Source organism: Rhamphochromis sp. 'chilingali', assembly GCF_963969265.1.
Source record: "Rhamphochromis sp. 'chilingali' genome assembly, chromosome: 9".
Lineage (NCBI taxonomy): Eukaryota > Metazoa > Chordata > Actinopteri > Cichliformes > Cichlidae > Rhamphochromis > Rhamphochromis sp. 'chilingali'.
The window spans coordinates 5,347,261-5,491,439 of NC_137936.1; the positions used below are offsets into that span (position 1 = coordinate 5,347,261).

Genomic DNA, 144,179 nt, shown 5'->3' on the forward strand with positions numbered 1-144,179 from the left:
CACGTACACGGGTATTTTTGAAAACGGAGATTTTCTGTTTTCGTTTTAAAAAATAATCCTGTCCACACGTAAACATAGAAATGAAGGAAAATGCTGCTAGGAACATGCCAAAGCAGCAGGTGGCGCTAGATTCCTAACCGTGCACAGTGTTGGGGAGTAACGGAATACATGTACCGCCGTTACGTATTTAAAATACAAAACATGAGTAACTGTATTCCGTTACAGTTACCGTTTAAAAAGGTGGCATTCAGAATACAGTTACTTTGTTGAAATAAATGGATTGCACTGCGGTACTTTCCTGTTTCACTTTGTCGCGGGTCAGGACTGTTTGGGTTTGTTTGACAGCTACGTTCTGTTGTTCCAGGCGCCAGCGTTACGGTTGCCATGGTTACAAGGCGACGCTCTCTCTCTCTCTGCGACTGTGTGTTTCCTGGGTGAGAGAGCGCCTTTTCGTTGTTGTTGTTGTTGTGCTAAGCTAACAGGCAGAATGCTACAAGCATAGCTCTAAAGAATGTAGCATCATGGGCAGTGTAGTCCGTGTTGCAGGGAGAATGGACTGCCATACACGTTATGTGTCTGTGAGCGCGAGGAGGGAGAAAAAGGGAAGTGGAAAGGTACGAGTTGTCATCGAGGAAAAACCGGAGCTGGAAGCATGTAAATATAATAATAACCACTGCAGCCAAGAAGAGTGCCTGACGAGCCCAGTTGTAAGTAAGCTATTAAGACTCGACTGTACACCGTGTTCGTGTTTTCCTCCGAAATTAACAAGTTCCGTTGGAGCAGTCTTTCAACGCCTCTCTCCGTCTCTGGCAAGCAGAGTTGACCCACACAACAAAGTAAAGCTATTTTTCGGCTACGAGCCGACAGGGACCCCGCCGTATTAGTCAGAGGTCCCTTTACTACAGTTCGGAGTCGCGGACCTTCAGTAATAGTAATAAATCACACAGCAATAGTACATTCACGTTGTTGTAAAAAGCATGATAATATATTAAGTAATCCAAAGTATGCAGAATACGTTACTGTCATTGAGTAACGTAACGGAATACGTTACAGAATACATTTTGGGGCATGTATTCTGTAATGGAATACATTTTAAAAGTAACCTTCCCAACACTGACCGTGCAGAAATGTTGGCCAATCAGAAGTCTAGAAGCCTCGGTGGGAAATAGTAAACAAGGCTGGGGCATAGAAGCAGAACCGAGTCTTATGTGTGGAGGGACAGTAACTGTGTGTATATGTAAGCATTTAAACACTGCAGAGAGTACAGTTAACAGTAACAGTATTGTAGAAATTCATTTCACCGAAACAATAACGTGGCGCACAGTGTGACGTCAAAAAAGGCGCACACCTTTGACGCTGCGTTTTCTCCGTTTTTCTCGTCCACACGTAAATGCAAAAATGGAGTTTTCAGAAATATCCACCCAGGCCGGAGTTTTTAAAAATCTCCGTTTTCAGTGACCGAAAACGCCGTTTACGTGTGGACGGAAGGTGCAAACGCATAGAAAAATCAGCGTTTTCAAAAATACCCGGGTACATGTGGACGTAGCCTCAGAATGTCTGTTTTCAACTGCACAAAAAAAACGAGTATTTCAGAATGCTGAAATACTCGTTTTTCTTCATTCCAGCCATCACATACACGTAGGCACACAAACATGTACAATAACACATTCACATGAACACACACCTAATCTACGTCATCCAGCAAATACAGTACAGTCAGAAGAAGATATAGAAGATAGAATATTTTATTGCTAAATTAATCAATTTACTGTATGAGATTCTCTGTCCCGAGGCTAAATTTGTAGTTAATGTAGTTATGAGTGAGTTTTTGTACCCCTAAAATCAAATCTAGACCTTCCTGGTTCACTTAATAACTTTGGCAATTAAACACTTGTATTATTATTTTTTATTTCTGAAAGAATAAGTCTTTGGTTGAGTATCATAATTACATGTATCAGCTAACTCTCAGGTTTCTCCTCAGGCCTGTCTCACCCTACTGCTTGCCCTGCTGTCAGATCTGTTCCCCGGGGAGGAAGAAAACCGAAAAGCATTCTCAGTTAATTCCCTGATGACAAGCCTGGGGGGATGCTTGGGGTAAGCCACTTATTATCTTTTCTTCCTAACTGGTTGTGTCTCATACTTCATTTCAGTTCAGTTATATTTATACAGTGCCAAGTTACCTCAAGGTGCTTTATATTGTAAGGTAAGACCCTACCATAATACAGAGAAAACCCTAAAATTCAGATGAACCCGATAAGTGAGCACTTTGGCGAGAAAGTGGAAAGGAAAAACTCCCTTTTAACAGGAAGAAACCTCCAGCAGAAGCAGATTCAGGGACGGGCAGCCATCTGCTGCAACCGGTTGGGGGTGAGGGGAGAAAGACAGGACAAAGACACATCATTATATTAGCTGTTGTACCTATGGTACAGCTGTATTAATAGTAAGATTTAAAAAAATTCTCCAACAGGCACAATACAGTCACAGCATCCAAGTAAGTGAACAGGCCTAAAAGACCTAATATTTCAACATTTAAAATGTATTTTTTCCAGGTTTTTGCTTCCTTCCGTGGACTGGAGCCAGGTGCCCATAGCAGTATATTTGGGAGGGCAAGAGGCTTTTGTTTACACCCTGCTCACCCTCCTATTTTTTGGCTGCCTCCTCTCCACAACCTGCATCAAGGAGGAAGCAGGAGTCAGAGGAGAGAGGAAGATTCTTGTTCATCCCCCTTTAAAAAGTTTGGGGAGCAGATGCTGCCCGTTCCCCTTCCTACTTCGGCCTCGTTGTTTACGTGATGTGCTGTGTCGACGTGCAGCAGAGGGTCTTTCAATGCTGCATCATTTGTATGCGGTGTGCACACATGTGCCACAGGTCATATGGAGACTTTTTGTGGCAGAGGTGTGTAGTTGGATGGCACTGATGAGTGTCATGCTCTTCTTCGCTGACTTTATGGGGGAGGGATTGTACCAGGGAGTGCCGGGTGCAGATCCAGAATCACAGGAAAGGAAACACTATGATGAAGGTAGGGTAAGTTCTTCCAACCGTTGAAGTCAGTCAGTGAGATTATGTTTTGCATTAAAACCACTTGATTCTTGTCCAGGTGTGCGCATGGCCAGTCTGGCTCTCTTCCTGCAGTGTGCAGTGTCGGTGCTGTGCTCTACGCTAATGGACCGCTGGGTGGCTCTGCTGGGAGCCAAAGTGGTATACACTAGTGGGGTGGCTCTTCTGCTGTTGGCCACCACCGTCATGAGTGTCACAGACAGTGTGATGATGGTCACTGTCATGGCTGCTGTGACGGGGTACACGCTCTGTGTCCTGCAGGTGCTGCCATACACACTGCTGTGTCTCTATCACTCAGACAGAAAGGTTAGTTCTTACTTACACAGTGTGCAGCCTTGTGTTTGATATAGTGGGAAATCTGCAAGAATGAAGAATGAATATTCAGGAAGTCCAGTGTTTGTGAGGAAAAGGATACAAAAAATCTATTAATATTTATCTGTTGGAAATAAGAAGCAACAAAATCAAAAGAAAGAATATGAATATCTGCTCTCAGTCAGGTTGTTCTTTTTAACATCAGCACTGATCCAGAATTTTACATTCGGTGCTTGGCTGCCATTTATAATTAAAGCTTACATTTAGCTCGTAACAGCTCTGTTAAATTTACCATTGCATGCATTTTCCTTTGAGAATTAAACCACTTACAGTCATGGTGAAAAGAAAATGCATCCTTTTAAATCTTAAACGGTAGAACTGACAGAGGGTGTATTGTCTTTTTACTGTATAGCATGGCATCACAGGAACTTGTTGTGGATGCTGCTTCAGCACTTGATGGGTGTATATGCCTGACCTTTTTGGGGTCAGGCATCTTTGGGGCATAATTACCATTGTTACAACAACTAAGAAACCACAAGGCAAGTCAAGTTAGCAGCTAACAGTTAGCATGAGACAAGCTACCTGCCTGCTGTTAACGATTCCTCACCACCAACTTTCTGTTACTACTGGATGTAAATCACAACTGGCTAATCACCATAATTTATATTATTTATTTAATTGCAATTAATATACAATTATAAATAATTGTTTTCCAAATTATTACAAAGGAAGAGACACATCAAAAACTATTTTAAAGCATTTTCTTTTTTATAGCTTCAAATTGGAGCCAGCAATCGGTCCTCAGCAACCCACCTTCAGCTGTTGATTGGTTTTCGCAGCCTTTAATCACACTGTTCAGTCTGGTCAATTATTCAGTCATTAAATCTAGCAGGCTGGACATTGCTAGAATGGTAAATGGACTAGTATTTATATAGTGGTTTTCTACTCAAAGTGCTGTCTTACTACTAGCCCCATTCACCCATTTTCACATGCATTCATACAAGCACCATTTCCTGTGCCTAAGTGCTGGTAATCTAACAGTCACACACACACTACTCTGATGGATGCATCAGGGGCAACCCAGGCTTTAGTATCTTGCTCAAGTTTACTTTGATATTCAGACTATTAAATGACTTATGCTCTGATTAGTAGACACATACATATACCAAGTAAAATCACGAAACATAGCAAGTCCCCCTTACATCAGATGATATTGTTTAGTGATGACAGTGAATGTAATTGGTAACTTTTTCTCTTTAAGATTTTCTTCAAGTCATCCAGACCCAGACCTCTTGACCGGACTGAAAGTAATGACCCAACACTTGCTAAGCCTGTTCCCTCATGTGGTCCACCTGCTAAGCACCAAGCTGTGGGGCTGATACCTCCTGTGGCAGAGCCCTCTGTTGAGTCGCCACATCTATCACTTTTGGTGGCTGGAGGTGATAGAGCTGAAGCAGACTCCACACAAGTCTCAAACAGAGGGATGGGCTTTGACATGGCAATACTGGAAGGCGCGTACCTTCTCTCCCAGGTATGGGTGGGCAATTGGAGCCGAATTAATTGGTGGTGTACCTGATCTCATTTCATGCGATATAAAGTATATTCAGATCTTCTTTGAACAGCTAATTGCATTTATTGATCAGTTAAGTTAATCAGTTGGAGTTAATCAAGTTAAATTATACCAAATCTCGCCGCTTGGTTGGCTTCTTGAAATACTCCTGGTGTCACTGCCGGACAGTGTTGGGCAAGTTACTTTGAAAAAGTAATTAATTATAGTTACTAGTTATTTCTTCAAAAAAGTAACTGAGCTAGTAACTGAGTTACAAGATTCTAAAAGTAATTAATTACTTGAAAAGTAACTATTGTGTTTCTTAAAAAAATGTTTAACCCTCTGGGGTCCAGGGTATAATTGGCCATTTTTAACTACTTTTGATGTTTCCTCTACATTTCACCTTTAAAAACTCTTTACTTTGCTTGTTTGGTATCATTGTTTTCAGCACAACCTCACGTGTGTGAATTTACAGTTATGTTTTCATTTTGACTGTATTACCACAATTGATCTAAAATCAGACAAAAAACATAAAGTCAGAGTAGAAAAAGTGATTTTTTTACTGTTACAACCACAAACATGTTTATTGAATCATATTTCATAACTTTAAATGCAAATATAAATTGTCAATTTTAAAATCATATGCACAAGTTTTGTAAACAACAAAGTTATTTGAAGCCTTTTACCCTTTTTTAATAACCATTTCAAACTATTTACAGAACAATCAGCTGTTCTGCATTCAATAAGATGCCACACAAATTATTTGTGCCACTCCAAATATTTCTGTCCACTATAAAGGAGAACATCACAGCCTGATACCTGCAGGCCTGACAGCAGCTGCTCCTCTCACTCCTCCTGTTTTTCACCTGGAGACAGCAGTCGCCTCATTGTTCTGACACACAACACAAAACTATCCACAACACTCACACACTAACTACACAAGACAACACATTAACTACACACTCCAAACACGCTAAACGTCACAAATCCCTCACATCTTAAAACTCGCTCTCTCTCTTTTTCTGCTGTCTCTCTCTCTCTCTCCATCACTCTTAAAACTTCCCCCTCTTCCTAAACATCCAAATGTCATGTTGCCATATTATTTTTTGATTGGTCAACATGGTGCATTTTTCCACCAACACGAACGGGCTGTTTTTTGTTTTGTTTTTTTATTTTTTGCTCATAAGCAGAGAGTGCTCGCTGCGCTGTCCTTAGAAAGTAAACGTGACGAAACTATTGAGGAAAAAATGCAGTGTATATATTGTTTATCATGTCTCTGGTTTTACGTGGCCTATCAACACAATTTAAAAACTGGTATATATCACCTTGTTGCTTTGTCATCTTGAAGTGGTCATGTGATTGGCTTACCACGACTACTTTATTCTTCCTCAGTCAAACAGCAGCACTCATGCAATTGTTTTGCCCCCTTTGCTTCTGGTGTTGTGCCAAAAAGTGATCGTCTACAAGAAAGTGATTGCCGTCCACGGTAGCGCGCAGATTGCTTACATAGACAAAAAGAAACGCCGTTAGTAACGCCGCTACTTGTAACGCTGTTATTCTCATCACTGCTGCCGGATGGCTGGTGTGTTTGAGGAGTGGACCCGAAAGTAGATACACAAGGGACAGGACTAAAGTTTAACAAAAAGCGAGCCGTTCATTTAGGCTGATAACTACCACAAAACAAAAGCGCAGGGGTGAGAAACTAAATGATAAACTGAGAAAACTGGGAAAAACTAACGCAGGACATGGAATTCTAACGATAATCATAAATCTAACATGAACATGACCAGAACCTGAGATAACTAAGACTAGAGAAACATCCATGTAGCATGAGGTTAGATGAACAGACAACCCAGCAATGAACAAAGGGAGACAGAGGACTCAAATACACAGAAGCATAATGAGGGAAGTGGAAACGCCTGGGGAACACAGCTGACACAAATGAATACGACGCCACAGGGGAAGCAAAACCAAACACACTGAACACGGAACAAGAGACTGTCAAAATAAAACAGGAAGCATGATGAGACGTAGACTGTGACAACACGAGCTTGACAATAGGACATGGAACATGCAGACATGAAACACAAGGGCATACGAGGGCACGGACATAACTAAAAGTTTTACAATGGGGGTGTCCAAATTCATGGGCTGCATCCTCCTGAGGCCGCATTTGTAGGCTGATTACGTCACAGCGATGCGATGAAGGCTGTCCAAATTCGCAGACTCCTCCGAATGCAGCCGACAAATGCGTCCTCCTTTTTCCCGAATTTGAAGGATGGGTCGGGTGTGTCCTTCGTGGCCCAACCTATCCCAGGATTCATTGCGCAGCCCAGCCAGCCCCCGCAGTCTTTCCATAGTTTATTAAACTCCACCGAGACAGCGGTGACGCAAAACTGAAGGCTAGACCGTCCAATTTCACTACCGGTCTACCCGCCCTTCATAGGAAGGAACAGGAAATGACACCTAAAAAAGGAAGCATGGGTGATAACATTAACTAGACTAAAACCTAACTACTTTATAAACACTAGAACTTAACATTTCTCTAATACCTCATAAGAAGTCAAAAATACAAAACAAACTCAAAATGCTGGATCACAGAGCCCTGACACCTGGGCACTTATTTTGGAAGTCATGCTGAAAGATTATCTTAACTTTCATTTCAATGCTTCAATGCTCCACGGGACGTAAAACCTGATTTTAAAAAGTGAAAAGGTTTTTGTTTTTTTTTTAACTTTCTTTCCCCCTGGAAGTTAAACTTTTACCATCATCTTTGCTGCTGCAGAATCCTCCCATAGATTTGAATTCAGGATTCTCTGAATACCGTACCTCTCTTTGATAATGTCTCTGCAAATACTTTTAGACAGTTTAATCAGGTCAAGCAATTAAGACAATTTTGCGGTTAACAGAGAGATGAAGATGGGCTATTTTACAACTCAAGAGGACTGCTTTTTAAATTGTGGTCATGCATTTAAAATGCTGCTCTTTTCATCTGCTTACCTGCAGTTGCTGCCAGCCATGTGTCTCGGTTCCATAGTGCAGCTGACTAACAGCGTGAGGGCGTACATGGCCTGCGCCTGCTGCTTCAGCCTGCTGGCTTTGCTCTTTGCCAGAAGAGTTGTCTACAGCCACGCTGACCTCCAGTGTTGATCGAGTCTCCATCAGGAACATCAGCCGACGCAAGAGTCATGTGCTGGAAACAGTGGATCCTGAGTGTTCTCGTGTGGGGGAACACAGAGCATTCTTCAGGTTTTTATAGATATTCAAGGATATAAAGCAGTCACAGAAGAATCATGCTGCCACTTTAAGATCATACCACATGCCAAATGTAGTGTCTTTTTAATACAATAAGGTCCATGAATGCTGTGTTTCCGTCACTCTTATTGTGAGTGAAATGACACAGCACACAGAATAGACTGTATCAAATAACTTTGTTTTTTGTATTCTTGGATAAGGAACGACAGGGAATGATATCCTGCCGTGTGCTGTTGCTAAGAAACAACACTGGAGCCTTGACACTCCTTGTGTGGTGCATTCTGCTGCAGTCTCCTCATCCATATGCTCAGCTTGGCTGCTATGGAGATTCATTTACAGCTAGCATGTAACCTAATTACCCAGTGATTAGAAAGCATGTTTAAAATACCTTCCTTCTGAGCCGTGTGTTCCAGCCGTTTGCGGCCGTAGTGGTTGTAGTCTTACGCATGATGGGCTGAGATAGTATGGTAAAATGAACTCTCCACTCCCTGTCCTTCTGTTGTAGAAGAGGGTGTGGACAGATCAATATTGACTTGAGCTTGAGTTTACAATACATCTGTGCAGTCTTATCTACTCTGAGTCCACGTGTGCATCCAGTATAACCAGGGAGGCTGAAATATTGCACTGATGTCATCTTTCTCATCAAAGTTGTCTGGAAATTGTGCAGCTGAAGGATTCCTTTAAAAGGGACAATGAGCCAGTACCTTGTATTTATTCATGTCATTATCTTGTATTCAGCCATAAGGCCCTAATTTATTGAAGTAGACATGACATGTAATTTGTTGTCAATTAATCAGGAGGCAGCCCAGATTCCCCAGTTCACCACGTGTTTGACTGGCGTGCTGGAAAAGCTGTACTAATCACCATATATATATATATAAATTCTTCACCATTGGAGGTTATAGTTTTGAAAATGACACAACTGCGTGTAAAAATGCTCAGCTGGAAATGTTATTGACGCAAAACATGTTTTGTATGTGTCATACTTCTGGGATATATTTAGAGATGGGGTCTTCTGACTGAGATTTTTCTTTTCTTTTTATATTTACATGTGTTTGAGTTGTTTGAGATACTTAATTGCACTAAGTTTATAGGTTATTTGGGAATTCGCTTGGGGGATTTTGTTTTTAAGTTGTCCTAATTGTTTTCTGAATCTTATAGGTTTAAAGAATGGTAGAAGGTTTAAAAAGTCTTACTTTGAAATGTAGCCATGACATGTGAATAAATGTGTTGTTTTACTGGCTTTAATATTTTCCCATTTTAGTCACGTTTAGTGTAAAGATTCATCTTCTGTCTGAGTTCCGTAGCCCTTCCAAACCACCAGAGGGCCCCTTTGCACAACAGAAAAGCTGCACAGCATGAAGTGTAAATGCATGAAGGTATTCTTGCAGGTCAACTTTTATATGTTCATTCTTCTAACAGTGTACATGCATTAACAAATGTGATCTTGATATGTTGAGAGTTTTTTTTAAATAAAAGTTTTATGTCCTCAAAATACTGTGGAATATTACAGCTTTCATGTTGTATTCTAATTTTTGCCTCATAACTTTTGCACTGTCCACTTCCTGCTGTGACAAAACAAATTTCCCACGTGTGGGACTAATAAAGGTTATCTTATCTTATCTTATCTTATCTTTCATGTTGATGGAGTATAAATCAAGGTGTGAAGTTTGGTTTTGCCTAGCAGTGAGAAGGATGCGTTTCATCAGTTCCTCCAAACCATGAAGATCATTCTCAGCACGTCAACACTTTGTGCCGAGATTCTCTCACATCTCCACAAGGAGATGCTTGAACTGCTCAAACACATTTGACTTTAAAATTCTTTTAAAACGTGAACTATGATGTTATTATTAATCTCTTCCTCCCCTCACTCCCAACCAGTCGCAGTAGACGACTGACTCTGGTTCTGCTGGAGGTTTCTTGCTGTTAAAAAGGAGATTTTCCTTCCCACCGTTGCCAAGTGCTTGTTCAGAGGGGGCCATCTGATTGTTGTGCTTTTCTGTGTTATTGTAGGGTCTTTACCTTACAATATAAAGCACCTTGAGCTGTGATTTGGCTCCATATAAATAAAATTGAATTGATAATGTTTATTGTATTATATATTACTAATAACTGTCAGTGTTTCAAAATGCGTATGTGTATTTGGTCTTCAGATTATTTTCTGATAATTAAAGACTTCATCAATGAATAATTTTGTTAAAGAAAACAGAAAATAGTATCTTATGATATATTTATCTTTAAAGTGTTGATTGCAGTCTTACAGCAGACAAATGAACTCAATATAAAAGAAAACTAAGGCCACTTGGGAAGTGATCCAGATCCTCATTATAACTGGAGAAGTTCCACCAAGTTTCATGAAACTGTAGGTCTTGTAGTTTTTGCATGATGGCCATAAGACACACAAACTTAAATACTGAAAACATACCAGAATATAAATCTATGTTTGACACACAGTCCCAGTTCAACACAGGCCTGTCATAGTGTACTTCTGCTGTGAATATTTTAACAGACTTGAATATTAAGATGTAATGGGTCACCTGAGTGATCAGTGGACACTGGTAGTGGATGGAAATCCCTCTTCTCTAATATCCTTTATATCAACACCCCAGTAATGAAACTATTTTTGAGCCACAGAAAGTGATGTAGTGCTGCTGAGCCAAAAATGCAAGTCAGTTTTTGGTGTCTGGAAGAGGCCTGAGCAAGGTTGCAAAGTGAAAACGCATTCCTCTTTCGCTGCATCATTACTGACCTCTGGCAAGCCATTGCTTTTCTGCAGCCACATGAGCTCAGCCACAGCTTGCCCGTCTATGAAATCTTCTGACTTCTCACACTGGAAATGTGTTCTGGAAAACCTGTGTTTGTACCAGCAGAGTTAATCTGACTAACAGCTCGGCCCTTACTTCTCTAATGATGCTTATTGGACAGACTTAGTCATTCAGAGTGCTGTGATCATTATTGGCAAGTTAACGAGACCTGGACTAAGAATGGTCCCAGAAAACAACAGCAACAGAAATTAATTTTAAAAATCAGGGAAGTTCTCCACAGAAAAAGTTTGCATTCTAGAAGAAGGGTTAATCCACATCTGTGTCAGTTTCTTCCTCTTCTGATGCTTTTAATTAACCAGATTCATGGATGACACAAAACTAACTACTCAGGTACATCTTCATCAGCAGCACTGTTGTAATCAAAAGTCTCCGGTATCAGACAAAATGCTGTTGAGAACTAATCCTGTAAGCACACTTCTGTATCGTTGTGTATTTCTTCAGCAGCATAACAGCGCCCCGGTGTGGTCGGCGTGACAATTACAACTTTGCCCTCTCGAATTTTCAATGCACAACACGAAAACATTAATTCATTAACCAGATACATGCTTTGGATCACTAGAGATCCTGCATATAACAACATTTTTTTTAAATCACCTGTAATCATAAATAATCTATTGTGTAATGAGTTAATTGCTTATTCCTTAATGAAACAATAACTAATCTATGTAAATTTGAGGAAAAAAATAGATAAGGTGGTAATAAAATGTTATTTCCGTGTAAACGAAGGTGCAGTAACTTCTGCCAAAGCAGAATTTCTGAAAACTGAAGTCCAAGTTTAGCCAGTTTCATGTCTGCACTCGTAGCTTCATGGCAAATTCGACTGAGTTCAAAAAAACATCCTGACAGGGGAAAAATAAATGTGCAGACTTTGTGTTAGACTTAAAAAACATGGAGAATGAAAATGAAAAGGATGCGACTGTGAAGGCGTGAATGATGGATAATGGAAGTCCTACCTCAGGAGATTTAGATCATCAGGGGCTTCATTTCCTACATTGTGAATTTTTGTGCAGCACTTTGAACCTTTTGCATATCTGTTTATGCCAAATGCCTCTGGCCAGCAGACCTTCTGTGGGGATTTTAAGTTCTTATTCTTTCGCATTTAAGATGATAACTTGCTGAGCCAACGGCGCACATAGGCACAATTTACTCTTCTGTCCTCTTTTGAATGAGACAGTGTGACAGTTCTGCCTGATTTCAGGTAAATTTGGAGCTGCTCGAATGTGCACATATGTCACATGTATCCTGTCATTACATTCATGATGAATTCGTGCACTTTTTACTCATAAACACCTGGACTTCAAGAGCTCAGATGTGAAAGCATCACACATGTCTGTGATTTTAAGGAATCATAGCGAGTTGCTATTAGCGACTATGTTATTCAGGTTGGCTGGAAATCAGAAGCACAGGCAACATTTCCACTGGATTAGTTACCAAACTGGTAACAACCCTTCTAAATCTTCTAAATAGTGTTTTATTTTTAACACTGAAAAATTAAAAAGAAACTTCTAATATCGGGCTCTTTCTTCCTTTTGCTCTGGACCAACGTGTGTGAAGGGGATAGTCAAGTTTACCTAAAAAGATTCATAGGTGGAGTAAATCACGGTCACGTGATTCAGAGCACTGTTGCCCCACAACTGGAAGATTTGAATCTTCTGGTAGGCTGGAGCCTCTGAGTGTTGAGTCTGCAGGTTCTTCTGGTTCCTGCACAGGTTTCATCCAGCTGTCCACATGCATGTTTGTTCCATCCATCTATCCATGTTATGGGTGGATGTTGTGCTATTTGATATAAACAGATGCTCTGTGTGCCTCCCTGATTTTCTCGCTTCACGGAACTTAGACAACTGGGTAGCAGTGCTTCCACGGCAGCTTTATCTCTAGCAGTAACTGCAGGTTGTTCTGATGGCCCAGGTTAATCTTGACATCTTATCAGTGTGTCCGTCACCCCCACTTCCACCTCCTTCCCCGCACATCTGCTGGCTACGGTGCATCCTGTTAAAACAGCATAGCTTCCCCTCTAACAACACATGGTAGGCAGAATTTATTGAGCGGCAGCCAATCAGCGCGTTCCTTTTTGGGCGAGCCTCCGCGGCGCTGGTCCAATCAAAGGCGCGGAAAGGGACCCGTGCCTCCGAGTTGTGCAGCGATGCCGTCACGTGACGCTGGGAAAAGAAATGCCAACATGGACCCGTGGCAAAGACGGGACGCGAGTGCGCGACGACAATAACACGACGGAGACGAGAAATAAAGGCGAAACACGGAGAGTCGTGGACTGCGCCACCTCCGCGAACACTCTCCCCGCTCTGAAGCACGGTAGGTCGAAGCAGCCGCCGGGATCGCGCCGCTCGACTCCTCCGGAAAGACCGAGGAGTATAAATAGAGCAGTTTTTATGACCCAGGCGAACTTGAGGCTCGTGGATGTCTGAGTGGGCACAGTTGTACTGCCATGCTGTCGGAGGAGCGCTCGCTCGTTTCTCAGGCAGTCGCGCCGTGGATTTTCCATCTTTTCTCTCTCGGTGATCCGACGCTCGCGCTCTCTGGCGTGTTTGTGGGCGCGTCTGTGCGGCCCTTGTTTACCCTGCGCAAGCGGCCGTGCTCTGCGCGAGCAGCGAGGCCCTGCTGCCACATGTGCCCTCTGACAGCACCCACAAACAGCCTTTACATAAGCACACGGGGTTATTGTGATCAGGACGCTGGCTTTAAACATAAGGGCTGCGGACATGTGAGGGGATGTAAACGCACTCCCGGGGACCCTCCATCGGATTAAATCTGAGTCCCGATGCGTTTTGGGGTCCCAGCACTTGTTGCATAACTCTAGACAGGGTTGCTGTTTCTTACACTGTTTAGCGTTCACATCAGGCTTTTTCTGTGTTTCAGCACCAACACTGCGATGGACGTGAGAGGTCAAATGCACTGCAGCTTAGGAAATGACTTTAAAAAATAAAAGCTGCAAAAGCACACAAAATAAAAGCCAGCCTGTGGTTACAGGGCACCTGTGGTGTAGCGTTAAAGAAGAGGCCTCAGTCCATGTGAACCCTGGTTTGACAGCAGACACACTGCCAGAATTCTTTCATAGGGGTCGCCATAAAAATATTGGGGTGGCACACCAAAAATATGATTTCCAATTTTATTATGCTGTTGTCAAACATAGGTTACTTGAAAAATATGGGGAAAAAAGAGAAGAATTCTATGCCTAGTTAGAAAATAGGTACATATGAAAATCAAATAAGAGGGTGGCGTCCTCTCTCTTGTGCTCACGTTTATTAGAATTACCAACATAGGACAGTCTTGTAATGGGAAGCCACTACCAGCAAAATTTGAGGGGGTGGCCAGTGCCCCCCCAGCACCCCCATTGGTGGCACCCCTGGTAGCCCGCCCTTTTGCTTCTAGCTGTTGGATCTCCAGACATGTGCATCTCCAAGGCGACAGAGTGGAGCCACAGGTTTATTGTGGTTTATTATTGGCATGCTTGTAAACAAATAAATATAACTAAAATGCAACATGTAGCCTTACATGGATTATTCTAAGCAGTATAAACAGACATGTTTGTTAGTCACTAAAATAACTGGGCAGGAAATAGCCCGGTGACAATAAAAATGTTTTAGTTGTATCATAAGCTGCTGTGGTTAGATGAGTTATCCTCACACAGGAACAGGATTTCCAGTGTGTGGCATTCATTGAGTAAATAAAACGCTTTTATGAGCAATCAACTGTCTGAAAATTTGGTATTGATACTTAGTAATACTGTAAATGTACAGCAGCGCCTCTATTTAAAGGGCCGCCTCAACCCAAATGACTAACACCCCCCACCCCCACCCCTCACCCCCTGGGGTTCCCACGTTCTCACTCGAGTGGATAGTTGAAAGGTGGTAACCTTGCTGAAGTACAATGACAGTCAGATTTGTTGTGCCCTGATGCTGTAGCAGCGTGCTGCACGGGCCCTTTGTCAGAGTCCACGTTTAGTACCTGACTTGTTTAACGTTATATTAGAGCTCAAAGTATTTATTTATCCAAGTGAGGACCAGAGACTTACACTAACTGGGAGTAGACTCTGCATTGCACCACCAAGGAATTCTCACACTCCTGCTCATACATTCTTACTTTTCTCTTCACAGAAGCAGGAAATAAACTGCCCAGAAAGTATGCATGTACCAGCGGGAGAGCACCCAATCATGTTTAACCTTGTTTGCGTGCAGCAGCAAATCATTCAGCTCATCCCCAGGACATTTGTTAAAAAAGTATAAAGTCATGAAATATCACCACAGAGATTTTTCAAGACTCTTATATGTCTAAAAACTGCTAATAAGATAGATCGGTAAACTCCAACAGTGTATTGGTTCGGGGGGGGGGGGCTTAGACCCAGCTGTCCGCAGGGGTCCTAATATGCTGCTATGCATGAAAAGTTTTGCAACAGTGTGACTGAGAGGATGCCATGCACTCATCTGCCAAAACTTGTTATATGTATGGACATCCAGTATTAAAAGAGAAATTTTAAATGATGCCATTACCCCAACTACCCTGCATATGTTTTTCTAGATATTATCGATATTGGACCACCTGGTACGTTTATACAGATATGTGTGTGATTCAGCGCATCATTAGAGTATTTGCTCATTTCTTTTTCTGTGTTCCAGTATTAGTTTTAACCCTCTGACATAATCAGAGTTTACAATATAACTTTGACTTGAATATTAAGGAGAAAAACTGAAGGAGAAAAATGTTTTTTGTTGCCAAATGCATCGACTATATTTATTTTGAAGTCAATAATCGAGTCATTGAGGTCCTCAGGCCCTCCTGCCTTTTTACTTTCTGCTGGGTAATAAAATCTGGTCTCACTGCTGCCTTTGCAGGTCTTTGTGTCTCCTCTTCTGGATCGAGTTTCCTCTACATCCCCTACATCTGCAGCGTTCGGACAGGATCAATGGTGTCTCTCAGCAGCAGAATGCTGAGTTTGGAAAATGACCTGTTCAGGGACAGCAGCAGCCTCTTCTCCCTTGACCTCGGGGACGGAGACCGCAGCCAGGGGGGCAGTTCGGCCTCCTGCAACAGCCCAGAAGCCAGGGAAGTGGAGGTTCTGCACAGCTCCAGCCCAGGAGAGGATGAGGAAGATGAAGAAGAGGAGGAGGATGAGGATGGAGAAAAGCGTCTCCATATTTTCTTGGGAGAATTGGGAGAAGGGGAAGCTGCCAGTCAGGAGCCTAAGCTGCCTGAATTCTCGTTCCACCCCTGTTCCCCGTTTTCCCCAACCTTGGAGGACATCGAAGAGTTTTTGAGGGAAAAGATGGAAATAGTCAAAGATGGGATGGTTGTTCCAAAGGAGGAGGCCTCCCCTCAACCATGCAGCTCCGCTGACCCTCCACCTGCCTTGGCTCTCCCGGTTGCTTCCTCAGAGACTATCAATGATCCAAAGACTGATGCCTCCCAATGCACGTCTAGCTCAGATGCCACTCAAGGCGGGAAAAATAGCCCCATTCCAGCTGACCCTTCTTCTTGTGCCCAAGTTAACCCCTCACCACCCACCTTGTCCCCACCGGTGCTCCTGGGTGCTCCTTTGGTGCTCCAACTCCAGCCTCTTCCGTTGGCCCAGGCCCAGAATCCAGCAGGCTCTCCTGCAGGGGCCCAAAGTGGGATTTTGCTCACCCATGTGGTCATGGGGCTTCAAGGTGCTACAGGACAAAATGTAACCCTGCTGGCTCCCCAGGTGCCCTCCACCCACACCACTCTGTTATCACTAAACAGTGGTGATAACAAGCCAACTGACCAGAAGTATGTAAAGATCGCCCCTCTGCCAATCACTATGAGGACTCTGGAGATCACAGGCTTGACTGGGGTCGGGGGCCATGGAGGCGGTGTGCTAAAAGCAATGGCTCCTCGGATGACGAGGGTGCCACCTACTGAAAGGGTCCACAAGTGCTCCCACCCAGGCTGTGGGAAGATGTACACCAAAAGCAGCCACCTGAAAGCTCACTTCCGCCGTCACACAGGAGAGAAACCCTACACGTGTAGCTGGCCCGAGTGTGGGTGGAGGTATGGAACATGATGCAGACTGTAGCAGGTTTAACAGTTAAGATGAGGTTTTAGGGGTTTTTCCCCATGATTGATTGTTGGCACTGATTAAGCAGATGGCCTGATCCAGCAAGACTAGTTAGAGCAACAGACCTTGCACAAACACGCCACGGTACGTTTATTACAATATGAGGAAACGGAAGAAGAATAAACAATTTCAGCTGCTCCTTTATTCACAAGGGTTTGTTATGCATCCACAGAATACTTTCATAGCAACAAAGAATTTCAGTTTCCATCTCGGTTATACTTTACGAGTTTAACAAAGCATCTTCCTGGTTAACAGCCCATTAAGCTTTGTGTCTAGAAGTGCTTTTTGTCTAGTGTTTTTTTCCCTTTGGCTCCAAAGGTTTGATGGTAATCAGCAGTCAATTGTCAAAGCTATTTTGTCAATTGACAATATTATGCACATAAATTAGCATAACTTTATATGAATACCTTCATGTAAAAACAGTTTACTTAAAAGATGTGTGAAGCTTCCAGTTCTGGGAAGTGAAGCCAGTATAGAGGTGGCTAAAACCTGCATTCCTTCTAACAGTCAGTAGGGGGCAGCACCTCTGGCTGCAAAATGAAGTCCGATTATATCGAAGCCCACAGTAAAATGACTCTTGATCTGTGGCCTTAGTAAATGTTTAGCTCATGAGTTTATGAGATTCAAGTATTCTTCAAAACAGCATGATGTTAGATTCTTTATATTATGTTCATCTTGACGTCTTGACGAAAAAATCTAAAAGGCTAGCAAAGACCTGCATGTAGTTTAGTAAAAATATAACAAATTTATTATGAACAATGAAACTATTTGAAATTTGGAATGCATCAAAATAATATGAATAACATAAATAATCAAATAGATATTGAGTATTTAATACCCAGCAGGTTGCTTCAGAAAGTGTCTCATGATATGATTATGCTCACCCAGCCTTCGGGATCTTATCTTCATGCTGATGTCGCCTGCTCTGCTGCACTTTTAAGCATTTTTACACTGGCTTATTTTGTCGAAGATAAAAACCGTTAACAAATATAGAACATCAACAAAATAGATGAACGTACCAAATGTGCATGAAACGTCAACAAGCATGCGCATGGTGAACGCAGTTGTAAGGTCACCATTCGGCGTTCAGTTAACTGTAAGATAGGGATCATACATACATTATTATGATATTGTGTGTTTTAGGGCGGGGCAAAGGTGGTTGAAAAGTACCTGTGAGGTGAGCTGAGATGTGATGGTGATCACCGATGAGACTGAGATGGTAGTTATTAAACATGAAACGTTGGTCTCCCCGGGTGGTCTCACTGATATGAAGAGAGAGGGGTGTTTGAGCCTGTGCTACAGTGTCTGCACAAGGCCTTCCTCAGCTGCTGAAGTGGTGCCTTAAATGATTGTTGAGGTAAAAAAATCAGATTTTTCCAGGGCTGTTAACGCACTGGAGTGCTTCATATTAATAAAGAATCATTTGTAACTGAGCGTGCGGAAACTGTTTCATATGATCATTTTCTCATTTTTATCTGCTAAATATTGATTTCAGCCTCTCAGTCTCCTGTTACCCATTGCCAGCTTATTCAGTCTTAATAAGGAACGGTGATTACGTTTGTGTCATTAAAGACTTTTAATGCCTTTTAGCTTTGAGGATTGATGTCAGGGACTTCCAAAGGGACTGAGACTTGTTTTAACTCCTTATCTAAGTTTGAAGCTCAGTGAAGATAATAGTCACTTCTTAGCTGTTCTACTCTCTCTGTTACAGGACTAAATGACAGACTGTGAGCAATTACAAGATAAATCCTTCTCTTTATGCCACAGTTCCCACTTTTATTCTGTGAATGCTAAACATGACCTGCAGGTTTTTTTTTAAAAAAAACTTACAAAAGCACAAAAACATTTGACCAATCAGCACGCTCGGCCCCAGAAGTTCCTGAACCTTTACTGTACCTCCCACACAGGAGATCTGCTGGCAGAAGTTCTACAAATATTTCATCTTTAACTGCAAAACATGAGAATGGATTTGATTCATATAATAAATCCAATATTAATTTGTGTAATCTTATCCATCATTGGGAGGAAGGGATTTGGTATGTCCCGATTAATGGATATGTTAGCTGGTGTGTCTCTAAACCTCCTTCAAGCTGTGGATAACACCACCCCTCTGTTCTTGTGTCTCCAGGTTCTCCCGCTCCGACGAACTGTCTCGTCACCGCCGCTCTCACTCGGGCGTCAAGCCTTACGAGTGCTCACTGTGTGAGAAGAAGTTTGCCCGCAGCGACCACCTCTCCAAACACACAAAGGTCCACCGCAGCTCCAGGCCCAGCAGGATTATCAGAGCCACCGTGTGATACCCTCAGCTGACCTGACCCCTGCCCAGCATCCACCCACCCACACCTGCCGTGCCTCCCTTGCCCAGCTTCGATTTGGGCAGCGCGGTGAGGGTCCGGGCCTCCTCAGGACTTTTGGTGCTTTACGAGCTGGACTTTCAGAAGAATCTCGGGAGTTGGCTGCCGTTTCACTTCAAAGTTTCTGTCCCGTCTCTTCCTCCCCTCTGTTTTACCTTCAGTGCTCCTTGTGAGCTGCTCATATTGTACCGAGCTAGCAGCCACCTCAGGAAAAAGTCAGCTCAAAGTGGATTTCCTGGCCTTTGCGCACTCATGCGTGGCAGAATGCAGAGCAGCAGACATTCTTATAAGGGCTCCTCTTGTAACCACTGCGTGCCCCACTGCTCCAGTTACCAAGCTGCCAGGTGCTGTGGGAAGTAGAGTGCTAACCAGTAATGGGAGCATCTGTAATTATAGAATCTTTTTTTTTCTACTTTTGCAATCGATTTGCTTCCTCAAAGGTAAACTTCAGGGTTCAAATGGTTCAGATGAAGCTTCCGTTGTTGCACTTATGTGTTCTAATCGTTAACGCGATACGCGCGAGAGAGTTCGGAAACCCGCTCCCAATTTCTGAATTCTTCTGAAAGTACTTTCAGAGGGATGCCGAGGCTCCTCACAGCAGAGATAGTTTAGTCGTATTGAACTGCTGGTGTCCCTGATAATTTGGCCAAGTTGAGCAAAACTCACTGTTTTCTGGACCACACCTCTGGCCTTGATCGCATTCATCCAGTCGTGATCCAAAATGCTTTGGACCTGTATGCCTTTTCTCAGTCCCAGTATGTCCTAATCTCTTTATCGATGCCTTTGTCCATTTCACAAAACCTCTGTTGAGCCTGCTGTTATCATATGACTGCTCTTATTTAACTGTGACTCTGAACACGGGGTTGCCAAACCTGAAATCCCTGTTCTGGCCCTCTGTGGGAGGATGAAAATGACACCTTCGTTTATACGGTTTATAAGCTCTTTGTTCTCTGGAAATCATTGTGCAGCCCATTGATGTGGCTTAAAAAACATACACGCGTGCACACACACACACACACACACACACACACACACACACACACACACACACACACACACACACACACACACACACACACACACACACACAAAGTAGTTATGGGCCTATAAGGTGCAACAGTGACGTGAAACTTTGCTCTTTTTTTAAATTTACAGTAGCACTTACTGTAAACGTTTATTTTTTTGGTTATAGCAGCAAGAAAAGCTAATAGTATGAATAGCTGGAAAGGCAGCTAACATCTATCCAATCATTTGTATTAGCATATTCAATATAATGTGTACTGAATATTAAGGACACAGATGACGTGTACAGCTTGTAGCCTTTATATAGATGTTTGTTTGTTTTGAAATCCAAGGATTTTCAATCAGCGCATTAAGCTATTCAGTGGTGTTCCTGGAGAGGTTTTCAGTCTGTTATGTGAGTTTGATTGTAGCGCGATCAGTCTGTGGAATGTCGGACTGATTATGCTCTGGGATTTGGAGTCCCGCTCTACCCGTTCACATAAACCATTAAGCTGAGTCTGCTGGTCTCAAGTGCACTTGTGCTAGTGAAAAGTGAGAAACAGTCAGAAAACACTCCTGCTCTTATGGCAGTTCCATAAAATGCACTGGAACAGCAAAATGCGAAAAAAAAATAGTGAAGCAATTTTTGTAAGGAAGGTTCAACTGCCCGTGGCGGTCGGTATTACCGTGTGTTATTAGATCTCAACATTGTGGTGCTTGTTAACCTACCGGTGCTTCACAAAATAGGCTGTAATTACAAGCGTAACACCTCACATAGCTGGATTATCTCTGTTGAACAGGCACTTATAACTACCGGCAGTCTTAACTTTAGCTGGAGCAACACTGGTGCTTATGGATAAGCGCAAAAATAGAGCACTTATTTACACAGCAATCGTTCTTATATCTGTGATTCTTAGCATTCTGGAAACCCTAGGTTTCATTCTTTCCAAGCAGCCATGCTCTGTAGCGTAGAAACAGACGGGCAGACGTGTTTATCTGTCTGAACCAGTGCTGTCTTTGTGTCTGAGCCTCCCCAGGCTGCTTCTACTGACCTACATCCAGACCTTTATTCCCTAATCATCATCATCCAATTCTCTCTCTCTCTGTGATGCCTGAGCACAGGCGATATTTTCTTTTTGTTTTGTTTTTGTTTGTTTGTTTTTTTTGAATACCAGAAATGCTATTTTCCTATTTGCAGAAATAAAATTAAAAAAAAGAAAAAAGAAAAACACTAATCCTTTTGCTATGTTGTTATTCTAGTAATGCTTGTTAGGCAGACATACAGTTGTGGTCAAAAGTTTACATACACTTGTAAAGAATATAATATAATGGCTCTACCGAGTGTCCCGTTATTTCTAAAACTCTGATTTTTCTCTGATAGAGTGATTGGAACAGATACTTCTTTGTCACAAAAAACATTCATGAAGTTTGGTTCTTTAATGACTTTATTATGGGTTAACAGAAAAAAGTGATCACATTTACTGGGTCAAAAATATACATACAGCAACATGAATTAGCAATTTTGGTGACTTACAAAGTTGTCAGTGAACTGAGCTTCATAGCATGGCCTCTTAACTTGTGAGTGATTATGAGTGACTACAGCTGCTGACTTCTCTTAGGCCAGTTAAATAGGGCTCATTGGATACAAACGCCCACAAACGCTACAATGGGAAAGTCAAAGGAGCTCAGCATGGATCTGAAAAAGCAAATTATTAACTTGAACAAGTCAGGAAAGTCACTTGGGGCCATTTCAAAGCAGCTGCATGTCCCAAGAGCAACAGTGCAAACAATTGTTTGTAAGTATAAAGTGCATGGCACTGTTTCGTCACTGCCAAGATCAGGAAGAAAACACAAGCTATCACCTGCTGCTGAGAGAAAATTGGTCAGGAGGGTGAAGAGTCAACCAAGAATCACCAAAAAGCAGATCTGCCAAGAATTAGAAGCTGCTGGAACACAGGTGTTATTGTCCACAGTCATACGTGTTTTGCATCTCCATGGACTGAGAGGCTGCCGTGCAAGAAGGAAGCCCTAGCTCCAAAAGCAGCACCTTAAGGTTCGACTGAAGTTTGCTGCTGATCACATGGACAAAGATAAGACCTTCTGGTGGAAAGTTCTGTGGTCAGACAAAACAAAAATTGAGCTTTTTGGCCACAATGCCCAGCGATATGTTTGGAGGAGAAAAGGTGAGGCCTTTGACCCCAAGAACACCATGCCTACAGCCAAGCATGGTGGTGGGAGTATTATGCTGTGGGGCTGTTTTGCTGCCAATGGAACTGGTGATTTACAGAGAGTAAATGGGATAATGAAGAAGGAGGATTACCTTCACATTCTTCAACATAACCTAAAATCATCAGCACGAAGGTTGGGTCTTGGGCACAGTTGGGTGTTCCAACAGGACAATGATCCCAAACACACATCAAAAGTGGTAAAGGAATGGCTAAGTCAGGCTAGAATAAGGGTTTTAGAATGGCCTTCCCAAAGTCCTGACTTAAACCCCATTGAAAACATGTGGACAATGCTGTTCTTCAGCATTGTCCACATGTTTTCAAGACCATGTCAGAAAGCTATCAAATTTAACTGAACTGCACCAATTCTGTGAAGAGGAGTGGTCAAAGATTCAACCAGAAGCTTGTGGATGGCTACCAAAAGCGCCTAATTGAAGTGAAAATGGCTAAGGGACATGTAACCAAATATTAGCACTGCTGTATGTATATTTTTGACCCAGCAGATGTGATCACTTTTTTCTGTTAACCCATAATAAAGTCATAAAAGAACCAAACTTCATGAATGTTTTTTGTGACAAAGAAGTATCTGTTCCAATCACTCTATCAGAGAAAAATCAGAGTTTTAGAAATAACGGGACACTCGGTAGAGCCATTATATTATATTCTTTACAAGTGTATGTAAACTTTTGACCACAACTGTAGATCAACATTTGCTACGAGGTTTACAGTGACAATGTACCAGCATGTGAGAAAATAACAAGTATAGAAATGGTGTGAAAGTATTTTTATTCACACTCAGTCTTTTTATAACAAGCTTATAGTGTGAAATATCTGTGTACAGTGTACAGTACAGAAACCAGAAATCTTGAGTACTGTTCTTAGTGATAGTTTCGAATGCACTGTGGGAAACAAAGGTATCTTAAAAAAGCTAAGGGGCTATTTGGAGCTGTCTTCTTGGGGTTTTTGTTTTTGGGTCCCAGCTTACATGAATAGTCTGATATATCTATTTACTGGCACTAAATGAGACTTTTTATGTTCTTGTTGAAGACAAATAAGTAAATAGGAAACAAGTTTGACTTTAATTCACCATTTGGCCAGAATCACATGTCAAATTGAATGCTAATTTCCCTTTGTGTCCGGTGTCCATGCAAAAGTCTGTTATGAGTAGACTCCATTTGACTCGTCTAACATTCATTGATTCACATCAAAAGAAACAACAAGAAACACAGCAAAAAATTGTCAAGTCCAAGGAAACATTAGCATCGATATAAAAATACACATGCAGAAACAGTGATTGAAAAAGGATAGTAACAGATGCACAACATTCCCCAACAAATCTTGGAAGAAAGAAACATGAATCTTCAAATATCGACAGTTTTGCGGTACTGGCAGGCAAATTTACCAGCTTCTCTCCTTTCATTTCTCTGTAGTCACCTGCTCTCTGATAATACCAGAGATTGTCTCATAGAAGTGACACCAATCTGAATTTCCTGCAGTGCTAAATGACAGCAGGGATTACAGCACAGTAAATCTGGCTTTAAAAAAAAAGCAGCAGGCAGGTTTCAATCCTGTAATTACTTTCCAGTACTCTGAATCCTGCTGCATGCTGCACCACCTCTCACTTCGGTAATCTACAAAGCTAAGAGGAAGCTACAGCTCTCTACACATATCATGTTTTGGCTGTCAGTGTTTTCTAGCTGTGCTTGACTGCATGGGGAATGGGAGGGGAACACCTGGAAGGAACTGGGACCAGCTTCAAAGCAAAAAAACAGTTTCCTCCTTTCCTGCTCTGCTCTTGGACACTTTTGCTAATGTGGCCTGAATACGCAGTCATAAAAATGCTGATCGTCTGAGTCCTGTTTTGATTCCTAAACTGTAGGCAGGCATCTGGCAAGAACGTAGGGCTGAAGAGGAGGAGAGAAGCAAGGAGGGAGTTTCCTGTTAGAAATGAAATGTGCCCACAAGCTGTAATGTAATAAGAGTAGTCGACAACAGTCATGACCAGAGGTTACTGTAGGACAAAGCGCTGCGCTGCTCTTTAAAACAGAACAGTTTGGCCTTTAAAAAGCTATAGATTTATTATGATCAGTAAATGGGACCAGAACATGAAGCTGAAGAACACAGAAGAAGGCTTTCTGTTTATCTCAATAGATGCCTGCAGCAATTCTTTGTGACTGTTAACAAGAAACTTTGTTGAAGACTACTCCTTTTATTCCTTCTTACCTTCTTTCATTCATCACCCAGCCTAGGTGGAAACTAAATAGAATCCATGCTGGGATAAAAACACAGCTTAAGGAAAGATTAGTGTTTAACAACTGTGTAATTTAAGAGGATGTGTGAAAAATAGACAACACAAGTGAAAGTCAGTGATCTGAATACTACAAACAATATGCAGCTAACTAATCAAACCTAGATAATAAGGATAATTTCAACTGTGATATTAATAATACGTTTTGCAGATTCTGAAATCATACAGAGGCGTTACATACAGAGGACGTCATGCGCACGTCACTCAAGACCTGTCTGCCATGTTGGACGTAATCATCACTAATCCGTTGTTTACGTAGAAATTATCACTACTTTTCCCTCACAACGCCTACATGCTGCGGGGTTAGGTGCAGTAATCATCAAGGACAATCAAGGACAGAGGGAAAATCTTTTTCTAATCATGTTTTTTAGATAGAAGAATACGAGAAAAAAAATTAATGAATAAAGGCATCAGATAAATAGTATAACAGTATAACAATTATGGGTTAGTTGAATTTTTTAAATAACCAGTATCTGTTTCAAACAATATGTACCATTTAAAATTTTTACGTTGATATTTTCATTATTTCTTCTTCGTCTGCCTCCTCCAGCACAATTCTCGCCTTCTCATCTCCATTTCATCCTCTTCCTCCTAAACTAACGTTAGGGCTCTAACATAAGAAGTCTCATATGAACATAATTATTTAATCTTGATATTACTGCAATGAGTTATTGTCAGCAGATGTGACCCTCCCGTCTCTGGACAGGTAACAAGAGATGGCTAAGCGACAACATAACAAGCTAACCATGCAAGCTAGTCATGCAAGCTAACATTAGCCTCTAGCATCCTAAAACTTAATTTCCCTCTGATTAACAGTTTGATTTCACTTTCACATCACAAGAGTTTATTTGCTAAGTACGAGTCTGCCAACGTCAAATCCATTTCAAAAAAAGTTTCAGTAACAGCCGTGAATACCGGTGAACAGGAGCTAACAGCAGAACACACTGATGGAAAATTATGGCTATCCATATGCCTTGCCGAGTTTTTCCAAATAACAAGCAAGATGCTTGTCAAGAAAATGTACTTCCTCCAAGAGAGTATATGTTTACTATGTTTAGTAAACCGTATTTCAGGATTATTACACATCCAAAATGGACCAAACGGCACCTTATTTTTATGAATCACACATCTGGTGCACATCCTCACATCTGGTGTGCATGATGGGCCATCACTGATGGCTGTGACTGGACACAAGCACAATAGCCCCGGCTAAAACGGGAACCCTTGTCACGTGGTAAGCGGTCATGTTTCTGCAAAAACCCTATAGCCTCCCAGTTTGGGTGATGAAATGTTCTTTACAGTGACACATTTCTCATCATTGTATCCCTTGAGCTCTGCAGCTTGTTTTAGTGTCTTTAAGCACATTGTTTTTTATTTTACAGCCTGCTTTTCAGCATTGCTGTTTTGATTCTCTAACAGCTCATATCTACTTACTTTTAGCAGCAGGCAGCTGCTCTGAACATATACAAATACTCACCAGCACCCCATCTAGGGGCTTGTGATTGGACTATTCCAACACAGTGGTGTGCAATTACTTTTATTACAGTGAGATAAACAGAGATGACAGACCACCTGACTGTGGCTCAGGTGGTAGAGCGGGTTGTCTGCCAAGTTCGGTGGTTCAATCCCTGGCTCCCCAAGTCTACATTTCAAAGTATCTTTGGACAAGATTCTGAACCATAAGTGCCCCCCCCCCCCCCCCCCCCCTTCTCCCATGTATTCATTGAAATGTGACTGTTTGTGTGAACAGTATGTCTTTTGTCCTGAGCCTGGTTCTGCCAGAGGTTTCTTCCTGTTAAAAGGGAGATTTTCCTTCCCACTGTCGCCAGGTGAATTCTCATAGGGGTCATCTGATTATTGGGGTATTATTGCAGGGTTTTTACCTTACAATATAAAGCACCTTGAGGTAACTGTTCTTGTAATTTGTAAATATATAAATTAAACTGAATTAGATCAAAGTGCTTAAAAGCACGAAGGTGTGTGATTGGGTGAATGAAGCTTGTAGCAAAAAGTTCTGAGTGTTCAGTTGGGGGTAGAAAAGCACAAGACCATTTACCACAACTGTAGACCTTTGCCTTTTCCACTGCCCTCTAGTGACAAAAATATATTTAATAATAAAAGCTGGGTTTGCTTCAGTGCCAAATGTTAAAAGAATGTAAGGCTTCTGTGGAATTCAGCAGTCTTACTCCTGAAATCTAGATGTTCACACTGACTAATGTGACAGGGACCAAAAATAAAACACAAAACTCATTACAACTGATTTTGTCATGCCTTCAAAGCCCTTAGACTCTCACTGACAGACAAGCCTTTTTCTGGCATCCAGAAATATGAGGTTATTGAAATCCTACACAAGATATTAATTAGGGCAATTCATATAGAGCAGATTTCTACTTCAACTGCGAATGAGTCACTCATCCGCCAAGTCAATCCAGCTCCACCACTCTATAAATAATCACCCTCTGGTCTTCGACTGCTTTGCATTTATGTCTGAATAATGCTGGTATTTGTTTTAGCTAAATGTGCCAGTCGGGTCTGATTCTGTACTCTCACTCTCCAGCCTGAGGTGTATACAACAGCTCAGACTTTTTTTTCGTGTAGTAACATAATGCTGTTTTGTTTTTTAAATTGTTATTAATTTATTTTTTTTAAATAATACATAACCTAACCTGTTTTTTCTCAGTTTTTTTTAATGCAGTTAGGCTACATTTAGCAGTATGTTTGCTTTCTGACAACATCAGATAATAACAGATGAATGTCCACAATAACAAGACTAGAATCTGCACAGGGCTCACTGATTAGGGCTGGGTATCGTCACTGATTTCTAGAATCGATTCAATTCCGATTCACAAGGTCCCAAATCGATTCGATCCACGATTCGATTTAATTCGATTCGATTCGATTTAAATCTGGGAAATTTTGACAGTCAGAAGTATAATTCAGATCAGAACATTTACATATTTTTGTATCTATAAAAAGGAAGCTGACACTCGCAAGACTTTATCCAAGGTGTGAGCATCACAGCAGATGCCTTTGTGTCAAAGTAGCTGAGGATAAAACACAGAAAAACATGAAGGTTTTCCTGGCCTGGGATTTTATAAAAATATTCTGCAGTACATCAAAAACGAAAGAAAACCATTAATTAATGAACATTACCTCTGACGTTACAGCGGTTTTATTAGACACACGGCTAAGCATTTTGCATTTTGAATAATATTAAAAAGTTTAAATTTGTTCAGTATTGAACAGCAGAAATGAGGTTTTCTTTTCGGAAGAATGTAAAAGGGAAAAAAACAGCGGCCGACAGCGCTGTAAACAACAGTAGACTTGTGTGTAACAAGCAAGCGAATAATGAAGAAAGCGGCGTGAATACAAAGCGCGGACCCGGATCAGCGAGCTGTCGGCTTTCAGCCCCGACTGTGAGAAAGGCGACATCTAACTGATTCTGATCCGCGGGTTGCGCTGTGTGTTTAAGTCTATGTGCAGAATCCCTGTACCTGCTCTCATTTACTGTTTGGTGGTTCTTGAAATTTTGTGAGATGTCACCAGAGATTCTGGCATTTCGGACAAAATAAATTTATATTAAAAAATCGATTCAGGATTTTAATGAATCGATTTTACGTTATCCAAGCCAGAATCGATTTTAATCGATGAATCGATTATAAAAACCCACCCCTATCACTGATGCTACTGTGACTGTTAGCATACGCTGCCACTTGGTGGTTAATCTGACAACATGCAGCTTCTGGACCTGGAGGTTAGATTGTTTTTTGTTGCTAATGATGTTCTGTGTTGATGGAAAATCCAAAATGACGTTTAACATGGTTCTTTTTTACAAATTGCTTTTTGTATAATTTGTATACACACAAAATATATTTCAATTGTAATATTTTGACTCAATCAACTCTTTTTTTGGTACACCTTGCTAGAACTGGGCTGGATCTGCTTATACCTATAATCAGTGGCGTGTCTAGAAAATTTTTGTTGGGGGGGCCAGGTAGGGGCACAGATTTGGAGAAGGGTGGCAGATGTAATTGGCAGATTCTACCAACCGTTAACCATAATTCAATAATCCTATAAACCTAATAACCGAATGCGCTTTTAACTCTTATTAGAATGAGATTTTAACCACTACGGTGCAAAGTTTTTAGATACTGCGTTGATAAAGTACAAGAGATACAATCAGTGCTTTGTCAGTGTTTACTCAGCATTCAAGGACAGCAATATTTGCATAGTATTTTTACTGACATATAGTGCACATATGTTTTGAGCAAAAACATTTTTGAATATTAAAATACGAACATTTGTAACAAACAATTGACAAATTAGCCAGTTCCAATGCAAAACTTTATCTGCCTGTTAAAAAAGAAGATAATCTTCTCACAAACTGGTGTTTGATTTTGAAACAGGAAAAAAGTGGAGAAACAACTGAAAAGACTAACATTTGAATAAAACCTGAAAGCAAGTAAATACTTTCTATGCTGCCTTATGATAAACTTTGGTAATATTGATCAAGAGCAACACTGGCTGATGATGAAATACAGTCAGCTGGCATGGTGACACTGCCAGTATTAACCTGCAGGGCTGGACTGGGACAGAAAATCGGGCATTTTGACTACAGACCGACCCACCAGGTGTTAAAGCCATAAAGCCTTTGAATGAAAACAAACACTGTTGTGACAGTGATGTACACAGTCTTGTTGGTATATGTATGATTTCTATACATTTTACATCAGATAAAAACTTTGGTTGTAAGATTTAGATAATTATTTAATAAAAGCTAGATATTTTAAATGAGAATAAGAAAGAAAAGTATTTCTTTGTGCCCCCCTTTCCCTGTTAATGCCCTACCTGCCCCCTGGCATAACTTTGCTAGACCCGCCGCTGCACAGTTACCAGCTGTCAGCTACTTAGAAAAGGATCCTGGTGTTATTTGTCTCTCAGAAACAGCTCATAACTTCAACTCATTCATGTCACCTAAAAGGTAAACCTGTTTCTCCATCACAGCTCTGATGATTCAGTAAGGACATCTCCTGGTTTCATCCTCATGTTTCCCTCTCACCACATATCCAAACCGACATCATGACCAGCAGCTTTACAGCTGTGGCTCCAGCAAACATCAGCTGATACTAGAAATTAATATTAAATAAATTCTAACAACAGCTGATCAAGCTTAAACGTGCTGCTGTTGTTTAGCGCGACATCCACTGGTTTCCTCTTTCTGGCGCAAAGTGGGCGATAAACAAACAAGAGAGAAAAGCCGATCAGCTGATCATTGATCAGTTTCATGATTGAAGCAGCAACAGGAGAGGCAGGGGGAGAGAATGAGAGAAGAAGAGGCAGCTGTGCAGCGTAACGACAGAATAACTCCAGCTTTGTCTTTTTTCCATTCTAGCTAAAGTTCGGGACAAACTGCGTCTCTTCTCAGCTCAATACCAAACGCGTAATATTTTCTCTGAATGAGGGACCATTCCATTTTTTTAAGGAGCCGTTGGCAACTCTACTAACTAACCTTATGAATAAAATAAAGTTCACTATCAGTAACATCATAGCATCCACCCACCTAAAAACTCCATCAAGCTGGCTAGAACGCAGTACGAGTTATTGCAACTGAGGGTAAAAAGTCAGCACAACGAAAATAAACTGCACCTAAACTTAGTTTATATCTGACCCAGATAGACTGCAGGTCATAACTTCTTACCTGAAGTTCAGTTCACCTGACACTCGGACTGGCGGCTGCTTCGGGGCTCTCCTCCTGCCTCCCCTTTCCCTCATCCACCTGCTGGCCTCTGTGGAAGCCCCGCCATAGCCACCACCAAACAACTGAGTTATTTTTTACACATCGACCTGCATCTGGCCAATCCACCACCTCTCATTGTTCATGCCATTACAAAAAAAATAAATAAATAAGTCACCGGGCATATGCCGGTATGCCCGATGGCCAGTCCAGCTATGTTAACCTGCAACCAAATCTGCAGCTCCATACAGCAATGTTACGACTTAGATTATATCTTATAACTCATAACTCTTATGTTAGCTCCCCTCAGTAGCATACTGTCTGAAATATTCGACGGCTGCAATAATTCTTTAAGTGTTATTTTTTCCTTGGTATTCTAATTTCACCGAAGTTTACTAAACTCAACAAACTTAATATTACTTACCGGGACATTTATTCTGTCCTCATTTTCTTTCACCGAAAAATTGTTTCCTGCAGTGCCGTCTTTCGCGCTTGGCTCTCCTACCTTTGCTAACGTGATGCACATAGCGCAGAAGCGATGCTGCATTCACGTACACTCGGATATCTGAGCTTCACCGTGAACACATAATCGGACATTTGATATTTGATTGAATTTTATTGTTTTGTCTTTGGGGTGGCACCTGGGGTGGCCAGTCTGGTTGGGGGGGTGGCCTGTGCCCCCCCAGGCCACCCCGCTGGACACGCCACTGCCTATAATTGGCTTAGTTCTTCATGGCACAGTTTCAATAAGAGGTTGAAAGTTTTCCTCAGAGATTTTGGTGCATAATAATCACACGTGTGCTATTGCTCACATGTGTGATTCTCACATGTCCTCACATCCCAAAGGGCTATTTGAGTACATTAAATTCAGTGTTATGTTCAAGAAACCAGTTTAAGATAATCTAAGGTTTGTGACATGATGTCTGCATCCACCCTGCAGCCACCAAAAGATTGATACACTGTGGTCATAAATGGATGGCCAGCAACAATACTCAGGTAGGCTGTGGTACTTAAATGATGCTCAGTTGGTACTAAGAGGCCCAGAGTGTGTCATGAAAATATCCTGCACATCATTACACCACCAGCTGCCTGAATTGTTGATACAAGGCTGGATGAATTGAGTACTTTATGTTGTGTCTGCCAAAATCAAGATTCTTTAGCCCTGGCTGCAATTTAATGTTGATTGAGAGTTCGTATGAATTACTGTCTCAGTTTCTAGATCTTAGCTGACAGGAGTGACAGTGGCCTGGTGTTCTTCACTGTGGCCTATCTTCTTCAAGATTGCAGATGTCGTGGGTTCAGAGATGTTTTGCATATCTTGGTTGTAATGAGGATTTATTTCACTTCCTGTCGGCTGAAAATAAGCCATTCTCTTCTGACCTCAATGGATAATTTCTCTTTTTCAGACCACTCTTAAAGAGATGGCTGGAGTAGATCAGCAGGACTTATGTTCAGACTGCCATGGATATTTATTTGAGTGTTAAAAACAGGAAAAACTGCCCACAGCAGGAACGTTTTGTGCTTCTTTTTTTTAATCTTTTCTATTATATAATCTATTTTTCAACTTCCTCTTCTTGGTAAATTCTGCTGTCACTTCCTTTGCTGCTCATGTCCACTTTTCAGCTGATCAGCATTCTTTCTGTTGCCTAACATCATATGCATGTGGCTCAGTTGAAGGCCCGCACACATGGACTGTGAATAGCCAGTCCATGTGTCAAATACATGCAGTGCTGCGAAAAAGTATTTGCCCCCTCGTACCAGGGTGAACAGCCTCTAGCGGGGTCGACTTCCCGTTGCCTCCGGTCCTCTGGGACTCTTTGGCACTGGGCACCCCATCTAGGGCCTCCCTCCTTCTGCTGTTGTCCTGGTTCCTGTTTGCATCTCTGTATATATAACGACACTCTCTCTCTCTCTCTCTCTCTCTGAAGATTTCATAGACCACGGAATATAGGCCATTAAAATTTCCCAACACCAGTGTCTGGATGTCACTGTAAAGTTCTTCCTCCCCACTGTTGCCAAGTACTCGCTCTCTCTTATATTGTAGTCTTTAATTGAAATTCCATTTGAATAAAGAGACCATTTAAATGGTATACTTTATTACGCAATATGTGTTAAACAGATGATAAAGTACCCACTCCACAAATAAGAATTTATTTGTTTTTTTAAAACAGTCCCACAAACATAAATCAGAGACACATTGTAACTATTCTGAGAGTTTTCATTTTGAATTTGAATGCAATTACAGTTGTGACAGACTCAAGCAGATTATTCCAGTGGCACAGGGTTTTTAAATCTTTGAAGTTATTCTCAGCTTGTGAAATAAATAATATTTTTATATAGATTTTAGTGAAAAGTCCTTAACTTATATCTTTGTAAAATAGCTTGAAATTAAGATTAGAGCCTCAAATAGCTTAAATGTCCCCAAATGGGATTATTTATTTTGTAGTAGCACAAAACAAACAAATGACCAAGTATTAAACAGAAAGTATGTAAGAGAGAGAGTGAAAAAACCCACTTTGGTACCCTGCAGGTAATAAGGGGAACACTGCGTAGGGGTTAAGTCTGCAGTTGTGAACAGTATGACTCTGCTTCCACATTCTCACTTTTTTTTTGCTATTAGATTTAATTACTTGGCAGTGCATTAGCTAAAGGAACTACAATGTAAAGCAGTACAATTCCATAAGAAACTAGGGAATATACAGTGATATGAAAAAGTGTTTGCTCCTGTCTGGATTTCTGATTTCTTTTTTTTCTTTTTTTTTTTGTATGTCTGTCACACATAAATGTTTCAGATCACCAAACAAATGTAAATATTAGACAAAGATAAGACAAGATAACACTTCTACATGAAGCTGTTTATTAAGAGGAAAAAATCCAAACCTACATGGCGCTGTGTGAAAAAAGTCTGTATTACAGACTCAATGTTACGAGACTTTTGTTTTCATTTCTTATCAAATTTGATTTGGACTTATGTTATTATCTGTAAGAGCAATACTACACAGAAGAAGCCCACTGCTATTTGGAACTTTTAGGTAAAACAATAACGTGACACCAACGGTCAAAACGAGCTGGTGAAGGCTACAAGTATGTGTAAAAACTGAGTGGACACAATCCCTTTTTTCATGTAATTGCCTTGCGATTTCTGCTGTGGGGATACCAGTAGTACTGCGAACTGTGAGTAGAAACGTGTCATTTCCACTGCTGAAGTTGTTTAAATCACAAGTAAAGTACTATTGTTGTTTAGCTACAGAATATATAAATTAACTACAATGACTTTGACACACCTGCAATAAACAAATAACGACAAAGGAAGTGAGCTCAGCGTGAGTTTAATGACGCATTAACGTGCTTTTGGTAGAGCAGGATTTTTTGCAACCAAAAGCAGGTGCAAACACTGAAGATTGCACGGTATAACTTTTAAGCCGATTTAACATGCTAACATTAAACGCATATCCAGCAAGAAAAGCGACTATTCTTACACTAGTTTCGTAACTCGAATGCGTTTGATGTTCAGGTTTTACCAATAAAAAAAAAAATCTAGTGCCGCCAGCACACTGAAGCAGTTGAAGGCGGATAATTCACTGAACTGGAAGTGTACGAGGAACGTTGAACGCGACATTATTTCCTGTTCAGAGGATATCTCGTCAGTGGGAGCCAAATACAGTTTAATGTGTTTGATGTTCAGGCATTTGCTTGACGTTCTGTTTGAAACTTGTTTCCTGAGCTATGGTCGCATAGAAAGCCCTCCGGAAATGTTTGGGGAATATTTCGATGCGGCTCGACGACTCGGAAATTCAGCGGGCTCCGCGAGCGAGGTAATGTTAGCAGGCAAAGCTAACGCCAGGTTAGCTAAGTGCTAACTTAGAGTTAGCAAAATAACAGACTGCTTTGATTTGTTGGTGTACGCGGATGTTTGCGCTCGCGCTAAACGTAGCTTCGAAGCTATAGCTCGAGACTTGCAAGTCTCGAGGGGGAAAAGACGTCCAGCCTGTGTTGACGGTGACGAAACTAGCAAACGTTACCTATCAACAAGTGGTCTTTTATTTTGAACTGTGTGGGTGCTTTGCTGTGACAGGGGAGAAAACCAGCAACTCGGGTCCTAGCGTTCGCACCACACGAATAACACACCTCATTTGACTGATTTGACCTAGCTGACGTTATCTGCATAGATAACATTTGCAGCTAATGTCAGGAGTTGCATAACATTCAGTGGTAATCTTCTTCCCTGGCACCAGTTTTGACACTGTCCTATTTTTGCCCTGATATCACCGGTTTAACACGACAGTTTGGGACAGATTGTGTGAGTGTGTGGGTTTGGGTGTCTCCATCCCAGCAGGTTTCGATGAGTCAGGACAGATTTATTATTCCCTGGCCCATAAGAAGCTTATATGCACACATGTTGACAGATACTGACGAGAGCATAAGTCATATTGAACCTGTTACTTGGACAAAATAACAAGAATCGCAGATGAAAAAGCCAGCAACACACAGCAGCAGCAGCGATCACCTCAGTAATAAGTTGTTGTGCGCAAGAGGAGTGGAGCTGTGACTTACAGGTACATAAAACCTGCAATAGGAGATGTTATTAAAACTGAAGAGTAAGCATGAGGAAAAAACGAGCTTCTTACAAAATAAGGCAGCCACGACCTTTTCCAAAACTACATCACTTGTAGATTACTGAGACTGGGCTCCAAGCATGATCCATTAGACTTTTTAAATAAAGCTATCATGCGCATATATATATATATATATATATATATATATATATATATATATATATATATATATATATATATATATATAATCTCTCATCTGAACACAGCACTCCAAAATATAGACGGGGGTGATGTTGGGTGGCTTTTATCAATGCTTTTATTACTTTCATTTGATAAATGCGTAAAAAAATCTTTCTCACATACACACATTCGATTCTATGTACTAATGTCCTAATTAGGGCTGCCACAAACGATTATTTTGATTGTTGACTAGTCACCGATTATTTTTGCGATTAGTCGACTAATCAGATCATGTAAAACGTACGGCTTATTGCACCAGCATGTGTCTGCTCTTATATAACTATCATTAGCTTACAGCTTGATGTGTTTAAGGTATGTCCTAACTAAAAGTAAAGACAAGATGATAGTTTATTAAACTTTTGATGAAATTTGCAGATTGTCTCAGTGGAGTTTAATAAACTCAGCTCCTTGCTATCTAAAATATAACAGGACACTGGAGTAAATTCTCGACCATCTCACACTTCTGTTTAATCAGTTCTTTTTGACATTTATTCAGCTGTGTAAAAACTATAACTTTAATCTCAGCCAAACCGATTTTCCGTGGAACAAATAAAATACTGAAAAAAGCCAAACAACAACATTTTTAAGTTATCTAAGTGACTTATATATATGAGTAGCAAAAGTCCGCGGGGGGTTTGAAAATTATGTGCTGAGAGTTCGATGTTCTGGCCGCTCTAGTGAGCCTTGAACTGAAAAACGAGCTATTGAGCTGGTGGGTAACAGACGTCTCCAAAAACGTCGGAGCACTTTTGCAAATATGTGATGTCTTGATAAACCAAGCAGATATTTGAGGTTTACACAGCTACATTCTCGCCTGAAAATATGCTAAAAGTTTATTTTGTGACCCAGAAATAGTAATAAGAGTAATATTAAAACTAGAGCTGGGCGATATGAGATTTTTTCATATCACGATATTTTTTTTCATTTCAGGCGATAACGATATCTATCACGATATAAGCCAAATAACTATATTTGTAAGATTTAAATGTGCCGTTGCTCACAAGTAAAATGTGAAATAATCAGCAGCTTGTTTTTATTTAAATATTTATTTCCCATAATAAGTTCAACAGGGTAGATGTACTTAAGGAACATGAGACTTTTTCAGATAGATAAAGGCAAATATTGCAAACTACACAAAAGGCAGCCGCTGAAGCGTTTAAGTTTCAAAATAGAACAAACAAAACAGACTAAATTGTCAATTCCACTTAGAAACAAAGTATTAATTCTAAAAATAAATCTTAGTTTGTTTTACAGAAGAACAGACAAAACTGACTAACTTTTGTCAGTATCAAATAAACTGAGAACTAAAAGGAAATTCTCAATCTCTCCTTGTTGTATAGCTGAGCTTTTCTAACAGTTTTAACAGTTACTTTAGTCTGACAAAAGCCGAATGACGAATTAGCGCTTCCAGTCAGAGACTGAGGCTACGTCCACACGTACACGGGTATTTTTGAAAACGGAGATTTTCCGTTTTCGTTTTAAAAAATAATCCCGTCCACACATAAAGGGAGAAATGAAGGAAAACGCTGCTATGAACATGCCAAAGCAGCAGGTGGCGCTAGATTCCTAACCGTGCAGAAATGTTGGCCAATCAGAAGTCTAGAAGCCTCAGTGGGAAAAAATAAACAAAGCTGGGGCATAGAAGCAGAACCAAGTCGTATGTGTGGAGGGACAGTAACTGTGTGTATATGTAAGCATTTAAACACTGCAGAGAGTAGAATTAACAGTATTGTAGAAATTCATTTCACCGAAACAATAACGTGGCGCACAGTGTGACGCATGCACCAGTTTATTGTATTTCCAGACTTGCTTTCGGCACAATTTACAGTGCACGCTACTCTGTTTTTTGTCAGACTTGAAATAGCCGAAATACCTTCACACTACGGAACTTCTATGGCTCTTCCGTTCGACAATCTCTCCGGCATTGGAACCATCATCTGTTTTCTCTTCGGTCACGCTCGGTTGATTTTTCTAGTCGGCACACTCATTTCCTCCATTACGCGCTGGCTCCATTACCCGCTGGCTGCTTCCCAAACAAACACACATGCGGCTTGGCACTTGTGCTGTACGTAACAAGTCACGTGACGTGACGCTGCGGCTGTGATTGGTTCGGCTCTGCGCTACTTGATTTGGATCGGCTGACCTTTTTTTTTTTTTTTTTTTTTTAAAGAGGACAAGAGCGGCGAGGTCTATCGCGATAGCTTAATTTCTCTATCGAGTAAAAGTTATATCGCGATACATATCGTTATCGTTCTATCGCCCAGCTCTAATTAAAACTAAGTAGCTGCCGCCATTGTTGGAAACAGGAATTGGCTGGGCCGCACTATGAATCCTGGGATAGGTTGGGCCACGAAGGATACACCCGACCCATCCTTCACATCTGGGGAAATGAAGGACTCATTTTTCGGCCGTGTTTGGGGGAGTCTTCAAATTTGGACAGGCTTCGCCGTGTCGCTGTAATGTAATTGGCCTACAAATGCGGCCACCGAAATGTGGATACAGCTACAATACCAGGCACTGCTTCTTCTTCTTTGGGGTTTAACGGCAGCTGGACTCCTTGTACATTCCGTGCTGCCATCTTCTGTTTCAGTCAGTTATTGCACTCTTAAATCCTACTGCTTATTCCTGCGTCTTTCAAGATCTTAAAAGGCTTTAAACAACTCGTCGCCTATTAAATTAGTCATCGACGATCTTGAAAGTCGACGTAATCGTGACTAGTCGACTAATTGTGGCAGCCCTAGTCCTAATGAGGGAAAATGGTCAATAGATAAGTTTTTTTTGTTGTTTTAAATTTTTTTTTAAAGAACAGCCCTTCTTCCATTTATATCAGTGTGCATTGATATATTAGTCAACAAAACACAAACCTTCTAAGCAAAGTATTAAAAATTATTCATATTCAACAATGATTAAGTCTCTCTAGTCTCTCATCACAAGTTCTCGGTAGCAGGGTTTTCCCCGGCTCGAAACTGGCCTTTATAGAGTTCGGAAAAAGTGTCAGCTATGTACCATCAGTGTATCAGCTAAGAAGAAACTTTACTCACATTTATAATGTTGTTTTGGCAGCATTGCTGTTGGAAATAAGTTAAGCACAGGGTTCTCAGTTCCTCACATATATGGACCTGTGCTGGTGCTGAATGATGGGGCTTGACTCAAAATGCTGGGAATTCTATGATATACTACCATTAAAGCCAGTAGGAGAGTGTGTGGGGCACAGTATTTGGACAATGAACTGTACAAAAATGGAACCCAGTCAAAACCAAAACATTGCAGCTTAGCTAGCCTTTTGGAAAATACAGCCAGTATGGATGGAGACAAAGATGTTGTATTTATGTGCTGTTTGTGCATTTGATTCATTGCATTCACAGAGCGCATGCATTGCATTCAGTCTTGAGAAAACTCAAGAACTCAAGACAACTGAAAGACGTTGATGACCACCACAATAGCAACCTAACCAACCAGTGCATAGCTAGCTGGTTAGCATTGACTTAATTTTCAAAGAAGGGTGAGTAAATTGTGAAAAGTAAAGCAATTGTGTTCTGTGAATGAAATAATTAAATTAACGCTGGCATACAGTCAGCATAGAGCTGTAGACTGATACCATTAGTACTAGGGCTGGGCGATATGAGGAAAATCTAATCACAACATGTTTTGGCTATATCATGATACACCGTATACTAATGTTGTTTTTAACTACATAGTGCCGTAGAATTCAGGAGACAAAATAAAACAATTGAAATTAAAAAGGTGTTCTTTTTGCTTATATAAAAATTGTAAAATAAAAAATGTGATGACCTCAAATTACAGATCTATACAGTGAGTGACTATAAAAACACCTGACCAAGAACAGTCACAAGTATCACAGCTGATTTATTTAACATTTTCTTTGGCGTGTAGGGAGACGTTGACATGCCGAGTTTAAAACAGTCTTCATTTTGCAGTGGATGACTTTTCAGCTGGTGGAATAAATTCGTGGTACTGCTACCTTTTGCAGCAATAGTTTTATGGAAAGCTTTGCAAATGATTGCATTTTGTTTGGCATACTCCGTATGAAATCCGAACGACAGCGAGTATTCCCTCGCATGTCTGAAACTCCCGAAGTCTCCATATTTTTCCCTATCTGGTAGTATATAAGCACGCATGCTCAGCGTAGTGTGCTAGGTAGAAAATGTCCTGGTTCGGAGGGGGAATTAATGATGCATTCACAGCATGTGGTAGAAAAAACCCCAAAGCTGATACACTGCAGACAGCTTAATATTTCCAATTTATACGTGATGATTACAATAAAGCCATTTTAACCATTGTACGTGGAAAAACTTGCAAATATGCATGAAGTATATTCAGTATATTGCCCACCCATAATTAGTACTACATGATTAATACCAGCTTACTGTTGGAAACCAACAAGCAAAAGATCCTGTTAGGGTTAGGCGCTAGAGCTGGGCGATATATCGAGTTTTTAAAAAATATCGATATATTTTTATACGAGATATAAGATGTGACAATATCTTTTATATCGATATAGTCTATGTTACGTTATAATTATACTTGTGGAGCCGCAAGTTTGCCTCTCTTTCGTCCACTTTCGTCTTTACGCAACGTTACTCGGCCTCACCTCTCCTTCACTGAACACAACTCCCCTTCCTCCCCCATCGCTTCACCTGCAGGAAGAGACAAGATGGACACGGCAAATCTCCGTTAACGAGTTACTGCGCATCGCCCCGTGCGTGGGGCTGGATGGCGTCAACGTGTTAGCTAGCTAACCACGCTAACGAGCTAACCACGCTAACGCCATGCAGCCCAGAGGTGCTGCACGGACTAAAATCCTTTCATTTTCTCAAAAGTTGACAGTGCGCCTTATGTATGAATTCTGGTTGTGCTTGATGGCCGCAAACCGATTTTATGTGGAACACGGCGCTCAGCAATCTGTCAAAACTGTTTTAGTACGACTTTGGTAAGCTACGGAGCTGCACCGCTTGATGGATTGTCGGAGCATTACGGCTGAGCCTCGCGGAGTGATACGTACTGTGCTTCAACGTAATATTACCCTACTGTGTATAAGGACCATAAATGGCACCTGTTAAGAGACGTGGTTGCGAAGCGGATTTCAAACTCCAGGCTGTCAGTCACGCAGTAGAAGTTGGGAACAGAGCAGCTGTGAAATCTGTCTTTGTTATTGTGCTCAGCGTGTTTTAGTTTACATTTTGACTGCACAATTGTGAGCTTTTTGTTATGCACAAAAACAACATTGTTTTCTTTTATTTATGGAGCATGATTATTTAATAAATGCTCATAATTTATTTTTGAGTAAATTTTATGTACATCTGCTCTATGTTAATAAAAGTGCCTGTGTGACATCTGGGACACAGCTTTGACTAAGAACTCTTTTTGTTCTTACTTTATGGCTTTAAAAAAATATATCGAGATATATAGCTTATATCGCCATCCAGCTAAAAAAATATCGAGATATGAATTTTGGGTCATATCGCCCAGCCCTATTAGGCGCTTTTGCTTGTTGCTCCACTGCCTTAAATTTGATGTCATTGTTTTGGAATGAGAAACTGTCGCACGCATTCCAGTGGTGATTAAAATAATTGATAAGGCTGCAGGCATTTAATAATTCTATTTTTTTTATTCTATTGGAAACAGTTGTCCATTCCCCTTGCTTGTCACCAGACAATCGCAAATTACTGTTGAACCTTTCTTTTAACAGTAAACTAATACCAGAAAACCAAAATATACTGAACATGTTACAAGGAAGCTCATCATTCTATTGCCCTATCTTTGATAAATGCTGCGATTAGCCTGACCCAGGCTGCAAATGTGCTGTAAAACCGTGCATTCTAACATGGGTGTCTATGGAGATTGGCTACGTTTTGGAGCAGGAGGGCCACATTTAATGTGCCTGATGGTCTTAGTTGTGCAGCTCTGTTGTTAACGAATCTTGCTACAATTAGATACAAGTTGTAGAGCAGCTTGCTTGCTTATCACATACATTTTCCGCCCTCCATTTCAGATTTGTTTAGCTACATTTACTCTACACTTGCACGGTCTTTTGCTCTTAATATGCAGTGAAAAAATTGAAAGCATTTAACTTTAGACTGTTGCTTTCCACAGCACAGCAACTGCACGAAAATTGTTGTCATAGCATTAAAGTGTGAGAAAGGACCAGAGATTCCAGGTTATTGTTTTCATAATTCTAAACAGGTTGAAAAAAGGTTACATGAAAAGTAGGATGTTGTTATAATGAAACGGTCACCTGCCCCCAGCCAAATAGAAAGAGATTGTCCACTCTTTTTTTTTTTATGTCCAAAAACTGCACGAGTCCAGAGAGTTGGCAGGATAAGGAGCACCGGAGACAAAGGGCAGCTATACTCTTGTGTACTTTTAGGGTTATGTGTAGTATCCGCTCACTCAGTATACATTTGTTCCTCTCCTGTCTTCACTATAGGACTTGCAGCAGTGTCACTCACAACATGAACTCAGCTGATTTTTTTTCTAATTCCATAGAAGCCTTTTCCCTGCTGAGAAAAGGAAGTTCTCATTTTTCTTTTTGAAACCATATAATTAGGTGACCCTTGAGAGATGCACCCAGCTGAGGTAACAAGCAGGAAGAACTATAGTTAGGCTGTCTTGGCTGGTTTGAAGTAAGATGTACCAGTTGCCTGTGCTCTTGATTTCAAGACCACAAAGCATGGAACAAAAAGAAAATAAAAGTTGGTGCTTACAAATATGTGAGTTGCAATGTGGAGAGAGATGGCAGTCAACAACATTCTGTACACTCCTACATAGTCCTAATTAGTTATAGTGAGGACACCTGTGTGGGTGTGCCGCCTGTGTTTGTGGGCTGGAATCAGAGCGCACTGTCATATCAGTAAAGTCAATCACAAGTATGAAAGAAAATCACACCGAGGACATGATCTGAAAATTACAAAACAATACAGGAAACCAAAGTGTTATCAAAAGTCAGCCTTTTGATTGTTACTCAGTTGTTTGCAGTGTTGTTGAAACCGCGATTTATCTGCAAATAACAGGACTCTTTTCTGCTAAATTAGCATAATAAGCATATTCACTTGGTGTTTTTTCCCACCATGACTCAAAGACAGTCAGAAACACATGGGCCTCAGCAGGCCTGCATATATCTAATATGTAAATGTGGCAAAAATGGAGTTTGTGCAATTCTACTGAGCTTGAAAGTCAATATTTGGTATGACAAAATCAGATTGCTCTTTTCTGTGTTCATTATTCCTTCATCTTTGACAAGATCCCCAAATGCAGTTCCAAACCATGACAGAGGCTCCACCATGTTGTACAGATGCCTGGAAACACACACTGTTGTACCTGTCTCATGACCTCTGGGTATTTGGTGATGATTTAAACCTAAGATTTGAATCCATCACTTCAAAGGTCCAGCTGCTTTTCAGTCCAGTTCCTGTGTCATTTGGCATACTTCATTCTTTTCTCCCCGTTTCTCTTCCTTAAGCATGTCTTAAAAAGGACACGCTACACACCAAAAGATCATATAAGTTATCAGTTTTTGGCTAATAACACTTTTACTAATTGGTGCAACAGTACTATTTTGTGTTTGTCAGTGATGGCAAATTCTGTGTGTCTGAAGATAGAATTATATATTGGTTCTTTGCTAAATTCTCTTACGCTGGTTCATCCTTTGAGTTAGGTGCCTTTTGTACTTGAATGATTCATAAGTCATAATAATAAATCCTAACCCATTCCTCTGAAAATGGTCAGGTAGAAGGACTGGACTGAAAACAAGTGAGTGAAGTAAAAATTTGAAAGACATTCAGAAATCCTGGAGAACTATTGCTCAAGATTACTGGCTTTTTGGAGGCCAAATCTAAAGAAATGAGAGCTGGCTTGAGGCTTTTGAACAGTACTGTACGCCACGGTATGAGGCTATAGTGAAACTGATCGCTTCATCACACAGCCGGTAAGGATTGGACAGAGTCAAATCGTTAAGGCTGCATGGTTACACTTTTACGGGTGGCAGTCGTATTAATGCTGCTACCACTGTCATTGCTACAGTTATTGTGTTATTTGGGGGATGCACACTTCTGATGGTGACCACCTCAGACTTTACCCTTCTTTAAAATTGCTGTCTACTTAAAAACCGGAGTGCAGTTATTTGTGGCTGATTTGTGAAGTGATGTAACCACCGTTCCTATGATGGCAGTTCTACATATAACACTTAGATGTAACTGAGTAGACAGTTCTTAAAGTCATTTGACTGTGCCAGGGCCTCTGACTCACCGTCTTTATCAGACAGTCCATGTATGTTCTGGTAACAAAATAATGATCAAATTCACTGTTGTTCCAAGGCAGCTGGCAACTGTTAAGGTGGAATGTTTTCCTACATATAATTTAGTGCATGAGTTGGCAGCTTGAGTTGTTCTGGCTGTTTAAATGCTCAAACATCTTTGTCTTTTAGCTTTAAAAAAAGATACACAATTAAAAAACAAAACAGGGAATCAATGAAAAATAACGACAGTAAGAAGAAAATGAGACAAGAAGAGAACTATCACTGTTGCCTCATAAATGGACACTGGTCAAAATGGTCAAAAATGAAAGGGTGCCAGATCTTTTCTCATTCCTTCTGTTTCATTTTAAGAAAAAATCCACTTGCTCCAAGTCTTAGCTCAACTAGCCAACAGTGACCATTAGGGATGGGTACCGGTGTCCGGTGCCATGATGGCACCGGTTCTGACATAAACGGTAGTAACCAGACCGAAAAGCAGCGCACATTTCGGTGCTTTATTTCGGTGCTTTTTTTTCCTGAGCTGTGATACACTTCTAGCCAATCATTTTACGTTTCCGAGGATAGTAGGCGGGGCCAGGTACGTACGTTCTGTTAGAGCAGAGCTACAGATTAAAAATGCCCAAGGCGAAGCGGTTAAAAGTCTGGCTGTACTTCACAGCAAAATATGCAAACTCAGCAGCCTGCAACAAGTGCTTTAAGCTGATACTGTGATACTGTCAAAGGAGGTAACACCTCAAATCCGATGAAACACCTGGCGACGCATAGCGTTTTTTTTAAAAGCCGAGAAATGCGCCGTATTTGATAGCTTGCTGCGAGACCTCACACCGAGCACATCTACTGCGGGTGGGTTGCCTGTTATGCAACATCCCCCAAAAACACGAAGAGGAGAGTCCTGGCCCCTAGCCCTGCCAGTGTAGCAGAAATGATGAGGATGATGATGGCAGCAGCAGCCGTTCTTCTCTGCGTGAGTAGCTAATTTACGTTGAGTAGGCTAACCACGTTATTACATTAATGCATGTAAGGTGAACTAGCAAACATCATCATAGCTACATGCGGCTGTCTTCTTGTTTGATGGCAGATACTCCCTTCACCCTGGCCAAAAAGGCTAAAATGACCAAAGAAGAAGAGGGAAACGGCTAAACATGAGAGGTTTTTGGACAAAGTGTGTTTTTTCCATTGTTTAAGCACTGCTTCCAGCCAAGAGTGATACCATATATGCTCTATAGCTGCAGAAAAGGCTAACATTGTTATCTTTTTACAAAAAAAACAGCTGAACATGAGAGGTTTTTGGACCAATTTTGTGTTCTCCATTCTTTAAGCACCGGTTTGAGCACCGGCACCGTTTCAAAAGTACCGATTTGGCACCGGTATCGGATAAAACCTAAATGATACCCATCCCTAGTGACCATTTATTTTGGTTTTGTCGGCCCTCTCTCAACATACTCTTGAGTGGTGATTGCATCTTCTAGCATTTGAAAAGATGTGCATTAATTAACCAAGCTGTAAATATTCTTATAGCAATCTTTGTCCGAGTTCTGTCACAGTTATCCAGAATTGCACATCAATGATTCTCATCCTCAGCTCCTCCCCTCGTGTCTTAATCACTCCCACTAGAAATGTGAGCAGAGGAGGCAAGAAAACAGCCTTCTAACTTCTAACAAAAACGAGTCACCTTTGACTTGGATCCATCACTTTAAAGCAGTGCCAATTAAATGTGACCTTTGACATACTGTTCTGTTATAGTGTAACTACTGTTGTGCCTGTGATAACGAGGTGTGTTATTTTTGGTTCAGAATAACTGGTATTTAGTTTCAAAGTGTAAATGCGCCTGGAAGAACTTGTTACTTATTATACATTTACATGATTTGTGTGTGTGATTCTGTCTTTGCCTTCCAGGCACTCGAGCAGCTGTTTGGTGTATGGCAGAATGAGTCTGTTAGATAAAGAGACAATTTTAGCCACATGAAATCAAATGTAATTGATTACTGTGTGGGTAAATGTGTGTTGAATCTGTTATGAATAAGGGTGCTAATTTTAGTGTGAAGTGGAGGCAGTCACTTATCACTTATACTTATTATACTTAGGACTCACCCGTTTTTATTCTTTGTACTTTTTGAGGGTGTTCAGGCGACTGTATCCCCAGAGAATGGAAAACAGTCTCAAGTTTCTGGGAAAGACCAAGAATGGAATTGTGTGTGGGATCCTTTTTTTTAAAAATTTTTAGATCCTTTTAGGTTTTTTTTTTTTTTTTTTTTTTTTTTTTTTTTTTTTTTAATTAAATTGTTTAATGTAAATCCAGTATTTGTGTTAGTGACCGTTTCTATTGTAGTTTATAATACGGAAAATTGTTTTGCTTGTCGTAATTGCCTTTTGTAAAATTTGGAAACAGCCCTGTCTAGCAAAGCGTGGGCCATTAGCAGCAGGGTAGAAATAGCTGCCTGCTACCCAGTCGGGGGTTGCTGCTTGTGGATGTCACAAGTGCTTCATAGTCCCGCAATGTTGAACACTACATTAAAGGCATGGTACATTAAAAATAACAAACGCTGGTCTGCACCAAGTTCTTCCTCTCTGGTCAGTGATCGAAGCTTAGCTGCTGTCAATTCAATTCACAACACGGTGCAGTGCAACAACATATCAGACACTTTTTTAAAATCGCACACAGAGAAACAGTGAAAGGCATGAAGTTTGATCATCTTTATAAAAAAACAAACCCATAAAAGTTCTTTTAAAGAGTCCTGGGGTGAGAGAAGGAAGACAGGACAAAAGACATGCTGTGGAAGAGAGACAGAGGTTAATAACAGATATGATTCAATGCAGAGAGGTCTATTAACTCATATACAATATATACATAAACACCTCTGCAGATGACACACCTGTGCATATCCTGGGCCCCTTCAGCAAGTGATTTTCCATTTAGTATGAGTGTGTCATGGTCGTAAACAACCGCAGTCGTTCAGAATGCTCCTGCTCACCAAGATATGAAGACGAACCAAAGTGACTGTGTTCTCTGCGTATTAGAAATTTCCATCGAAGATTTTTGACTCAGTCCAGCTGGTAAAGAAACAAGTCTTCCGTTTATTCAGCAGAGTTTGTGGCTGCATTATTATCTAGCAATTCAGTTCAATTTTAGTTATACAGCGCCAAATCACAACTACAGTCGCCTCAAGGTGCTTTATATTGTAAGGTAGACCCTACAGTAATACAATGGCAGAACCACACAGGTGAACAGTGCTTGTAGCAGATATTCCACCTGGTCCTGTAAAAGCTGTAAATCTTTAGTTATAAGATGTAATATAATATAAATTGGGGCCACATGTCTGTGGGATCTCAGTATTTGATTTAATACTGACCCAAAGCATCATTTTTTTATTTATTTATTTGTCCCTGCCTTGTTTTTTTTTTTTTCAGTGACAGACATGGACAACTCCGTCACCCTGTGGCAGTTCCTGCTTCAGCTTCTGTTGGATTCCAACAATGAGCAGCTCATCTGCTGGACCAATGACGAAGGGGAGTTCAAACTGCTGCAGGCTGAGGAGGTGGCCCGGCTGTGGGGAGCCCGCAAGAACAAGCCCAATATGAACTATGACAAACTGAGCAGGGCACTCAGATACTACTATGACAAGGTAAGCACGTCTATAGTCTTCTATCAGGTGAGATACATCGCAGCTGAAAGCTCAGGGTTTTTTTGTTCTTCAAGTAACAGTTATTACACTTTCAGTTCATTAAGACTGAACATAAACCATTCATTGTTCTTCAGTATTCTTAAACATTCAACCAATTGCAGGCTGGTGTTCATGTAGGCCAGATGATGTCAGGATATGTTTTTTCCTGTGGCTGATAGGGTGGGTACTGTGTGGTTGGTGGGCTACCAGCTGCTGTGAGCCTTAACTGCCTTGAAAAGTTGTTCTTTTGTTTTGTTTTGTTTTATTATTATTTGGGTGTTTTAAAAATCCCCCTCACCCAGCTGAACATGGCTATTTTAAAGAAGCTAGCAGAGGCAAAAGGGCTAAAGCTACTCATAGCCAGTCACAAGCTAGCAGGCTAAGTACAGGCAAAGGATCAAAGTGGTTATGAGGAGAATTATAGAGACAGGTGAAAAAGAGAGTAGCGTAAAAGTCTCTTTATCGAAGGAGTTTATAAACATACTGCAACGTGATACGAGTTACTGCCATTTGTTTTGCTGTACGAAACTGTTGCACCTGCTTCTGTGTTGTAAGCTAAAATATGTCAGGTCACTTGTTTTCAGAGTTTGTACCTCTTACAGCAGGAGAGCAGTTTATTTTCAGTTGTTTAAGTGAGAACTTGTGAAAACTGTAAAGTTGAATCATTTCTGTTATTGTGAAAATAAAACTTTTTATTGAAGAAAAGTTGTTTTTTATTTTATTATAGGTTTTAGAAAGAAAATTGGGTATAAAAAGAAGATCTGTATCGGCGGGATGCAGTTACAACAAATCAGAATCAGCCAAGAAAGTTGCAGTGATTGCAACTGTAATAATCTGAATCTGAGACTGGTCTGTTACTGGTAACTAGAGCTGGGCGATAGAACGATAACGATATGTATCGCGATATAACTTTTTCTCGATAGAAAAATTAAACTATCGCGATAGACCTCGCCGCTCTTGTCCTCTTAAAAAAAAAAAAAAAAAAAGGTCAGCCAATCCAAATTACGTAGCGCAGAGCTGAACCAATCACAGCCGCAACGTCACGTGACTTGTTACGTACAGCACAAGTGCCAAGTCGCACATGTGTATTTGTTTGGGAAGCAGCCAGCCACCGTACCGCCCGGGTAATGGAGGAAATGAGTGTGCCGACTAGAAAAATCAACCGAGCGTGACCGAAGAGAAAACAGATGATGGTTCCAATGCCGGAGAGATTGTCGAACGGAAGAGCCATAGAAGTTCTGTAGTGTGAAGGTATTTCGGCTATTTCAAGTCTGACAAAAAACAGAGTAGCGTGCACTATAAATTGTGCCGAAAGCAAGTCTGGAAATACAATGAACTGGTGCATGCGCTACGTCCACACGTACCCGGGTATTTTTGAAAACGCAGATTTTTCTATGCGTTTGCACCTTTTGTCCACACGTAAACGGCGTTTTTGGTCACTGAAAACGAAGATTTTTGAAAACTCAGTTTTTGCATTTACGTGTGGACTAGAAAAACGGAGAAAACGCAGCGTCAAAGGTGTGCGCATTTTTTGACGTCACACTGTGCGCCACGTTATTGTTTCGGTGAAATGAATTTCTACAATACTGTTAATTCTACTCTCTGCAGTGTTTACATGCTCACATATACACACAGTTACTGTCCCTCCACACATACGACTCGGTTCTGCTTCTATGCCCCAGCTTTGTTTACTTTTTCCCACCGAGGCTTCTAGACTTCTGATTGGCCAACATTTCTGCACGGTTAGGAATCTAGCGCCACCTGCTGCTTTGGCATGTTCATAGCAGCGTTTTCCTTCATTTCTGCCTTTATGTGTGGACGGGATTATTTTTTAAAACGAAAACGGAAAATCTCCGTTTTCAAAAATACCCGTGTACGTGTGGACGTCGCCTCAGTCTCTGACTGGAAGCGCTAATTCGTCATTCGGCTTTTGTCAGACTAAAGTAACTGTTAAAACTGTTTGAAAAGCTCAGCTATACAACAAGGAGAGATCGAGAATTTCCTTTTAGTTCTCAGTTTATTTGATATTGACAAAAGTTAGTCAGTTTTGTCTGTTCTTCTGTAAAACAAACTAAGATTTATTTTTAGAATTAATACTTTGTTTCTAAGTGGAATTGACAATTTAGTCTGTTTCATTTGTTCTATTTTGAAACTTAAACGCTTTAGCGGCTGCCTTTTGTGTAGTTTGCAATATTTGCCTTTATTTATCTGAAAAAGTCTCATGTTCCTTAAGTACATCTACCCTGTTGAACTTATTATGGGAAATAAATATTTAAATAAAAACAAGCTGCTGATTATTTCACATTTTACTTGTGAGCAACGGCACATTTAAATCTTACAAATATAGTTATTTGGCTGATATCGTGATAGATATCGTTATCGCCTGAAATGAAAAAAACATATCGTGATATGAAAAAATCTTATATCGCCCAGCTCTACTGGTAACACCACTTAAGTAACACAAAGAGTGACTAGTGAAACAGACTTAGCTTTCAAAGCTAACGGAGGCAGAGGGTAAAGAGCCAAAAGCACACAGTTGTGACAATTTCTCATTTTTTTTTCCTTAGTCTGAAAAGATTTATATACCCTCTATGGTTTTTGGACTCCTCATTTTGAAACGTGCACTTTGGAGCCAAAGCTGACCATATTTATAAACTGTACAATGCAGAGAACTACAGCGGTAAGTAACAGACTAATAAAATGACTGAATTTCACTGAAATTTCACTGACTTATTGAATGGGTTTTGTCTCCCAGCGGGACGTTATTTATCAAATTAGGCCATTAACATACTCAAACCCTCAAATGTGGTCAAGTGATCGAGTTCTTTGACTCCAATTAGCAGAGCTAAGGCCTAACCATAACCGCATCTGTCAATCCAAGCTGACATGCTCCTTACTGTAAACCTCAGTAAAATCCAAACAGAAGTAAAAACAAAAACCCCTCAGCTACCATGCATTTGTTGTGAAGGAGTAAAATAGCCATTAGTTGGAAAACCATTTTTAAACTGGGATGTAAATATGCTTTTTCACGATGTCAAGTTAAGGCTTTTAAACTGGGAGTCTGTGGTGATCACTTTGCTTTTGCAGCCAGGTTCAAGTGACCTTTAGAGGACCTGCAGTTTACTCATGGTAGCGTCATTCAGCTTCAGAGATGGCACCTTGGGCTGAGGGCCATACAGGTTCAGATCATCTCTGATTTCTCTAGTAGAGATCAGCAATAGTTTTCCCACTAAATGTGCAGCACAGTCTCCTGGCCTTGTTTTCTAGATACTGATGATTGTTTTCAAAATAAGATAATGCTGGAGTATATGACATTAGCACAGTTAATCTATGATGAATCACTTGTTCTATTCTTGTCCTATTTCTCGAATTTCAAAAAGCCCCTGAGGTCAGATGAAGCAGAAGGGAATTTTAAATTTGAATATTTAAAAATGCTCCCCGGCATGTTGTCCGGGAGGCAGAATGTTAACTACATAAAGACTCACATTCCAAAACGTGTACTGTAAGTTTGATCACATTCTGATGTGTGTGAAATCAGGTGTGCAGCTGTTGTGTGTTTTGAAGCAGCAGCTGGAGACTCTGAGGTCGTTTCTTCCAGGCAGCTGCATCAAAGAGCAACCATTCCAGAGTATATACAGACGTATAGAAAAACAGTTTTCAGTAGTAATCTGTGACACATGTGGCACCATGATTGGCTTCAAAGCAGTAGTAATGTCACCGAATCATTCCCACTTCCTCTTTAAGTACCACACTTGGTTGTCTACAATAAGAGTCAAATGCATTTTTGAGTGTGGGGAGGGGCCTTTCAAACCTACTGCTCTGTGACATGTTGAAGAGAAGGAGAGAGCTGTCTGTCTCCCACTCTGCTCGCGGTTTGGCTGAGTCTCAGGCTGACCCTGTGGGCGTGCAGGGCAGGGCTGGTCTGGTATGTTTGGCTGCAGCATTCGTGGTTAGTAGATTCGTACAGACTGGAAAGACGGATCTGTCCCACGCACAAAGCCTTTCTGTGGTTTGACTCTATATTTTTTCTTAGAAACATACTACCACAGTCTCACACTGCACTAGCTGTGTGCGTGCATAATTATCACGCTGTGTTTCTGTTTTGTAGAACATCATAAAGAAGGTGAACGGTCAGAAGTTTGTCTATCGCTTCGTGTCCTATCCTGACATCCTCAAAGGAGACGTCGCTCAAGCAGAGGGCGTGGATGCGGGCGCAGGGGGTACCACTCCACTATCGAAGAGGGCAGACGACATTGTGCAGGAGGCCGAGTCTGGCGACAGAGCCAGGGTGGGAGTTAGCGCAGCATCTCTGGCCTCCAGCACCAAGCAGTCGAACCGCAATGACTACATTCACTCTGGCATGTACACGTCCTTCACGCTCAACTCGCTGCAAAATGGGCGGCAGCTCTTCAAGTCCATCAAAATAGAGAATCCAGCAGAGAAGATGGCTGAGAAGAGGGCTGTCACTGCCGCTTCACAGGGCCAGGAGACGCTGCCTCAAATGCAGCAACCCACTGCTTTGCCCTCGGTCATCAAGTTCGGAAACACCCCTCAAAAACCAGCACCAGCACTGCCTCCTCAGGTTGCTATAGAGCCCGGCCTCATGCCCAGCCCCTTGGATTCTCTTCAAACTCCTCCCCGCAGGGCTGAAGATATCAGCACACACTCCTCCCTGCCACCACAGACCATTTACTCATTCGATAACATCCGCCCATCAGAACCAATGTTCAGCCTCCCAGATCTGACCTCAACCAGCCCCTCGCCCAATCTAGTGCCAGACTCTTCCCAGGAGCTGGTGATTGACAGCGACATTGAGTCTGGATCTTCTCAGCCCACAGACGCTCAGGCACCGGAGCCCACAAATTCTCAGGCACAGGAGAAGGCAAGTATACATTCAAACGCAGAGAGACAGTCACTCTGCTCAGTGGAACAATCACACATCATCATAGTACAGTACTGTGCAAGAGCCTTGAATCACGCCTCAATTTTAGTTATAATTAAAACTGAAATTATTAAAATTTTTCTTGGAGGTGCAACGATTTATTGAAACATGTGCAAACAGACGTGGAAATACAGTACACATGAGATTGTACAATTTTAAAGAGCTTGAAACTCCATATTTGGTATGACCACCTTTATTCGTCAGCGGTACTTTAAGTAGTCTTTAGGAAAAGTTCTCCAGACTTCTTGAAGGACATTGAAAGCCCTTGTTTGGATGTTGACTACATTTTGTTCTGTTTCTGTTAAAATGATCCCACGCTGCTTCAGTGCTGGCTCTGGGTGGGTCACTGACTGATAGTAGGGCTGTGCGATATGACCAAAATCTCATATCCCGATATATCGTCCCGACAACGCTATAAATCACAGAAATGTAACATTTTCTGTAAATTCTGTGAATCTCGGGCAGCTCGACCTGCGTGAAGTGTTCTCAGCTGCGCGTCATGTAGCTGGAGTCGAGTGTTTTAACTGATGCATGAAACGATACATTTTTAGACATAGTTTTGGGTGCCTTGAAAAGCGCTATATAAATCCAATCCATTATTATTATTATAGTTGTAACGGCCGCCGTTTTCTTTGTATTTATTACACGGCGTGCTGCGGGGAAAAGCCTGTTCTAACGTTTGAGTCTAAGGTTTATTTTGAGCACCTGACGGCTCTTTTTTACTTCTCATCCATAAACTGTCTCCATACTCTTTCACGTGATTCTTGCATAGGTGGTAGAGGTTTGCCGGGTTTCAGTCTGAGGTGGGAACCGGTTTCCTGTATAATTTGCATAGTACAGTTTTCTGGTCCATGGCAGACTTTTCATAACCAAACCATGTACATGCTACAGAGGGACACGACCTCTGCTGTGTTTAACAGACTTTGGATGCTCACTGTTGGCAGTTTTGCCAGCCTTTCCTTCCCAGAACATGACCTTTAGATACTGTTCATCTGCTATAAGTAATTTTTTTGCCCCTTCTTTTTGATATGCCAAGTTTGCAGCTAATAGCTCTTTCTGAGTCACCTTGCAAAAAGTGCAAAAAGAAATAGGATTGCCAAGTTTTCTGTTACATGTATATACAACACTGTTTATTTATGTGCCTTTCTTTTTTGCTTGAATGATTCATAGGTCAGTGTTAAGCGACTAAAGAAACAAAACCAAAAAAAGGACTTGGGGAAAAGGCAGCCAATGTCTGCAGAAAAATCTTTGACAGGCCTTCAGAAAGTCTGGAGAACTCTTGTTCAAGATTACAGAAAACCACACAAAGTCTGGAGTTTTACACAGTACTGGATATCATACATATTTTGAGTTTTCAAGCAGTTCATTTTCTTTAAAAATGGTAGAACTTTTTTAATAATACAGGATATTTGATTTAGTTTATTATGTGTGTTTTTATATTGATAGTAATAAAAAGAACGTCAAAGTGTATTTTAGAATTCTGCAGCTGCTTTTTTGTGATGCCTTAAATACTGGTGATAAAACAACTGACTGGATTACTCCATAAATTTTACAGTCCTGTCAAAGTCTGACTTTAATCTCCTCTCAGCGCTACACTCGATGCACCTTTACCAAGGTTATTATAGTTAAGTAGAACTCAGCTAAAACTTTGACTTGTCTGTTAGAATATATCTTTTTGACGTGGTACACCTGACAAATACCCCTCCATATAATGAAAAGTAGAACTAATTGAAAACAATAAACACCAATTTAAACTAGATATTTTATAAATAAAGTTAAATGGAATGAGCATGCCCACTAAAGTCACTATGGACTCCTGTTCTAGTTCTCTTTGGCGGGGTTGTGTTGTAGTTTGAATATGTCAGAGAAAAAACAGAGAACCTGTCTTTGAGCAGCAGATGGAGAGCAGCGTTGTCCTGTCTGGAGATGAGACCAGCATGTTGGACACTGAAACCAGTTCCTCCTCAGTGAGCAGCAGCACCACAGTCAGCACCCAGAGCTCAGGAAAGGCACGCAAGCCCCCCAAAATCCTGCACCTCAGCCCACCAGCTCTGCTCGTCACTGCCTCTGACTTCTCCCCCATGAATCTCTGCAGCCCCTCACTGCCTACTGCCTCGCTCACACCAGCAATGCTTCAGGTGAGTTCACAGAAACGGCTCAAACAGGTAGTGATCATGTCCAGCAGGGGGCAGCAGTGCTTCAGGATTAACTGATGCTCCCTTGCTTTGTTGTGTGTTTGAGTCTTCCTGGTCATGCTATTTACAGATCACATGCCTGCGTGCGCTGCTGTATAAAATGTCACAGTCTGTTAGATGTAATTGTGTTGTTGATTCACTATTTGTCCCCCAGCAGGCCAGCCAGGTCTGATCATGAGATCCAGCTCAGACTGAGTTCATGTTTTCTCTGTTCGCAGCCTGTGATGGAGTCAGAGCTGCACTGGTGGCATCAGAGGTTTTAGCTGTAGTTTATTTTTAATGCATGGTGATCCATCCTGTTATTTCCTGTCTTTCTATAAAACTAGATCAAAATCCTATCCAGATATTTTTAGACTGAATGGGGATCTTTTCAACTAAAGCAATGTGTGAGAGGTCTCGATCACTTTTAATAACAATGAAAGAGTAATTTCCAAGGTGTCATGTAAAAGCAGTTTGCTTCTGTTTGAATGTCTCTTTATGTTTTCAGGAAACTATTGTTCTTTTTTCTGATGTCTAACATAATGTCTGTGTTGTTGGGTAAAGAAGTTTTGCCACTGGGGAAAAAGTCTCCTACGTCACACAGCCTGGGACTTGTTTGTCTCAATTTGGTCACTTGGTATTTATTATTCTGTGTATTGTCTTTGAATGTGTCAGTGTGTGTCCTGCCTTAGACATCGTCATTATATGCCACATATAGTGTAATAACTGAAATAACACAAATAGAAATGAGTAATGTTAAAAGAGTCATGTGAGCAAGACGAGCCTGTAGAGATTCTCTAGAGCTGTTCTTGCAAAAGCAAAGTGTGTTTGGCACCACAAAGGATTCAGATCACAATTCTGATTGCAAAAACTGCCAGACAATAAACAAAAAAGAAAACCAAGTGAAAGTGCTTTGGCACTAACTCGGTGGTAGTTGTTCCTTTGGTTTGTGATTCTCTCTCCGTGCCATATCAGATCATATATCACATGCATATTTATTCATTCAAGTAGCTGTGGATGTGCAGATTCTCTATGATCCCCTTGGGTATCCTGCAGCATCCTAAGCATCCTACTTCCCGGACCTTGATAAGGTCTATTAGTGCGTTGTAATTGCATTCTCAGGGTTCCTCCGAGAAATACATGCTGCTGCTGCTAATGGGCAACACTGGAGTCGAACAAAAGCATCGTGATCCTAACAGTTAGACTAGAAATAAACTCCAAAAATGCAACGTGACACCTCTGTGCAGCACAATGACTAGAAAGTCATGACTCTGTGTTTTTGCATATTTGGATAGTGAAACAGTGAAGATGGAGAGGGAAGACATGCAGCAGGCCGCTGCTCTCTCACTGAGCCAAACTGACACCCAATGTGTATTTATTTATTTAAAAAAATCTGCTATAAAAACATCTTTATCATTTATGCACATTAATCTCAGTCTAGTTTAAGTGTGGGCCTTGTTTTGTCCTCCTTAGACTCCAACGCTTCTGCTGACTCCAAGCCCGCTTCTCTCCAACATCCACTTCTGGAGCACGCTCAGTCCGGTCGCTCCACTCAGCCCAGCCACGCGACGCCAGGGAGGCCACCTGTTCCAAGTCAGTGCCGCTCTCTGCTCTCAGTCAGTCTTTCTGTATCTATCGGTGCATCTAACTCACCCCTTGATAATCTCTTTCAGTTTCCGTCAGTCGTCACCCCCCAGTTCCAGATCCCAGTGCACAGCATGGACGGGACCAACACACCTGGCCCCATTTCACCGGACCCTCAGAAAACATAGGAGTAGCCCGTCTCCTTCTCCCCTCAGTACCAACACATTTGGACCCAGAAAGCCAGACACCTACTCTTCTCCCGCTCCTACTCCACCTTCTCCACCCACATCCAGGACGATGAGCTGAGTGTTTATTTCACATCACTCTGGTGCTTTGAAGTTCTCTGCCACAGGATTCACACTACGCTCAGGTGTGTGGAGAAGTGTCGGCAGGCCTGCTGTGTGACTGCTTTGCTGTGCTCGTTTATTTTCATCTTCACTATTATCTTAATAATATCAACACACTTAAACAGAGTCTGGCTTTTTTGGGGCTCCTTGTGTCACAAAAGTTGAAAGAAAGTTGTTTTTTGAAACCCCTTTTTTATGGAAGCAGATGTGCACGTGGACTGAACCCTCAGCAGCTGCAGTCTTCATACCTGGACACACGGAGCAGCTGAATCTTTCCTTTTATAGACTCAGACCTTCTTTTCTCGTGCTAAAGTGTTCTTGCCAAACACGACACCGGGCCTGCTCACAGTGATTCTGTTTGGTTTTGTGCTCAGTCCTTAACTTTTCCTCTAGTTTAAAGGATTTATTTCAACCTGCATGTTTACCTGCAGCTCCTCTATCTTTCAGCCAGGTCTCAACACAAATTTAAATGTTAAGCCTAGCCTCAGCTGCTCTGTCTTATCGTAACATGTGGCCATAATCCAAGCTGAACCATGAACCTTGCCTCGGTGTATCAGCTCTAGTGAATTGTGCGTCTCTAGTAGAATAGGTCTGAAATCCAGCATGAGCTGGTCTGCCTCCGGTTGGTAAAGCTTTCACGTGGGAATGAAAGAAAGCGAAGCCATAACTCTTTCTCCAAGCAACGACAAATCCTTCATTTGTAATTCAGGCATCATGTTAACGGCTCTTACCATAAGTGTCTCAAACAAACCATGTAAGAGAAAAGCCGAGAGAAAATAGCATAGCAGCCACTCTACTGCCACTCCAGCAGAAGCCGCTAAAGCTCAGTGATTAATATGCATAACATTAGTTCAGTATGGATGAAAGCTCACCTGTGCCAACACCAGTTTATCATTATCTGATGTAGTTATGCAAAAGACAGGTGATGTGGAGAAGTCTCCAGTACAGCATTAAAATGTATGTTTACAGCCTCTTGTTTCCTAACACTGAGGCTTCAAAATGTTTAAACCAAAACCAATTGGCAATGTCGTGGAGACTGTGTCCATCTTCTCTGTACAATTTGTTTAACATGCAGTAAAAATGGCAGACATCATATATACTGGGTTATTCTGTCAGCTGAGCTGGTGTTTTTAAAGACGTAATATCTTTGAGCTGATGTATTAGTTGATCTTTGGTGGGAGCTGAAACCAGAAGGATTCTTCTCCCAGGAAACATTCCCAGCATCTTTTACAGTCTCACTGATATCTGACGTGTTGCTTGGCGTGTCAGTGCTGTTGTTGGTTCCCAGCACTGGCTGTTAGTCATCTGAACATGCAGTGACGAGCCAAAGCATTTATGGTCACCTCTCATCATATGCTAATGAACCTTCATGTGCCACAGTGCACACCTGCTGTGTTGGGGATTATATCAGACAGTTGAAGGTGGTTTGTTGGTTACTACCCCACACGCCAGCCTTGGTGTTCCATATGTGTTGTCGCTGGCCATTGTAAGAGCTATCTGCTTGTTTCTCCGAGATTTACTAGTTCGCAGTTCGCTCACAGTACCTTTAAACACACCCCAGATTATTCTCTCTTCATGAGAGCAGCCATCATGTTGTGGCTCATCTGCAGAAAAGCTCCTTCCCCCTTAGGACCCTCTATTCGCTGATCAGCCATGAGAGGTTTGCACCTTCTTTGCCACTGATTTTAAAGCCATACGTCTGAGTGACAGACTGAAATCCCAAAGGTGGTAAATCCCACCTTTCTATGCTAAACATGCAAATTGTACATGACATGTTTACACAATACTTGGATAAAACACACTGAATTTTGTGTGTTTACCAGACTTTGCACCCCAGGGATGGATGTTGGGGAGTGGGGGAACTTACTGCTCATTTCTGCTCAACTAACTGACCCCACTGTCCATCAGAGTGATATATGGTGCCTTACCACAGCCGCGCCCACGTCTCTCCCGATACTGGATGGAGGTAAAGCGATGGAACAGTATACCACAGCTCTCCTCTTCGCTTTTATGCCATATCTTAGACCAAACCCCGGAAGTTTGGAGTAAAACTTCACCAGGGATGTTTTGTGCACAAGCACACTGCAGCTCAAATGTGCCGCAGTGACCTTCTGGATGCTTTACTGTACATACGGACAGCAACATGCACAGCATGTAAAATGTAATCAGGCAGTGTATTAAAGTTGGCAGCCATGTCTGTTTCCAGCCTGCTTCTCAATGTTCTACTCAGAAAGTATATGAATATATATAGAAGACCTGTTTAAGCTTTTGTTTGTGTGTAATCTTCTTTATTTTCCTGTAACACAAATAGAATTTTAAGATTAATTTCTATTTTTGTAATGGCCAAGTAGTTAGATGTCTCCTATGTTGGGTTTTCTGATTTAATGTTCTCTCTGTGCATGTGTTTCCTCTTGTGGATTTAGGAGGAGGTGGCAACGACGGCCCCGTGGCGATGTTGGCCATTTTTGTTTTGTTTTGTAGGGAATCAAAGCCTTATGGGATAAATCTAAATCTGCATTTTCTATGTTATGTGTTTTGATAATAGTGCTGATATTGTAAATGCAGATGTTGTGATGAAACGTTTGCACTTAAATCTTCGGGGTTCCTGTAGTATTGGATTCTGTCACTTTTCTATGCCTCAGAGTTGCTCTTTGAAATGTTGTTTGCTTACTGAGAAATGTCTATTTTCCCAAAGGGAGGAAACAATTATGCACTTGGTATTTTATATGGCAAACAAGAGTTTAATCTTTTACCGTGTATCAAATAAATTTACAATAATTTGTAATCAGGCACTGCCACTTAATATTTATTTGTATGACTTTATACCCAATAGAATTGGTAAGCTATATTGCATATTTTTGCAGTAACTTTAATGAAAAAAAACTATGAAATAGCTGGAATGTGACCTCAACCTCAACTCCATTTAAAATTTCCTCTTGGCCTTTTATTCATCGACATATTTGTTTTTGTATTCTGATTTTATTTTATTTTTTCCCCCCTTGACTTTTCCTTCAAATGTAAAATCTTGTTTTGGACAAATTGAGCCCCTTCTTGCTTTGTATTGTCCAGTTCTCCAACTGTTTGATGCTTTTTTTCAAATGTTTACAAGCTGCTTGTCTTAAGTGGCGTATTGATGTGCGAGGAAGTGTTTATATCAAAAGAGTTAGGTGAGACCAATAATAAAAGATCTCTAACTGACTGCTTCTTTAATGTCCGCCAGGAAACAAACATGCGCATACACTCACACAAATCAGTTTCACTTTTAAATGAATTTCACTTTCTAAACGTATTCAGACTCAGAAAAAGTGAATTTAATTTTATTGACTGTAAATGATCAGGAATAGCCTCTAAATACATCGATTCTCTGTTGTAATTCCAGTAGTGCTGTAGTCCAGCAGCATCAGCATCAAGCTTGAAAACATTGCTACATTGTCTACATCACCACTTTGAATACAAGTTGTTCCAGACTAGGTTATGTGCTTAAGTTACCACATTGATCTGTCCAGTTCAAACAGTGAAAGCGTCTTGACTGAAAACTCTTGAAAGACTTTAAGAATGAACCTTAAACTCTCAAATATTAAGAATTTAATGTGCCCAAAGGTGTTTTGGCATGCAGACTGAAACAGCCAGGGATCAAACCACCAACCTTCTAATTAACAGATGACCTGCGCTGTCTCCTGAGCTACAGCCACCTCAGGTCGCTCCTGAATGAAGTGTGAGAAGCTTCTGAGCTGTGCTAAGGACGCAACAAACTGGACTTTTGTTCTGTGATCCGGTCCTCTTTTCAGATTAAAGCAAATTTTGTACTTCATTCGAAAATCCTGGAGGAAGAGTGGAGAGGCAGTAAGTCCAAGGTGTTTGAAGTCTAGTGTAAAGCCTGTGATGACTCTTGCACCATGTCCTTTGCTGGTATTTGTGGTGGTCGGTCCACTATTATAAAGTCAAAAGCCAAACTTTGCCATGTCATTTCAGAACACTTCATGCTTTAATCTGTTGACAAGCTATATGGAGATGGACTTTAGCTTTTCAGAAGAACTTTACCAAATGGTTTTCTGGCCATATTCCCACTGGCCAGCCAACTCGCTCACACATGAACTCCACATGTTGAAAAAAAAGACAAGAACCACCCAACCTCAAACTACAGATGAGCTGAAGACCGCTATCAAAGCAACCTAGGCTTTAATAACACCTCAGCAGTCCCACAAGCTAATGAACTCCATCAATACAGTCAGTATTTAAATGAGCATACTTTTCAGATATTTCTGTAAATACTTTTCTGCTTGACCTTGGAAAATATTCTAATAATCTGAGATAATGGATTACCGATTTTTATGAGCCGCACGCTATGAAAGAGGTGTAACTATGGAAGGTGTTGGGATACTGAGTCGTTTTACCACAGGTAACCATTTTAATATAAATGGTATGTTGAACATGGTACACTTGAGCTCCCCAGCCTCCCTCAGGATTCTTTTGAAGGCCTACCAGACGTGGGAATCGTCTTTACAGCACCACTTAGTACCCTTTCAAATGACATATGGCAAAACCAAATTTAAACTTTAGAATAAAAGAACCGTTAAGTCGAATATGCATAACATATAGTCTATATAAGACACTTGAATTGAAAGATAAGATCTTTTGGTATCTGACACTTTGCTTGTTGTCTGGTGTGGCTGTAGCTCAAGAGGTCATCTACTAAACAGAAGCTTGCATCCATCAGTGTGTAAATGTTGGATATATACTTATAAGTACTTAAGCATAGGGAAGAAAAGCACTTAGGTGAATGAGACATGATGTATAAAGTGCTTGGATTGTTCAGGTAGAATAGCAAAGCACTATATAAGAACTTGATTACCATCTATATTATTGTAGGATCTTTACCTTATGAAGTGCTTGAGGTGACTGTTGTTGTGATTTGATTCTATATAAGTGAAAGTGAATTGAAACTCTTTGCTCGTAACATCTACCAGTTCAAAAGTGAAACACTTCAGAGAAAGGCCTGCAGTCTGGCCCCATCCAAAACCACTTTTGATGACTGATAATCTCCATTAGTGACTCACTTTACATGCACACACAGGATTGACTGTATTGCGTATTGATATGTGAGGAAGAGTTGATATAAGAAGAATTGCAGTAGGAGAAACCAATAATAAAAGATCTCTAACCGACTGCATCTTATCTTTATTTTCCACCACCGAACGAGTCCTATTATAAGAGTCCATTCACATTCATACTGAAGAGGTCGTATTTAATCAACGCACAGTTTAATGTGCTCAAAGAGATGATTGTGTACACTCTAATCATCCATTGAGCCGTTTGTTGATCATCAGGCTGTGAAAGTAGGGTGCAAATAATTATTCAGCATGTGATTTCCATGACGCAGGAGTGTGATTGTGAACCCTCCACCCCGGGGGAAGAAGTGTCAGCTTCTCCTGAAGTATTTCTCCCTTTGCTGTATCCTCTGTTCTCTGGGTTCCAGTGTGTCACGAGTCTCCGGTCTTTGGCTTCTCTTTCATGTCTGTGCATTGAGACAAATCTGAGAGGTAAAAGAGTTGGTTACTAAAGGAAAACAGGAGAAAAAAAAAAGACATCCACAGGCTGACACGTCACATCGGATGCGATATTGTCAAGGTGAAAAAAATCTATGAAAAAGGAGGTTTGATTGTTGGTTTGCTACCTGTGAGCGCAGATAGAACCAGAATGAAACATCAGAATTAGTCCAAACAAGTCCAGGCAGCAACCTCCAGGGCAGAAAATGTGACTGAAGCACAAGTGCCAAAATTGCAGTTCCTCTAATGGCCACATGAGGCTGCCTTTTGCATCACCAGTGTTTTGGCAAATCATTTAGTCTTTCTGCATGTATTTACCTGTGTGCTGGCTTCTGTGGATATTCTGGATATAGAGGAGCAGCAGGAACAGGCAGAAGCCGATAAAGGATGCTACTGTACCGCACAGCAGGAAGGAGTAGCTGCCCTGACTGTGGATCACCTGCAGGACACATAAACACACATTGAGTTCCAAATCGCAAAGATCTCAGTGGTCAACCCTGGGAAGCCACTAAGCAACGTTATTGAGGCACTTTAGCCTAATTCATGCAGACACAGCAGGCTACAGTCACTGCACAAATGCTCAGTAGTGACCTGAAAGCCTGTTCCCCAGTGAGGGGACATGCACTATTATATTACACTTATTTAAATGTTTCAGAAAGAAACAAGAAATTCATATAAAACACTGAATGTAAAAGCATTTTGTGAAAGCGAATGCTTTATAAAAATGTTCAGGAAGACAGAAGAGTCTCGAATCCTTTCTTACCGATCCAACAAGCAGCTGAAGCAGCATCTCCCCCGTGCTGGCACTCGTTACCAGCACTGTTGTGGCACAGCCTGTAACACACAATAAGCACACAGGAATAATCTACAGCTATGGGACAAAAGTTGCACGCTGTAAAAGTGTACATGAGGCAATTAATTAACAAAAAAAAATCAATGCTTATTATTAAGTTATAATAATTAATAATCAAACAAATGAACAAATGTGTTAGATTATGATCATATGTGTGTGTTACATGGAGAGCAGGGTTTCTGTTTATATTAAACACTTGATGTAAAATATATCGAGAAATTTTAATTAATTTGAATATTATAATAAAAACTGGATGACATAAAAATTGTAAAAACTAATGAAAGTATAAATTAATCAGTAAGATCTGATCATTAAGAACTAATAATAAATCATACTTGAAGACAAACATGTATATTTAAACAATCTTTGTCTGTTTTGGGGGAAATTATTACACTCAAGTGCAGGAATGTGGGGAAAAACCCTCAACAGAACTGTAGAAACACAGTTATTTATGATGCGAATTATAAACAGAACATCAATATTTTATTTTTACATGTAAAAATGCTACATTTTTATGTGATAGTTTTAATTTCATGTATTATAAATCTCTCCTTCTGCTGCCTTTGTGGCATGAAATTCAAAGTGAGCACATATTTCCATGCCCACAGTTTGATCTGCTCTTCATCCAATATTGTATTTATATGTTTTGCAAACAAGTTATTCTGTTTTACACTTTCACTGTTAACTTTTCTGTAACTGAGTGTCATCAGGAATGATTTTACTCATTTCCTACTGGTTTACAATATATAAGGTTACTTATGCAGCAAATGCAGTATGCACGCTGGTGCAGTGAAAAAGTATTTGTCCTCTTTCTGACCGTTGTTTTCTTTTTCTACAAATCCTAACAAAGACAGAAATATTACAAATGAAAATACTTCAGTGAGCAAACTGTATGAACGCTGACCTTAACTGTTCTTTACGTGTTTGTCTGCGTTCCTTTGTGACCTGAATAAGCCACGAGTGCGCTCTTATTTTGATAGGAGTTATTTTTTCCTCCTGTGAAGGTTCACCACTGTTCAACATTATATCCATTTTTGGAAATTAGCTCTCTCAAAGTCATAGAAAAGACCTTTCTAGACTGATTTTGTTTCTCTTCTTGAGATTCTTTACATTTTGGCATGAAGTGTTGCTCTATGAGAACTTCACTTGGTCAGATTCTATTTTTTGATTCAACAGGTCTGGAAGTAATCAGGCCAGACTATGGCAAAACAAACTGAATTTAATTTCATAAGCCACTCTCTGTTGGGGAGGTTACTTTTTTATACCGGGCCAGGTAGGGTTGGGAAGCCTTTTCCCTTTAATAAATGAAATCGTCGGGTTATCTTAGCCTAATATTAACAATGACTGTTTGATGGCTGTACTCCTGTGAGGCACTGACGATGTGTGTGTACCTTTGTATTCTAATATGTCCTCTGTGAAGGCTAACACAGAGGGGAACACACTGCTGATGCACAGGCCCAACACACAGGTGCCAAAGAACAGAAACACAGAGCTGGTGTAGAAGATTAACAGCAGGCACTGAACCAGTATGACTCCCACCTGAGAAACACACACCCACCCACACACACACACACACACACACACATGCACACACACACACTAAATATAAAATATACATAAACAGAAAGAACAACAGAGAGGTGATGCACAGACGTTGATGGAAATGTACACATACTGTTGTAAAGTGGAAATAACAGATGACTGGATTTGAAAGCTTAGACTAACACTGGAAAGTCCTGCTAAAGGTTAAAAGGGAACTAAGTGCTGCCAAAACCCAGCAAAGAACCAAAGTCGGCTTCAGTCTAACACTTGACCAGCTGAGATATTCAACACATAACAGAGAGCCTGTTGTGACGAACAAAACTAGAAACCATTACAGGTTAAAACCTGTAAACACGATCATTTAAAATCACATCGGGCTCCAGGAAACTGTAGAAAATTTGTTTTTTTGCATTTCATACAATTTTGTTGTTGTTAAACAAAATTAATAAAGACAAAAAAACACCAGTAACACTGTTTGCATGAGAAAGGCAAACTTTATGTTCAGGCTAACACTGCAGAAAACTGATAATAACAATCCTTACTTATGAGAGCAAGCAGGACGGCATTTATACGTTTGTAATGGACTGCTTGTCCACAGAGACACTACAATGCCGAAACTGAGTGGAATGAATGAGACTGATGTGGTAAAGTGAGACTGAACCAGGTTAGCTCAGACACACTGTGTGTACCCACTCAGACAACAATCCTCTTCTCGGTGGCTGCATTCCCACCCTGTTCAAATATTTGGTTTGAACTGTCGTAAGACAAACGTCTTATAGCTTTAAGAGGAATAAAGCCTGACCCCTGATGGTCACTTCTGCTTTTCCTGCCCTGTGATATCTCTGTTCATGCAGGTTTGTCCTTCAGACACGTGTCCATACCAGACTGACGGTGAGCAGCTTGGGTGCCGTGTATCTGTAGGACAAGTACATTGAAGCCAGTCTTCCCACGGTGATCGCGGCCCAGAATATGCTGTCCAGACAGCCTGCCATCTTATGGCCCATCAGCAGAGGAGGGGAGACGGCGTAGGTGTAGACGAAGCCAGCATAAGAGCCCTGCAGGACAAGAAACCCGGCCGGAGGTCAGTTAGATCAGGCCCAGGAACAAACTTTGTCGCTCACTTTTTTCCCTGTTCTCATTGGTAACATATAATCAGATCAAATAAGGCACCATAATATCTGAGCCTTGTTCTTAAAGCTTTATATTGCCTGTTTACACTGGATTCACAGACAGCCTTCAGCCGGTCACTCTAATAATGACGTTTCTTAAGGAAACTCAGTGTAAAGGTGCTCTTTTTGTATGATTTCTTACCACATTTATAGAAGCAATATCCCTTCCCAGGATATTGCTTCTATAAATATAACACGGGTGCAATATAATATATAACACAGTGTAATAAACAGTCATGATGTCACAAGTGCAAACTTTCTATTTTAACGGTGACGGCACATCGATGTACTGCTCTGTGTTGCTCCTAAGCAGAGTCTTAGTCGATTAGATGATGTTTTAATACAGCAAAGCCAAAAGCACTGAAGCTCTCACATATCACGATCCTGTTTTGTGTGTAAAAGGTTATTCTTGGATTGTTCCCATTTTACTTGGGTTCATGTGTAATTGTGTGTGGTGTTAGCTGGAAGCCTTACTATAATCCCATCTGTGATAAAGAGGATAGCTCCTCCTAGAGCGTGGATGATGAAGAAAGTAGCAGAGCGATCCCGGAGTTTGGCAGGGTTACAGCAGCTAAAAACACTCCCATGTCCTGGGGAGACAGTCACACTCAGAGGTCTGCACTTTCATCTCAGCAAAGTTGTCACACAGACACACAAACACGTGTGCACTACCTTGGTCCGTGTCCCCCGTGGGGCTCCTGTTGGAGTCTGCATCAAGCAGACGTGGACTGCTTCTGGAGCAAGGCAGCAATCGCTCATGGGACATCAATGCGAGCACTGCCGCTGGGACAGGGATCTGTCAAAACACACACAAACACACAGACACACAATGAGAACGTTGTTCACCAAATGAAGAGATAACACTTCCTGTTTGTATGTTTGTGAGAAGAGGTTCTCACAAACATACAATCTTCTTTTCTTGTCGTCAGCTTGAAACTGATCCAGCACACTCTGAAAATGCTGCACGCAGTGATGGGGAAGTCTGTTTACTTCATCTGAACTTCTGATACTTCTAACCCAGATAAACTGTAAACAAGAGGTTTAGGCAACTCTGAGGAGCAGCAGTGCTATCTGGAAATGTCATTATATCATTAACTTCCATTTGAGCCATTTTCATGTGAAATTGTTCAGCATTACTCGGGAAATCTAGTCATGGGATACATCAGTGATTTCATTATGGGGAAGAAAACTACGCTAAAAATCCGTGCAGATTGTTTTGTTTCTTCGCCGCCAGCACCCCGAGCTAATTACTCGACCAAGCTAAACATTTAACTTAGGTACAAACTTACACACAAATTCAGTGTTTAAGAGAAAGCTGATTATATTTCTTACACTGTTCTAGTAGCATGTTTGACTACTCTACTAACAATGAGGCAAACATGTCAAACAGGGGCTCTTTGTTCATTCAGAACCACACCTGACCAGTGTTCTATTCATAAGAGGATCCTATTCACAACACACAACAGACAGCTTAGATTAACTTTCAAGATCATGTATTATGTAACTATGTGTTTGCATTATTCACATCATGTCCTGTACCATGGGAAAGTATGTGCCCCTTCATGACTTTTTTTTTTGCATATTCATCACATGTACACTAGCGGTCAAAAGTCTGGACACGCCTTCTCATTTAATGGTTATTCTTTATTTTTACTACTTTCTACATTGTGATACAAAATGAAGACATCAAATATATGAAGCAAGATACATGGAATTATCTAGCAAAGAAAAAAATTGATCAGTAACACTATGTATTATGGTTTAAGATTGTTGAAGATTGCTTTGTTGACAGTGCTCCAAACCGTTGGCCTTCTCTCAGTGACATCATGATATAGTCACCTGAAATGGTTATCACGACAGGTGTGCCTTGTCACGGTTCATTTCTGGAATTTCAAGCTTTCTTAATGGGGTTGGGAGCATCAGTTCTATTATCTAGAAGTCAGGTTGGTACACAGCTGACAGCTCTATTTGACAACTGTTATCAATCAATCAAAGCTTTATTCGTCACATGCAGGTTGCCCTGCAGTGAAATGGGACCCCCCCCCCCGACCTTAGAATTCATATTATGGCAAGAACCAATCAGCTACCGTGGCTCAAGGGGCGACCGTGGCTCAGGGGGTTGGGAAGCGTATCTGTAACCGGAAGGTCGCCGGTTCGATCCCCGGGCTGTTGTGTCCTTGGGCAAGACACTTTACCCTACTGCCTACTGGTGTTGGCCAGAGGGGCCGATGGCGCGATATGGCAGCCTCGCTTCTGTCAGTCTGCCCCAGGGCAGCTGTGGCTGCAACCGTAGCTTGCCTCCACCAGTGTGTGAATGCGAGAGTGAATGAATAGTGGCATTGTAAAGCGCTTTGGGTGCCTTGAAAAGCGCTATATAAATCCAATCCATTATTATTATTATTATTATTACTGTCAGGTCAGTCTGGAAATGTTCTAAAACTGAATGCGTCCCCAAGTGCAGTCGCAAAAACCATCAAGTGCTACGAGGAAACTGGCTCACATGAGGACCGCCCCAGGAAAGGAAGACCAAGAGTCAGCTCTGCTGCTGAGGATAAATTCATCCAAGTCACCAGCCTCAAAAAGTTCAGAGGAGACTGTGAATCAGACCTTTATGGTCAAATAGCTGCTAAGAAACCACTACTAAGGAAAAGCAACAAGCAGAAGAGATTTGTTTGGGCCAAGAAACACAAAGAGTGGACATTAGACCAGTGGAAATCTGTGCTTTGGTCTGATGAGTCCAAATTTGAGATCTTTGGTTCCACCTGCCGTGTCTTTGTGCGACGCAGAAAAGGTGAACAGATGGTCTCCACGTGCATGGATCCCACCGTGAAGCATGGTGAAGGAGGTGTGATGGTGTGGGGTGCTTCACTGGTGACACTGTTGGGGATTTATTCAAAACTGAAGGCACACTGAACCAGCATGGCTACCACAGCATCCTGCAGCGACATGCCATTCTATCCAGTTTGCATTTAGTTGGACCATCATTTATTTTTCAACAGGACAATGACCCCAGATCAGACCAGATGGCCTGGCCTCCACAGTCACCTGACCTAAACCCAATTGAGATGGTTTGGGATGAGATGGACCACAGAGTGAAGGCAAACAGGCCAACAAGTGCTCAGCATCTCTGGGAACTCCTTCAAGACTGTTGGAAAATCATTTCAGGCAGTGGCGGTCCTAGCCTGTTTGGCGCCCTGGGCGAACACTCCCTCTGGCGCCCCCCCCCCCAAATCATCAAATTTTAAATTGTTATTGATCCCTTTATCCTTAATCCTAAAGTGTATATTTATTTTCTTACTCTTCTTATATACATTGTTTACTTGCACTGCTGTAACTGGAGCCTCGCCGTCTCGTCTCTCTATATACTGGACTGTAGCGGAGATGACAATAAAGTTTACTTTGACTTCAGCAGCGAGCAGGCGCACCGAGGGCTCTTGCGCTCACTTTTCGTTTACAGAATTTCGAAAAAACATCGGTGCAAATTATAAGTCTGTATTATAATGTCTGGTGTTTTCGTGTTTGTTGGTTTGTTTTTATTTTGTTTTATTTTGCGAGTTGGTTATTAGATGCCGCTCCAGCCGGTCAGAGACTCCCTCGCCGCCCCGCCCTCTCCTCTCTGTGCCGTTAAGCAGCAGGCGCACCTCGCAAACGAAGGGCAGAATTCATGGTTCCACCAATTACAGCAAGTCATCCATGTTCTGAAGCAGCAAAGCAGGCCTAGACCAGCACCATGTTTGACTGCTGGTATGATGTTCTTTTTATGAAATGCTGTGTTAGTTTTAGGGACTCAAAGCTTCCAGAAAGTTCAGCTTTTATCTCATCAGTCCAGAGGGGGATTTTTTTGATTCAGTGGGTCTGGAAGTAATTAAGCCTGGTTACTGTAAGAGAAATTGACCTTCTTTCCAAAAAATGTATTTAATCATCACTTAAAAACTCTGTTGTATTTTCTCGGGTTATCATTGCCTAATATTTACATTGGTTTGATAATCTGAAACATTTAAGTGTGAAAAATATACAAAAATTAAGAAATCAAGGATCATCACATTGAACTCACATTGATAAGAGCCATGATCCAGAAAGCATACGACACCCTGGTGACGACAACCCCGTCAGTATACAGACGAAAGTGAGAGATGGTGTGCAGTGCTGCTCCATGGCCAGCGAGGGTGCTGCGGAGATGCTGTAGGTTCCTGGGAGAGGATGAGTTGGTGGTCAAGTTAGCTCCCAGCACACAGCTGTCCTCAGCCAGGAAGGGATCGGCCACCAGGGGACTGACCAGTGCCCCAAGGCCTGTGAAGAAATGCAAGGCCTAGCAAGAGACACGAACAGCAGCCTCCGTTATTCAAATTAAGAGGATCTAGCAGTCAGAACTTTCAAGATTAAAAAAAAGTTTTGTTTTTACTTTTTAAAATATTGCACCCTCCTCCAGCCCTGCATGTACTTATTCATTTATTTTAGCTGGCATTGTACTAAACTGCATTTCGTTGCCCTGTACCTGTGCATGTGCAATGACAATAAAGTTGAATTCTATTCTATCAGCCAGATCTGTACAATTAATACAATTTTAAACTCAATCACAATTTTGGTTTCCAACAATCATATGAGCACGATCAAGCGATATTTAAAAAGCATGCTCTGTTGACCCAATCAGCCGCTGACCAATTATCACAGCTGTTCCCTGAACCACACAGCTTGAAGTTTCTTGGAATAGTCTGAACAAATACACGGCATCAGAGACAGGACGGAATTACAGACTTTATATTATTTGTCTGCAAAGACTAATTTATTAGCATAATGTAGCACAACGTAAAGGTGAAATGAAGTGAAAGTGTCCTTCTGAATTAATTTTGTGCTACATTTTGGTGTGTTCTGTTTTTCTTACATGTATTTTCTACTTTTCTTCTAAGAGATGCTCAGCTCAATAATGAAGAGATGTTATATTTGTGCTAAGATTTATACAGACGTTGAGATGTGAAAGCAGTATTCAATTTATATGACAGTGCAATAAAAAGACACTTTGTCTCTAAAGACTGTTAATAATCACTACAAATAAAAGTAATTTCAAGACTGAACAAAATAATTGTGATAATCATTCTTGCCATAATCGTGCAGGCTTAGTGTGGTGTGTCAAGGGCAGCGTGATAAGGGGTCATTTGCAATGACAAGCAAACAGGATTTTCACCTGACTGTGCAGGCGCCTGGTTTCTGTTGGCACGATGAATGTAAGTCACACATTCACTCTCCTTTTAACCTAGTTTGGCCTCCTAATGAGCCCAATGAAAGGAATCCAAACAGTAAACAAATGAGTAACCTATAAAATCCATGAAAATCCAGACACAAAACCATGTGACTGTTTGACTAAATAAAAATGCTCATTAAGGCACCATTATTCTCAGTTACTCCCCTTACTTTTTTCAACAAGGCTATGTCAAAGAGTGATTTTCTTTTTTTTTCCCCAAATTGACCGACAGCAGCTTTTTAACTGCACCGACACAAACACACAGACACATCAACATCTTAGTGACCTGCAGGAAGATGGCAGAGTCCTTCTGGTACAGCTTCACTAGCTGCAGGTTGGCGATGGTGTCGATCACGCCCATGGCTTTGCCAGCCAGCGCCATGGCGATGGACAGCAGTATGACGTGGTGACATAGTGGTATGACGGCAAACACCAGCGAGATGATGAGGGTGCAGATGAAGAGGGCTAAGAGCGAGGACTTAAGGCTAAAAAAAAAAAAAGAGGATAGAATACACATCCTGTGTACACATGATAGAGTTTTGTTTGAATAAATAAACTTCCTATGCTCTACTAACCTAAAACTAAAGGAAAATACCAACAATAATCCTCCGCCTACATTCACACCTACTTACTGCTGCAGTAAAGTCACCTTGATGGTCTGTCGCTTAAAACTTATTTACCTAGCCAAAATTACCACAGCCACCCCCCCCCAAACACACACACACACACACACACACACACACACACACATACACACACACACACACACACACACACACACACACACATTCAGCAAACCTACATCTTATCTTCACCTTACATTCCCCTTCTTCTCTTTCAGCTTGTCCCAGATAATCCTCTGTTAGCTACAGGGACATTCACAAAAACCACCGGAGGGTGAAAAGCCAGCAGCAAAAATAATGAATCACACCTGCTGAGTTTGTAAAGGCTTCCACTTTAAATGATATAAATGTACTGTTTAAGGCTTCCAAAGTGCACACAAACACATCCAGGATTAGCTTTTGGGAAATGAATTCACCTACGCAGGTGTGCAAGGTGAGCAGCAGACACGATAAAGATAAAGGAGCTTTCTCAACAGTGATAATGAAAAAACAGTGTAGGTGCACTAAAAGATAATGGTTAAAAAAACAAATGTCCAAGAAACATGGTTGGCTGTTTAACCTCTTAACAGCCACTTGACTTTGCTTTAGCCACATGCCAAACAGGCCCGTTTTCAGAAGCTGAAGCTGGATCACAGCTGAACATTTCAAACTCACTGTTCCTGAATCATTTTGTCTTTGTGGCAGGGTGCATTATTCTGCTGAAAGAGGCCACAGCCATCAGGGAAAACCCCATGAATACACCCATGAATCGTGGTGGGCGTGGTCCTCGACAATGCTTAGCTAGGTGGTACAAGTAAACTCCACATGGATGGCAGGACCCAAGGTTTCCCAGCAGAACATTGACATTACCTTTCTAGCGGCTTGACTTCTTTCTACAGTGCATCCTGGTGCCTGGGTTAGGGTTATGTAAGCATTCGGCAGTGGACAGGGGTCAGCGCTTCTCTTGTATCTGACCACATAGGCCAACCACTAACATGCATCACTGAGACTTGGCCAACCATGACTCAGTCTCTGGTTCACCACTGTTCCTTCCGTGGACTCCCTTTCATAGAGACTGGGAAAACCCCACAAGAGTTACAGTTTTGGAGATGCTCTGACCCAGTCATTTAGGCATAACAATTTGACCTTATGCGTGCCTATTTTTCCAACTGCTTTTTGCAATGTGCCAAAATTCTTATGGATTATTTAAACATACAGTACTGTAGGTCATTAACTATAGCACCAAAGCTTTTGTAAAGTGCTTCAAGTTTGTTAAATCTATAAGTGAACTATACACTTCAAACTGATGAAAGTTCAACACCTAACAGCATATTGGCAAGTAACAGTAACAGGGGAGAACACAGCAATGTACATAATGACCAAAGTCACTTATTAATTATGTTGTTTGTTTGTATGAATGCGGCAGCATTATGTCCTCTCTGTTCGTAATGGATGGTCCAGCGTGTCTTTGGTAAAGGAGTGAAGAAAAAAAAGCACCTTTCCTCAGTATTTAGAGAATTCCACATGCCCGTATGATAGGTACCAGGCTGAAACTGCGCTGTGAAAAAGTATTTACCCACTTCCTAGTTTCTGTTTTTCCTCTTTTTCCTCACACGTTTCAGATCACGAAACAAATTTAATTATCTTAAAAATAACCCAAGTAAATAGAAAATCAGTTTTTTAAATGATGATTTATTTTAGTAAATATTATTTTATATTAATAGTTCCCTCCTTATTCAATCATAAATTAACTGTGATTAACTACATTTTTTGGAAAGCTAATCTCTGGTTCAACAGCCACACAATCCTGAGTACTGCCAGACCTGCTCACTGAAGTAGAAAATGTATGCATGTATTAAGTGAAGTAAGCTGAAAGATCTCTAAAAGCAACACATCATTGCACAAAGAAACATCAAGAACAACTCAGCCAGGATGTCTCAAAAGTCTCACTTGTCTCAGTTAAGGTCAGTTTTGATGATTTAACAATAAGAAAGAGACTGGGCTTCCATGGGAACGTTCCAAGGTTCCAAAGGCTTTTTCCCATTAACCAAAAAACCCAACATTCAGTGAAAGGAACTCCTAATGCTTCAGCATACCAAGACATTTTGGACAATTTTTGGACAATTATATACTCCCAAGTTTGTGGGAACGGTTTGGAGATGGCTCCTCCCTGTTCAAACATGACTGTGCACCACTGCACAAAGCAAGGTGCATAAAGACACGGACGAGTTAGTTTGATGTGGAAGAACTTAACTGGCCTCAAATCAACCTGACAGAACACGTTTGGGATGAGTTAGAGAATCAGTGTCTGGCCCCACAAGTGTGATTCTGGAAAAATGGTCAGAAATTCCCGCAAAAACTAAACCTTGGTGAAGCTGTTATAGCTGCAAACAGCGGCCGACATCATATTAAGCTCTATGGATTAAGAATGGGATGTCACAGACGAGTGAATGTGTTTGGCATCATACTGTATGTTCATTGTGTCCCAACACATGTAGATTTCCATTTCACACAATCTGTCATTCCTGCTCAGTGGCTGGAAATTTCAAACAGAGATGTGAACCAAAACTCTGTCATTTGCATGCCACAGATCTGCCAGTCAAATACAATATTCAGTCCAACTGTCACAGGTGAAAGTCTAGCTGCAAAATTATTTCAACACTATTGTTAATCAGGAACATAACATTTCATACTGAGCCGTCCATCAAGACTACAATATTTTGCAAACTCTCAACTTCAGTCACTAAAAAGAAAAAAAGAAAAGAAAAAAAAAAATCCCATTTGGTGTAATAATTCATCTGCTCAGTTATTTTATCTGTGCATTCATAAACCTGAACTCTCGTTTGAATGTGTTTATTTACAATGTAACTTTATTCTGTTTTAGGGCCAAAAAGCAAGCTTTAAAGGTAGCAGAGATATCAGCAAAGGCACGTCTTTGTTACCCACAGGGTTAGTTACTGTATTTGGCTCTGTACTCTGTGAAACTCTAAACCACTGTCCTGCTCAAATGTGAGAACCAGTTATTCTGCCAGAACAAGAACGCTGATATCACTGCAGGTAAGTCCTGTAATTAGAAGACGCAGGTGAATTAGAGGACATAAGTGACATACAGTGGGGCAAAAAAGTATTTAGTCAGCCACCGATTGTGCAAGTTCCCCCACCTAAAATGAAGACAAAGGTCAGTAATTTGCACCAGAGGTACACTTCAACTGTGAGAGACAGAATGTGAAAAAAAAAAATCCATGAATCCACATGGTAGGATTTGTAAAGAATTTATTCGTAAATCAGGGTGGAAAATAAGTATTTGGTCAACAACAAAAATACAACTCAATACTTTGTAACATAACCTTTGTTGGCAATAACAGAGGTCAAACGTTTACTATAGGTCTTTACCAGGTTTGCACACACAGTAGCTGGTATTTTGGCCCATTCCTCCATGCAGATCTTCTCGAGAGCAGTGATGTTTTGGGGCTGTCGCCGAGCAACACGGACTTTCAACTCCCGCCACAGATTTTCTATGGGGTTGAGGTCTGGAGACTGGCTAGGCCACTCCAGGACTTTCAAATGCTTCTTACGGAGCCACTCCTTTGTTGCCCGGGCGGTGTGTTTTGGATCATTGTCATGTTGGAAGACCCAGCCTCATTTCATCTTCAAAGTTCTCACTGATGGAAGGAGGTTTTGGCCCAAAATCTCACGATACATGGCCCCATTCATTCTGTCCTTAACACGGATCAGTCGTCCTGTCCCCTTGGCAGAAAAACAGCCCCATAGCATGATGTTTCCACCCCCATGCTTCACAGTAGGTATGGTGTTCTTGGGATGCAACTCAGTATTCTTCTTCCTCCAAACACGACGAGTTGAGTTTATACCAAAAAGTTCTACTTTGGTTTCATCTGACCACATGACATTCTCCCAATCCTCTGCTGTATCATCCATGTGCTCTCTGGCAAACTTCAGACGGGCCTGGACATGCACTGGCTTCAGCAGCGGAACACGTCTGGCACTGCGGGATTTGATTCCCTGCCGTTGTAGTGTGTTACTGATGGTGACCTTTGTTACTTTGGTCCCAGCTCTCTGCAGGTCATTCACCAGGTCCCCCCGTGTGGTTCTGGGATCTTTGCTCACCGTTCTCATGATCATTTTGACCCCACGGGATGAGATCTTGCGTGGAGCTCCAGATCGAGGGAGATTATCAGTGGTCTTGTATGTCTTCCATTTTCTGATGATTGCTCCCACAGTTGATTTTTTCACACCAAGCTGCTTGCCTATTGTAGATTCACTCTTCCCAGTCTGGTGCAGGTCTACAATACTTTTCCTGGTGTCCTTCGAAAGCTCTTTGGTCTTGGCCATGGCGGAGTTTGGAGTCTGACTGTTTGAGGCTGTGGACAGGTGTCTTTTATACAGATGATGAGTTCAAACAGGTGCCATTCATACAGGTAACGAGTGGGGGACAGAAAAGCTTCTTACAGAAGACGTTACAGGTCTGTGAGAGCCAGAGATTTTCCTTGTTTGAGGTGACCAAATACTTATTTTCCACCCTGATTTACGAATAAATTCTTTACAAATCCTACCATGTGGATTCATGGATTTTTTTTTCACATTCTGTCTCTCACAGTTGAAGTGTACCTCTGGTGCAAATTACTGACCTCTGCCATCATTTTAAGTGGGGGAACTTGCACAATCGGTGGCTGACTAAATACTTTTTTGCCCCACTGTAACTGACTTAAACTTAACAGGTAAACTCGTCCTCTTTTCCTTATTTAAAAAGTTTTAACTTTTTTTTAGCTGCTTTCATGGTTAAGTGGCTCCCTAAAACTTAACAAGCTGAAGATCCAAACATGCCACGCCACCCACTGTGGCACCCCCTTGTGAATAAGTGTATTTTCAACATGTAACAGAAGGCTAATAAGACATATTAACTAGTTTAACAATTGTGGTTTTGGTATCTAGAAAGGCTCCTGCAGGCAGTTGTGCTTGTAGTCACAGAAACCCTGATAACAGACCCACCTGAGAGAGTAGCCTCTCCTATAACCACTGACGTCAGTGGCTTCAGCTTTGCAGCCAGCAGTTTATTCATATCATGCTTTTAGTACAAACCAGGTTCTTTTAGGAAATGTGTGGAACAGATTGAAAACAGTTCATAGTAACTCCCTTTGCCGCACAGCTGGGACCTGTAAAGGTGAAGTATATGATCCTTTGTTTATTATAAAGTTCATCACTGACATGTAAACTATGTTATCCTACACACTCCTTGGGTGTGGGTTCACATGGACCCTGTTAGAAACCGTCCCAGTGGGCTTGTGTCTAACCCATCACACATGCAGAGTGAGAGAGGATTCACAGCTTTCACAGCTGAGCTCTGATAACAAACACAAGTCAAAGCATCGATGACTGGCAGAGGACGCACTGGATGAAACACAGTGAGCGGTGAGGTGTTTTACATGTGAAGCTAGACCTCGTGAAAACACCCTGTGTTCACTAACCAGACTCACGTTTTCTTAAACAGTCCTCCCACGCTGCTGCCCACCAGCAGAAAGAACTGCTGAGAGACAAACACCCAGGTGATCTGCTGCAGGGTCGACTGGGTCTGACACCTCAGGTCCAGGATAGTGGGTCCCAGGAAGGCGATGCACAGGCCGAAGCTGAAGAACACGCTCCAGTAGGTGAGAGTCTGTGGCCAGTGGCGCTTAAACAGCAACCAGATCCGCTCGTCCAGCAGCATCGTTAACACGTCTGAGCAGACGGAAGTCCTGAGAGGCCTCACAGCTGCCAGCTGCTCATATCTACAGAGCCGGCTCCTTCACACTGAACTGAACACACTGCCAGCCGACAAAGTAAACAGAGTGCGAGCACTCAGCCGAGTAGTGATGGGTCGTTCGCGAACGAAATGGCTCTTAGAGCCGGCTCTTTGACGTGAACGACGCGAGCCGGCTCCTTATCGCGAGCCGTCACGTGGGTTGTATTTTTTTTTTTCTTCTCTCACCCTCTCTCTCGCACTTTTTTTCCGCTTCACTCTGCACGCCAGCCTTGTGCTTTACGCTGGGCAAAGGGGGGAGGGGCAGTAGTTACACTCAGTAGCACAGGATCAGAGCCAGAGGGAGAGAGAGAGAGAGAAAGAGAGCCAGGGACAACAACGTCACATTAGAAAGGTATAGTAATCATCCACAGCTATTTTCGGTTGCAGGTGATAAAGGATTCAGAAAGTTTATTCATGCAGGTCCATATGACAAAGAATGTGCATGTTCTTTTTGTTTTCATATTATAATTTATATTTAATTGTGTTGTGGCTTGCAGTGTTTTGTGTTGTTTTCACTTTAAATTTGTAAAAGGAAAAAGCTGAAAATGTGAATAGTTGATTTTTGTATTATATGATTTATTTATTGCATTTTATGTGGAGTGAATAAATAAAAGTATATTTACGGTGGCCCCTAGAGACAAAGCACATACAAACTTCAAATCAAGTACGAACTCCGAAACACGTACAAACTCCGAAACACGTACAAACTCCAAAACACGTACAAACTCCAAAACACGTAAAAACTCCAAAACACGTAAAAACTCCAAAACACGTACAAAACACAACAGAAGTGCTCCAGGATGCTAGGCGCAGTGTTGAGCTTTTGTTACCTAGTGGCTACACAAGCCAGCAAGTACCAACGACCAGATTTGGTGTGTGGTAGTAACAGGTAAATGAACTTTTTTTTTTTTAAATTATTTGAATATATATGAGTGCCTGTGTATAAATACACAAACAATGCACACATGTGCTTTCAGTTGTGTAATTTAAGTGATCTAGTAGCTCTGCTTTGGAAGTTCAGTTCATGCTAGAAATGTGTTTTGGAGTTTGTACGTGCTTTGTCTCTAGGGGCCACTGCATATATTTATATATAAACATATATAAATAAAACCACTTTTTTTTACGTTAGTAATTCCTTTTGTGCATCATTTTATATTATTGTTAATAATAAATTAATTAAAGCAACAAAACAACCCGAAGAGCTGGTTCGGAGCCGGAAGAGCTGGTTCGGAGCCGAAAGAGCCGGCTCTTTTTAGTGAGTCGAACCGAAAGAACCGGATCTCTAAAAAGAGCCGGAAATCCCATCACTACAGCCGAGGCGTCCTCCACTGCTGTGCCAGCGAGCTTGTAGTGAAAATCACGTTGATTGGCTGTCGAAAGCACCGCCCTCATGATAATGACAGATCTGATCCGTTTTGTCTCATCCGAGATCCGTTTTCTGTGAGGACAGAAACGTCTAAAAGTTGTTGTGGTTCTTCCTGGAGGGTCGACGGAATTCTCATGTGACTGTCGTTACAGGAGGCTGTGCAGGCATGCCTGTAGGATTCAAAGCAACATTCCTCAAAAACAACCCATACATGATGCAGATGATGACATTAAATGGCGTATAGAACTGGAAGAAGAAACAAATCATAGTTAATCCATTTGAGCCCAGATGTTTTTTTACTGTCAGGAAAACTATGTCAGAGTCAGTGTTGACCTTCAGCAGGAACCTTCCTCAGTGTGAAAGTCACCGTGAGCTCTTTTGAAATATATATTTTGCAATAACTATTAAATAATTTTATTTTAATATGTCATCTCAAATATTTCATATACAAATTAAGAACTAATTACAGGTTTAACATAGTTATTTTTTATTAAAGTAAGTTACAGCTGCTGCGGCGTGTTCTCGCCTCTACAACACAGATACGATATCCGATGTATGATCAATTTCAGAGTTGTGCAGGTCGTCCAATATCTTGTCTCAACTGTTTAGTTGTATCTTCCTTCTCTTCTGTAGTCCTACACAGACTACATAATGTCAAATATGACTTAAAAGGTTAAGCTAGAGCTTTCTCTAGTGCTGTGGTGTCAAACAGTCCGCAAAGACTCCAATCTGGCCCACTGGATGACTTTGGAAAATCTGAAGGAGAACAGTAATTGGTGAAATATAATTATAATATTTTTGTTTATTTATTATTATATGTGGACTTCTTACACTCATATTTCTTCCAACAAAAAATCTGAGCCATAGGTCCCCAGAGTGAAACAGTTCCCTCAGTTTCCGGTGGAAATGCATTGTTTCCTTTACTGAGAGACATGCGTAGTAGTAACATGTTCAGGGTTAGCTTTAGGGTTTGTGAGTGGGAGGGTGTAACTATAAAAGATGTGTCTTTCAAATGAAGCATCATACGTTCATTTTGGCCTCGAAGGTTTACCATTTTTCAAACGGGTGAAGATTTTGTAAAAAGAGGGGATATTAACCTCCCCTAAACCCTAACCCTGATTCTTCAAGGGTTGCCACTGACCTTGTGGACGCTGAAAGGTAAACTGTTAAACTCCTTAAATAATAGCTCATTTACGATGCTTTCCATGGCATACAGGGCACAGTCGGATGTTTCTACATTAAGAAACACATTCATTCTCCCCGCTCTCTTCAGTCTCTCTCTGCTTTCCCCTCGCTGAGCAGGAAGAAGCTTCTGCCTGAGGCTTCTTCCTGCTAAAAGAGAGTTTTTCCTTCCCACTGTTGCCAAGTAATTGCTCATAGGGAGTTATCTGATTATCTCTATCATTTTAGGCTTTTACCTTACAATATAATGTCTCTGTTGGTGTGAATTGGTGATATATAGATAAAGTTGAATTGAATTGCAGGACTGGTTTGTACTGGATGGAGGACAAAAAGGAGCAGAGATCTTCATAACTCTATACATGTAAATGCATATAAATTGTTATTTCATACAAACAGTAATGATGATCTTGACTCTGCTAACAGATGAATCTCATGGCAAACAAAAGTGAAACAACTCTATCGCACAGGCTGTCGATACAATGATGCCATTAAATCTGTGACTACTGACAGAACTAAACATCTGCTTTAGAAAAGCTTTCTTCCCGGGGCGTTTCTTTATTGTTGTTACAACACCCCTGACTGATTTAACCATTCTAACACTTCCTGTTTTATACTGGAATAAAAACTGTGGTTGGTGGGTGTTTTCAGATCATCGTCTGGCTGTGGGATAAAAGTGAGAATTAAGGAATTACTTTCTGTCTGCACACTTCTGCATGCGTCTCTCTGCTGCCACCATCTGTGCCAGTTACAGAAGCTGCAAACATATCCAGAGCGTCATATGACTTCTATGTTTCACTGACACTCTGGAATGACTTGGATTGTGGCCACATCCTGCGTCTCTGCACAACATCTGTCTGGTCTTTGTTTCTTTTAAATCAACTCTTTGAATTCCTGCCGCAGTTTACAGGTCTACAAACTCATTATACCTGTGACACTGACACTCTCTGGACCTGTTTATCTGTCACAGTCAGTTCTCTGGTCCTCCAATATTTACCTTAACTGATAATAACAACTGAGTTTAATTGTTGTTAACTGAAATTACTGGAGTTGTCACTGTCCTTGTATTCTCTTCATTCATCCAGCAAAAACAGCCTGTAGTTGTCCAGTAGCACCACCTTGTGTTCATCTGAGTTACTACTTCTTCTCCTTGGTATCGTGTCCACCAAGAGCAGCATTATGGTAAACGTACACAAAAAGACTGGAACCAGTTTTCTCCACAATTTCGGCAGTTTATTGATTCATTAAGTGAGCAATTATTCAATCAGTTTTATGCCTATGGCGGTCACAGTACATTCAATTTCTCGTTGTATAACAGTGTAGACAAATCCCACAAAATATCACATCTTATACAAAATCTAAACTCATCGTTTATAAAACATTTAGACGTCATCTACAGTTTTTTTCTTTATTTTTATTTTAAGAGCTCCGCTTTTTTTTAACATCATAAAACTCACTGAGAAAAATGAGAACATCTGTTAAAATACATATATTATTTATTTTTTCTTTATTACAATATTTAAAATAGCTTCATTTACCACAACTAAACACACAGTAATACTTCTGCCATTGAGGGAGGAGGAGGGGAAGGTTGGAAGTGTAACGTCTACAGCGATACATCCATCTGAAGTCCCTGCAGGTGGGCCCTGAATTCCTCTCCTCGGTGTCTATCTTTGCTCTAACACGCTGACAGGTGAACAGAGGTTGGGATGGTTGTACCATTATTCTATTCACCCACTTGTAGAGGTAGAAAAAAATTTGAATGGCGTCTGTCTCTTCACTCATATACAAGCGTAACCCCATTGACGGTGCTCAGCAAGCACCTGCTTGACTTAAGGACACTTGGACCCAGCTCTCTGCTTCTCTACTGCTGTCCTCTATGAGCACTTTAAAGTGACATTTGTTTGTTTGCACTTGGATAGAGAGCACACATAGCCAGTAAATCTGTGGATTGACTTATCTATTCAAGCTAAGTAAAATACAACTGGAGTGGCAGTAGATTTCATTAGGACATATCTACACTCACCCAAAAAGGCTTTTACAGCCTCTTGGAATTGCCATCCCCACTCAACGCCTCATTTGGCATGTTAAAACTACTGCAGCCTGTGAGACTGTTCACATTAGATGTGCAGCAATACCCAATACTGCAACATAAAAATCAAGGGTTGGTCTTTTTTAGCAGCCAGGATGACCTCAAACTGTCCTTGACATCAATAAAACAGCACACAGCCATCCACCATTAGCAACCTATACCACATGGTGTGACATCAGTTACTCTGCATTAAAATTATATTAAAACTAGACTCACATGTACACCAGAATGCCAGTGACATAGTAGCCCATCCACTTCACAGTCCATCATAATCCTCAGGTTATTGTAATGCGTGAAGCTTATACAATAGCAACACATCAGTCACAGCCTTACAGCATTCCCAGCTTTGCTCTTCCTTTTCACTTTAGCAGGGACCATCATTTAGAACATGAACTAGCATAGGCTGATGGGGACAGTGTTTACTGAGATCACAGGCTTAAACAACAGACTTCTACTGGACTTCTTTTTGCAACTAGAGGACTTGCTCACAGCTGGCCTTAGGAAAGAATGCAAGTTTAAAGCACGACCACATGGGTTGTCTGGAATACACAGCAGTGATTTAGAGCCATTCTGTTCAAAATGCAATGACTGGTCTCCCAACCAAAAGCCTTACAAAGGCTGCTGGGTTGCCTTCCTGTATCTATTTACTGTATGGAGAGCGCTTACCAATTTTTTAGACCACCTTTCATAAAAACTAGAAAACAGATATTTTAGATATCTGTTAAAAACACGTTTAAAACTAAAAATGTGATTGTTATTTATTACTGAATTCATGTTTTTATACTCAAATTTGAGCCGACACTGGACTTTAATCAGACATCAATCAGGTGTAGCATTCAACCACCAAAACTAATTTTGTACTTGAATATCAGCAAAAAATTATAACAATTTAGTTTATTTATCTTAATACAAAAATAATAATGATGTGCTTTTTATTTTATTTTTTTGGATTTATGTATAATAGTAAATTTGAAAGTTCATAGATAATGACAATTACTACACTGTAGTATTAAAAATATGATTTTGATTAAATATGTTGCACAAACTGGTGGATTAAGCATTAAAGAAACAACTGTAATTATTGATACTGTTAGCAAGCTGTGACATAAACCTTACATTGGGTTTGGATCAGTCTTTGTCTAATATTAAAATATTATATTAATATTTTAATATTAAAACTTGTTTGGTGATCTGAAACCTGTAAGTGTGACAGATATGCAAAAGGATTTAAAAAAACAGGAAGGAGGGACTTTTTCATGTCTCTCTCATACATACAGAGCTGAATTCTTACAAAGGCAGCCGGGCTGGTAACTACAGACAAAACAAACTAATATATCTGCAAGGTTCAGCGGTGTAAGCACCACCCTGAAAGTTTCAAAACCAGTGCTTACTCAGTACCGCTTTAGCTCAGAGGTGACCACATACCGCGAGGCAGGAGAGCAGTGGTCCCAGTACAGTGGTCTTTGAGATTTTCACATATTTTATGGACCTTTTTACTACAGATCACATACTTAGACTTTGAACGTGTCACAAAATAATGCCTATCTTCTTTTTCAATGGAGAGACCCGAAACCCCCCATGACCTCAGGTTACATCACTGATGATGTGTCCAAGGGCACCAAACGGTGCATCTAAAACTATTAATAATACCTCAGTTGCCTCAACACCTCAGAGGTGTTAATGAGGATACCTCAGCAGCACTGAACAAGAAGGAAGAGGACAGGCAAGATGTCAGAGCAAATTAAGGACAGAGGAGAGTATCAATATCCAAAAGCCATTATCACTTTTGTCTCCAGATAATATTCATTGAACAGGACATACACATAAGCTCTTGGCTCAAATGATCACATGGGAACTATTAAAAACACAGTTGTGAAATTCTCACCTGTCTATTAACAGATGAGTGTACTTCTCACTGTATGTGCTTTTGTTAAGTGAATCTACTGTGAAAAGCTGCTCTCTAACAACAGGCTGTGCAAATTATTTAGGGTAGTGGTGACCCCTATTAAACTGATACTAGAAAGTACCTACAGGGCATATTTTCTCCATTCACTGGTTTAGGAATGGGGGGTTTGGTAAAATATGGGGTCATACTTTGGAACCGTGTAAGGAAAGACACAAAGGGAGGGGAACAGGCTTCAGAGGACACTTCCGGCTTGTGCAAATAGGAAACTACAAAAATACATACACCCATAGTGAGTTATTTACATACACAAAATAAATGCCTCCTAGCACATTGGATACACTGAAGCAAATATAATTTCTTCACAAGCTAAAATATCATGCACAGTTTACTAAGGCAACTTCAACAAACTGGTGTGAAAGTCAGCTGTTAACACTGTAAGGAATGTTACCCCCACAACGAGGAGACACGGGCACTGTAGCGAGGCGAGTCTATCCAGTTTCCAGGTTTATATTCACAACGGAGTCAGATTTTATGGTAGCTTCAGTGGTTGTTACGTGACGGCAGAGGTACTGCAAATGAGCAGTGTGACGCTATGCCTACAACTTCAAGACTGTTATATGATAACAGTAACCCATAGCTGCCACACTGGGGCCTAAGAAAGTCGGAGGTAATATCACAATACATCCGATTCCATTCTGTTCAATAACAACAGTTGAGATAAGGTATATACATGTAGATGCTGCAATGCTTGGTTCATTGGACCATTGTGTCAACACGGTTGCCATATTGTTCATGAAGAGCTGAACCTCCAGTTGTAACTATGGGACAGAGGCTCATACTCAATTAAAAATGACCATGAGTGAATTTTAAAATGATTTTGGATCTGTGGGTTTCCCTATAAGAATATTTTAATAACAAAATATCTTAAGTTGTTGTTAGCAACCCTAATACTTCGATAATATAACACTTAAAGTTAACTTTCCAATTCTACAGGTGCTTTTCATAAACTTGAGCGGTAAAAATCCACCGTCAAATGCAACTCACACCATTTAAACCCATTTACTGTGCTGTCAAAGTGTAAGTAAATTGCGACTGCATTTCAGATTAGTGCCGTGCTGAATCCTTGGTCAGGTGAGCAGGTGCAGAGAAGCACCTCACAAGACTGAAAGCAGCACCGACAAGTATATATTCATTACAAAGCCAAGAGAGCATCAACGCCTTCTGCAACACACAGTAAACACAGAAACTGAACATGGTTTGACCACTACATGCTAAAACTTCCATGCAACCCTGCACTGTTAAACAGACTGATTATTGAGCAATAATATTATATCAGTCTTCAAATATCTAATTTAATATCTGTGTGCCTATAACGTGCCATTTTAAAAGATGCCCTTCCAGAATAAACTTTTAGCTATTAGCATAATTTCAAATGTCAGTGGGATTTGGAATAAGTTTTTAGCTAGCTGGGATAGCTAACCGTCACTAGTGAATGCACATTATGCATAGCTTGTCACATTATGCAAAGTAATGAATGACCATGAAGCCTTACTGAGTGTTTTTCTGTCAGCCACATAATGTTTTTGCCTCATCAGTTCGCCAAAACACTTTGCAAATGCATACGATTCCGTTATTGAGCAAGTGCCTAGCAGCACCCAGAGTTTTATCTAACATTACAGTTTTTTAAATTTCAGATTAGCAAAGCAAAGGGGCTTAAAAACATGATATGAACATCTTGTGTGACAATAAAATATTAACTATATATTTACACAATGTTTAAACAAATTACATCACAAAATCGATAATCCAAGTAACAGAAAAAAAATGTGACTATTCTCTTTGGTTTCTGGTCAGCCTTTTCTGTGGGTAGTGGTGGTGTATAAGTTTTAACCCTGTCCTCAAACTACAAATCCCTGGTGAATCACTGTTGAGCTGAGAGAAGAATTAGGATTCATAAGGGTCCTTGGTTGCCACACTGTGTCTTTAAGCTACATATCAGTGTTAGACCATAAGTTTTGTAAGATAAAACCAGAAAATAATTTAGAAACCAACTGACCTGGAACAAACTCAACACATAATGCAATACTTGCATTTCTGTTAGGGCAAAGACACGCACACCTGCAACTGTATCCATTGTTCCAGTTGTGATAGCAGCTACTTTGAATGGCTAGAACCCTGGGTGTGCTCTGAACACTATGTAAAGCAGGCCTGTGTAAGTATAGCATAGCAGAGCGTTTCATTTAGTGCTCCGTTTCTTCTTAGGCTGAAATGCATGTGCGTGTCGGGAGGATGAATCTCTCGTGTGTCCAGTTACATCACGGCAGCATGTTCAGTGTAGCTGATTGTGCAAATGTGTGCAAATATGTATGAATAGAGAAGATATTTCAAGTGCAATACAAGTTTGTCTCCAGAAACTCTGTGTGCCTCCGCGGTCAGCTGCCATGGAAATGAGTGCGTGTTTGTCCGTGCAGGTGAACATGCTGTGAATGTGCTGAGCTGCGATGGCCTTGGTGTTGTGATCTGAAAAGGCAGTTCCTCGCCGTCTTCTCTCTTCATCCTCTCCACGACCTCTAGAAGATGCTTTGTCTTCGGTTCTTTCCTCGACCTGTAATTGAAGTTGACACTTGTAGTTGGCATTGACTAATAGGGCTGTGCGATATGACCAAAATCTCATATCCCGATATAAGAATTCTATCGTCCCGATAACAATATAAATCACAAAAATGTAACATTTTCTGTAAATTCTGTGAATCTCGGGCAGCTCAACTTGCGTGAAGTGTTTCCAGCTGCGCGTCATGTAGCTGGAGTCGAGTGTTTTAACCTTCCTGCCTTCTTGGGACCTTTTTGTGCCACTGCTATGTGTTAAATGGCTGCCATTTCCACTGTGTTCAGTGGAATATAACCAAACTTGCCACAGGATAGTTTTTACCTGTCAATGTTAATATTCCAGTGTGAATTCCTTAAATCAGCCTAAAATGGCTGAGCAGCAGAAATCCCCACACCCATCACCCTGGGGACCATTTTCTGCCCATTGACTTCCATTATAAACGCTATTTTTCAACCCCAAATTATCATCATATGATTTTATTTTTTCTTCTTTTCTTGGATGTCAATGAAGACTCAGGGCCTTGAAGTTTTAATTTTTAAATTGCAAAAAAAATGCAAAAAAAATAATGGCAGGTCAAAATGTATGTTGGTGCCAATCTTTGGTCCATCTAAAGGCCTACTTATAATGACAATCACATATTACTTCAACTGGTTTTTTGTGGAAATATTTAGTTTCGTTTTTTGGTTTTTGGGGCTTATAACACAGGGCGCTCATGTAATAACACTGGGATTTGAAGGGTTAAAACAACGAAAATATAATTAAAACTTTACATGAATATTTCAGGGAGAAGTAGTTTTACAAGGTTGGCTAATTTAAAGTGGAATAAAATATGGATATATGGTCTTTTTATGGCGTGGCTGAGAATGGTCCCTAGGGTGATGGGTGTGAGTTTTTTAAAGGATGGCAGGAGGGTTAACCGATGCATGAAACGATACATTTTTAGACATAAGTTGTAACGGCCGCAGTTTTCTTTGTGAGTATTTATTACACGGCGTGCTGCGGGGAAAAAGCCTGTTCTAAGGTTTGAGTCTAAGGTTTATTTTTTAGCACCTGGCGGCTCTTTTTTGCTTCTCATCCGTAAATAATCGGCTCTTTCACGTGATTCAGTTTATTTTGAAAAGTCTCAACAGGATCTTGAGCTTTATTGTGAAAGGTCTATGTGGAACATACAAGCGGACTCGCGATGGTGTTACCATTGTTGTTGCTAACGACAACGCATAAAAACAGGCGCTTGTCCGTCTGTAGTGTGGTTATATAAAATATAAGAGAAAGAGAGAACTTTAAGGAATTAATTTAGCCACTACAGTGACCATCAGAACGATGAAAAAATATTGCCGTAAACAGTTTCGACACCACGAAACAAACGATAGCGTAAAATCAAAGGAGCTTGCAAAGAAAAGCGTCTGGACTTCTTTAAGTTGCTTGAAGACGTTTCACCTCTCATCCGAGAAGCTTCTTCAGTTCTAAGGTCAAATGGTGGAGAGTCCCAGATATAAACCTAGTGGGAGTGACCCCCCACAGAGGGACAAAAGGGACAACTTAAAGAAGTCCAGACGCTTTTCTTTGCAAGCTCCTTTGACTACGATGACCTGGATGACTGAGAACCTTCACAGACAGATAACGTAAAATGAAATGATAGATGTTTTTATATTGTCATCCGACATATATCGTTATATCGAACAGCCCTATTGACTAATTCAAACAAATTAAAGCAATTTTTAAAAGAAAGAATGACTCATGTTTTTTTCCTCAAAGGAATCTCTCAACCTAACATTAATTAGTTTGATTAAAGAGTAGTAGAAATCTCACAATAGCTGAGCCTACTTTCCAATAAAAGAAAAGGAAATGAAAAAGTAGAGAGGGCTTTATTACTTTTACTTGTCTTTCAGTTCCCCTGAGAGTTTTTGGAGTGGCAATTTTACTGCATTAGAATAAACAAACAAGGCACGCTGGCCTCTCAGAGTGCTTTGCTAATTGACAAAGTACATGTGCAGACACCTCAGCATTTCAAGAACAAAGTTGTTTTTTTAGAATCAGATAAATTAACAATGAAGGAAATTTTTCTCTTGTGACCAATATGAAGAAAACACAAAGACTGAATGTTATAAATGTTACTTATGTGAACAACAAGTGGCCAGATTTTGCACTGAGGTCAGATCCCTTACCTAAAGGCTGGAATACTGAGCTGCGGTGTCCTGGGTCCTTCTGGAGCTGCACCTCTCTGAGAGAAAACACTGAAGCAGCTGTAACGCAGGTGGAGAACAAACGTAGCAAAGCAAGTAAGGACACTTTTGTTTGGTCAGTTATTCCTTTGCTCTATAGTAATAGTTCTTCACAATAAATCGTAAACAACTGGAGAGACTTTGTTGCCCTTGAAATGGTGCCACATTTGTAAGGAGTGAGTAGAGCACTGAATGTGGGCTGCTCCCATGAAAACCTTGCTAAAGCTTCTCTGTCAGTACCAAACAGTTATTCTGCTGTTGAGTGCTGTTTGTTGGTGTTTACTGTATTGACAATTTAATGTATTCATTTAACAATAAAGGCCTTCAGTAGCATGTGGAGGAACCATACACAGCTGACACAGGCTGCAACCTCCTCATGCTGATCACCAGCTTGGTCACACATTTTTGTGGGACGGCGTCCCATTTTCATCCAGTATTTGTCACATGTCACACCTAAACTGTCCAGATCACACACCAACTGACCTCGAAGCACTCAGCAAGAGGCAAAGTGCAAAGGAAAGAGTATCAGTGGAAAAAGAAAAACATCCTGACTTTGAGATGTTGAATTTGTGGAATGTGTTGAGGACGACTCAGACGACAGACTTGTCTGAGCACCATACATGCATCTTGTAAATTCTGTGAATACGAAATGCTATAAGAAACAACAACAACAGAACAAATAAACATGTGTAGTGTGTGGAAAGAAGAAAGTCATTAAACAAAATTCCTAAGGAAACTGAGCAAATTCTGGGTATGTACATGCACATGGGATAAGTACAGCTGCCCAGTGTACGAGTCTGTTGGGAGATGAAGGCAAAGCGCTTTGCTGTTTGTGAAGTGATGTGTTGAGACAGATTCCTGAAAGTCCTGATGCTGATTCACTTAAAAAACATTTAACATGCCAGCAAAGCTTCAACAATGGATTTTCAAGATGCGGAGACGTACAGGACAAAGTATTTGTGTTTTTTTACATTGATTTGTTGTTACAAGGGGCAGAAAATCCAGAACAAATACAGGGAGTGCAGAATTATTAGGCAAATGAGTATTTTGTCCACATCATCCTCTTCGTGCATGTTGTCTTACTCCAAGCTGTATAGGCTCGAAAGCCTACTACCAATTAAGCATATTAGGTGATGTGCATCTCTGTAATGAGAAGGGGTGTGGTCTAATGACATCAACACCCTATATCAGGTGTGCATAATTATTAGGCAACGTCCTTTCCTTTGGCAAAATGGGTCAAAAGAAGGACTTGACAGGCTCAGAAAAGTCAAAAATAGTGAGATATCTTGCAGAGGGATGCAGCAGTCTCAAAATTGCAAAGCTTCTGAAGCGTGATCATCGAACAATCAAGCGTTTCATTCAAAATAGTCAACAGGGTCGCAAGAAGCGTGTGGAAAAACCAAGGCGCAAAATAACTGCCCATGAACTGAGAAAAGTCAAGCGTGCAGCTGCCAAGATGCCACTTGCCACCAGTTTGGCCATATTTCAGAGCTGCAACATCACTGGAGTGCCCAAAAGCACAAGGTGTGCAATACTCAGAGACATGGCCAAGGTAAGAAAGGCTGAAAGACGACCACCACTGAACAAGACACACTGTGGTTGCTGCTGCACGCAATGTTGATGGTGAACAGATCAAAACACTGACAGGATCCATGGATGGCAGGCTTTTGAGTGTCCTTGCAAAGAAAGGTGGCTATATTGGTCGCTGATTTGTTTTTTTGTTTTGTTTTTGAATGTCAGAAATGTATATTTGTGAATGTGGAGATGTTATATTGGTTTCACTGGTAAAAATAAATAATTGAAATGGGTATATATTTGTTTTTGTTAAGTTGCCTAATAATTATGCACAGTAATAGTCACCTGCACACACAGATATCCCCCTAAAATAGCTAAAACTAAAACTACTTCCAAAAACATTCAGCTTTGATATTAATGAGCTTTTTGGGTTCATTGAGAACATGGTTGCTGTTCAATAATAAAATTATTCCTCAAAAATACAACTTGCCTAATAATTCTGCACTCCCTGTAAATCTGGAGATGCTGTGTAAAAATGGCCTCAGCTCTTCCAGCAGGAAAAATAAAATCACAAGGTTTTTGCAGAAAACTACTTTCTTCCCTTTTACACGTGGAACACTCGAAAAAAAGAGGAATCCAAAACATAACATGAAAAGTTTGAATGAGCAGAGTAAAAGACTGCAACACAATGGATGAGAAAGATTTGAAGAAAAAGGGAAGAGGCTCTTTAGACATCAGAGAAAAGCAGGACGACATCATTGTGAGATGGTATGACAAAGCTGTGAACCTGCACTCTTCTTGTGTTTAAGGAAGGAGTTCACCTTCTTCATATACTACCTGCACTTTCAGGTTCAGATCCCAGCGATGGTACATGCATATCTGGTGGCACACCGTTACAGTGGCAATAATCTCTACAGAAGACCAGAAGAAATTAAAGCCCAGCCAGAAACCCACGCCCCTGTGAAGGTTTCAGGCTGCAGCTGGCACCTCTCTCAGCCCAGCAAAGGGCAAAGTCACTTATTCTCTTGAGTAACAGGAGAATTTATTTTTAGGTCCTCCCTTGTCACAAAGGGGTTGCCAGTGCGGGCAGCTTCACATGCTTCATTTGGAGGAGTTTCATACTGGATACTTCTGATTCTGATTCGACCCCAAAGGGGATTTCTGTCTCTGGCTGGAACTGAACAACTGACCTTTTGCTTGACAAGGAAATGTTAATCACTATGCTATAAGACAAAGTTGGTCCAAATATATACAAATCTGTTCTCTGTCAAGATGACCCCACACTGCTTCAACAATGTTGAAGAGCAGGCTGTGGAGAGGTTCATCTACGGGTGTCCCCCCAATTGGAACAGGGTCATAATTAACTAAATTAGCTACACACTGGTCATACGCTGCTATGAAAAGACAAACTGACATGCAGGAAAAGACATTTGTTTCTGAAGAGTGATAATACAGCAGCAGGAAAATACTATCCACACACAGAGTAAAAACATTCCTGCCTACAGTAATTAGAACAAATATTGAGTTTAGTACTTTAACTTAGTACAAAGCACCATCAGCATTCATGCTTTGTTAGATATTGATATACTCTGTGTGTGTGTGTGTGTGTGTGTGTGTGTGTGTGTGTGTGTGTGTGTGTGTGTGTGTCTGTCTTACTGTCTGCCAAATTATGAATGTTGTCTCCCAAACTCAGGAAGTAGGGGTGACGTAGAGCGGTTTCAGAGGAGAGTCTGCTCCGGGTGTCATACTGCAATCATGAGATAAAAACAGCTCATCGGTGAGTCTGAATATTTAGGTCCTCATAATCAGGAGTGTGGATGTGTGGTCCGTTACCAGCAACAGAGCAGACAGCAGGTCAATCCCTTCTGGGTCCAACCTTAGGGACACAAAGCAACAGTTCAGACTGTATAATGAGTTTAGCTGCAAGAAATAGTTTCTGTAAAGGACACTAATTGTGCCTTTAAATACATATTACTACTGTAAACAATGAATAACATTTTTATACTGTATTGTATTTTGTGTTTAGAATTGACATAATTAACTTTGAGTTCAGTTAACTATGTAAGACCTGAAACATGACAACAACATGAGCATATTGGGGACAAATAAAGTTACCATTATCAATGTGATGGCTCAAAAACTAGTTACTTTCTTCAAAAATGTTTTGCATCCTTTAAAAAACAACAACAAAAAACAAGCAAGCAAACTGATACCAGCATCAGCAATTATTCTGCATGTGATGCTAATCAGCAAATGTTAGCTTGTTTTTTGTGCCAGTGAATAGGCAGTGAAGAGAAGATTGTGAGTTTTACCGGGGCACATGGTTGATGAGAGCTTGAGGTCTGTACTGAGGAAAGAGGTAGGACATAAATTCCTCATTACTGCTGATACCAGGCCAGGTCTCCTCTGCCGGAGTGCCTGTTGGGCAAAGAAACAAAAGAAATACTTGATCAGAGGACACTGCCACCTAACATTTTCATACAAATGTTGAGCTGATCTATATCTAAATCAGGAGCAAGACAAGCATTAAGCTCACTGAATCGTTACTGAATAGACACCAATAAAATAATGGTGCAATGCAAACTACAGTAGAAGATGGAAGGGAATTAAAGGGCACACTTTTGGGGTTCAAGCACAGTTGGGCAAGAAAAAAAATTATTAAAAATTTGCAGGAACTAACAAATGGATCAACAATCTCTGGAAACAAGGCTAAATATTATTGCTAATGATGGCTTGCTCAAAGAAATTGTCAGGCGCTGGGTCTGTGACCGAGCGTTTTGAGTTTATTTTGCATTTTTGATTCCTCGTGTTATATTAGAAATATGTTTAGTTCTTTGGTTGTTATTATTAGTTAGAATTTAATTGAGTTTCATTCTAGTTTTTGTTTCATCTATAACTCCTGAAGTCTTTTGTTGTCCTCTTTGTAGTCTGTCTTGTCCTCAGTGTTTTTACTTTTCAGTTATGCCTGTGTGTCCGTCTCTCAGCGTGTTCCATGTTCTAATTGTCAGGCTTGTGTTGTCATGTCTACGTCTCTCCATGGTTCCTGTTTTATTTTGAAGAGTTTAGTGTTTTCTTGTTTAATGTGTTTAGTTTTACTTTGCCCTGTGGCGTCATGTTTATTTGTGTCTCCCCAGGTCTTTGAGGATTGAATGTTACTTATGGAATCATTATTATGGAAAGAATTGTCTTCTCTGTGAGACTTCAGGAGAGTAAATTTGAGAAAATGTAAATTTGAAAGTTATTATTCAATTTTTACATTTTTTTCTCGATTACCTTTGATGGGAATAACGGTGTTACAAGTAACGGCGTTACTTTTTTAAGTAACGAGTAATCTAACTAATTACTATTCCTACTAATTACTATTCCTATCATTACAACGCCGTTACAGTTACTAATAAGAAAATGCGGTCCGTTACTATTTTTCAACAAACAGACGGTTGAAGCTGTGTTCATCTTACCGCATCTTATATCAGCTGCACGGAAGCAGCTGTAAGTAATCTGGGCATTACAGCTTTAAGCAGCTGCGCGCTCCCGCGGACGGTAATCATGATCACTGCACAACACCTGGAGCTCAGGGGGCAAAACAATCACATGAGTGCTGCTGTTTGACTGAGGAAGTCGTGGTAAGCCAATCACATGACCACTTAAAGACAAAGCAACAATGTGATATATACCAGTTTATAAATTGTGTTGATAGTCCACGTAAAACCAGAGTCATGATAAATAATATACACGTGTGTTTTTTCCTCAATAGTTTCGTCACATTTACTGTCTAATGACAGCACAGCGAGCACTCTCTGCTTATGAGCAAAAAAAAACAAAAAATGGGAAGTTTTAGGAGTGACGGCGAGAGAGAGAGCAGAAAAAGAGAGAGAAAGAGTGAGTTTTGAGATGTGAGGGATTTGTGACGTTTAGCATGTTTGTAGTTAATGTGTTGTCTTGTGTAGTTAGTGTGTGAGTGTTGTGGATAGTTTTGTGTTGTGTGTCAGAACAATGAGGCGACTGCTGTCTCCAGGTAGAAACAGGAGTGACACACCTGCTGCTGTCAGGCCTGCAGGTATCAGGCTGTGATGTTCTCCTTTATAGTGGACAGAAATATTTGGAGTGGCACAAATAGGATTTTAAAATTGACAATTTATATTTGCATTTAAAGTTATGAAATATGATTCAATAAACATGTTTGTGGTTGTTACAGTAAAAATATAACTCTTTCTACTCTGATTTTATGTTTTTTGTCTGATTTTAGATCAATTGTGGTAATACAGTCAAAATGAAAACATAACTGTAAATTCAGACACGTGAGGTTGTGCTGAAAAGAATGATACCAAACAAGCAAATAAATAGTTTTTAAAGGTGAAATGTGGAGGAAACATCAAAAGTAGTTAAAAATGGCCAATTATACCCTGGAGCCCAGAGGGTTAAACATTTTTTTTAAGTAATGCAATAGTTACTTTTCAAGTAATTAATTACTTTTAGAATATTGTAACACAGTTACTAACTCAGTTACTTTTTTGAAGAAGTAACTAGTAACTATAATTAAGTAACTTGCCCAACACTGCCTTTGGTGGGGTTTTTCTGTGTTTTCACAGGTGGTTCTTTTCTGCACTCATGTTAACATCAGCTCTTCTTCTCAGTTACGTTGAACTTGAAACAAAGTGGATGGAAACCTTTGCTGCCTATGAACACGATAAACTAGAAAAAAGCATGGAGCTGCATTTTATTATTTCATTAGAGCATTTTAAAAGGTTACATTTATGTGTGAACATGTATCTTTGTATTACATAAGTGTGCCTGTCCATATTGTTACATGTGCTTTGTACAAAGGCCTCTCCTAAAAATGAGCTCATGATCTCAAGGATTAAATAAATGTTTTTAAAATAACAACATGCACAAATGATATTCAGGTCTATACTAACTTACTCTTGGGAGATGTGCTTGTACCCGGCCTTATAAAATGTTGGTTGGCAGCTTTGTGTATGGCACACACAGTACTGTGCAAAAGTTTTAGGCAGGTGTGAAAAAATGGTGTAAACAAAGAATGCTTTCAGAAATATAAATGATTGTTTATTGGCCCCAAATGTATTCTGCAGCAGGACGACGACCGCAAACACACAGCAAAGTCATTAAGAACTATCTTCAGTGTAAAGAAGAACTGGAAGTACTGGAAGTGATGGTACGGCAACAATCATCGAGTGTGTCTGATATTACACGAAGAGACAGAAGGATGTGTGGAAGCTTACATCCACAGAAGATCTGTGCTTAGTTCTCCAAGATGTTTGGAATAACCTACCACCAGAGTTCCTTCAAAAACTGTGCAAGTGCACCTAGAAGAAGGCAAAGGGAGGTCACACCAAATCCTGATTGGATTTAGATGTCTCTTTTGTTCATTCACTGCATTTTTTTGATTGATGAAAATAAATGATTAACACTTCGATTTGTGAAAGAATTCCTTCTTTACAGCATTTTTTCTCACCTGCCTGAAACCTTTGCACAGTACTGTATAAAGACGCAGCAGTTTGTATATGCATAAGGAAGTCAATTTATTTATTAAGTTCAACTTTACGAATCGGATGATTTTGTATTTGTGGATCTGGGTGGTTTTGTGGAATTTGTGGCCTCAAAACCCCACGTCGGCACGTGATGCGACCTGTAAATATCAGGCGATTGGTGCACAAGCATGCAAAGTTTTGTGAGCGGGAGAGAGGTTAGACGTAGTCTTAGACAAAGCTTTAAAAAGCTCTTTGAAAGAGAAATTTATCCAATTCATGAAACTGAACTTGTGTGTAAATTGTGCATAAATAATGACTATTTATTCAGGTTTGGATGTAAAATAGTTTCATGTGTGGCCAGTTGCTTCACATTTGTGTGGACTGAATCACACTGGGTAAATTCCCAGATGATTAAATATGCAACTATTTTGCTGGTAATAACTGAAACGAGTAAAGAAAATCAACAGCCTATTTATGCAAGATAATCCATAATTTTATTGGGTGGGGGGGGGGGGGGGGGGGGGGATTGCCTGGGTCTGATTATTGGGGGGGTCATAACCCCCCCAACCTCCTGGAAATTACGCCCTTGGTGGATCATACCGTACGCATTTGGAACCCTTTTGAGGCAAATTTCTCTCCATAAAAATGCTTCAGAATAACAATTCAGAGCAGAATATGCTGAATGTAGAACATACATGAGCTGCATCAAACTCTGAATATGCAATATTTGGAATAGAAATGAAATATTAAATGTAGTGGCCAAGTCCTCTAAGACTTTTAAACTTGGTCGAGGATAAAGACGATTTAAAGCTTTACTTATTGTCTCTCGCTGCTGTAATATACTTTAGTATGGCCTTTACATTTGAATAATGTTTTTCTTACCCATGAGCCTAAAAATTAGATGTAGCTCTTCCTTCACAGTGGCACCAGGAAACATAGGACGACCTGTTGCCATCTCATACAGGATGCAGCCTACGCCCCTGTGAGAAGGAGGCGGAGATAAGGAGGCACAGAGGAGGACGAGCTGTTAGGTATAAAAATTCTGAGTGAGGTTGAGTTCAACACACACACACACACACACACACACACACACACACACACACACACACACACACACACTTCAAAGACTGTTAATTGTAAGTGCAAACTAGTATGCAGTGAGTGGGCACAGTCCAGCCTTTTGTTCCACACAGGATGGCGTGGTGAAGAGGCATCCTGCAGTCTGATGAGAGTGTATGTAGCTCTATGTGCTCATAAAAGGCTGCTGTGTTGCTAGAGAGCCACATTTATATTTCTGATTTAGCAGAGCTGTGGGGGTGTTCTCACCACAGCAAACCGTGTGCAAAAACACGTAAGGAAAGTGAATGCACGCCCCCTTTGTATGACTAGTGACTCACCTCACTGCTAACAACCTGTGACATTTTAATAGACAGAACTGAGTCATGGAAATCCTGGATGGCCCTCGAGAATATTTGAGTGTTTCACCAAGTAACAGGATTTTACTGTAACCAGGGTCGGCACCAATTCCTTTCCTGACCAGCTCAGTGGTTTAAAGTACACTTCTAGCTGTGTTTCAAGCATTTAGTTTCCAGCCAAGCAGGTCAGTGTGCACCGTGACTGATGTGGAAAAATGTAAGGACGGCCCTTCAACAGAAACGTCTATTGTCCCCTGCTTACCACATGTCGATGGGTGTGGAATATTCTGTAGAGCCTAGCAGCACGTCAGGAGGTCGATACCAAAGCGTTACCACCTCATTGGAATAGGTCTTAGTGGGGACGGACTTGGCCCTGGCCAGACCTGGACATTACACAAGTCACAGGACCTCAGTAACAGCACAGTGAAATATCATAAGTCCATCATCTACACACTGTGAGCAGGTAAAGAGAAGTTTCCGCTATCCGCACATTACCCGTGTTTATTTAAAACTTTTGAAATGCAGTCAGAAAGTACTGGTGGATTTAATTCCCATTTCCAGCAGAAAACTATGAAAACTCAGAGTGAGGGGCACAGTTGCTAGGATACAGGAAGTAAAGGTGCTAAAGTAATTAGGACAGGCGATCTCTTGAGTGGCAGTAAAATAGAACTGGGGAGTGATCATGCCCAGAAACGTGTCGTTTCCTTCACAAAAGTTCACTTGTTAATGTGTGCATGTTGTTGTGTGTTTGTTATTGTTCTCCTTCCTACCAAAATCAGCTAATTTCAATTCGCCCTTATCATTGATAAGCAGGTTCTGAGGCTTTAGGTCTCTGTGGAGGATTTTTCTCTTGTGACAATAGGACAGACCACGCAGCAGCTGGAACATGAAGATCTGCAGACAGAAACATGAAAGGAGGATGTAATTACCAGAACAACAATACAGGACCAATCTGAGGAGAAAAAGAGTTTAACCTCTGGGAGGTCCTAGAAAAATGCATACACTATTGGTCTTAGAGCCACAAATCGACCACGCCATAAAAAGTGCTATAAAAAGATTATATATTAATATTTCTTTCCACTTTAAATTAGCCAGTCTTTTAAAACTACTTCTCCCTGAAATATTCATACAAAGTTTTAATTATAGTTTCGTTGTTTTAAGGGTTAGGGTTAGGGTTAGGGTTAGCACCAACATGTATTTCGATCCACTTTTTTTTTTTTTTTGCAGGAGCATAAAAAGCCCTCCAGGCGGCCAGCTGCTGGCAAGCTCCCCACAAAGACTGAAGGTGGAACGATCACGATCCCTTTAACCGTAATTAATCTGCAGTGAAAAATAGCGTTTATAATGGGTTTCAATGGGGCACAAATCGACCACTAAGACCAATAGTGTAAGTTTATCGCTAGCTTAGCCACTGAAGCTAATTTCCGGAAGTCATACTGAAATTTTAACAGTAAATGTGACCAAACTTTTTTTTGCAGACTTTCGCTATATTCCATTCAACACAGTGCAAATGGCGTGTATACGAACAATGAAAAATGGCACAAATCGACCCAAGACCACCCAGAGGTTAAACTGGACTGTGGTGAAGTGTCAAACTGTCCTGTAGTCAGATGAATCGAAATTTGAAGTTCTTTTTAGAAAACATGGATGCGCATCTGCACTCTGCATTTCTGAGAGTGTGGGAATGGATCTGGAAAGGCAGCATTAATTCTGAGAGGCAAGTACAGACCTTATTTACATCTTAAAATGGTACATTCCCTTAATTTAAACATTTGATATGTTTTCTATGTTCAGTGTATTGCATAACTATCATCTATTATCAGAGTCCTTAAACAATGTAGTTGTCATGCTGGAGGGAATATATCTCTCAGCTGGGCTGGGAATGCTTTGGTTTTTCCATGGACACACTAGAGGAGGTGGCTGGGGAGAGGGTGGTCAACTTAGGCTGCTGCCGTGACTAGGGCCCAAATAAGCAGAAAAAAATTGATCAATGTTTAAGGAAACTCGTATAGTAACTCTAAAATAAAATTAAAAAACTGTTTACGTTTAACTAAATCAAAACATACATCATACAAGATGGACAAAGCACATTTCTGTCAATCATTTAAATACTCTCCTTCCAAAGTTTTTCAAGCTTAAAGGGAAGCTCCCATAAATACATATGCAGTAAGGCCAGCTTTCCACTGCACAATTTACACTGGACCTAGTTATGAATATGGAGAGCAACTCTTAGTATCAAAAAACTAAACAGTTTTGTCCTGATACAGACCGTAGATCTGCCCAAAGGTTTTCACATTTGCAAACAAATAGTTCGTTTTGGCTGCTCTCTTATTCACGTGGGTCACTGTAGCAGGTGGCTCCACAGTGGCAGAATTTTTTGTTGGTTCCCCCTGATTGTAATTTGGTTTGGTGAGGTTCGGTGACCTCCCGACCTTTGTTAAAGAAATGTTGAACGCATTTTTCAGGAAACTTACTTAGTGCAACTCTCTACAATGTGCAGTATGTAGATGATGATTCATGCATATGACTCACCTTGACATTATGCATGCTCATGAGGTTCCCACAGTTGTCCAAGTACTGTTTAAGATCACTGTCCTGAAACACACAGTCAAATTGATCCATTTTGCTTTTTGGTATTTGAGATCAACATCTTCAGAAAACCTAATAAAGATGAAGTGATATACTCACAAGATACTCAAACACCAGAGTAAGGCAGCGGTCGGTGTGGATGATGTCATGCAGGGTGACAATGTTAGCGTGCTTCAGGTTCTTTAGCAGAGACACTGGTTGGGCAAGGGAAGGAGACATGAAGTGAGCTATTTTATTCAACAAAACCTGACAACACTACACCCGAGGTGTGAAACTAACTGCTCTGGCTTCACTTATTTGTCCACCTTTATATACAGTCTGTGGTCTAAAGCTAGCAGCTGTGTGTTGCTTTAAAGTTTGCATAGCCACTGTACAACAAAAAGAGAGCTCTTTGATCCTTCTCATCAAATTTAACACACATGCATGTACTGATTTTTTTTCATGCTACTTTATACTCCTACTTCACTGTTTCCACACAAAGATTTTGTGTTTTGAGTTTCTGATATATTATGTTCATTTAAGTTTCACTCACTGTTACTATTTAATGAGTTCCCTTTTACTTATTTTCTTTGGCTTGCATTCCCTTTGGATTCTTTGGACATTGTAAATTGTTCAGATTAAATTTGCACTTAATGTCTGTTTTGAGTTTGATTTTGCATCTTCTGCGTCTTGCATTTGGGTCTGCAAGATCTTTCCACATCTCAGCCTAAGAGACAGAATAAAATAACTAGAACAACTAGACTAGAATAAGAACAAAAATAAAAAATTAATGATGATCAAAATTCCATAACACTGTAAAATCCTGAGACCGTGACATGACTCACATGAGGAACATTTAAATGACCATTTAAGATAATTCAGCTTCTAAAAAGGATCATACATAAGCAAATTCTTTAGCAACATTGACCTGATATATTGAACTGTATCAACAGTTCTGTAGTATTAATTCAAGTTGCTCTGTTACTAATGCTGCAGGTGAATGAAAGGACACGGTGTTATTATTAGACCTACCTGTTCGGTGTGATTACCAAAACTGCAAGTAGAAGTGCTACACAAACACAGCAGCACTGGACTGTAAAGTGTGTGTGTGTGTGTGTGTGTGTGTGTGTGTGTGTGTGTGTGTGTGTGTGTGTGTGTGTGTGTGTGTGCACATACCTTCTCTGATAGCAGTGCAAGGTGCCCCCTCATCGTGCTCCAGCCGGATCTCCTTCAGTGCAACCAGGTTCTCAGTGAGTTTGCTCCGCCCTTTAAAGACTGTAGCGTATGTCCCCTGCACAGAGAAACACCCCGAAGAGCTTACTGATATTCTGATGTTGCTGTACTACAACAAAATATACTAATAAAAAGTACATGTTCACATAGAGACTATGGGTGTGGCACCATCCACACACACATCCACATCACTTATGCACAAATAACCCTTTAATATATTTTCAATCGTTAGCTGTATCCTTGGCTCTTATTGGTATTCCATCAAAAGGAAAGAGCTGAAGTGGTTCAAACATCTGCATGCTAATGGAGTCATAACGGGAATACTGGGAAGCGCAGTGGAACCATCCATAGCAGGATGAAACAATGAAGTCTATAGTTTATGAAAATCCATAACAACAATAACAATTTTTCTTTTAAAGGAACAATTTGATGTCACAATAGGTTATAATGTTATAATAATATCATTTGTTAAAAGATTCCCAATAAAACTTTTCCGTTCTTTTACAAACTGAATTAAGATTTCACATATCGTGTGTGAAAGCATCAACTTCACATCTCGAACAGCCTTTGTCACATTCAATAATTAAATATATATATATATGTAAATATTGTTTTAGGATCTGATTATTAAAGTTTGATGATTTGTCATCTAGAATAACCTTCCACTGCTGGTTTTGTGTAAAGCTAACCATGCTTTTGTGGACCTCCTATCACTATAATTGACAATAAAAGCAGCTCTTCTTGATCTCCTGCCACCCCTGTTATCAGCTGCTGAGCCTTGTGACTCAGATTGATGCAGGCTGCTTCTGCCACTAAACATTCCTCAGCCCTTAAGGCAATAAATGTTCTCACATGAATAGCATGGTATTTAGGTGCTTTCAGCCCATGAGCCCTCTTCATCTTAGGCAAGTCCATGAAATGTAATCCACTTAGCAATTTGTCATGAAGCCATGCCAGAAATCTGGACACATGGGTACACTAGTTTGGCTTGGTATATAAGCAAAGAAGGCACATACTGCATGTGGTACTCATTTTGATACGATGAGCATGGCTGATCACAGACAACGTTATCCTCTGGAGACGTTTATCTGTGGACTTGTTGTGTACACTCATATCTCACTGGACTATGATGTGGGTGAAAATCTATTTCTTGCAAAGTAGCAGTTATAGTGACTGAGGAGAACAGAACCACTGTGTATCTGACTGCTCTGACACGTGATAATGTGACAGCAGTATGTTGCTGATGTCAGTCTGCTGAGTTGATATCATGTCCCAGAGATGGACTACAAAACTCACATCTTTTATACTTTGCCCTGTGCATTGTTTCTGTGTTTTATGAATGGCTGTGTCAACGTGGACAAACCAGTAGCAAAAATCACTTCATTACAAGATTAATTCCCAACCTCTGTAAAGTCTAGTGTGCATTCACAGGAAACATGAAGTGTCATGACACTATGTTAGGTTAACTGAGATTACTTCACTCCAGGCAAAACTGAATAGAGAGTAATCTGTGTTAGAATATTCAAGCTTTGCAAAAACACGTCAGTTCAGATTCTTGTGTTTCTAGAAATGGACGAGAGGCAAATTAACACCATGTGAAATGGAAAAAAGCAGAGTGCTTGGAGCGAGGTTTTTACAGTTAACTTAAACTAAAAACGTAGTTAACTAAAATGAAAATAAAAATGAGACTTTAAAAATATGAAAACCTATTGAAATCATTCTGCGAACTTGGCAAACTAATTAAAATACAACTATGTCCAAAATGATGAAGACTACAAACTCCACTTCATCATTTTAATACAGCTCAAAATCATGGCAAGAAACTTCCTGATTTACATTTCCTGGTTGACTGGGGCCTTTCCTGCATGGTCTCTCTATAATCCAGTTACTTTACTCATTACTTGAAAAAAGTAAGGGATTACTATTGCAAAAAGGTAATTAAATACAGTTACTTTCCCGTAAGCACGCTGCGTTACTAAACCGTGATTTTGTTTGTGAGTGTCTCATTAATGACGTACGAGCGTGCGACATCCATGGTAACAGACATGTGCAGATCAACAATGGATAATATGGAGTGCAGGAGAGAACACGACCATGCAGCGTTTAAAGTGTGGAAGTACTCATATCACTTTGAGTTTTAGTCCGTAAAAAGTGACAAAAACATTAGCGTTTAAAATTATTTAATTTTATATGCAGGAATATGCAGAAAATAGGTTTCAATGTTAAACAGATTTCTTCAAGTCAAACAGTGTTGCATATAACTGCATTTAACGCAATGAATTTTTGCTTGATGCAATGTGCATAACGTTAAAAGATGAAAAGTAATAAAACAAGTTTTAAAAAGATACTTTTTTTCATTTGATTCAGTTTCATATGATGAAAAAAATGGCTGAAAGGTCTGTTGCTTTATTACATATTCAGGTTGTGTATCATGCTTTTAAAAAGTAACAAAGTAACAAAGTAAATAATTACTTTTGAAAATAAGTAATCAGTAAAGTAACGGGATTACTTTCTTTGAGAAGTGATCAGTAATTAGGAACTAATTACTATATTCAAGTAACTTGACCAACCGTGAGTACTCTGACCCCTACTCGGAGACATGCATATTAGGTTAACTGGTGATTCCACACTGGTCATGGATGTGAGGTAGATAAAGTGGAGTGGACAGAAGTGCATGAACGTGGCATAACCTTTCTGATTGGTCAGTAAGGTTGAAAAGCACTATACAAATTCCAAAGTACTTGAAACAACAACTACGTAACACGACGGCAAAGTGTTTAAAGTTCACCGGTGGGTTTAACAAATTGTACAGAGTACAAAACGTGTATTAACATCACATTGTAACCTGTAAGATAAGAAACGGAGCAGCAGCTTACATGATAACCTTCTGTTGATGGTTTGTTTTTGTAGTGTGTCACTATGAAATATTGGACGGCACTATCTCCTTTCCTTTCACAAAGGGTTGCCCTCTGATAAAAGAGGTAATACAGGAAGCAATGATGCCATTTCAGGTGTTTAGAGAATTCACCCAGCTCTTATTATGGCTGCTATGCAGATGTGTCCACGTCATTTCACTCGTTTCAAAGCCTTTATAAGCAAAACTGAGTGTTTAACCTATGTGTATGTTCTTAATGAAACATGAAAACTGTTACTGTTACAACTTACCTCACCCAGTTTGCCAAGCTTAACGTATGTTTCCAGTTTCCCAAATCCTATGTCAGACTAGGAGCAAGAAGAAAAGCCAATAAAGTCACTAAAATGAGAAAGTTCTATTAAAAAGGCAGACAAACATGGCAAAAACAGACACATCACTAACCAGTGAGGCGCGTCGAGACATGCGACTGAGAGGTTTGCAGAGCGGTGAGTTTTCATTCTCCATCTGCAACTTCTTCAGAAACTCTGGAGGCAGGCGGATGTCCATTGGCAGGGACATGCGCTTACTAACGTCCTGCAAGAATAAAAGTGATTCATAAAAACTGTACGTTCTCATTTCCAAGTGCTTCGAGGGACTGATCCTGGCACAAAAACCGTTCATGCAACAACACCATCATACAATTTGCAGTTGACACAACAGTCATCGGTTTAATCGCCAGCAATGAGGAGACTGCATACAGGGAGGAACTGCTAACCCTGTCAGCTTGGTGCTCCACCAGCAGTCTCATCCTCAACACACGGGTCCATCTAACAAGAGAACTGACCTGACCTCAATAAGTAGGCTGGATATTTCTTGGAGTGAATATCCTTTAGGCCTTCTCTTGGTCTCCACACACCTCAGCTGTCATCTGTAATCCACAATAATGGCTTTACTGTTCCCGAAGGCTGCGGAGAATCTGTACTTTTTGAGCCATTGTCATTAATACTGTTAATTCTTTTACCATTTATAACTATTATTATTTTTAAATTACGTCATTGCTTAACACTTTTTGTCTGTTTATTTTCACTCAGTCCAATTCACTTGTTAGTCATGTCTGCCTTCAAAATACAAAGTCCACACAATGCTACACAACCGACATCACACAACGTTATTAAATCATGCCAAAGTCAGACTGGGTAAAAATAGTGGTTGGAAACTGCGGCACTACCACAATTATTTTGACCGTGTGCAAAGAACATGCAGTCTTGTTGCCTTTCAAATGGCTGCTTCAAAGATGGGGACCAGATCTGCGATGACTCTCCAGTCAGTTGCCACCTTCCGAGTGTCTTTAGAGCATCAGGACTGTGATGAAGCAGCAATAAGACAATCAGTCTGCTATCATTCTGTGACAGAATGGGATCAAACTGGCAATGTGTTTGTGATAATACAGGGATTGAGTCTAGTTACTTGGCATGTAGTTGTCTACATTCATAGAAATTCATATTAAACAGAAATTAATTACTTGCAGCCAAAACCTCAAAGATCTAGTAAAAGATGGAAATCTCCCCACAAATAGGCAAAGCGGAGCTATGGGGAAAAACTAGAGTCACAGCTACGACAGTGTGACTCTAGTCGGACTATAAACGGACTATAAACGACCGGTTGATCTGATATCCTCGTGTTGGTGTTGTTCCCAGATCATCATACTAAATGTTGTTCCAGGATCAACATTGCAAGTGACCAATCAGAATGTTGTGACGTCATACTTTTGCGACTTCGGGAAAAACTGGCGTAAAACAAAAAACTGTACTAAAGCTGCGTGAAACCGCCTCTGTCCGCCGATCAACGGACCCTGACCCTTACCCTAACCATAACCCTTTAATAAACAGTAAGCAGAATTGATATTGTCCTTGCAACATTGGAATTTCATAAATGCACGAATGGCTTGGCGCGCAAAGGAATAACGTCACAACAATGTGATTGGTCACTTGCAATGTTGAACCTGGAACAACATTTTCATGATGGTCTGGGAACAACACCAACACGAGGATATCAGATCATCCACAAACGACCAGCTTCTTCAATGATGAATGCCGATGCTTCACTGGCTGATGAGCTGAACACATTTTATGCTCGCTTCGACGCCGCAGCAATTAAAACAACAAACGGCTGCGCGCGCTCGGAGTGCACCAGTGAAGACAATGCATTCATCATCACAGAGCATGCCGTGAGGAACACCTTCAGGAGGGTGAACACCAGGAAGGCAGCAGGACAAGATGCAATCCCTGGCCGGGTCCTTAGAGCCTGCGCTGACCAGCTAGCACCGGTGTTCACAGAGATCTTCAACCTCTCCCTGGCCCAAGCTGTGGTTCCCACGTGCTTCAAACAGTCCATTATTGTTCCAAAGAAACAACAGCCCGCTTGCCACAATGACTACCGTCCAGTAGCACTGACTTCAATTGTGATGAAGTGTTTTGAAAGACTGATGAGAGATCACATCACTTCTTCACTTCCTGCCACCATCGACTCACTTCAGTTTGCTTACCGGACTAATCGTTCCACAGACGATGCCATATCTCACCTGCTCCACACATCCCTGAGTCACCTGGACACTGGCAGAGGGAATTATGTTAGGATGCTGTTCGTGGACTACAGTTCAGCATTCAACACAATAATTCCCTCTAAGCTTTTCACCAAGTTGACGGATCTAGGACTCAGCTCATCACTGTGTCAGTGGATCCTCAACTTCCTCACAGACAGACCCCAATCAGTGAGGGTGGGAAAACAAGTCTCCCCCTCCATCTCACTCAGCACTGGAGTGCCTCAGGGCTGTGTTTTAAGCCCCCTGCTGTACTCACTGTACACTTATGACTGTGTAGCCACATCAGACACCACCTCCATTGTCAAGTTTGCTGACGACACTGCTGTTGTGGGCCTGATCTCCGACAACATCGAGACGGCCTACCTGGAGGAGATTAGGAACCTGGAGACCTGGTGCCAGGAGAATAACCTCCTCCTAAACATCAGCAAGACTAAGGAGCTGATCGTGGACCTCACTACAAAGCAGGCGAGGAATTACAAACCCCTCATCATCAGTGGCACGCCAGTTGAGAGAGTGGACAGTTTCCGATACCTGGGTGTCCACATCACTCAGGACCTGTCATGGTCCTGCCACATCAACTCCCTGGTTAAGAAAGCCCGTCAGCGTCTCTTCTTCCTCAGAAGACTTAGAGACTTCCATCTGCCACTGAAGGTGCTCAAGAACTTTTACTCCTGCACCATCGAGAGCGTCCTGACGGCAAACATCTGCACCTGGTTTGGGAACAGCACCAAGCAGGACAGACGAGATCTGCAAAGAGTGGTGCGCTCAGCCGAACGCATCATTCAATCAGAGCTCCCTGACATGCTGTCCATCTACACCAAGCGGTGCAAGTCCAAAGCTAGGAAGATTATGATGGACCTCTCCCATCCCAACAATGGACTCTTCTCACTGTTGAGGTCTGGGAAGCGCTTCCGCTCCCTTAAGGCCAAAACAGAAAGAATGAGGAGGAGCTTCTTCCCCCAGGCTATTCGGGCCCTGAACCAGGTGTAGGACTGGACTCTCCCACACACATCACTATAAGACTGGACTCTCACACACATCACCACACGCACCACCACACATTTCCTATAATCCTATAATTCCTATAATTTATAATCCTTATCTTTATAATCTTTTCTGCTATTTGCACATTCTTTACTGTAAATTCCTAAGTTAATTTGTAAATTTTGTAGTAAACTGTAAATTGTAAATATTGTAAAACTTTTCTTCTGTCATGTAATGGTCGGGCATTGTACAGCTACATGCATTTCACCCCCATGTCATACTGTGTATGGTTGTGTGTGTGTGTGACAAATAAAATTTGAATTTGAATTTGAAATAGTTATATAGTTACTACAGGATGATTTCAATTCAATTCAAGTCAGTGTTGTATAAAGCACCAATTCACAACAGTCATCTTAAAGCACTTTACTGTACGGTAAAAACCTAAACATTAGAAAGAAACCCTAACAATCAAACAACCCCCGTATAAGCTCCTCCCTCCAGGCTCAGGGAGGAGCTTAAGTGAGACGTTGGGGAGCGGGGGGTTAAAATACATATCAGATTTAATATGTCCTACATACACACTTAAATAAGGCAGTGCGCATTTATTATAGGTTAAATTCCATTTTGCTCTTTTGCATGTTAAAATGAAAGAAATGACACTTTAATGAAAGCATAAAGTGAAGTAACTGCGCTGCTATTAAACAGTCATTAATGACTGCCCTTGAGCAATTTACTCAGTCGTTTTTAGTAACTGTAACATGACGTGTAATTAAAGAGTGTGTGGTCAAAAAGTGTTACTTGATAAGACAGCACCCACACAGGGGCTATTTGGATTTACTGCAACTCTGCTCAGACTGAAGGTGAGCAGAGGAGTGCCGAATCCATGAAACGATCTCTTATTAAAGCACATTAATTAGTTACAGTATTTAAAGCCTTTTATTAGAAAGAGCTGCACACAAAAGCTGTCCAAGTCTGTGTAAGCTCGCAGGCTGCAACCTATTTCTGTCTTCTCACTGAGCACTCATTTCTCTCGTGGCTTCGCTCGACTGTCTGTGCTGTGTGGCGTGAACGACTTTTGCTCCACGGGGACTTTTTCTGCAAAGGTAGAACTGTGAACTCTCACATTTTCAATAAAAATGTCTGCTGCAGCGCGCAGGGTTAAAAGCTTCTGACTCATCTCACTGAGCCCACGGAGGTGGAAATGGAGAAATAACTCGTGGGGAGGAGGACATCTCCTCGTGTAACTGGTGATATCTGCGTCTGGCTGATGTTTCATGTTTTTAATATGCACTCCAACCTAGACAGTTTCCTTTCAGTCAGTTGGCAAAACACAAATTAGTGTGAAAGCAGCGTGTGAGATGGAAGGCATTACAGGAATCCAAACCCTACCATCTATTATATTACAGATTTTCTGTAGTGCTGTGACACGACATGTTTTAGCGCCTCACCTCTGAAGATGCTTTTCACGAAAGAACTCATACACACAGCAAAGTATTGATTTTACATCAAAATCAAATCGTTGCATGAATAATTCACTGCCATCAAAATGTCGTCTTCCTTTGAGATTCTTTAAACCAGGTATTTCAGTGACACTGAATACTCTACAACAGCGGTCCCCAACCCCTGGGCCTCGGACCGGTACTGGTCCGTGAGTCGTTTGGTACCGGGCCACGAGAGTTGAGGCTCAGGTGTGAAATGTATGGTTTTCAGGGTTTTTAATTGGTTTTCAGCTTTATTTTGTTATCGTTTTTATCGTTACCTCGGTTTTCCTGGGTTTTTCACGTGTGTTATGAATAAATCTTATTTTTTTCGGTACCAGTACTAGTTTTATTTTGTTGTATTTATCCGCGACACCTTAAAGGCCGGCCCGTGAAAATAATGTCCGCATAAACTGGTCCGTGGCGCAAAAAAGGTTGGAGACCGCTGCTCTACAACACTTAGATATCCTCAAATACTCTAAGTATTAAGAGTTTTCTCAGTTTCTTTTGTTCAGTTCTCAAATGACAGATGAAGGTTTTAAAAGAAGCTGTAAAATCCTTCAGAACAATTCATTACCTCTGCACATAAGAAGGAACATTTGCCATTCTGTTATCATCCAGATTTCTTTTTCTAGACATGATGGATTTCAGTTCACATGAGTTTCTTTGTTATTCTAGCGATCAGTTTCCATTCGTCCCTTGTCTGGGTTAAGTTCGTGGAGGCAACAGTCTGAGCAGAGAAGCCCAGACTTCCAACATCCCGGCCACCTTAACCAGCTCATAGTGTCGACAGATACGATCTCTCCAGCTTGTAATGGGTCTTCCCTGGGGCTTCCTCCTGGTTGTTGTCAGATACCCAAACTACCTCTGCTGGGTCCTTCTGATGACGAAGTTATCAGTTTTAATCTTTATAGTTTCACCTTTCAGTAAAACTTCCTGATGGAATTAATGTGATTCACTCCATGGTCCCTGCTTTGACTGCATTGTTATTAGTGCTTCCCTTTCATCTCCTTCCGTCTTGTCTCTCCTTCAGTGCCTTCGTCCTTTCTGTCTCTTTGTCTGACATCTTTTTTAGTGTCAGTCTTCACATCTCATCTTCATGTTGCTGTGTTTTGGACCTTTGATAATTTTACTTTCTGTTTTTGTCTCCTTCTGTTGTGATTGTCTGCCCTGCTCTCATCTCCTTTTCTATGACTTCCTCTTCTTCCTGTCTTCTGTGACTCAATGTATATATTGTCTCTGCCAGATCATCTGGTTGTCCACTCTACAGTCACGTGGCAGCACATTTTTCCAGCTAATGTCCAAACACTGTGTGGTTTATGATTGATTAACAGTTTCTTGTAACCCTGGTCGAGTTTTTATTGGACGTTTAATCATTTACAAACATGCTGTAAGTGATGATTTCTAGATTACTATTTATGCATCATTGCTAAACCACAATAATTCACAGAACAGACACAGTGTAACACGTTTAAGCAACAAATTCATAGAAAATTAAACCAATCTGTTTTTGCATGTTAATCCACAGGCTTTGAAGTTTTATGATTCATTAAAAAAATTAAAAATTCAATTTTGGACTGTAGCATGGTTTTTGCATGCTGTGACACATATAGGCAAATGGTACAATGATTTGTATCAGTGTAGTAAGGAGAAAACAACAGATAATACAAACATGCAGGAGATTGATGTGGCGCGCGCGCACACACACACACACACACACACACACACACACACACACACACACACACACACACACACACACACGCACGCACGCACGCACGCACGCACGTCTTATAATTCCACTGCACTGGTTTATTTACTGTACTGTAATACTGCAATTTGAGTTTTTACTTACCTCCATGGAGAAGCGTCTGTGCTGGGCCTTGCTGTGGTAGTGGAGGTGGGATGGAGACTGAGCTCCTGGAGTGGTTGGTTCAGGGCTCACTGGGCTGACATCATGAGATGGAGGACCCAGTCTGTCTGGAGTCAGGCCTGACAGAGGGGAAATATAATCAACGGTGGTGGGCCACCGAAAACTCTGAGAACAGCTTAAGATCTCAGTGGGATACGTTGACAGAACAGTCAGCGACTGGCACCTTAGCTCCTGTAAAGCGTCGGCATTCATTGAGTTTAAGCAGTAATTCAGTTTGGGTTTCTCTGCAGTCGTGGTCCTTTAATCACACAACTACAGCTGACTTTCAATATCAAGGGAAAACATCCATCCCCAACCCATGTAATTAAGTCCCACTTCAAAGCTGTACATCTGACCCTGATATCCATGTGTGCACAAATCTGTGTTTTTCCCAAGAAAACTGCCTTCTCCTTTTATGTTTAAAACTCTGCTTATGTACTTTAAATGCATAAGCATTTAAACTTTAAATGAAATAAGGACGTTTTTTTTAAATGCCCAACTAAACGGCATGTTTACAGGATGGAACAAAAGAGTATTCGATTTTATGGATATTTCGTCTTCCATTTGTGTGTGTGACTTTATTCTTTACAACCATTTTGATGAGACTTAAAGTTTGAATGTTGACCTGATTTGACTGACAGCTGTGCCAGCACAGGGGTAGTAGCTCCTCACTGTCCATAAGCTTCATCTCATCTGCAGCCTCCAGGCATGTGTATGTGCATTAAAATACAAAGCGCCCCTGTTTCCATGGAGATACTGCTTAACAAGGGAAGCAGGTCTCGTGTTAAGGAGGAGGTCTCAGACAGTAGGTTTCTTCCTAGCTTCCGCACAGCACACACTCACATTTATATGCATACATGCTAAACATTTACTGTGTAACTATGGCCTTTCTCAACCTGCCTACACACACCCAGCTCATTCATATATGCATACACATATAAAAAGATAACGCAAAACTAGAGGCAGGTGCTCAGATTTGAGCATGCCTGGTTGGGTTTGATGCAACGTTTTAACAGCACCGCAGAGAGGCTTTTAACAAGCCATGCTATGCGTTGTATTCAGTGACTGTCTAAATGGGCCGGGGGGATGAAATGACAACCTGTTTGCTGGTCATTTGAATATCACAGCTACAGCACTCCTTTGATCTCTTGATGCTAATTAGGGTCGGTGAAGGTGACACTGATATGAACACGCGCTAACAAAGTGTCACATTGCTGTGAAATATGGATGGATGCCTGCTAGAAATCTTGTTAGAAAAAGGACAATCCAATATGGTACGCAGCATGATGTTTTTGTAGCATTTCCATCTCAAACTGTGCTCATAGTGAGAGGCTGAAATAGGAACAAATGAGCGGGGAAAGAAATACCTTCAGTACTGACTTGGACATGTTAGATTATTTGCTTTTCATCAGTGTTGCACGTCGTCTGCACAGACAATTGACTGAGATGAATTTCTGATCTGGTATAGCTCCTTAAGGGAAAACACTTGACATTTAAATATCACACTTATACAAAAGCATATTCAGCAAAGCGGCTTTAAATTATCCATTAAAACAAAATCACTCTCACGTAGTTTCATGCAAACAAAAAAATATTCCTGCAATGTAATATAATAATTTTATAATGACAGAAAACAGCACTGAAAGTGTGTGTTTTTGTTCATGTGTGCATGAATCTATAGGTTACGCTGATGAGCTGATTGTACTCCGTGATCAGGGATTGTAATCGTCTCTGTTTGATGCTGCAATGTTTTTTAAAAAAAAAAAACATGTAATAGAAACCAATGATTTGACAGGATACACTACATTAAAACTATTATAGTATGGATAGTGGGATCTTATAAGTTGAGCCTTTATTGACATCTTTATGACAAAGTACCATCGTATTACTACAATGATAGAGACAATTTACCAAAACAACATATATTATGCAACATATACTACACTGTCCTGCACTATTGTGTTTCACTATTACAGCGCTGTAGTATAGGTCTATATGTATAAGTAATTTTTCATCAGGTGTTTTCAGTCCTGTTGCCACACGTCTGTAAAATCATTCAGTTATTCATGTAATTGATTGTATTTTAAAAATAGACACGCCAGCTCATGTTTGCATGAATTATTTGACCACTTATACACTGCCAGTCAAAAGTTTGGACACACCTTTTCATTTAATGGGTTTTCTTTATAGATACAGTCATCAAATATATGAAGCAAGATATATGTGGCAAAGAAAAAAATGATCAATAACTCTAAATATGTATTATATTTTAGATTCCTGAAAGTAGCCACCCTTTGCTTCGTTGACAGTGCTCCAAACCGTTGGCCTTCTCTCGATGAGCTTCATGATGTAGTCACCTGAAATGGTTCTCCCTTCACAGGTGTGCATTGTCAACTGTTACAATTTATATTATGGAAAGAACCAATCAGAGAAATGAATAAAGAGAAATGACAGTCCGTCATTACTGCCAGGTCAGTCTGGAAATTTTCTAAAACTTTGAATGCGTCCCCAAGTGCTACGAGGAAACGGGGTCACATGAGGACCGCCCCAGGAAAGGAAGACCAAGAGTCAGCTCTGCTGCTGAGGATAAATTCATCCAAGTCACCAGCCTCAAAAAGTTAACACAAGTTAACAGCAGCTCAGGTTAGAGCCCAGAAAAATTCCACACCGAGTTCCAGTAGCAGACACATCTCTACATCAACTGTTCAAAAGGAGACTGTGAATCAGGCCTTTATAGTCAAATAGCTGCTAAGAAACCACTACTAAGGAAAAGCAACAAGGAGAAGAGATTTGTTTGGGCCAAGAAACACAAGGAGTGGGCATTAGACCAGTGGAAATCTGTGCTTTGGTCTGAAGAATGCATGTGTGTGGCGCTGTCACTTGGTGTTTGCTCGCTCTGCGGTAGAGTATCACTTCCTGTTCCTGCTCAAACACAGTGGTGTTTCTGAGTAGCTTATTTGCTTAGCAATTTAATTAACAACTTTTAAATACATTCTTTTTCATAGTATAATCTTCACGTGCTTCATCCGAAGCACACTTTCTGTGTACTCACTACCTACAGTGGGGCAAAAAAGTATTTAGTCAGCCATCGATTGTGCAAGTTCCCCCACCTAAAATGATGAGGTCAGTAATTTGCACCAGAGGTACACTTCAACTGTGAGAGGCAGAATGTGGAAAAAAAATCCATGAATCCACATGGTAGGATTTGTAAAGAATTTATTCATAAATCAGGGTGGAAAATAAGTATTTGGTCAATAACAAAAATACAACTCAATACTTTGTAACATAACCTTTGTTGGCAATAACAGAGGTCAAACGTTTACTATAGGTCTTTACCAGGTTTGCACACACAGTAGCTGGTATTTTGGCCCATTCCTCCATGCAGATCTTCTCGAGAGCAGTGATGTTTTGGGGCTGTCGCCGAGCAACACGGACTTTCAACTCCCGCCACAGATTTTCTATGGGGTTGAGGTCTGGAGACTGGCTAGGCCACTCCAGGACTTTCAAATGCTTCTTACGGAGCCACTCCTTTGTTGCCCGGGCGGTGTGTTTTGGATCATTGTCATGTTGGAAGACCCAGCCTCGTTTCATCTTCAAAGTTCTCACTGATGGAAGGAGGTTTTGGCTCAAAATCTCACGATACATGGCCCCATTCATTCTGTCCTTAACACGGATCAGTCGTCCTGTCCCCTTGGCAGAAAAACAGCCCCATAGCATGATGTTTCCACCCCCATGCTTCACAGTAGGTATGGTGTTCTTGGGATGCAACTCAGTATTCTTCTTCCTCCAAACACGACGAGTTGAGTTTATACCAAAAAGTTCTACTTTGGTTTCATCTGACCACATGACATTCTCCCAATCCTCTGCTGTATCATCCATGTGCTCTCTGGCAAACTTCAGACGGGCCTGGACATGCACTGGCTTCAGCAGCGGAACACGTCTGGCACTGCGGGATTTGATTCCCTGCCGTTGTAGTGTGTTACTGATGGTGACCTTTGTTACTTTGGTCCCAGCTCTCTGCAGGTCATTCACCAGGTCCCCCCGTGTGGTTCTGGGATCTTTGCTCACCGTTCTCATGATCATTTTGACCCCACGGGATGAGATCTTGCGTGGAGCTCCAGATCGAGGGAGATTATCAGTGGTCTTGTATGTCTTCCATTTTCTGATGATTGCTCCCACAGTTGATTTTTTCACACCAAGCTGCTTGCCTATTGTAGATTCACTCTTCCCAGTCTGGTGCAGGTCTACAATACTTTTCCTGGTGTCCTTCGAAAGCTCTTTGGTCTTGGCCATGGCGGAGTTTGGAGTCTGACTGTTTGAGGCTGTGGACAGGTGTCTTTTATACAGATGATGAGTTCAAACAGGTGCCATTCATACAGGTAACGAGTGGGGGACAGAAAAGCTTCTTACAGAAGACGTTACAGGTCTGTGAGAGCCAGAGATTTTCCTTGTTTGAGGTGACCAAATACTTATTTTCCACCCTAATTTACGAATAAATTCTTTACAAATCCTACCATGTGGATTCATGGATTTTTTTTTCACATTCTGTCTCTCACAGTTGAAGTGTACCTCTGGTGCAAATTACTGACCTCTGCCATCATTTTAAGTGGGGGAACTTGCACAATCGGTGGCTGACTAAATACTTTTTTGCCCCACTGTAACTGACTTAAACTTAACAGGTAAACTCGTCCTCTTTTCCTTATTTAAAAAGTTTTAACTTTTTTTTAGCTGCTTTCATGGTTAAGTGGCATTCACCAGGTCCCCCCGTGTGGTTCTGGGATCTTTGCTCACCGTTCTCATGATCATTTTGACCCCACGGGATGAGATCTTGCGTGGAGCCCCAGATCGAGGGAGATTATCAGTGGTCTTGTATGTCTTCCATTTTCTGATGATTGCTCCCACAGTTGTTTCCACCCACTGTGTCTTTGTGCGACGCAGAATAGGTGAACGGATGGTCTCCACATGCATGGATCCCAGAAGCATGGTGGAGGAGGTGTGATGGTGTGGAGTGCTTTGCTGCTGACACTGTTGGGGATTTATTCAAAACTGAAGGCACACTGAATGGAAGACTAAGAAGGAGAGCGATGGAGTGCTGCACCAGATGGCCTGTCCTCCACAGTCACCTGACATATGGAGGCTGACCTCCAATCAAGATGGTTTGGGATGAGATGGACCACAGAGTGAAGGCTAAAGGACCAACAAGTGCTCAGCATCTCTGGGAACTCCTTCAAGACTGTTGGAAACCATTTCAGGTGACGACCTCATGAAGTTCATCGAGAGAATGCCGAGAGTGTCCAAAGCAGGAATCAAAGCTAAGGGTGGCTGTTTTAAAGAATCTAAAATCTAAAACATGTTTTGAGTTATTTCACACTTTGTTTACTACATAATTCTGTATCTTTTCATTCATAGTTTCACTTCAGTGAGAATCTACAATGTAAATAGTAATGAAAATAAAGAAGAAACAGAAGAAAAATGTGAAGGTGTGTCCAAACCTTTGACGTAGTATGGTAGTCTACTTATTTTGCTGCACGAGAAACAATTCTGGGTTGAATTTAAAAACCCCCAAAAACCATGTTTGCTGATGCCGACCAAACTTTTTCCATCACCACACAAATTATGAAGTTGGCATACAGCAACAATAAAATGTTAAGGCATCACATGATTTTTCCATGTGATGCTTATATCCGAGATGTTTTTTATTCAAGTCTGCTACACTATGGGACATGATAAAATCCTACATGCTTCAGATGGAACAGAGCAAAACAAAAAAGAGAAATGATCAGTAAGAGCTACGAGTGGACTGTAAATATCAGGAGGTAGCTGGGTTTGTCTGCTTACCTCTCTCCTGACCTTCAGTAGCAGACAGTAATGCAGACTGATGGACTCTGGGGGGGTAAGACTACATAGCCAGCTGCTACTCCGTTAGACAGCTGAATAACATCCTCATTCAAATGTAATATTTTCATAGGAAGCAAGCACTTTAGATGCCTCATTTTGATTACTTATGTGGTAGTACACACGGACGCCTAAGGTATCTTATAATAACACGTCATAATAATACTGAATCGTCAAAATAGCACCGTAGCAGTAGGTGCTGTGCAAATAAAATTGAATTGAACCCGGGAACAAATGGTTGGAAATTGTGATGAAAGTTTAAATCAGATGCATTTTATAGACTCTGCACTGTTATTCCATCTCTCAGTATCAGACGTGGTTTACATAATCAAGCACAGGCACTCAAGGATCTACTTGTGAGTGTATTCAGCTTCCTGGTATTATCTACCCCAATTTATCCCACTATAACCCTTATTCCCCTTTGAAGCCTGCTGATCCTCTGGCTCCAACTTGGTGGTGGTACCAGTCATAGCCGGAAAACCCCCAGTTAATCTGTGAGGGTCTGCTACAGACACGGAAGGAAGGAAGGCTTTTGTATTAAAACCCAGAGCGGTGTTGCAGTTTGTGCTCTATTATTAGACACAAGCCATTCATGCTCACATGGAGACCAAAGATGCAAAGAGGTAGAAGAGCTCATGGGTTGGGAATGTGAATGGATTTGAATGCTTTTAATTACCCAGTGCTTTATTGTTTTTAAAAGCTCGTTCGGCCTCTGAATACTCTGAGAAATCAAACATTCAACAGTTAAAGAACAACATCTTCCATTTAAAGCTCGTGCTCACCTTACAACCTTAAGTCAGATATGCACTATTTTTTCTTTAAATCTAGAACGGCAGAAATATCTGGCTTTTCAAGCTCCTAAATGTTCCACCAGCTACCTGTTCTAACAGTAAAGTGATCAATTCCACCAACTCTGCTCTGGTCTTCTCTCTAGCTGCAGATGCTAAATGCTCCACTGCATTCAGCACCTAGTTGTTGACGTGTGGATTTTTGTTTGTTGTTTTGGTGCCAAAGGTTGTTGACGAGAGTGGACATCTTTGAATTGGCTGTTAAATCAAAACAATGCATAGAAAGTTGTTTAGTGAAGCAACTAAATGATGTTTGTATATTTAAGTTTACTTCCCTTGTCTTTTTCTTAATTATTGGTTATTTGCATCTGTGTTTCGTCACTCTCCCTGATTGCCTACTGTATATTTATACCCTCGGTCTCCCCTCAGTTCTCTGTTGATTATCAGTCCTTCCTCTCTTGGTTTGGACTTACGGACTTTGCTTATCAGTTGCCATTTGGACTTCTCTGGTACACCTGAATAAATGTTTGTCTTTTTCTTTATGAACTCTGTCCCACAACTCGTCCTTTGGGTGCTCAATTCCACATCATATGACACTATGTGGCTTAGCAGTGGATGTTACGACAAATCGACCATCGTAGTGAGTTTTGAAGAGTTATTTGCTGTTAAAATGTTTGCAACCGCAATGGTTTTCATAATCTGTGAAATTTCAAAATTGAACAGATAATTGTAGTAATCTCAGACAATGCTGGTGATTTGAGGGGGAAAGGTGTTCTTACCCTGAGTGTGCCGTATGTTGAGCTGGTTGATCTGCTCAGTGAACTCATTTTCTTCAATCGTCTCAGTCCGAGGAACCGACAAAGAGAAACGTCTCTTAAAGTTCTTCATCTTGTTCATGATGCTGAGTAGTTGACTCTAGGAGAAGACAAGCAGAGAGAGATTTCACAAAAACTTTCAAGGTGTAATAAAGCCATGCACACTACACTCGGTAGTCAGTCATTTTGAATGCAAACTATTTAGAATGAGTGCACTGGGTGAGATTTTTTCCTTTGTTCTTTTTGTGTTAGGGGGCTTTTGCATGACCTTGCTAACTAAAAATTGGCAGTAAACACATACCTCCATCCAGGCAAAGAGAATGATCGATGTAAAGAGGACAGCATCAATACAAGTAACTAAGTGTTAATCCTCCTTGGTACACCGTCTACATGGCACAGGCTGCAGGGCATGTTGTACAGCTCTGATCTTCATGTGCAGCTTGACCAAATAAAGTCATGTGTGTTGTCTGATAATGAGGCAGAAAGCAGCGGGAAAGCAGCTGATCAATATACTCCCTCTCTCAGTAGGTTACACAGCCAAATCCTGCCCTAGCAGTTAGTTTTTACTTTGTTGGTCTTGTTTTTTTGATCCTCCTCCTTTCCTGTGGTCTGTGTGTTGCACAGACTGGTATCGTAGGGTCGCCACCATTTCTTTACTATCTAAGATTTCCACATATAGCATATGTGTATATGTGTTTTTGCTCATTACTGCAAAAAGCTAAGAGATGTGTGTGGTGGGTTCAAATACAACCAGTACTGAGCCTTCGCTCATAAGAGTATTGCTATCTCAGAGAAATCTTCGTAGGTACTAAGAGAACGTGCGTCTGTACACAGTGCAGGTCAGACGGCCGCCTAGCCCAGTCAAGAAAATGTGAAAAAATGTATGAATGCACCAAGTAAAATACTGTGCTTGTCCATTATATATCCCTGTAAGGCATATATAATGTAAGGGATAATGTAAAGGAAGTTGTCATCTGTGATTACGTTAACCGTGTGTGAATATATAACTGAAACATTTCAAAAACTATTTACATTTTCCTAGAAAATGTCATGGTCCGTGGTCCTGTGTCTGTGGAATGCGTGATGCTCGGGTAGCCACACCCCCGGGCTGGGCCATCACCAGCACACCTGCTCTCCATCACGGTGACTACACGGAGATCTGCTTAACCCGGCGCTGACGGATGCTCCACGCCAGTCCGTTAGTCACCCCCACAGTGGTAACCAGACTTCCACGAAAAGCGTGCATTCTCTTCTGGATTGGAACTGTGTTTAACCTGCCTACTTTTGTCCAGGTTTCTACTCGGCGTCTGCTACCTGCCTGTCCTCCGGCTCAACTGGATCTCGCGGTGCTCACCTGGCCCATTCGCCATTCCCACGGACTTCCTGCCCCCACGGACTGCCACACTTCCCTCCCGAGCTCCCACGGTCCCGTTCTATCGTAAGTCCCCTACTCTAACTCAGTCCAGATGTGTTTTCCCCACTTCCCGGCTCCCTAGTAATCATCTCCCCTTTCTATTGCAGCCTCCCACCGTCCCGATCCCGGCTTAAGATAAGATAAGATAAGATAAGAGATAAGATAGAACTTTATTAATCCCTCGGGTGGGTTCCTCTGGGAAATTCGACTTCCAAAAAGCACAGCAACGACCGAAGTTACAGTTACAGAATTGTTATATATATATATATATATATATATATATATATATATATATATATATATATGTATATATATATATACATACACACACACACACACACACACACACACACATATAAATACAGAGACAAATATAAATAAAATATACAAAGGGGATAAATAGAATAAATAGGAATAAAAAATAAAAATACAAGTGAATTGCACATTTCAAGTATTGAGTCTATTGCACTGTTGACTATTTACAAAAAGTATTGCACAAGGTATTGTACAGTGAGGTGAAGAGGCACTACAGCTTAGTTGTTCCCCCCTCCTTTGTCCTCCTGTTTCCCCTCCCTCTCCCCTCCAGAGAGGAGTTAAACAGTTTGATGGCGTGTGGGACAAAGGAGTTTTTAAGTCTGTTAGTTCTTGTCTTGGGGAGAAGCAACCTGTCACTGAACAGACTCTGAACAGGCTTCCTCGTGTCATTGTTTCCCCGGGTTTTTAGTTTCTTGTTTTGCTCCCTAGTTTCCCCGGGTCGCCTTTCGTTGTTACAATAAAGTGTTTTTTCTGTTAGCGCGGAGTCTGCGCCTGGATCTTTTCGTGCCCGCGCACCACGGCCCATGACAGAAAAGGGTCAAGGTTAGGGTTTGGAGCCAGGTTTGAGGTTGTTGGTGATGCAGAAGTCTTAAGAGGGTTAGGAGACAGTATATGGGCTCAAAATGTGGTCATAAATATTTTGTACTTGTAAATCAGTTTTGTACTTGTAAAAAAGATTTGTATGTGTAAAAAAGATTTGTGCGTGCGTAAAAAAGATTTGTGTGTGTGTGTGTAAAAAAGATTTGTGTGTGGACTTAGCCAAAAAAACCCTGCAAGTTACAACTACGAATTTTGACCCTATTTTTCTTCCTTTCATCTGATTGGTCAATGTCATGTCAATCACAAATGTAACAATCCAACCAGAGAACAGATGGGTTTGGCTGTGGGAGGGGCGCTTTTTTTGAACTGCAGGTCTTTGAAGGGAATAAATGCCCTTTTACATGCCAACCCAGCGTTTTCCTTCATCACCACGAAGGAAAACAGTCTGTGGTCGTCCGAGTTTGGTGATTTTTGTGTCACAGGACTACGTGTTTAATACAGGGACTTCCACAGCCTTTTCAACAGCGCTGCGGACGCGCGGGGGGGGGGGGCAGTGTTTTGGAAATGACAGTCTTCATTACAAAGCTTTCTTCGTTATGAACTAGCATACATGTTTTTATTGAACATTTGAAGAACTAGCAAGAGAACCCACAAACTCTTGTAGTTCACATAAAGTCAGAGATAAAAACGACAAGGAGCAGGTGCATCTAGTACAGGTAGAGCTGCTGCAAAAACCCACAGAGCCCAGCAGCCAGCAACAAATTCTGGATCCTTTGCTTTTAGTTAGCAATTAGCATTAGCAGCACATCCTGCGTCCCATGTGAATGGACTTTTATGCTGCGCACTGTGACTCACAGCAATGGTCCCGGGTCAGCCCTGACTTTGTGTTACACTAATCCTAAAGTAATAATGGTATTTCTAACCACTGATATACCACAACTTTTTCCTTTCAACAGCTACTGAAAGTTAGGGGACCTAGCTGCTATCGGATATTTATATAGAGATTACCCTTCAAGGACCTGCAGTTCAAAAAAGCGCCCCTCCGACAGCCAAACCCATCTGTTCTCTGATTGGATTGTTACATTTGTGATTGACATGACATCGACCAATCAGATGAAAGGAAGAAAAATAGGGTCAAAATTCTTAGTTGTAACTTGCAGGGGTTTTTGGCTAAGTCCACACACAAATTTTTTTACACACACACAAATCTTTTTTACACATACAAATCTTTTTTACGCACGCACAAATCTTTTTTACACATACAAATCTTTTTTACGCACGCACAAATCTTTTTTACACATACAAATCTTTTTTACACACGCACAAATTTTTTTACACATACAAATCTTTTTTACACATACAAATCTTTTTTACAAGTACAAAACCGATTTACAAGTACAAAATATTTATGACCACATTTTGAGCCCATAACAGTATTCTCTATTTTTAAGAACTCTGCCAGTAGCAGGTGCAATCTTCCAGCCCACTACCAAATATTTGAATATACGGATTTTAATGTACAGTGCAACCTGTTCTCACTCCTGAGTCTTAACCCCCGAGGTTTATGTCATCATCTTTGACAGCTCTGTCCCCCTTAGTGAATCAGAATATGTCCCTTTTTGCTTTTATTCAATTGCTCTCCAAGTCTCTGGTAATTAAGGAACATATTAAACGATCACACTATCTAAAAGAAAAGAAAAATATTCCCAAAAACTTTTGCCTCAGATGGTTAGCACAATGATGTGGTCAGGATCCATCCCTGGCACAATATAGCCTGCTGTACATGTTTTTAGCATCATTTCTCAGTGCACAGTATTGTATTGCTCTACAATACAATCCTGTAATCACTTTTATTTACAGAGTAGCGTTAGTGTATAGACATAACCGTTATACCCGGGCCCAACAACACATCCAGGGAAAAGGTGCAGAACAAAAGTAAAAGGAAAGCCTACTGCACTCAAAATCCTTCATTTGAAGGTTTTGCGATGGAGTCATCGCCACTTCATCTGCATCTGGTGACTTTTGCAGTGGCAACGTACAAACATTTTGACAAACTCTGGAAAAAGTTGAAGTAGAAGATTAACTTGCATTGAAAAAGTGCAGGTTGTAAAAAGCACATTGTTGGAGGAAACTGTACAACATATATTAATATATAACAAAATAAATCACTTTGTACAGGGGAGTACAAACTTTATTTCAAGTTAAATTCAAATTCTTCTGAATGTGCTCAATTTGAACATCTATTTAGTAGAAGAAAAGCAGGAAACAGGGAATTAAAACATCCAGCTGTATTTAGAATAGAATAGCCTTTATTGTCATTGTACAGAGTACAACGAAATTGGAGTGCCACTCCCTTGGTGCAAGTTTCAATAATAAATATAAATGTAAAATATAAAAAGTACAAAAAAAACAATTGTAAGTACTCAAACAATAGTATGTACAATATATACAGGATAGCAGCATTAATATAATGACAGTATGAATAGCAGCATAATATAATGACAGTGACGGTATGGAATAGGTTCAATTGTTTTTGTGCTTATTTACTACGGTGATAGCTCTGGGAAAGAAGCTATCCCTGAATCTGTTTGTCCTGGTTTTATGTGACCTGTACCGTCGGCCTGACGGTAATAGTTCAAACAGTTGGTTGCTGGGGTGAGAGTGGTCCTTGATGATATTGCCAGCTCTGCTGAGGTACCGAGAGTTTGCAGTGACCTCCAGGCTGGGCAGAGAGCAGCCAGTGATCTTCTGGGCTGTGTTGATGACCCTCTGCAGTACTTTCCTGTCTGCAGCTGAGCACCCTGCATACCATGTTGTTATGCCGTACGTTAGGATGCTCTCTATGGTGGCTCTGTAAAATGTCACCAGCAGCCTCTCCTCCAGGTTGTTCCTCCTGAGCACTCTCAGAAAGTGGAGACGCTGCTGGGCCTTTTTAACCACCGCTGTAGTATTTGCAGTCCAGGAGAGGTCATCAGAGATCTGCACGCCCAGAAACCTCATGGAGTGTACCCTCTCCACACAGCTCCCGTGAATGTAAAGTGGGGCCGGGTCTGCTCTGCCCTTCCTGAAGTCCAAGATAAGTTCTTTAGTTTTCGTGGTGTTCAGTTGGAGGTTGTTAACTGAACACCACTCAGTCAGTCTGTTGACCTCATCTCTGTAGTCCGACTCATCCCCCCTTGAGATGAGTCCAACCACTGTGGTGTCATCCGCGAACTTTATGATGGTGTTTGAGAGATGGGTAGGGGAGCAGTCGGATGTGTAGAGCCTTTCTGGCATCGTTGTATTTTTACTCAGTTGTATATAGCATTCGTATTCTATTTTTATCTTATTGTATATTTTTATTCTATTTTATTCTACTGTATATAGTATATTATTTTATTCTATTCTGTACAGCTGTGTACTGTATTTATTCTTATTGTATTCTAATTTTTGCGTCATAACTTTTGCACTGTCCACTTCCTGCTGTGACAAAACAAATTTCCCACGTGTGGGACTAATAAAGGTTATCTTATCTTATCTTATCTTAAACAGGAGGGGACTCAAAACACATCCTTGTGGAGACCCGGTGCTGAGTGTGATGGTGCTGGACCGGTGGGGGCCGAGTCTGACAGACTGTGGTCTATTTGTCAGGAAGTCCTTGATCCAGAGGCAGATGGGGGTGGAGAGTCCCAGGTGAGACAGTTTCTGGACCAGGATCTCCGGGATGATATGATTGAATGCTGAGCTGAAGTCCAGAAAGAGCATTCTCACATAGCTTCCTCGGTGCTCCAGGTGACTCAGCGCAGTGTGGAGCGCTATGGTGATAGCGTCCTCGGTGGAACGATTTGTCCTGTAGGCAAATTGGTGGGGGTCCAGAGTGGGAGGCAGACCGGCCCTGATGTGCTGACAGACCAGTCTCTCAAAGCACTTCATCACTACAGGCGTAAGTGCAACAGGCCTGTAGTCATTTGGGCTGGCCACAGCTGTCTTCTTGGCGATGGGGATGATGGTGGAGGTTTTGAGGCAGGGCGGGACGGTGTTTGATGACAAGGAAAGGTTGAAGATTTTAGTGAAGACTCCGGTCAGTTCGTCAGCACATGCTCTGAGAACCTTTCCATGTATTCCATCAGGACCTGCCGCCTTCCTGGGATTCACTGACCTTAGAACACACCTCACTTGGTGCTCCCTAAGTGTTAGTGTGCCAGTGCTGGGGGCGGGTGGAAGTGGTGTGGCAGCTGAGGGCTTGGTCGTCTCAAAGCGGGCGAAGAAACGGTTTAGATCCTCAGCCAGTGAGGCATCAGTCCTAGATGTTGCCTGGTTATTGCTTCTGTAGTTGGTAATGTGATTGATCCCCTGCCACATTTTTCTGGGGTCGTTGTCAGCAAAGTGATCTTCAATCCTCCTCCTATAGGCAGCCTTAGCTTTCCTGATGCCTCTACTCAGGTCTGCCCTGGCCGCCCTATACGCAGCCCTGTCCCCTGACTTGAAGGCAGTGTTGCGGCTTTTTAGGAGGGATTGCACTTCGCTATTCATCCAGGGTTTTTGATTTGGAAACACCCTGACCCTTTTGTTGACGGTGACATTGTCAACACAGTTCCTGATGTACGAGAGTACAGTGTCCGTGTACTCCTGGAGGTTGAAATTTGCCGTTTCTTACATTGTAGATGGTTGTCTTTACCTCCTCACCTTAACAGAAAAAGTGAAGTCCAGTTGAGTCCCTTAAAAATAGGCTAAGATTTATGTGTATAGACTGGGATGAGAAGTTGTGATCTCTTATCTGAGATTCACTGCTCTTTATGGATTTAGCCAAAAGAATTTAACAAGATATACACAGATGTTATTGCATCTGCGATGATTGATTTTCAACCTCTAGACAATATAAACCCAGTATAAAGCTCAATGAGTTCTGCAGATCGACAACAGCTTAAATTCAGCTTGATTTGATTAACATGAAACTGCTTAATATTTTCATTCTCAAGTTAGTATACTTCTTGTTTTTTTTTTACAATTTGTTTTGGAAGATATTTTAAAAAGAAAAAAGAAAGAAAAAACATATCAGCACCAAATCATCTGGCTCTGTTAAACTCTAACAAAGGACATCACATGTAGGCTTTAAATGTCCAGTTTATCAAATGTCATGGAGCAGTCCTTACATTCAAAAATAATTCCTGCATTCATGACATCTTTCTCCATCATAAAATGATCAAATATTTTTCTCTCTCTCTGGGAAATACAGCAGCTCACTAAACATCTGCACCAAAAATGCAGGATGAATATCAGGAGTTATTTTGGTGCCAAGCAGCACAATTCACATGTAATCAGTGGGAAATTGTTTAATTTTCCAGGAAGCGAACATTTTAGGTATTCATGATTAGTGAGCCTGGTTTCACAAAGGTCTTTTGTAACTGCAGAAAATGTCAAACTGCTGATATGAATCTGTTACCCAGAATTTTCCCTCCTTAACAATCACTAAAGTTTTTTAATAGATAAAAGCATGATTGAGAAACCTAATCAAACTACTCATCTCCCTTTACCCTGACATTAGATATAGATCAGGAGGGAGGTATAATGAACAAAGGTCTGACGCAGGACCACAAACATATGCAATTCCAGGAAAAGCAAAAAGACTAGAAAAAGCACGGGGATGTGTTTGTGGAGGGAGAACTGTTCATCTGCAAACTGGAGGTTGGATGGTTCAAGATACTGAGCTTTTAATTTCCAGTGTGGGCAAAACAGAAAAAGTATTTGAAAATAATGTTTTATAAATGTGGCTCATGGTCATAACAGCTAGAAAAGTGCTATGTAAAGACCAGTCTATTTGCCATATACAGTGAAAACACCAAGGCTGGAGACACAGGAAGAGACAGAACAAAGGAACAGGAAAGACAAGGTGGCAGAGAAAGAAAGACTCAAAGCAAAAACAACAAAGACGCACACAGAAAATAGCAGCAATCTAAAAGTCATGACACACTCCAGCAGCACTCTGTCTGGGAAGATTTATTTTATGTTATCTTGTTTTATTCTTCCAAAAAACTAGAAAATCTGATATTTTGAGTCATGATATCTTATGTTTAGCATTTTGCTATTAATGACATTGTTGAGCAGATTTCACTCTTTGGTAAGATTGAATATTTTTAGTTAGTCTCTGGTTAAGGTGGGTAACATTTTAGGTTTAAATTAAAGCATGCCCATACAGTGTCTTTCAATAGCTGACAATCAGGAGGCAGTGTACAAACTGCATTCAGATCCCTCTAACGTGAGAGCACTTTCAGTTAAAACTTCTGCAGCTTTCAGAAAGGAGGTCTTTTCTGAAAAGGACAAGAACATGATGGTAAAGTACAGAATTCTAAAGCAGGCAGGCACCGGAGCAGTCAGTATGACAAAGTCTGTGCACCTTCTGAGTTCTAAATGGTCTCTGAGGGAAGCGTGTCATTGCTGGACTCGGTGATGTCGCCACTACAAACCACCTCCCCCTTCCAAACTGGTCAATCCAGGGGAAACACTGAAGGTGGTGAATAACCTTTAAAATCCAGCTTCAAGGTAAGACAACACAGGCTGCTTAGTCAATATTGGAACTGATACTTTTGATAACAGTGGGACTGCAGACTAATGAGATTAGCATGAATAATGTTAGCCTTGTGATGACTCAGAGAAACATCATTAGAAACAGGTGTGCACACACTCGTTCATAATCTTGGTTTTTGTAGCTGATTAAATATTATTAAATGGAAAAGTTTGATATGAGACTAATTTCAACATTAATAGCATTAATCTAATATTAGATTTTGTGTATGTGGCAGATATCCATAATCTCTTAAAACTTAAAGTTAAGTGGAAGAAGTTTAATTCATGCTGAAAGTATCAATGTAACTGTCAAACAAATTTTGATACATACATAAAAGTTTTGTAGCGTACTCATGATAACCCAAAGCACACAGGGCTATTAAGAATGTGACGGATATTTGGTGATTTAAAAGTCTGACACTGCAATATAGAAGCCAATAGTTTTTTCTTCTTTTAAACAGGAAATATAAGCAGATTTATAAGTGCAATGGCTGAGGTCTGATTCTCATTTTAGTAACAGGAATCTGGATCTTCATACAAAAGGAGACTGGAGAAAATCAAAAACTGATTTATTAAAGTTTGCTTTAACTGTTTTGGTTTGATTATTTAAGATTCCTTTGATGGCTTTGGCCAGACAGCAATAGTTATGAGACAGTATCCTCAGCCCTGCCAGTAAGTTTGTGTTCAGCTGATTGTCATTTCAACAACCAGGGAACAGTTACCACATACTGTGTATATGTGTATGTATTTAGTTATTTTTCAGCTCTACAGATGACAGTGCATAACTAGTTTGGTGCTTTAATCTGCTAAAAAAAATCATTTAAAGGTGTGAAAAATGAATACAGACCGGGGGGTTGGGGGAAGATAATGAATGCATTCTCAGAACCAAAGACGTGTAGGTGGCAGCCATAAATTGAACAGTGAATGAGAGGAGAGGAAGCCGCTCACAAGAAGATGGTGGAAGCAAATAATCCCCAGATCAGTGCAGAGAAAGAGAGGATTTCTCATTTTCTAAAAGGGGATGCCTTTAGAAATCAAATTCAGCTCACGTGAAGCCTCGTTGTGGAGGGAATCTCACTCTCGGAGGCATAAATCACAACAGCACTGTCATAGCAGAGCTACAAGAACTAAAGATCACCTTTTTTTAAAGACCTGATAGTATCAAGTCAAATGAGCAGCTGACATTTCACATTTTATATATGCATTAGATTAAGTTAAATGTATCAGCAAAATTGCAGTTGTTCTCACTACCAGTAAATATCTTTGCTGCAGTTATTTAAAGCAATGTCCATAATATGCCAATAATAATCCCATAAGCCCAGAGACTAGAATAAACAATGAACCCTGACGACTGAGGCATTTATTGTGAATTGTTGGAATGCACAATAGTTCTAAATTTGGGAAGCTGGAATAGTAAAAGCCATCAGATAGAAAGCAGATTAACGAGTTGAGAATGGAGGCGGAAAGAGGCTTACTGAGAAGACAGAAATCAATACCAGCAGGCTGACTGAAGTGTTGCTTTGTTTGCAGTTGTGGCAAATGTTTTTCCCCATGAGGATTTGTGGGGCTGCCTGTGTGAAGGCTGAATTCCCCAGTGTATCAGCAGGGTATGGAAGCCTGCTGCACAGACAAGGAGTACCGCCGATGCACTTTACCAGGAGCTGAGATACACAAAGGAACATTGTAGCTCAGTCTGTGGTCTAAAACTGAAGTCAAGGAAATTGATCTAAAACAAAGCAAAAAAAAAACAGCAATACAAACACTTCCTCGTGTTACATCAGCACTGGCCTACTGGCTGAGCTATTCTTTCTAAGGAGATTGAGGAGGTGGTTTTTTTTTTAAAATCTTTATCAGCATCATTGAAGAAAATAGTTTCCAGTTTTTATTTTTAGATAAACCTCCTAACCCCTAACTCTGCCCCCGACACTGGGCCTTAAACCCTAAGTAAATATTGTTTTTACATACCAGTCTTTGCAGATTATTTCAGTGTGTCGAGACAACCAGATGCCGTACAGCACAGCTGTCAAACTCCAGTCCTCGAGGGACGGTGTCCCTGCTGCAACACACCTGAATAAAATTAGTAGGTCATTAGCAAGACTATAGAACTTGACTGCATGCTGAGGTGGGGACTCTAACCCTACTCAAGTAAATCTAAGTAAATTTAAGTGAATATGTAGTTCTAAATTGCACCTCATTGCACCATGTTCATTCACTCATGAGCTGCTGTTACATGAATGAAGTGGCTGAATTGTCACCTCAGCATTCAGTCCGGTTCTATAGAGTCTCGCTAATGACTGTATTCAGGTGTGTTGCAGCAGGGACACACGGAAAAGTTTCAGGACACCGGCCCTCGAGGACTCGAGTTTGACACCTGGGCCATAGGGCAAGGTACAGCCTGGATAGTTTGCCAGTCCATCACAGGGGCAGGATTATGACTTAGACCCAAAGGGTTCAAATCCACCAGATCAGCCAGTGAACTACTTAGAACTGGGGTTAGAGTTGCATTTCAGCAACACACTAAACAAGCTTAGTTTCAGAAGCTTCTAACCCTTCAAACTAATTCTCTGACATGTGTTTTGGCATTACTTCATTCACTTCATGCTATAGAGGGAAAAATTCAATATTGAGGGTTAAATGTACAGATGTAGAAAGTCATGTACAAAGTTTCCATTAAAAACATTCCTTTTCCACTGAAATAATAAAAACTAAGTTTTGGAAGTGATTGTTTCCTCCATAGCAGAAACAAACCAGGTGCTGCTCCTTCACGGAGTGAGGTTAGTAAGTATGCATTAGGGTTGGAGGACTTTAAAATCCACTTAACACTACTTGGTTTGACACAGCACTTAATATGCTGGGCACTCCGAGCTAATGTACACATAGCGTGTGCAGGTCAGAGAGACAGACAACCACACACTGACACTCACAAAAACCACAAAAATACAGGGAAAACATGCAAACCCCACACAGAAAGGCCCCAGATGACCAAGAAGTGTGAATCCAGAACCCTGCAGATTCAACACTGCCCAGAGTATTAAAATGACATTTGTAAGCTTTATTGCTCTTCAGTGATTTCTCCAAATTAATTTGTCTAAATTTCATTAAGATCTAATGGCAACTTTAGGCCAGCACAATTGAAACCCCATGTACAGTATTATGCATATGTGAAATGACTTAATTTCCAAAGTTTAGACAGAGAGCAAAGTGGAAATAGTTTCTGAAACCTCAGATTTTAACCACAGATCTGTTCATCTGTAGTTCCCCTCCAACTCTATTCACACAGAGTGCCAATCAGCCACATGTTTTCTGTTTGCAGTGTCCACACAAAGATAATATCAGTTGATCTTGCCCCTTTGCTCTCCAAAAGAAAATCAAAAGTTTCATTTTCCACACAGGACTTTGAAAAACATCTGATTGAAAGCTTCTATTCTCTTTGCTCCCTCATTTGCCCTCTTGAACAACGTAATTGCATAGGTCGTGACGGAGAAAGTTCCTGATTGCAGTGGACAGTGTTTGTGTGTTTTTCTGTGAGACCAGCGGTGTGTTGTATTTATCTTCCAGACAACAGACTCCTCTGTTTGGAGAAGAGTGCAGATTTAGGTCCTGGATGGTTGCATCCAATCAGCAGAATCTGGCATCACACTCAGAGTTACTCCATCAAAGGGAGGAAGCTGGTCTTTGTGGTTGTAGTTGTGTGATACTGTCTGACCACACACTAACACACACAGACACAGACACACACACACAGACACACACACACACACACGCTTGATCTCATAAGTGCATCTGCTCAAAGCAAGGTGCCAGCATATCTCAGTTTTCCCCTCACTGTGATCCTGCCTGGACACTTCACGTTGCTACAGCACCCACTCTCCTCTTTGATCTCTCTTTGTCTTCCTCCATCAACCCTCCCACCTCTCATGCATCTGGATGAGGGCTTCTTTCACACACGTCACTCACGTAACCTTAATTTGTTCTATCAGAAATGTTGTAAATCAGCATTGCACCCTCGGTTCCACTGCAGACAGAAACATGCCAGTGACTTTATTTTTAACCTCTAAACACTAACAACAGTTAAGGTTAGGCTACTAGATTCTATTTTTTATTGTATTTTTTAATGAAACATCTGGCACACCCGAGTTGTGCTCGTTCAGCACAACAAAATCCAAATCTTCACCCTGAATAAACTACCAGAGATCTGGTAGTTTAAAAAATAAACATTGTCACTGTAAATACATACGATGAACTTAAGATGATATTCTATAGCACAACATTAAAAACAGGATCTTGACTAAAACATTGGATGATAGGTAAGAGAACAGAATCAAGAAAAAAAATGAAGGTATAAAAGGATAAGCAGAAGGGAATGGATGGAAACCTGTATGAACATCATGTTCTTCCATAAGGAAGTCTAGCTGATTATAGTCTGCTTATGTGTGAATGTAGACAAAGCCCTAACCCATAGAGCTTATAGAGCCACTGCACCTGCTGCACCACCAGCTTTTCTTTAAAACATGCTGTTTTTACTGTGAATAATTTAGATTTGAGCTGGTTAACAGAATGATACATATGTAAAAGAAATTAAAATACTAAATGATTGTAACTGTCAGAGGCAGACTGGTCACTATTCCAGGGGACACTGGATATTTCCTGGTGGATCCTGCTATACATATTCATGTGTGTTGTCTTAGTGTTATTATCAATTAGTTTTCAGCTCTGAAAATTCAGAATTTCTTTTCATGCATAAATAATGTGTTTTTCTCTTTTTAGATGTTTTTATGGATTTGAGTTATATTAAAATAAATTTCTGTTAGCATTAGGAATCCCACAACACCATGAGCCACCTTACTGCGATTCCACTTGATCAGCAAACAGTTTATGTGCCAGGTGCCAGAGTCTCAGCCACAGACTGCATGCTCTCTAATGGCTAATTACACACGTAAATGGACACAGGGAGCCAATGTTAGACACATCAATCAGGAAAAAGGAAAGAAAGCAAAGTAGAGAGGAAGAGAATAAAGAAGAGATGCAGCTGTGAAACCTGTGAGTCTGGAACCAAGTCAATGTAAACAATCACTAATGATCAGTTTTTAGTCAATGTGTGTTTATGTTTGGGTTTTTTTTTTTTTTTTTTTTATCCTTTTGCTTATTAAGCTTCAGATTAAAATCATTGGGCAGTTTGAGCTTACTATGACTCAGTGTCTGTTTAAAAAAAATCTAGTTTAATTATTTTGCCTGACCTTCTACATCCAGGCAAACCACAGCTTTGAAAACTTTGAAAATTACATTTTGATATCATGTTGTTAACAAACATATTATGCGAATAACAGCCAATCAGAAAGCGCTTGGACACATATGGCTCTACTCTCTACACCAGTATTTATTTGGCAATTAAAAATGAATTGGGCATTAGTACATTAATGTTATTTTATTAACAGGATGGAATATTGTTTATTCTTCAAAATATCTCTAGGTATTAGGATAACATTAGAGTAAATTATTATGATGATTTGGCCATGGATACAGAGAATTTTATATTGTGATTGCAAAATAAGCAGTGTGATGACTTACATGCACAGAGTGACCTGGGAATATGTCCCAGCCGACCTCTGATTAAGTCGTTACAGTTAGAGGAGACTGGAAGAGTTGCAACATTCCAAAACAAGTTAAAGTAATGTCACCAGTACCGCCAAAATGGTTACTCTTCTAACTGATAAACTAAATAATTGGGGGAAACAAAATTTGAAAAATATTGATGTATGCCACCCCCCTTTGTTTTGCCAAAATATATGATTAGGGGTTGGCACTTATGGTGAATTGGACTGCAGAGGGTTAGTTATACTATCACCACAACCAAACAGATAGAAGACACTTGTCACTGATGCCTGTCCTTTTCTGTGCTGGGGGGTCTTGCTGCTGCTCTCCCTGCCTCTGGCTTTCCACGTATGCACATGAAAGGACGGGGAGGTCCAGTGCAGGCTTAGCTAAATATAAAGTACTGTGGGTGGAAATAACAATCTGCTTTTCACTATTGTGGTTTAGATCATCGCAAAAGCTGACAGTAGCCCTGTTAGTTACGTACTTATAAATGCATCAAGTAACTTGGCTCAGCTGCTGAGTGCTAACAAAATATTGCACTTTTGGGTTAGAATCAGATCAAATCAGTGAACCGTGGCGTACACAACTCCCCTTGTGTGCGCTTGTTTAGAATGGGGCCAGCTGATGGGTTGTTTAGATGGGCTTCATGGTCAGTAAGCACAGACCTCAGAAAATATGACACATTTAACAGAACAGGCATGACTATATACCACTGTGACTCAAACCACAGTTCACATGTGCACTCATTCAGATATAGAGCCTTGGGCAAACATATATTTTTATCTCTCCATTCAGTTTGTTGAAAGTGAGTGAATGAATGACCCTGAGAGGCTGGTAAAAAGCAGCTCTGGCGTAGCGTCAGAGCAGGCCATAAGCCTGCTATCACTCAGACTGCTGCATCATCTGACTGCTGTGTTTGTCCAGTGAAACCTGGCATGGCCGTTTCTTGTTTCTGACAGCACAAGCTGTGATCTGATCCACACTAGGATCTACAAAAAAGGTTTGAAAGACTTTTTCCTTTAGAAATAAATCACTTTAATTCTCAAAGTTTCACAATATTAAAGCTGTATTAATAACTCACTGTGTGATCAAAGGCTCACATTACATCATAGATACTAAGACAAAAAAAATAAAAAGTACCCTTATGTAAATCTTTACTTTGGTAACGAATAAGAGAGTCTACCACAAATCTAAATCTCTGCCATGCACCGATGTCAGTGGAACAGCTAATATATTTCAGCTGCTAATTAGCTCTCGAGGGGCAGAGGTAACCACCATTTTTTGAAGTCTCCCACAGATTTCTGTTCAGGATTCTTTGAGTATCATGACTCCTCCTGCAAGAACGTCTCCAGCTGCACACCAACAGCACATGTGGCGGAAAGGTAAACAGTTTGTTGTACTGTATATGTGCACAAGGTTGGTCTTGTTATCACACACCACTTTTTTATTTTCTATGTAGTTCATGCCATGTTCTCGCATGTTGTTCATGTGTGAAAATCATCGTCATACATGCTTTTCTCTGCTTTATGTTCAACGTGTGTGAGAAACAGAGGGAGTAGAGTTCAGCACGTGAACATGTCTGTCAGTGTCTTCTGTGTATTCGTTTGATGGCTCATGCGCTCTTGACTGACCTTGAGCCTGGGGTTAAATTACTGTGTGCTCCACTGCTTCATATAGACTGAAAAAACCCCTTTGCTTGCACAACACCCACCATCACACGTGCACAAATGCACGCGCATTTTCCCTAAAAGAAGATGAATGGGAGTGACAGTGCTGCTCACAGAGTGGTGAAAGACAATCACTATGAAATAGCTGCTGTACAGTCTGTAATGCAGCCAATCAAGTTTTAGCTGCCATTATCCAGCCATACTGCAACAATACACATATATAATCAAATACACGTCTCTGTATGAGCAAAGTGTTATATAATCTAAGACATTACATAAATAAACCCTGAATATAGAACGATCACAATGGCAATGAACTCCTTATATGAATATTATTAAAATTAATCAAATGAGCACTTTATTTAGATGTACGTGAGCTGTCTTCTTTCTACTGTAGCCCAGAACAGTCATCAAAAGCTAGTTGGAGTTGAAACCTGGTTGTATAGGTAATTCTCTAATACAGAGTAAATTTCATCCACCCTGGAACCAACGCCATCACGCTATGAATGAATTCTTCCTGTGCACAGTCCCACTGAGTTCTTTGAGAGCACAAAAACCGTGCTATGATCCACTAGGTACCCCCCACCCACCCATCAATCAACTCAACTTGGTTCCATTACAATCAAGTAGCACCTAATGTGCGTAGGGTTGCTATAGCAACGTGCCTGAAAGTCCTTTGATGTCATTTATATGCAACACAAACAACACAATGGGGGACGTCGAGGTGATGATATACCTGCTGCTCTGAGAAATGGCGGTTTTGATTTTAGAAGAAGACTCATGATTCATCCTGTGACGCTACTGACCAGCCAATTGCTTGAAACCCTGCGAAGTAGGAACTAAAGGGCAGGTACTACCACCTAATCAAAAAGCCTAAAAACCAAGTCGAGTCATGCTGAGCTGACCCAAGCAGGCACTAGTGGAAAGAGTCTATAGCAGTTATTTCACCCGTTTTTGCTGCAAGTTGCCGAATTTCTTTGGCAATTCATGATCGCTGGTCTCCATGTTGCTGCTAGTCTCTTCTGTCCGGTGTGGACTAAAGTTAAGGTGTGATAGAAGGGTACGCACTGATTTCAGTCTTCAACTTCTCACCACAAGAAGACTAAATGCTAAATACTGGTCATTTAAATGTTAAAACAGGTCAAGTCTTGAACTTGACCCATCCAGAATATAGAAGACAGAATAACCAAGAGGAACCAAAGCAATTTGCTAAAGCTGCTAAAAGCTCTTTGGAGCAGAGCAAAGCTGAGGGATTGTAACACGGTTAATGTTGTCACCACCAGAAGTGCGATTACATGTAGTCATTTGTTATCTGATGCTTTAAAAACATTTATAATTTGAGCTTTAAAAGCAAGCTGTAACTTTTGTGCCTTTTTAAAAATTAGACCTTGAGGCCTGAGCTTTCTGTGTTTAGTCCATGACAGTGTGAGCTTCCTGTAGCTGGCTGACATAACAATACAAATAACAATCGTACATCTCAGAAACTTCAAACCAAACTTAAAGAAGAGCTCTCAGCAGTCTAACATGTCCTTTAACATATTTAACTAAATCTGAAGTTACTGTGGACAAAGCAGCACCGTGAATGCTTACTCTTTACTTTTCACAGGCTTCAGCACAGTTTTAAGAAGAGTTTAGAGTTAAAGCACACTTGATAGGGACTTGACTTAAGTTGTGTCAGGAACAAGTGGGATTAGCTTAAGAGGTAGCAACCCAGACATTCCCCCTGCCTCCATGTCCCACAGTGATAATCAATTCTGCCAGACGTCTCTGTGCAGTGTTGTGTTAAGCAAAGTCAAGCCTGAATGACTTGACACAGGCTTGTTTATGAGTCGGTGTCCCCCTTTTATCAATGATGAAAAATCAAGCATTGTTGTGCTTAACATTTGTGTGACATATTACACAATACTTGTAATTAGAAATATGATGTCACATTCTCGCCGCCTCTTTGTCTCCAGGCTGAAGCCTTAATAAAGATGGCATTTTGTTTGCTTCCATCCCATCTATTCTTGTTTTTTCAATCAAGGCTGACTAGACTACAGTCGCAGCCTTCTGTTCTCTGCTACACATTTCCATCACTTTGTTCATCTCCCATCGCTCTTAAATTCTCAGTTCACATCTTCGATGATGAAGATAAATGCTAATAAATGAGATAAAACTGACAAGACGTGTGACAGAAACAATAAATCTCTTTGTACTCTGCTGTTTTCTGTTACATGTCACCCCATGTCCCCGTGTCAACAGTAGCCCCACTGTATTCATGAGTGAATAGCAAAAGTACTGAGGTCAAACAGGTCAGACTGGCCTATTGTAACCCAGGCCGACATGGTTTGTGCTGCACGTGTTAAATGTCATAGAGGTTGTTCTGTTTCCTTGTTTATCATATCCTCTAATTCATTTAGAGTTTTGCTTATTTTTTAATCAGTCAGAAGTTTTAATAAAACAGCAAATGTGTTTGTAAGAGCTTTAGTATTTATTTTAAAATTAATTCTTCTCTAGGCAGTCAGCTGATGGACATTCCCAGAACCTGCATCTGACTTCCTAACAGTTGAATGTGCTTGGAAAACCTTAACAACCGAGCACATGAATTGCTTTGGCCTCTTTGGCTAGTTTCCCCTTTCATAATAACTCTATAGTGGGGAAAGTTTGTAAAACTTTATAATAGTTAATAATAAATATAATAAGATAAGATAAGATGACCTTTATACGGAGCCCCGCAGGGGACATGGGAGAGAAAAAAAATTAAGACGGACTTTTGCGAGATCTCGCAAAACTAACTCGGGATCTCGCAAAAGTTTTGCGAGATGTCGCAAAACTTTTAGCCGCATTCTTCGGATGCTGGCTCGGAGCCGACCGGGAGGTTGAGGCACGATGTGCCGGGAAAGTGGTGTTCCTCCCGGCTGTAGTAGGTCTCGACCTCCCGTTAGCTCCGAGCTAACGGGAGGTCGGCTAAAACTTTTGCGAGATCTCGCAAAAGTTTTGCGAGATCCCGAGTTTGTTTTGCGAGATCCCGAGTTTGTTTTGCGAGATCTCGCAAAAGTTTTGCGAGATCCCAAGATAGTTTTGCGAGATCTCGCAAAAGTCCGTCTTAATTTTTTTTTCTCCCATTTCCCCTGCTGGGCTCCGTACCTTTATTAGTCCCACAGGTGGGAAATTTGTCTTGTTACAGCAAAAGTGCAAAGTTATGTAGCAGAAATTAGAAAACACTGGAATGCAATAAAATAAAATACTATATACAATAGAATAAAATAGAATAGAATAATATATACAATAGAATAAAATAGAAATACAAATGCTATATACAACTGAGTAAGAAATATTGGTGAGACTTACAGTGAGGGGCATGACTACTCTGACTTATGTGGAAACAAGGAGCTGTAGCCACTTGCTTCAAGGCTTAATTCAAGTATCACTTGGACTGTCCAACTGTGTTTGTGGTCCTTTCTGATTAGTAGCTACAGCCACCCCACAGAAAACTCCTGATTATGATTATGTAACGGACTAAAAAAAATACCAGTCACCAAAACTGAGGCCTTACCACAGGTGACAACATTTGTCACACAGTTCGATTAAAAAGACAAACTTGGTGGTACTGTCAAGGACCCTGGGTCTGTGGACCCAGGGTTCATGAGTAGCTTGTGGAATTGTGTATATTTGCTGGTCCGTGGTGCTTGTGTCCCTCGTTTCCGGGTTTGTGTGTATAGGTGTTTGTGTGTGGGTGTGTGCGTGTTCCAGAGGACCGGTTTACAGTAACCGCCAGGCCTGTCAACCCTGTGTCCCGGGTGTGTCCCATTGGGAGGCTGGCCACACCTGACGAGGATGATCTCACACACCTGCAGCTCATCAGGATCTTCGGGGGAGCTACTTAGCAGTGTGGCTGCGTTTCTCAGCAACTGTTTGTAGTGAGTGTGAGTCTGCCGCATTGTTAAGGTACTTATGCATTCATTCATTCCTCTACAAATGAGGGTAAAAATTTAGCATCAGCAACCTAAAATGAATGAAGGGATTTCCTTTTTGCTGCATCTATTTAGACTGTCTACACCTGCATAGCGGCTAACAGGGCACGCAACATGTTAAGTTAATATCCTTACAAAGAACAGGGAACGAGTGTCTGCACTCCACCACGAACAACAATAAAGACATAGATCCAACATAAACCATCCTGCTAGCTCAGGTTTGCTGTTAACTTAAAGATATGGAGATTTCACATTGACTCAGGATTCAGACTGAAATGTGGTATCATGTGATGCAAAGTGCAGCATAAATAAAATGTCTCTCCAAATAATTTAGCTGCCAAACAGAAAAACAAAGGGTATAAGAACAAAGAAGAAAAACTAATCCCAGACTATAAAGAATAAAGGAGCAGCGTCACTGAAAGGCTATCATGCTCAAACAAGCTCAGCTCAGCCTAATGGACATTTGTTGTGACTGAAAGCATGAAATTACTCGAGTGAGGCCAAAAAAGCTCAGTGGAAAATTAGAGTGAGGGACTTCCTGTTGACAGAAAGAAATGTTAAGTTTAGTCAGGGCGTTCTGATCGGCACCATACATGCGCTTTGTTTGACACTGGTGTTGCTTTTTATCTCACAAACGCCGTCTGAGGAATTACTAAGGGCACGTTTCAGGCTTATCTTTCAGGTCATGTGTACTACTGTTGATATTGCTCCGCACTCCTGATAAGGAGCTGTGCATTGTACCTGCTACAATTTAATGTCCTTATAGCTTAACCAATCAACACCCAAAGTTTCACTAGCCACACCCAGGCCTGGTTACTGCCAGACCTTAAACAGAAATATACCACTTAAATAAAACCTGTCTGATAAAGTGAAGCAGGCTAAAATAGCTCAGAAAGAAACAAATCATGCCACTATCAAAAGAAACAGCTGAGAAACAAAGTCATTCAAATCTATGCAAAAATAATTAAGAAAGGGGGCAAATACTCGAAACAGTGTTTCACTGAGAGATATTAACTTTCAGATTAGAGCTGCTGGATGTGATTTTTAGCTTTATGGATCTTCTGTTTCTTTCAGTTTGTATAAGCGGAAAAACAAACTTTGGTTGTGAAATTAACACATTTTAAAGGCAGAAACAGGAATCGTGTTTCAGACATTCACACCTGTCAGACCGCCTCACATCACCTGGTGTGTGTGATTATTCTGGTGTTTTTGAGACTCTTCCCTCAGGTTTTAGCTTCTGGTCAGGTTTCTGACAGGAGCAGCTTGGTGACTCACAGCTTACTTTACACCACAGAGGTGTCTTCTACATGTCTGTGTGTGAGCGGGCACCTAATAAGCCAACGCAGCTGCAGCACTGTAGCAACTTCTGAGAAAAAGCCCTGCAATTATCCAGAGTGTTCAAATACAAAACTGAGCTCACAGTTTAAAGTGTTTATCCTCCTGAACAGAGAAGGAAGCAGATCCTGGATGTCCGTTTTCCCATGCCATCACCGAACCCCCCCCCTCGAGAAGGAGCCTGTCACAACAATTGCTTTTGTCCAACATTCCTGAAAACAACAATTATTCTTTAAAAAGCACTGGCTGCCTGAGATAGGATGGATCATTTAAATGAGCTGGACTGCTAGGCTGCGAAAGCGCTGCCCACACACCTGTGACAACCATTTGAAGCGTGATGGGTGTGAGTGAGGTAAGAATGCCCAGCAACACTTTACGTCCTTTAGGGCTTTAAAAAGAAAAAATTAGTGTGACCTTGGCAGCAGCAGCAGCAGCCAGAGCTGCACATGCTGCAGTACGTGGTTACTGCCTGTGCACATGACAGAATCTGACTGTCTGCGAATGCTTGTGAAATTTGACCATTTCATATATTGACTGTGTGTTATAATGCTCACAAATGCAGTCATGCAGTGCTTTTATCTAACATCCACACTCTCTCTCTCTCTCTCTCACACACACACACACACACACACACACACACACACACACACACACACACACACACACACACACACACACTGATAGATGCATCAGGGGCAACTTGGGGGTCCAGTATCTTGCCTAAGGTTACTTTGACACATGGACTATAAAAGCCAGGGTTTGATTCACCGACCTGATTGACTTGACCGTGCACTCTACCACCTAAGCAGTATTGAAAATGGCTGCTTCACCAATAGAACAAAACAAAACCAATCGTGTATTGTGCACCTTGAAGTTTCCTGTACTAGTCTGGAAGAGTAACACTATGTTAAACAAAAATCAAACGGCAGACGGTGAAGAGTTTGTCCCTCGAAGAGGACCATCATCTGTTGTTTGGAAATAATTTGGACTGAGCACAAGTGATCAAGAACAAATCATATGCAGAGCGGTCTAGAGCAACACAACTGATTTATTCAGCTGCCTGGAAAGCCACCACAGGCTGCAGTATAATTACTGCATGAAAGCAAAGAAAAACAATGTAAGGTAACTAATGTGAATGTTACAACATCAGCTCAGGCTTATATAAAGATGAGCCTGTGCAGCTGGTTTTACAATCCATCCAGCTCACTAAGACACAATGAAATCACCAAGCAGTCAGATTTGTTTTGGCCAAAGACATCTGTCCATTAAACACAGTGAGGAACACGCTTCAGGAAAATGGTCAACGTACAGCAGTCATACAGCTGTTGAGTGCTTTGATATGGGTTTTAGTCACATCCATAATGCGGGCACAGTCAACAGAGTGAAAGACTTTACATTGAGCTTCTAATAGATGCACGTAGGTCAGGTGAAGACATACCTTGTTTGCCTACATAGATGTTTAAAATAATTCAATGTGGTGCCATTTCACAACAACATTTGCGTCGAGGCAGCTTTTACTGAAAGGCAAAGGGCCAACAATAATATAGAGAACGCTCCAACCATCAGATGGCACTCTGCATTTGGCGACTGTGGGAAGGAAAAGCTCCTTTTTAACAGGAAGTAACCTCTGGAAGGACCAGGCTCAGAGAGGGCCAGCTTTCCAATGCGACCAACAGGAATGGAACAGAATCTAAAAGTGAAAACAATTCCCTGTTTTTGATGCAGTTCTTCTAATTATATTTTTACACTTTTCTTCTAAAAGATAAAACTGAATTTAGGTGAATCAGTGTCATCAGTTTTATGTGATGCAACAATGTATACATTACCATGAATGACACCCAAACATGGATGTGAAACCAGTGTTATGTGGAATAAAAACGTTTTTGTCACTGAACCCATTGCATAATCTTGACAAATGTTTATCATCTTAATATTAATAAAAAATTATTAAGATAATCATTTTGGCAATAATCGTGCAGCACTAGTTCAGCCCTTTTAACCAGTAACATATGGCTCTGCACAGTGACAGTGCAAAATATGAAGACATATCCATTTTTCACCTAATTTCTCATTCCTTGGAGTCTGTTATCACTTAAATGAAAGCTATGAGTTAATTTAATTTAATGTTTTTGATTGCTGTAGGACAAGTATGCTTTAGTCAGCCAGCTGAGGCCACCATAGCTTGGATTATGCATAATAAGAAAACAGAATTCAGTTGACTGCTACATGCAATTTACTGACAGTTTTCAGTTTGTCCACATATTGGAACATTATAACACTTTATAAAATGTGAACATGATTTATAGAAGATTGTATTTAAAGGTCCCACCAGCAGCCCAGCATTCATGCGAAGCCACTTGCAATATGATGCACATTTGTGGTAAGGATGTCAGGCAGTTCTGCTAGTTTATGATTACAAATGTACTATTAAAGACTGACAAATGATTTATGAGAACAGCGAGTAAACATAACTTTTTGTACGTCTCATGGAAAACAAAGAAACAAAGTGGTGAAGTGCCACGTCCTGTTTAAACAGGTTACACAAATGAAATACAGCCTTTGTAATAATGCAGACACAGTAAAGACAAATGGAGTCTCAGGTGACGGACACGGTGGAAATATTTGCACAAAAGATTCTGGCTTGCTGGAGCATTTAATCTTTTAATGTTTCATCACATTAGTTGCGAGAGAGGCCTGGTGCTGTGTGACAGGCAAGCCATCTTCCATTTGGTGTGTTTGACCAAATGTTTGCGTGTGTTTGTTCATCTCAGAGCTGGTGCCATGGCTATTGTTGAATACGATAAGGTCTATCTTCACATTATCATGGCTGAGTGGGCCTAGAGCTCTGTAATTAGGAACTCAATAATAAGCTGCTTATGTAAATATTACTATTGTGCCTCAGCTGCACACATGATGATGATTTCCAAATTATACAAACCTCTCTGTGTGGCAAAGTGTTACTTTAAAAAAACCCACAACCACATGACGCATGTGATAATGTCATCTGAAACGGGAAGCTGTCATGAGGCTGACAAAGACTAACAGAATACAAAAAAGCAGGAGCAAATCTTGTGTTTGGTCTGTTGGATTAATCCTGGAGCGATGGGACAAATTCAGTGTTAAACACTTGAAAACTAGAAAGAAAGTGACTGTTTATGCAACGTCACTTTATTCACATCCAAGCTGCTGTCTTGCATGCAGACAGGTGAGCCTTCACATCCCGTTCAGACCCCTCTGAGCCACTGCTGCTACTCTTGCAATTCATTTTTGCTTGACACATATGCAGTTAACAAATACAAAAATAAGCATGTTTGCCAGGTAAGCTGGAAACTGCTAATGGGAGTTTTAGAACTACTAGCTAGCCAGATAGCCAGTTAACATTCAAATTGTAATCTGATAATCTATTTTACACTAAAGAACCCTGCAAAAAGCTACAATGTGTCTATGGCCAATGTTCCCTCTAATTTTTCATGTGTCTGAGCGAACACACAAACTCGCTGAACAATCCCGTGGACCACTGTGAGCAACAGCAGACGTGTGCACTGTGGTCACGCCAGCATCGAATCCATCCAAGTTACATGTTTATTAAAATCATCAAATTACAGCATTTACATTTCTGTTAGACTACTTTTAATTAACTGCTTTAGCCCACTTACAATGAAAATGTTAAAAAATCTTGTTCATGACGTGTATAGTATGTTAACACTATTGGAAGTAAAAATAACTTGAACTCCAATTTTGAAAACACAACTTTATTACTATTATTATTATTATTATTTGCTCTGACTTGTATTATGAGTCTGAGTCTGTGGTCTGGGAGAGAGTCCTGTAACTCTGTCTACAAAATACAGAATATAATGACCAATGTTGGGCAATTAATTATTTAGTTACTTCTTTAAAAAAGTAACTGAGTTATGCAAACAACAAAGTTTCTTGCAGCTATTTTTTAAATGCAGCCAAGGCGTTTTTAAATAAACATTTCAAACTATTTACAGAACAATCAGCTGTTCTGCATCAAATTTGATGCCACACAGATTATTTGTGCCAAAAAATAATTTCTGTCCACTATGAGATGAAGGAGAACAACAGCCTGATACCTGCAGGCCTGACAACAGCAGATGTATCACTGCTGTAACACCTGTAACACTCAGCAGTCGCCTCATTGTTCTGACACACACAACAAAACTATTGACTACACTACACACTAACTACACAAGATTTGTGCTAAACGTCGCAAATCTCTCACATCTCAAAACACCGCCGTCACTCCTAAAACTTCCCCCCTTCCTAAACAACTAAGTGGGATGTTGCCATATCATTTTTTGATTGGTCCACATAGTACATTTTTCCACCAATAGGAAAGGGTGGAGTTTTTTGGTTTGGTTTTTGCTCACAGGTGGAGAGAGCTTTTGAACGTTTTCCTTATAAAACGCAGTTTTTACCGTTTCTTCCCGCAGTAAATATAAACAACGACAATATTCAGGAAGAAAAACAAACATTGCAGATATTTTTATCATAACTCTGGTTTTACGTGGCCAATCAACACAATTTAAAAACTGGTATAAAGTCAACACTTTTTCTGTCAATTGTTCCGTCTGTCCTGCTCACATCTCCAATGGTTGTACACGTTGTCATTAACGTGGCTTCACTCCACATCAG

General features: G+C 40.8%; 5 protein-coding genes across 6 annotated transcripts in view; 3 read left to right on the forward strand and 2 right to left on the reverse strand.

The window, feature by feature from the left end:
- Positions 1-8,563, forward strand: part of slc45a3 (solute carrier family 45 member 3) — a 10,842-nt gene extending 2,279 nt beyond the window's left edge. The window contains exons 3-7 of the mRNA XM_080892347.1: positions 1,982-2,094; positions 2,550-3,019; positions 3,098-3,363; positions 4,631-4,900; positions 7,925-8,563. Of these exons, the coding sequence (XP_080748473.1) occupies positions 1,982-2,094; positions 2,550-3,019; positions 3,098-3,363; positions 4,631-4,900; positions 7,925-8,068 (1,263 nt within the window). The 3' untranslated portion in view covers positions 8,069-8,563. The remainder of the gene's footprint in view (positions 1-1,981; positions 2,095-2,549; positions 3,020-3,097; positions 3,364-4,630; positions 4,901-7,924) is intronic.
- Positions 8,564-13,130: 4,567 nt separating this feature from the next.
- Positions 13,131-21,674, forward strand: LOC308402101 (uncharacterized protein). Its single transcript, XM_080890712.1, has 3 exons — positions 13,131-13,308; positions 15,846-17,022; positions 19,218-21,674. The coding sequence occupies exons 1-3, from the start codon at positions 13,170-13,172 to the stop codon at positions 19,384-19,386; spliced, it is 1,485 nt and encodes a 494-aa protein (XP_080746838.1). The 5' UTR covers positions 13,131-13,169; the 3' UTR covers positions 19,387-21,674.
- A 12,639-nt stretch (positions 21,675-34,313) lies between these two features.
- elk4 (ETS transcription factor ELK4) lies at positions 34,314-59,687 on the forward strand. 2 transcript variants are annotated; one of them, XR_013972894.1, is made up of 7 exons: positions 34,314-34,527; positions 47,189-47,403; positions 51,551-52,324; positions 54,280-54,522; positions 56,032-56,151; positions 56,232-56,512; positions 58,313-59,687. XR_013972894.1 is itself a non-coding variant. In XM_080892654.1 (6 exons), exons 2-6 carry the CDS (start codon positions 47,197-47,199, stop codon positions 56,328-56,330), a joined length of 1,443 nt encoding a protein of 480 aa, XP_080748780.1. In that variant the 5' UTR covers positions 34,314-34,527; positions 47,189-47,196; the 3' UTR covers positions 56,331-59,687. The 2 variants fall into 2 exon arrangements, 1 of the variants encoding a protein (XP_080748780.1); XM_080892654.1 differs by having other exon boundaries at positions 56,232-59,687.
- A 127-nt stretch (positions 59,688-59,814) lies between these two features.
- On the reverse strand, positions 59,815-77,307 carry mfsd4aa (major facilitator superfamily domain containing 4Aa). The gene is made up of 10 exons (XM_080892653.1): positions 76,933-77,307; positions 71,125-71,323; positions 69,654-69,908; positions 66,272-66,395; positions 66,074-66,189; positions 65,312-65,485; positions 64,280-64,427; positions 62,799-62,869; positions 62,354-62,474; positions 59,815-62,022 (listed from the first exon to the last, which is right to left on the reverse strand). The coding sequence occupies exons 1-10, from the start codon at positions 77,160-77,162 to the stop codon at positions 61,970-61,972; spliced, it is 1,491 nt and encodes a 496-aa protein (XP_080748779.1). The 5' UTR covers positions 77,163-77,307; the 3' UTR covers positions 59,815-61,969.
- A 3,701-nt stretch (positions 77,308-81,008) lies between these two features.
- cdk18 (cyclin dependent kinase 18) lies at positions 81,009-118,567 on the reverse strand. The gene is made up of 16 exons (XM_080890536.1): positions 118,460-118,567; positions 118,123-118,258; positions 110,604-110,740; positions 104,147-104,278; positions 103,996-104,052; positions 100,774-100,888; positions 99,718-99,812; positions 99,562-99,624; positions 97,800-97,923; positions 97,292-97,412; positions 96,497-96,594; positions 92,438-92,543; positions 91,959-92,001; positions 91,782-91,872; positions 88,554-88,631; positions 81,009-86,385 (listed from the first exon to the last, which is right to left on the reverse strand). The coding sequence occupies exons 1-16, from the start codon at positions 118,463-118,465 to the stop codon at positions 86,351-86,353; spliced, it is 1,437 nt and encodes a 478-aa protein (XP_080746662.1). The 5' UTR covers positions 118,466-118,567; the 3' UTR covers positions 81,009-86,350.
- Positions 118,568-144,179: the final 25,612 nt, after the last annotated feature.

Excerpts from the sequence above, each read along its gene's own strand:
- mfsd4aa (XM_080892653.1), bottom strand. The coding sequence starts at position 77,162 with ATGCTGCTGGACGAGCGGATCTGGTTGCTGTTTAAGCGCCACTGGCCA. Across the intron at positions 66,190-66,271 it reads CACGGGGGACACGGACCAAG|GACATGGGAGTGTTTTTAGC; the intron begins GTAGTGCACACG and ends CTGTCTCCCCAG. Across the intron at positions 62,023-62,353 it reads CCACAGAAGCCAGCACACAG|ATTTGTCTCAATGCACAGAC; the intron begins GTAAATACATGC and ends TTTACCTCTCAG.
- elk4 (XM_080892654.1), top strand. The coding sequence starts at position 47,197 with ATGGACAACTCCGTCACCCTGTGGCAGTTCCTGCTTCAGCTTCTGTTG. Across the intron at positions 47,404-51,550 it reads TCAGATACTACTATGACAAG|AACATCATAAAGAAGGTGAA; the intron begins GTAAGCACGTCT and ends TCTGTTTTGTAG. Across the intron at positions 56,152-56,231 it reads AGGGAGGCCACCTGTTCCAA|TTTCCGTCAGTCGTCACCCC; the intron begins GTCAGTGCCGCT and ends AATCTCTTTCAG.
- LOC308402101 (XM_080890712.1), top strand. The coding sequence starts at position 13,170 with ATGCCAACATGGACCCGTGGCAAAGACGGGACGCGAGTGCGCGACGAC. Across the intron at positions 13,309-15,845 it reads TCTCCCCGCTCTGAAGCACG|GTCTTTGTGTCTCCTCTTCT; the intron begins GTAGGTCGAAGC and ends CTGCCTTTGCAG. Across the intron at positions 17,023-19,217 it reads TGGCCCGAGTGTGGGTGGAG|GTTCTCCCGCTCCGACGAAC; the intron begins GTATGGAACATG and ends TTGTGTCTCCAG.
- cdk18 (XM_080890536.1), bottom strand. Across the intron at positions 100,889-103,995 it reads AGCTTGGCAAACTGGGTGAG|GGGACATACGCTACAGTCTT; the intron begins GTAAGTTGTAAC and ends TTCTCTGTGCAG. Across the intron at positions 97,924-99,561 it reads TGAGCATGCATAATGTCAAG|ATCTTCATGTTCCAGCTGCT; the intron begins GTGAGTCATATG and ends TTCTGTCTGCAG.